The 144,179-nt window shown below is 32.0% G+C and overlaps 15 protein-coding genes, 4 long non-coding RNA genes and 3 pseudogenes across 32 annotated transcripts in view; 9 read left to right on the top strand and 13 right to left on the bottom strand.

Moving 5' to 3' along the window:
- Positions 1–302: 302 nt before the first annotated feature.
- On the top strand, positions 303–4,716 carry LOC123896865 (annotated as a pseudogene).
- Positions 4,717–9,407: 4,691 nt separating this feature from the next.
- Positions 9,408–12,124, bottom strand: LOC123896866. 4 transcript variants are annotated; one of them, XR_006804653.1, is made up of 6 exons: positions 11,622–12,124; positions 11,189–11,256; positions 10,976–11,087; positions 10,248–10,402; positions 10,096–10,175; positions 9,408–9,716 (listed from the first exon to the last, which is right to left on the bottom strand). It is a non-coding gene; the product is annotated as an uncharacterized LOC123896866 (long non-coding RNA). The 4 variants fall into 4 exon arrangements; XR_006804654.1 differs by lacking the exon at positions 9,408–9,716 and adding an exon at positions 9,724–9,961; XR_006804655.1 differs by lacking the exon at positions 9,408–9,716 and adding an exon at positions 9,724–9,975.
- Positions 12,125–15,955: 3,831 nt separating this feature from the next.
- Positions 15,956–22,225, top strand: LOC123895822 (annotated as a pseudogene).
- Positions 22,226–22,599: 374 nt separating this feature from the next.
- LOC123896867 (interactor of constitutive active ROPs 4-like) lies at positions 22,600–29,594 on the top strand. 5 transcript variants are annotated; one of them, XM_045947283.1, is made up of 3 exons: positions 22,600–22,945; positions 27,625–27,704; positions 28,096–29,594. In XM_045947283.1, exons 2-3 carry the CDS (start codon positions 27,691–27,693, stop codon positions 29,210–29,212), a joined length of 1,131 nt encoding a protein of 376 aa, XP_045803239.1. In that variant the 5' UTR covers positions 22,600–22,945; positions 27,625–27,690; the 3' UTR covers positions 29,213–29,594. The 5 variants fall into 5 exon arrangements, with proteins under 5 accessions (XP_045803239.1, XP_045803235.1, XP_045803236.1 ...); XM_045947279.1 differs by having other exon boundaries at positions 22,699–22,945; positions 27,622–27,704; XM_045947280.1 differs by lacking the exon at positions 22,600–22,945 and adding an exon at positions 27,118–27,261.
- Positions 29,595–30,215: 621 nt separating this feature from the next.
- LOC123896868 (splicing factor YJU2-like) lies at positions 30,216–34,547 on the bottom strand. Of its 2 annotated transcripts, none has more exons than XM_045947285.1 (8): positions 34,361–34,547; positions 33,855–34,083; positions 33,132–33,416; positions 32,926–32,991; positions 32,781–32,834; positions 32,556–32,663; positions 31,280–31,361; positions 30,216–30,625 (listed from the first exon to the last, which is right to left on the bottom strand). In XM_045947285.1, exons 2-8 carry the CDS (start codon positions 34,050–34,052, stop codon positions 30,438–30,440), a joined length of 981 nt encoding a protein of 326 aa, XP_045803241.1. In that variant the 5' UTR covers positions 34,053–34,083; positions 34,361–34,547; the 3' UTR covers positions 30,216–30,437. The 2 variants fall into 2 exon arrangements, with proteins under 2 accessions (XP_045803241.1, XP_045803240.1); XM_045947284.1 differs by having other exon boundaries at positions 33,855–34,085; positions 34,369–34,466.
- A 4,790-nt stretch (positions 34,548–39,337) lies between these two features.
- LOC123896869 (methionine aminotransferase-like) lies at positions 39,338–42,060 on the bottom strand. The gene is made up of 2 exons (XM_045947286.1): positions 41,744–42,060; positions 39,338–40,721 (listed from the first exon to the last, which is right to left on the bottom strand). The coding sequence occupies exons 1-2, from the start codon at positions 41,960–41,962 to the stop codon at positions 39,573–39,575; spliced, it is 1,368 nt and encodes a 455-aa protein (XP_045803242.1). The 5' UTR covers positions 41,963–42,060; the 3' UTR covers positions 39,338–39,572.
- Positions 42,061–44,543: 2,483 nt separating this feature from the next.
- On the bottom strand, positions 44,544–47,299 carry LOC123896870 (methionine aminotransferase-like). The gene is made up of 2 exons (XM_045947287.1): positions 47,012–47,299; positions 44,544–46,033 (listed from the first exon to the last, which is right to left on the bottom strand). The coding sequence occupies exons 1-2, from the start codon at positions 47,048–47,050 to the stop codon at positions 44,888–44,890; spliced, it is 1,185 nt and encodes a 394-aa protein (XP_045803243.1). The 5' UTR covers positions 47,051–47,299; the 3' UTR covers positions 44,544–44,887.
- A 1,860-nt stretch (positions 47,300–49,159) lies between these two features.
- Positions 49,160–52,356, bottom strand: LOC123895823 (probable N-succinyldiaminopimelate aminotransferase DapC). The gene is made up of 3 exons (XM_045946303.1): positions 52,103–52,356; positions 50,655–50,682; positions 49,160–50,544 (listed from the first exon to the last, which is right to left on the bottom strand). Exons 1-3 carry the CDS (start codon positions 52,354–52,356, stop codon positions 49,396–49,398), a joined length of 1,431 nt encoding a protein of 476 aa, XP_045802259.1. The 3' UTR covers positions 49,160–49,395.
- A 2,052-nt stretch (positions 52,357–54,408) lies between these two features.
- Positions 54,409–56,523, bottom strand: LOC123896871 (protein NODULATION SIGNALING PATHWAY 2). Its single transcript, XM_045947288.1, has one exon. The coding sequence runs from the start codon at positions 56,306–56,308 to the stop codon at positions 54,758–54,760; it is 1,551 nt and encodes a 516-aa protein (XP_045803244.1). The 5' UTR covers positions 56,309–56,523; the 3' UTR covers positions 54,409–54,757.
- Positions 56,524–57,637: 1,114 nt separating this feature from the next.
- On the bottom strand, positions 57,638–66,398 carry LOC123895824 (annotated as a pseudogene).
- LOC123896872 lies at positions 59,004–61,255 on the top strand. Of its 2 annotated transcripts, none has more exons than XR_006804657.1 (4): positions 59,004–59,541; positions 59,627–59,841; positions 59,929–60,618; positions 61,025–61,255. It is a non-coding gene; the product is annotated as an uncharacterized LOC123896872 (long non-coding RNA). The 2 variants fall into 2 exon arrangements; XR_006804656.1 differs by having other exon boundaries at positions 59,015–59,541; positions 60,491–60,618.
- Positions 66,399–86,677: 20,279 nt separating the features above from the next.
- Positions 86,678–94,516, bottom strand: LOC123896874. The gene is made up of 5 exons (XR_006804658.1): positions 94,301–94,516; positions 94,138–94,204; positions 91,819–93,222; positions 90,917–91,095; positions 86,678–89,006 (listed from the first exon to the last, which is right to left on the bottom strand). It is a non-coding gene; the product is annotated as an uncharacterized LOC123896874 (long non-coding RNA).
- A 7,754-nt stretch (positions 94,517–102,270) lies between these two features.
- Positions 102,271–103,143, top strand: LOC123895825 (uncharacterized mitochondrial protein AtMg00810-like). Its single transcript, XM_045946304.1, has one exon. The coding sequence runs from the start codon at positions 102,271–102,273 to the stop codon at positions 103,141–103,143; it is 873 nt and encodes a 290-aa protein (XP_045802260.1).
- Positions 103,144–103,584: 441 nt separating this feature from the next.
- On the bottom strand, positions 103,585–104,683 carry LOC123896875 (dynein regulatory complex subunit 4-like). Its single transcript, XM_045947289.1, has one exon. It carries the CDS (start codon positions 104,228–104,230, stop codon positions 103,748–103,750), a length of 483 nt encoding a protein of 160 aa, XP_045803245.1. The 5' UTR covers positions 104,231–104,683; the 3' UTR covers positions 103,585–103,747.
- A 1,989-nt stretch (positions 104,684–106,672) lies between these two features.
- LOC123896876 lies at positions 106,673–108,045 on the top strand. 3 transcript variants are annotated; one of them, XR_006804661.1, is made up of 3 exons: positions 106,673–106,726; positions 107,445–107,872; positions 107,981–108,045. It is a non-coding gene; the product is annotated as an uncharacterized LOC123896876 (long non-coding RNA). The 3 variants fall into 3 exon arrangements; XR_006804659.1 differs by lacking the exon at positions 106,673–106,726 and adding an exon at positions 107,189–107,275; XR_006804660.1 differs by lacking the exon at positions 106,673–106,726 and adding an exon at positions 107,189–107,257.
- A 13,801-nt stretch (positions 108,046–121,846) lies between these two features.
- LOC123896877 (G-type lectin S-receptor-like serine/threonine-protein kinase At5g35370) lies at positions 121,847–125,011 on the top strand. Its single transcript, XM_045947291.1, has one exon. It carries the CDS (start codon positions 122,232–122,234, stop codon positions 124,860–124,862), a length of 2,631 nt encoding a protein of 876 aa, XP_045803247.1. The 5' UTR covers positions 121,847–122,231; the 3' UTR covers positions 124,863–125,011.
- A 1,233-nt stretch (positions 125,012–126,244) lies between these two features.
- On the bottom strand, positions 126,245–127,671 carry LOC123896878 (flavonol synthase/flavanone 3-hydroxylase-like). The gene is made up of 3 exons (XM_045947292.1): positions 127,217–127,671; positions 126,597–126,924; positions 126,245–126,457 (listed from the first exon to the last, which is right to left on the bottom strand). The coding sequence occupies exons 1-3, from the start codon at positions 127,669–127,671 to the stop codon at positions 126,245–126,247; spliced, it is 996 nt and encodes a 331-aa protein (XP_045803248.1).
- A 4,189-nt stretch (positions 127,672–131,860) lies between these two features.
- LOC123895826 (heavy metal-associated isoprenylated plant protein 8-like) lies at positions 131,861–133,171 on the bottom strand. The gene is made up of 5 exons (XM_045946305.1): positions 133,160–133,171; positions 132,802–132,913; positions 132,448–132,629; positions 132,256–132,349; positions 131,861–132,150 (listed from the first exon to the last, which is right to left on the bottom strand). Exons 1-5 carry the CDS (start codon positions 133,169–133,171, stop codon positions 131,861–131,863), a joined length of 690 nt encoding a protein of 229 aa, XP_045802261.1.
- Positions 133,172–135,162: 1,991 nt separating this feature from the next.
- LOC123896879 lies at positions 135,163–135,939 on the top strand. Its single transcript, XM_045947293.1, has 2 exons — positions 135,163–135,609; positions 135,766–135,939. Exons 1-2 carry the CDS (start codon positions 135,273–135,275, stop codon positions 135,921–135,923), a joined length of 495 nt encoding a protein of 164 aa, XP_045803249.1. The 5' UTR covers positions 135,163–135,272; the 3' UTR covers positions 135,924–135,939.
- A 7-nt stretch (positions 135,940–135,946) lies between these two features.
- Positions 135,947–138,079, top strand: LOC123895827 (syntaxin-71-like; the record flags this gene model as incomplete). The annotated part of the gene is made up of 7 exons (XM_045946306.1): positions 135,947–136,127; positions 136,251–136,321; positions 136,432–136,500; positions 136,618–136,662; positions 136,785–136,847; positions 136,945–137,021; positions 138,000–138,079. Coding segments are annotated over 7 exons (534 nt in total), but the record flags the coding sequence as incomplete, so codon positions are not given.
- Positions 138,080–139,099: 1,020 nt separating this feature from the next.
- LOC123896881 lies at positions 139,100–140,395 on the bottom strand. Its single transcript, XM_045947297.1, has 4 exons — positions 140,028–140,395; positions 139,823–139,946; positions 139,543–139,609; positions 139,100–139,450 (listed from the first exon to the last, which is right to left on the bottom strand). The coding sequence occupies exons 1-3, from the start codon at positions 140,210–140,212 to the stop codon at positions 139,604–139,606; spliced, it is 315 nt and encodes a 104-aa protein (XP_045803253.1). The 5' UTR covers positions 140,213–140,395; the 3' UTR covers positions 139,100–139,450; positions 139,543–139,603.
- Positions 140,396–142,981: 2,586 nt separating this feature from the next.
- The window catches only part of LOC123896880, a 2,076-nt gene continuing 878 nt past the window's right edge, over positions 142,982–144,179 (bottom strand). The window contains exons 2-3 of one of the 3 annotated variants that reach the window (XM_045947295.1): positions 143,416–143,981; positions 142,982–143,325 (exon numbers count right to left, since the gene is read on the bottom strand). In XM_045947295.1, the coding sequence (XP_045803251.1) occupies positions 143,310–143,325; positions 143,416–143,951 (552 nt within the window). In that variant the 5' untranslated portion in view covers positions 143,952–143,981 and the 3' untranslated portion in view covers positions 142,982–143,309. Of the gene's footprint in view, positions 143,326–143,415 lie in introns of all 3 variants that reach the window. The other 2 variants (XM_045947296.1, XM_045947294.1) reach the window with 2 other exon arrangements.

Genomic DNA, 144,179 nt, shown 5'->3' on the forward strand with positions numbered 1-144,179 from the left:
TCAATAATTGTCATTTTAACACTAGTAGAAAAATGACTTTTGGTTTAGAGATTCCACTACTGGTATGTGAATACCAGTAGTGAAATACATTTGACCAAAGGATTTCACTACTGATATTTTAATACCAGTAGTGAAAAGTTCATAGACAAGGGATTTCACTACTGGTTTTCTTAAATCAGTAGTGAAAAGTAGACACGGTGGCAATGTTGTAATTACATTAAAATTTGTTTTAATTGGATTTCACTACCGATTTGGATTTCACCCGTAGTGGAATCTCTATTATTGATCATTAATTTGTTCATTCTCTCGCATTCTTCATTCTTCATATCGTACGTTCCCAATTTCTTCCTCCCTTGCGAGAACACACGCCGTTCCCAATTTCTTCATTCTCATTCTTCATCGTCCCAATTTCTTCCCTTGCGAGAACACACAGCGCCATCGTCCCTAATTTCTTCCCAATTTTCATTCCCAAATCGCCAAATCCCTAAAAATCCCAATTTCTTCAATCATTCTCCAAACCCTAGACGGCGACCCCTTTAGACCATGTAAGTTCTGCAGATCAATTGGCATTTACTTTAATCGCATTTAATTGCTTTTATTATTTTCTTCTCATAGCTCTTCAATTGATTCTTCTTGAATTTGAATTTTTATTCATCCTTTGAGCTCTTTTTCTTTGTTTTTTATATGATTTTCTGATTACTAGTAGTATTTTTTGTGTTGCAAATAAAATAAAACAAAACATTGAGTTTTAATTTGAGAAAATGGAAGATGGAAATGTTGAAGAGGCATTGTTGAAGAAACAATATTACTATGTGAATTGTCCTGGTTGTAAGGTGGACAAAGCAAAAGAGCTCAAAACTGATGTTTCATTTCGAAATCTCTTGAACATATGGATGGTTGTTTTATGCAGTGGTAAGCTAAGCAATAAACTTAATTTTAGTCGTCATAACATTTTTTTGATGATATTTGAACATCAGATACAACAATGTCATCATATGTGATTTTATATGTGATACCGGACATTGTTATAACTGATGTTCAAAATCGTGATTAATTGTTTTCAGTTGATGATTAATGAGTTGCGACACACCATGGTTAATTGTGTTAACCATCTAAATTGTTGGTGAAATTTGTGTCAAAATTTTGTGTCTCTGATGTCTCTTTGTTTTGTGCTTTACAGCTTTGCCTATATCATCTCTCTTTCCTTATCTATATTTCATGGTAAGTTAAACTAATATTTGTTGTTCATTGTTACCTTAGCTACAACATGATCCATAATCTTTAATTCTGTGATATTATTTCTTGGTATTTGCTTTGAAAACCATAGGTAAATCAATTTTAGGGTCCATTTGGATTTGACTTATTTTTGAGCTTATGAAAATAGCTTATGCAAATAAATAAACTTTTGTGTTATTAATTCATACATTTTCACTAACAAAAATTGTATCTTTATAAGTTGTTTTTATCATAAACTACCTTGAAAAGCTTACAATAATACATAAAAACTTATTTATTTGCATAAACAGTTTCGCATAAGCTAAAAAATAAGCCAATTCAACCCGTTTTGATTGGCTTATTTTTTAGCTATCTAAAGTTTCTTATATTTTAGCATATCTCAGTTTCTAATGGGTTTTTCTCTTCCTATCTAACTTGTTATGAAATGCTAAAATTGCCAACATTTAATGCAAACAATATATATTTTTCATTTAGATAAGAGATTTCAATATTGCAAAAAGAGAGGAGGATATAAGTGCTTATGCTGGTTATGTGGGTAAGATTACTTTTGCATTGTAAATTCCTTTCTTTGATGTATTTTATTTTCACAAGTTCTTTATTTCTGAGCCTTAAATGACTGCAAAAATGTTGTAGGATCTGCATTCATGCTGGGGAGATCTTTGACATCTATACCGTGGGGAATGGTAGCAGATCGTTACGGTAGAAAACCTGTTGCAATTATAGGGATTATCTCAGTGTAAGTATATATGTCACTGAGGTCTATTTGGATCGACTTATTTCAGTTTATCTACTAGCATAAACACACTTGCAAGACTGTTTGAATGAGTAATCTTGCAGAATGAGGTTATGAAATGTCTATAAGTTGTTTTTAGCTTATTCTCATATATTCTCCAAGATAGCTTATGAAAACAGCTTATAACATTCACATAAGCTGTTTTCAGATTATTTTCATAAGTTCTCTAAGATAGTTTATGAATGGAAACACTTTGACTTTAAGTTATCTTTATTATAAAAATAGTTTATACGTAAGTTGTTTATCCAAACAGAGCCTATATGTTTTTCCATTACAACATTGATGATGATAAATACTTAATTTCAGTATCATTTTCAACTCACTCTTTGGCCTTAGCACAAGTTTTTGGATGGCTGTTACTTCGCGATTTTTTCTCGGAAGTTTAAATGGTTTGCTTGGACCAATGAAGGTACCAATCAACACAAAATTACCTAACATTTCATCCTGCAACATCAGGGAAAAATCATAATTTTGTCTTTTGGATATATCAGATAATTTTTGTCACATCCTCTTCTACTAACAGGCTTACTGTTCCGAAATTTTTCGAGAAGAAAAGCAAGCTCTTGGTCTCTCAACTGTAAGCCTCTATAATCTGCATCTGACATAAAATCGACTGTGTTGTGTAGTTGAGAGTTAATAATTCATAATGTGACGTGATTTCAGTTCAGTGCAGCATGGGGGATGGGTTTAATAATTGGACCAGCATTGGGAGGTTATTTGGCTCAGGTACTTTAACTTATTTATTCTTTTCATTTTATAATGAAAATAGATCTTGAGACTAGCCTTGGATTTTGGACACGGACAGATGCCTTAGTCATTGTCCAGTATCCTTGTCGTGTTTGGTGTCTGTATCTGTGTTCATATTCACTTTTAGGAGAGTCAAAAGTGATTGGAAGACTTAAAATTGTATGTCCAGTGTTCGTGTTCAATTTTCGGAGAGTCAAAAGTGATTTGAAGACTTAAAATTGCCTGTTTGGGGATTCTTGACCAGAATTGATTTTGCATCTAGAAGCTAGAATTTGTAGTTTTTGCTTCCAAAAGTGATTTTTTGTAACACCGTTTTACATAATTCTCTAATACTGTGTGTGAAATTAATATTGCAGCCAGCAGTGAAATATCCACATATATTTCCAAAGGATTCCTTTTGGGATAAGTAAGTGAGTTTTTCTTCCAACATTAGTTTTAATGTACTGGTTGTGATTGTCAAAGCATAGCACTACTAGAAAATTGACTTATATAGACCGACAATTCAATCTCTAAACCAAGAAAATCGGTTGTTAATAAAACGTTTAGTGAATGAATTAGAGACCGACTTAAATCAGATTGTCAACAACTAGTTGCTTAATTTCTGAATTAGATATACATTGTTTTATGCATTATTTTTCAAGATATACTGCTTAATTACTTACCTCTTCTAAAATGTTGTGCAGGTTTCGCTCTTATTGTTTACCAGCTTTCCCTATACCCGTCATTGGAAAGAGTTTTCGGACCTATAAGATTTGCTCGCATCTCCTGGGTAAGGTTTCTTCATTGATAGCAACTAATGCAACTCAACATTACATTGGTTCTTGTTCTAAAAGTTTCTGGTTAATTTGGTACCTTATGTAGGTGTTATCCATACCTCTTTTGCAAAGTTACCCCTTCATAGCAATGCTGTCAGGAATCACACTGTTCCTAGTGATTAATATTGCTTCACTTCTGAAGAATCTTACAACATTGCCCCTCGTTTCGCTCGAGCCATCTGCCCACTTATCAGTAATTGAGTCATACCAACATTACCTAATAGTGTTTTTGTACTTCTGTATTTCAGGTGACCGTAGTCACTGGTTTATTTCTTATGCAAAATAGAGCAGTGGTAATTTTTGGTTCCATTCTACACTTCATTTCATTCCAAAAGTTGAGATTTTATTTTACCAAAATTGTCGTTTAATTGTCATGTTGATTTGGAAAACAGGAACAACATCAAAGAGGAGAAGCTAATGGTATTGCTATGACTGGTATGTCTATATTCAAAGCAATTGGTCCAGCTGGTGGTGGTGCAGTGTGAGTGGCCCTTTGATTTCTTTAGCTTATTCTTAACTTATCTTTCATTGTTCCAAATTCTGGCATAAATTAAACTTGCTTATTAATGTACAGTATATGTTTTGTAATTTGTACAAAATTTCATGCAAAGTTTCTTGTTGAATGCAGACTAGCTTGGTCACAAAAACGGATGCATGCATCTTTCCTCCCAGGTATGATGCTCAACTAATTATAATGAATCAATATTTTGATATTCACTATCTAACTTTTCAATTTTTTTCACTTATGGTATGCTATTTACTAGTAAACAACACAATACTTCTACATTTTACAGAATAAAGTCTCTATCCTGAAGCTTAGTTTGTGTATTTAACTGCAGGTAAACCAAAAAACAGAGAGGAAGAAACTCTGCCAATTCAATAGGATTTTTGGCTTTCTCTGGCTTAAGCCAGAAACTCTCTGCCAATTGAACAAAATTTCTGGCTTTCTGTTCATTATTATGTAATTTAAATATTAGCTAGTATATTCTGTCTCATTGTCAGAATTCTTGGTTTTCATGAGGTTGTCATGTATAGAAGATATAGCTTTGCACTTCCTAACTGATTTTTAACATATAGCTTTAGCACTAGCAGCAATGGCTCATTCTTTGGGGTCTGTGATGAAATTTGGTCATGTTACAAATATGCAGGCACAGGATGCTACAAAAAAACGAAAAAAAAAAATAAAATAAAACTAACATACCACTACTGATATTTATAACAATCAGTAGTGAAAACTACACATACCACTACGGGTAAGAGTAATGACCCGTAGTGGAATCCTCAATTCTAAAAAAAAAAAAAGGAAACCATACATACCACTACGGGTATGCGTAAATACCCGTAGTGGAATCCTCAATTCTTAAAAAAAAAAAACTGGAAACCATACATACCACTACGGATATGTGTAAATACCCGTAGTGGAATCTCATACATACCACTACGGGTATTTGTAAATACCCGTAGTGGAATCCCCAATTCTTAAAAAAAAAAAAACTGTAAACCATACATACCACTACTGATATTGTAAATACCCGTAGTGGAATCTCATACATACCACTACGGGTATTTGTAAAAACCGACGTGGAATCCCCATAATATTAAATAATAATTACAGAAGAAACTACACATACCACGTCGGGTATAGAAATACCCGACGTGGAAAGTTGTACTTACAACGTCGACTGCATTTACTACTGGCCGCGGCCAGTAGTAGAAAGTCAGTTTGGCCAGTGGTTGTATCTCCTTTCTGCACTAGTGTAATAAACTTGTGAGTTGTTATGGTGTACTCCTATAATATCTATTCTTGATTTACTAATAAATGATTAAGATAACTCATTTTACAGTATAAATTGAATTGTTCACTTTGAACGGTTTAATCAAGTTCTATGATGACAAAGATGAAATTTTTGTTACTTAATATAGGTTCTCTCAATTGCAAATAATCATATTTGAAGCGTGTATGTCAGTATGTCACGAAATGTAAGTATATCTTTTGACCAAAATTCGAACATGAATTCACCACGTTATGTGACTCTAACTTCTTTTACCATATGGTTATGTGAATCTATCCTTTTGCTAAACTTGGTCAAGCATTTATTGTGATATTTTTTTTTGTCAAGTTGTCTAATGACTAAAAATTTAACCTATAAGGTGGTAAGTGAAATGACCGGAGTTCAAAACTTCAACCTCCTATATATATAATGCAATGTCCTGCCAACTGAATTAAGCTCACGTCATATTTATTGTGATATTTTAACTTTAAAATTTATCATATTTGAATTATGTGTTTTAGAAAAGAAATATCAAAATCAATAAACATACTTTACATTATTTGTTGAATCGTGGCGTTACTTCTAACCTACAATTTTATCAAATTAAATTGACTATAATATATCTTTTACTCTTGTGAGTGTATAGTTGGCGACACTCTTTACCTAATTTTATTTTATTTGGTGAAACTCTATACCTACTTGATATCTTCCTTAAATTAGTCAATATTTTTTTAAATTTTTTATCTAACATAAAACAGTCAAAATAAAATATTGTTAACGGTTTTTGCCGGGTTTTACTTATCCTGCGCTTAAATTTTATATTACCAAGACTCATTTTCCTTGAGAATCACAGAGTTAATATAAAAAAATAAAAATTGTATTTTACCCTAAAAAAAAAAGTTAACTATGAAAGAGTAAATAACACGTTGCTTTAAGGTTTAATTTAATTTTGTGTAATTAATTTATATTTTTATTCATAGGTAGGAGCAAATAACAAGTTGCTTTCTTTGATTTGCTCTCCTTTGGATCTTATTATCATCAAGTTTCTTCTTTTTTCCACTTGGAATATTGCCTAATACAAAAGGATGAATCCACTTTCTTACCTAAAATTAGTATCACAAAGTACATACTAAAGTACTAAAGGCATACATATATAAATAGATTTATATTTCTTAACTTGTTATGTTTGAATTCTTATGTTTTTTTGGACAGCATTCTTATTCTTAAATTCTATATACTGTTATTATCACCACTTTTTCTTTTAGTGAAAAAGAAAAGCAATATTTTTTCAACATAAAGCAAATGAGATGTTAAGCACCAACTTATTACATGCATTCAAGTCATATCATGTGTATGTATTGTATGTACAACCGGAATATATGGATACTTCATGGTCTCATCCTTGACTTTGAATTTTGAACAAATTTCTCTTTTCTACTGTATTTTTCAACCATGGTAAAGACTAAAACATAGAATGTTACGCATCATAAATGCATGTTGGATGCATTGAACATGACTACGTAATTATTTTATTTTTTGATTGAGTTGAAACTTTGCCAGGGACATCTAGTTATTCAATTCAAATTCGGTGGTTAAATAAATTACTCATCAATTAGTTGTTTAATACTTTAATTGACTGACATTGTTTATATACTCCTTTTGATTATAGTTGAGCTTCATTTTATGATTTTAATTTTCATGCACTTTAATTGTAAAAAGTTTTACACAGCAAACAAATTATACTTTTTCATTCCTAATTATAAGTAAAAGTTGGTCACAAAAGATGATGTAGTTGGTCTAAATTTTGAACTAAATATATTAATTAGAAATAGAGAGGGTTTGTGACTCAACCGTAGTAATGAGTAACCGCCGTGCGATATGAGAAACAATATCAGATCAACAATGAATATAAAACATGTTTGTGGTATTGCGGACAAAATGCAAAAGAAGATTGACAAAGGGCCATGCAAATTATTGATTCTTGGAGACGGAATGATGCAGTCCCAAAGAAGGACTATAGTTGAGAATCTAGGGTTAGAAGAACTATATAGAGAGTAAACTATCAAGTTGGTCCTTGACTCTTTCAATATCTCAAATTAGTTATTGTCTTTGCTAAACGTTTCTCAATTTCGTCTCTCCGTTGACATTCATTTTCTAACACAATTAAGTGTATGTTTGGTATCATGATGAGTATGCTAGAATTGCGGTGACTGGCCGTGATTCTGACATATCCGCATGATACCAAACATATATAGGCTAAACGCGTTGATGTGAACTATTAAATGTCACATAGTCAATGATCAATTTAAAACAGTGGCTATTTTATGTAATCAATTGGTAAAGAAATGGACTAATATTAGGGATTATTTTGATAGAAAGTATTATTTACCTGAGTATAGTCCAATAAATGTAAGTATTATTTTTTTGTCCCCCAAATTGTTGATTATATATAGTCCAATAAATGTAATTAATTTTTCTCATTTTCTCACAATAACCAAGTATTATTACTTGAGTCGCTCCCTTTTTTGTGAGACTTTGTACATAAAACTTGGCTACAAAGAAAGACAGGATAGTGTCACTTGGCTATCTCTGACCCCAAAAATGTCATCATACATCTTTTAACAGAAAATTACATGTCAATTATGTTGTACTCCAGTAAATACAGACTTTGCGCAAAAAAAAAAAAAAAAATTGTGGTTATATTGGTACAACATGGCAAGATATTGTTAATTAGAGCAAATCTTGTTGAATCATTAGAATGTGAAAATGTGGTTTTCTTTTTCTTTTTTTGACAAGAAGTGAAAATGTGGTTATAGTGTTCTGTTTGTTTTAAAAAAAAATATGGCACTGTTTTGGTTGCTTGAAAAAATGCATACTAATTATTAGTGTTTTCTGGCTGCAGAGCTGAAATTAGAGAGTCTATTAGTTCTATCACTCTATGCATGATATGCAAAACTTGTGATGATGATAATATATTTGACATATGGCATGATTATAGAATATCCAGCCATGTTTCTATTTGAATCTAAGTCAATAGAGAGAGCCTAAATCACAATTTTTAATATGGCAATGCAGAATCCCTTATTTTGAATGCAGAAAAATAGATACAAGAAAAGAATTTGGGTGTGATAGTATGCATTGGCTTGATGGCTTCCCTATATATCAATGTTAACATGGTGCGTTTCCAATAACAAGAAACCGGTTCCAAAAACAAGAGATTAAAGAAACGATAAAAGCAGATAATGAACACACACGATATCTAATAACGAAGTTCAGCCAATATTGCTTACGTCTCCGACTGCAGAGCAGCTGCAATTCCTTTGTATTATCAATGAAAAGTAAGGTTTACAATACACAACTTGTATTTAAATACTATTGTCCCGACTACAACAAATGTTTCGGCTTGGTCTGCTTGTTAGTAGGTGAGGTAGTAGTGATAGTTTAGAATTAGTTTGATATTGTAGAAGACTTTGGTTGATAGTTGAAGGATAGTAACAAGTAGTGTGAAAGCTAATATAGAAGTATTCAGTAACATGGAACAAGAGCTAACACATTAGTAGTAGGAGGAGAGTAGTGGTAGCATGGTGAAGCCTTATTGTTATTGTCATTGCATCTCAAAGGCTTGAGTACAATTGTACATAGTTTACCTATTTATAGGTATGAGTGTACACTAGTAGAAAAAAGCTATTTTACATCTGGCGAAAACCACTTTTTACATCTGAACAATTTCAGATGTAGGCGCACGAGACTTAGTAAGTATACACGTTTTACATCTGGCGTAGTCAGATGTAAAAAAACACTTTTTACCTCTGACAAAGGCGAAATTCAAATATTATTTTTTTAAAATTAAATTGGACTTTTTACATCTGACCAAGTCTACCTGATGTGAAATCTTAACTTTATTTATTTTTTTTTTTTGAAAAACCTGCGTTTTTTTTTTTATATATATTTTAAATCTTTTATTTTATTAAAAAAATCTAACCCACAATGCCAACAATATAACATAACTTGCATCAAGAACATAATACTAAAATTCAACATCCATAGCCAAATTCAAATTCAACATTCAACATATATATAGTAATAATGTCATTAAAGTACAACCACATTGTAATCCAAAATACAAAACATCATAATAATTAATACTAATCCATCCAAAATACAAATTAAAACATCATCATAACTAGTCCATTGTAACTTCACACAAACCTAGCTAGCTCCTAATCTTTCTCGTCGGCATCATCATAATCTACCTCGGGATTATATAGTTGAAGAAAACAAGTTGCCCAGCGGTCTCGCAAATCATACAACTCCTCCTCTGTTAATGTCGTGGGATCATTGAACACCTACAATCTGTAAATAACATAATTCATATGTAAACTACAACATGTTATGAACCAGCAAGCACGCACGCAGGATTAATCAAGAATTTAGGTGCTTAAAGCGCACTGATTTGATCAAAGCCATAGCCAATTGTTTGCCAATGCAAACTATAAGAACTAACTGTCAAGTAGTTTCTATAGAAATAGATTCAGCTACACACTATCCACAGCTTCTGCTTAGCAATGGAAGTATCCTTCAAGCAATGGAAGTGTTTTCTGTACATCAGAGGCTAAAATAATTTTAATAACAAAACATACAATACATAATTGGATCATGTTTATATGATAGGTTGTGGCCAGAATCTGCACTACATCTTTTTTTTTTGAATATCAGAACCTACACTACATACCTGCATAGATATCCAACAAATTGCTTCCATCAATATCCCAATTGTTTCTCATAGTCTGGATCCCTTCTTCAATCATTCAACTGTAAAAGTTATAAGAGTCACGAAACTGGCGAATCTGTCAAAATATTTTGATAGAATGTAGGTCATCTTACCTAAGCAGAATGCTTACTAGTACAATAACAAAATGAACCCGAGAGAAACTGCTCCAAATTTGAAGTTCTTTATGTAAACTCTTAGTCTCTTCTGTCAGTATCTCACAACATCTATTCAAATACGCACAATCCACTTCTGTTTGCTGCAACTGGTCCTACAAAATCACAGTCCAAGAAAATCAGGCTTTGTTGAACATATAAAAGCATAATTCAATGCGCACTGACACGAATCAAACTCACTGTACAGAGGAACGCAACAAAACAACTTCAGCTAGCTGAAAGCCAAATTAATGCATTGACAAGTAACAAGAACACAATGCAGTCCCAATATTGTACAAGCTTCAGATATATTTTTAGATATATTTAAAGGTAAGTCAGACACCAATTCAGTAACTTCTTCAAATCCTTAATGATCTCGTATTCATGAAGCATGTAAGTGACCTTGAAAAAATATACTATATCATTATCAAACATAGTTTCCACTTTCCAATAAATGTAATTACTACACACTACCAGTGGCTTTCACAAAACAGAACATATCTTAGAAAACAATATAATTTACACTCAAAGGATCCCAATGAATATGAAACTCATGAACAAGATCTCATTTTGATTTTCTTGCTCTTGTAATTTGACTGGAATCATTTTGATTTTCTTGTTCTTGTAATTTGTAAATCTTTAGTTCAACCTTAACTAACTTTAACATGTTTTGATAAACCTTTACTAACCTTAGTAGCTATTGTCCTAGCTATAGACCAACGCAAAATCGTAGTTTCATGTTTCTCAATGTCAAAGAAAGGTATCGAGCTGCTTTAGTTCAACAAAATCTAAAAGCTTCACCTATATATGGTTAAAACAAAAGATCAAAATTAAAACACATGAAATTAAATTTGTGTACAATTGAGTGCAAAACTTCCCAATATTAAGTAAATATAACATACCAGATTTGTTCAAGAAGAATTGCATACTCAGGTAGCTTTCTTCGTGTGCGAAAACTCTTGTATGCTTTCTGCAATTTAAATACAGCCATGTGATTATGATTTTCCTCCTGAATAAAAACTGTAGATTCAAGGGATTGATCTTCCATGTTTTCCATACACACTATCAATAAGAGGATTATAGAGTAAAACAATTGAACAATAAGTTGAACACAAACTGAATCACTCAAAGGACCTAATTTAATTATGAAAACCATAAAATTGAAGCTAATTTGAACACAATACCACTAAATTCAAAAACCCAACTAAAAAAATTATTCATAATCAAACAAAAAATTATTCATAATTCATAATATATCACTCCTCAATACCATTGAAATCAAAAACCAAACAAAGTAATTAACTCAAAAAAACCATGAGTAAATTAGGGTTTGACCTTTTCTCTGGGTTTAGGGCTAGAGAAGATGAAACGAGAGAGAAGACAGATATGAGTGCTTCAACCTTCAATTCATGTTTCACTGGGTTTTGGAATTTCCGATTCAGCCATCAATTCGTGTTTCAGTGAGACAGAGAGACGACAAAGATGAGCGAGTACGTGAGGTCGGTGAGAGAGATGACGCCGCCGAGTTCGAGTGAGATTAGTGAGAGAGAAGACGAGATCGATCGTGAGAGAGATAAGGCCGCTAGGGTTCGAGTGAGAAGTGAGAGAAATCGAGTGAGCAGTGCGTGAGAGAGATGAGTGAGATCATGATAGTACTGCGAGTTACACAATTCTCACCATAATTACAGGATTGCCACCGCATTCAGCTTTGCTTCTGATTATATTATGACCAGATGTAAAAAGTTGTGTCTATGTATTTTTCACTTCTGTGGATATTGAAACCAGATGAAAACCCTACTCCATATAGCTTATTACATCTGACATATGTTCCACAGATGTAAACTTCTTAAGTAATATGTCATATTTTTACTAGTGGTATATTCTAGATACAACATTCTAGAATTTTCATGACATTTTCCTAATACATATATGGTATTGATTTATTCCATGATCAACTTCTAAAGTGTTATAGTTCTAGAAAATTCTAGCATGTGCATCAATGCTAAGTTATTCTATAAACTACTAATGTACTCTAGAAATATCTAGAAATGTGCATCATATTTCAACACTCCTCCTTGATGCATATTTCGGAAACTCCATGCATAGTTTGTAGTTGCTCAAATTTGAATTTGTTAAATTATCTTCTCTTACCTCCTTCATGATTCAATTTTGTCACACCTCTTGCCACAACTCTTTGTTAGTCTTGTTAAAGACTTTTGACGAGCACCAATATTCTTGCTCCTTAGTTGCGCTTGTGATCTTCCTTGTTTGTCTTGTTAAAACATTTAACAAGGACCACTCTTGTTGCTTCTAAATTGCTTGAGTCTCCTTGTCACACTTGTAGTAGAATTTGGACAGGGACTCATTCTTGCTTTAGTGGTTGCATTTGGCTTCCCGGACTTGTACTCAAGTTGAGCCTCAGAGGCAACAGGTCTCCATTTGTATTTATCGCCTGTGCTTGTGCTCTATCTGAGCTCGAGTATTATTTGCCATAGGATTGACATTAGTTGGACATGAACTTAAGAGGGTCGAGCTGTTAGGCTACTTGAACTCCTCTATCTCATTTTTAGTTTTGGGTTTGAACTCAAACAGAGTCGAGCCGTGTGGCTACCTGTACTCCTTTTGTGTTTGAGTCATAGATCCCGTTTTCTAGTTTAAACAAATAGTTGGTGGCAAGAAAAAATAGTTTGCTACGCCCAGTGAATGACCGAACGCAGCTCTGATACCACTGTTAGTAGGTGAGGTAGTAGTGATAGTTTAGAATTAGTTTGATATTGTAGAAGACTTTGGTTGATAGTTGAAAGATAGTAATAAGTAGTGTGAAAGCTAATATAGACGTATTCAGTAACATGGAACAAGAGCTAACACATTAGTAGTAGGAGGAGAGTAGTGGTAGCATGGTGAAGCCTTATTGTTATTGTCATTGCATCTCAAAGGCTTGAGTACAATTGTACATAGTTTACCTATTTATAGGTATGAGTGTATATTCTAGATACAACATTCTAGAATTTTCATGACATTTTCCTAATACATATATGGTATTGATTTATTCCATGATCAACTTCTAAAGTGTTATAGTTCTAGAAAATTCTAGCATGTGCATCAATGCTAAGTTATTCTATAAACTACTAATGTACTCTAGAAATATCTAGAAATATGCATCATATTTCAACACTGCTCGATTGACCCTGTCCACTTAACAGTGATTATGAGCCATAGTGCCATACTCAACAAGTGGTTCCTTTGAGTCATTTCTTGATCTCTGCTCTCTTTAAAATTGGAATTTTTTCATTATCATCATTTACTGAGATTTTCCTCCTATTCTTGTCACTCTTTTCTTTTTAGCACCCTCCATCCATATTTTTAACTATTACTCCTCCGGTCCTTAATATAAAAAGTAAAGTTTCTCTTACATTAATTAACGACCAGAGGAAGTATTATGTATGTACCAGTATTAATGTACATAATTAGTGTCAAGATGCAGTTTTAGGAGTGTATATATATATATATATATATATATATATATATATATATATATATATATATATATATATATATATATATATATATATATATATATATATATATATATATATATATGAACACTTGCTCTTGTACAAGCAACAATCAGTTTTCTATTCTGATTAATAATGAAAACTCCTTTCCTTTTATTTCATTCTGTCAACATTAACAACCAGCATCATTCATAACACCACACTGCGTACGTAGTTCATCAAACCATGTGTTTTGTTATTATAAAACTATAAAGCTACTAGTGTACTGCTATCAGTGTCAATAGTATAGAACAAAGAGAATACAAAACTAACAAAAAATAACTCAACCTTACAAAACCGGCTTGTAAGGTGAGTTAGACCCAATATAAAATCTAAGATGGTATCAGAGCCTCTCCAAGATCCGTTGGGCCACCCGATATCGGGCCACCTACCATTTATATCCGCGTACCAAGCCGAATAGCGCTAGACGCGAGGGGGTGTGTTAAGAAGTCCCACATCGGTTAAGAGATGGCCTGACTAAGTGTTTATAAACTAGAGGCAATCCTCATCTAACAAGCCGGTTTTGTAAGGTTGAGTTAGGCCTAATACTCATTTCTAGGTGAGGACTGCCTCTAGTTTATAAGCACTTAGTCAGGCCATCTCTTAACCGATGTGGGACTTCTTAACAATATAAGAAAAACAACCACACAATATATTAATCTTCATTGAATTTTTAAAAAGACAACTAAACAAATCTACAATGTCTCTAAAATAAGGAATTTTTAGCATGAGATAATGAAGATTTACATACACCGAAGAATGTGCAATGGACTTGCTTGAGAACTTCTGCAAGTGTTCACTTTGTTCCTTTTCTATCACTCTCCGATTCAGCGAGAGATTTGCAATTGAAACCATATTGTCGACAACTTGACGCAAAAGTTATTGGAATCTTCTACTTCATTCATTTACTTCAGCGAAACACTTGGATACAGGATAGTCAAAACTTTCCTGGTGAATACAAAGCTCTCAATTCATCAACATCATCATCTATATATGAACAATGCAAAATATGAATATCCATGAAATTTATTGTAAAGAATCTCAACAATTTAAAATGAAGAACTGATCTATGAAATGGTTTTGAATAATTGTGTTAATGCAGCATTAAAATTAGAGACTGCGCGCAGAACTTCTAATGATCATCTATATCTTTGTTGCATATAGAGCCACCTGTGTGAGAATCTGTGTAGCAGTGAACTTGTTTGAATCCAAAGTTCCAAACGAATTTTGCATGTAGATTGTGATCCAACCAAGCATCGTGGTAGTTCCTGTCAACCATTGAATTTGAATCCACCAAAGACGATATCGAAAACTGGCAACTATTCAAAAAAATTGTTTAATACATATATATATACAGTATATCAAAAGCTGGAAACCGAATTTAAATCAAGGTGGTTGATGCATTCTTAGGTTCATATAGGAAGCCAATGGTTTGCTTTTGGTTCTTTCCTTGATCATCAATCACATAGGAAAACAAAAGGATACATGAATTATTTCTTTCCTAGAAAACATCATAGTCTTGAAATATTTGGTCAATTGTGTCCCTTTTAAAGGTTCTTAATTTTTTTATTTTACAGTATAAAAAGTACTGTAAAACAGAAAATCAAAGTGAAAAGTGAGGACATTAATATTGTTTTCATAAGACAATGATTTTAAACAAATTCACCTATGATATGAATAATAGTATCTCAACAGTTAAGAAATTTTGCACAATAGATTTGCAAGACATCCAATTTATACAATAACCACTTAGCTTCTTCCAAACCTAACAATATATATTTATTGACAAACAAGCAATATTAAATAAAAAAAGAAAAACTGAAAATCAGAATCATAGGTGACATTCTAACCTTATAATTGGTCTATGCAAACTAGCTAGCTACTCACTTGCTTCTTTTCTCAAGTCATATGTTTTGTTGACAAATCCAATAAAAAGGGACAAGAATAACAAAGAGAATGGTCTATGATGAATTGATGGTATGATTAACAAAGTCATCGATTTTGGGGTATTCGTTATTCCAGGATCGGCAAGTTCCTTCATAAAGAGGTCATATATATACACTTTCCTGCCTTGTAGTAGTAGTACATTATTCTTAGGTTTAAACATTTATACAAATGGATAATGCCGAGATCGTTGGTGGCAGCACTGCAGACTCTACTCTGGAAAAGGACTCCATGTTTTCAAAGTCATCACTTACTCTGAAGAGGGACATTCTACAAAGCAACTAAAATCCAATTTCAACTCTTTAAAGAAAATGACATTGTTGAACAAATTTTGCTTCCTAGAGAACTCAGTGAACCGATTTTCACAAAGGAGAAACCTTTTCAAGGTAGATGGCAATTCATTTACCAAAATGCTATGCCTTGGGAATCGATGCCTCCAACATTCTAACATTAATGTTTGTAAATTATACAACTCACAAATGGAATCAGGTAGCCTTTTAATCATTTGTGCAAGACATGTCTAAATAACGCAAAAGCTTCAAATTGTTTAATTTGTTTTGATGAGTATTTTCAAAATATTACTACGTTTTTATAATTTTTACTAATTTACAATTAATGATATTAGTGATTAAAATTGTGAATTGATATATGTGTAGTGGTCAAACTAGGTCTTATATTTAGGGACAGTGGGAGAATATGACTAAAAACATATGTCTCGTGGAAATCATAAAAAAATTTAGGTCTCGTATTAAAATACAAATATCAATATAGGTCTCATAGAAATAATCAAAAAATTGTCAATCTTATTAGTATATGAGTAGAAATATAGGTCCCGTACAAATAAAAAAAATGTCTCAATATTAATATATGAATTTAAGTATAAACCCAGTAAAAAAAAAAAAATAAGACTTTGTATTAATATGATTAGAAATATATGTATCTATAGAAATTAAAAAAAAAAAGAAAAAAACAGAAAAACAGAAGAGAGAGTTATCAAAGAGAAAAAAAGGAGAAGAAGAGAACAGAGAAAAAATTGGCATGCGTCCCACACACTTATTCTTTCTCTCCTGGTCAGCGAAGAAATGCCAGGGAAGTCACTAATTTATGGTGTTTGTCTATTATGCCCTTCATTTTAGTAAGACACAACACACCCTTTTTTTAATATTGGATAAGATTGTTATTTCAGGGGCATTATTGTACTTTTAAAAACAATCAACACTTCTCTCTTCTCAATTTCTTATCACTTTTTTTTATACCAAACAATACTTCAAATCATCTTTATTTCTCACATATTTCTCTCTTCTCATACTCTCTCTTACCTATTTCTCTCTTTTCACTTTCTCTCCACAACCAAACACACCCTAAGAGAAATCATCATTTTTTACAAATTCACTTATTTTAAGACTTATACCTAGAACATTTCTAACTAAGTATCCACTTAAATTTCTTAGGTAAGAAGGACCCATATGAATTTGTAAATGTGTGTGTAAAGAGTGTGTTTCTAACATTGTTCATAATGAATAATATTGAACTGATAGCTTAGTTGAGAATATTCAGATGATGAAGGTGAATCCGTCAAACTTGTATTTGATGGTGATTGGTGTGAACTTCTAGTATTAATGGGGAAAAAGGTATCTGCAACAATGTTAGCACTCTGATGCTCAAGTCAATATATGAATGATGTGAGAAAATATGCTAAATTGGAATAAAAAATGCTTACCTTGGAAATGAGTGCATGAACGCTTATATAACAGAATATTAGGGTTGATCATTAATTTGGTGGGATCCTCCATGTGGATAGGACCAGTGGCAAATCTCCCCTAGAATGTCATTATACCAGTGTTGGCTAGCGCATATGAGAATCATGGATCCTCTTTCCATGATTGTGTGCCCCCGTAATCGTTTATGGTCGTACGTGGAGGTCTTATCCGTTAGCATATTGGGCTTCTAGCCATCCTAGAACAAATATATTTAAGGGTGTTGCTAACATGACACATTTTATGGTCGTAAGTGGACGATGTAGCTAAATAAAAGGTTTTCATTGGTTTGTGGATTAAGGTTTAGATAAGCAATTGGACAACTATCTAGGATATATATATATATATATATAGGGGAGAGATCAAATTACACTAGTGTAACATTTGAGTAATGTTACACCGCTTAATAACGCTTTAACGAATACAAATTTTACAAAATTCACCGTTGGATTGAAAGCTTATATCGTATAGATCATCCATGTTGAATTTTACAAAAATCTAAAATCGTTTGATATGTTATTGAGACCGATGAAGATTAATGGTTTATGCGTTTTTATTGAATACCGTTAATCTTGATCTATCTCAAAAACATATTAAACGATTTTAGTTTTTTATACAATTCAACATAAATGATCTATACGATATAAGCTTTCAATCCAACGGTGAATTTTGTAAAATTTGTATTCGTTAAAGCATTATTGAGCGGTGTAACATTACTCAAATGTTACACCGGTGTAATTTGATCCCTCCATATATATATATATATAGATTTCAATGTAGTTTTACTATATTAAGTTTTCTTAACTAGTGTTCCAAGAGCACTTAGTTAACATTTACTTTGTTTTTATTAAAAGGGTCATGCTAAACAGTGCCCCTCGGACACTAGTTAAGCATACTAAAAATAGAAATAAATGACACAATTAGTGATAGGAAGTATAACTTTTTGCATCTTTAAAGCATTGAATGCACGGATTACAAGATAAAATTTCCATTTTAATAACCTTAATAGTACCTCGGGATACTGTTTAACATTTTCCTTATTAAAATCATACTCACTTCGTCTCAAATTATAAAGGAAAATAAAAAAAAATCACACTTATTAAGAAAAAGTAAAACATGAGAATTTGAAGTATGTTTTTGTGGGTTTTCCTTGGAATAAGTTGCATAGGAAGATGTAAAAACAATTTTTATTGGTTGTTGTTTATTGAGAAAATGAGAGAGAGAAGAAATTAAATGCAATTTGCATTTAATTTTATGAAAATAAGGAAAAAACATTCTTAAAAATGATTTTTTCTCTTATAATTTGAGACAAAAAAAATGGGCTTTTTTCCCTTATAATTTGGGACGGAGGGAGTAGTTAGTTTATAGTTCATAAAGTTCATATGACTTAAACCTATTTGGTAAATATATCCTCTTTTCTAAAAATTATTTTTACATATTCTCTCTTCACTTTTTTTTAATAAATAATAACTAATGACAATTATTTTTATATCTTCGCACACCACTTATTTGAAAGAAAAAAAACAAAAAAAACATTAAATTATGATATTTTAATTTTTCTTAACAAGTATAATTTATATATATTTTTCTTATAATTTATAATTTATGACAAAGAGAATATGATTTTAATTGAATTTTTCAAATATTAACATGCGTGGGCACTCAGGAGGACATGTATTAGCATCAGGGCGCGCCTGTGTAATAAGATTCAAAAGGCTCTTTCCGTGGCTTGTGCAAGAGAAATAACTTATAAAATAATGCTAGCAACACACTCTTTAACAAACACACTCTAACACACTCTCTTCTATTGGTTAAAATTTATATGGATCCCATAAAATTTATATGGGTCCACATTTTTTTTATGGGACCCATGTGAATTTTAACCAATAAACGAGAGTGTGTTGGAGTGTGTTTGTTAAAGAGTGTGTTGCTAGCACTCCTCATTGTTTGTGATATTGGAGATGATGTGTATTGTGTTTTGATTGATGAATCCGGTGATTGTTCAGGCAAAGAACAAATGGCGGTTGTGGTTCGTTATGTTGATAGTGAAGGTTTTTTAAAGGCATAATTAGTTAAATTGTCCCTTAAAGACATTTTAGGTTTCACAATGGTCCCTTAAAGAAAAAAAAGGTCCAGATTGGTCCCTTAAAGACATCTCTGTTAGCCAAATAGGTCCTTTCTGTTAAATTTTAACCCCAAATGTATAAGGTAGACTAACACTGTAAATGGTCCACCATAGACCTCATTAAATCTTTTAATTATAACCGTTTGATCTTTTTCTTAAAATCTACACCTTTGGATCTTACATATGTATGATATCTAATAATGAACCACCAACATTTAATTTTTTTTCTTCATCTTCTTCCTCATTCTCCTTCTTCATCTCTATCACCATCTTCAATATTTCATGATGCTCATAAGAAACTGAGATTTTTTTTTTCAAAACCCATAAAATAAAAAAAAAAACTTCTTTCATTACTTCCCTCTTTCTTCTTACACGCCCCTTCTTTCACTTTATTCTTCCAACAACACGTTCCTCTTTAAATCCACCCTCACCACCACCATTTTTCTCATTTTTTGGGTTTAAAATTGAAGATCTAAAACCCAAATTTAACCCGGATCTAAAATTCACCCTCTGCAAATCTTTTGGAAAGAAAGAGTGTAAAGGTTTGAGAGATCCAAAATCAGTTTGGTGTTGTTGAAATTCAATACTTTCAGTTGCAAATCATCTCATATTCTCAATCCCTTGAAAGATTGTCTCAGGAATTTGCAAGTAACATATTAAATGAACATATCAGAACAAGAATCTATATTAATAGACATATGAAAATGAAAGTATTGAAATTTGAGTTGCTCTATGTGCTAGTGGAAGCTGCATGATTTTGGGTTTTTTTTAGAGTTGGAAGAAGGTGTAGCGGTAAAAGAAGGGGTAGGGATGAATTGTTCCCTTTGCTGTTTTGTGTTTTATTTTAAATTTTTTTTAAAAGTGAGACATGTGTTGTAATATGAGTGGTTAGATTAATCTGACGGATCAAAACAGTTGAAAGGTAGGATGTACTTCTTGAAAAAAGTAGAGGATCTCTTCTATTTGCCACATGTCCATAAGTTAACGGTTTTTGCAAAAAAACTAACGGAAGGGACCAAACAGGAACTTATTTTATCTTTAAGGGACCAAATAGAAACTTATTTTCTTTAAGGGACCATTGTGAAACCTAAAATATCTTTAAGGGACCATTTAACTAATTAAGCCTTTTTTAAAAGAAAGTTTTCTCGGTATTGTACATGTTAAACAAATGCTAAGTCACTTAAAGAGGCACTTGATCAATTTTTGTCGATTAATGGTTTGAATATGTCTAGCATTAGGGGACAAGGGTATGATGGAGCTAGCAATATGCGAGGTCAGTTTGGTGGTTTGAGAACTTTAATTCAAAAAGAGAATTCATCTGCTTATTATGTGCATTGTTTCACTCATCAACTTCAATTGGCACTTGTTGCTTGTGCTAAGGCTCAAACAGATGTTAGTAGTTTTTTTGGTAAGGTTAATATACTTGTTAATTTCATTCGATCATCTAACAAGAGACAAGAATTGCTTCGCGGTAAACAAGCAACTCATTATGCTAACTTGATTGACGAGGGTCAGATAGAGACTGGTAGCGGAAAGAATCAACAATCATCTATTGCTCGAGCTGGTGATACTCTTTGGGGTTCTCACTTTAGGACTCTCACTAGTTTGATAACTTTGTATAGTCCCATTATTGGGTTACTTGAAGAAGTGCAGAATGATACAACATTTGAAAAACATGGTGAAACCTTATATTTGCTAGATATGCTTCAATCATTTGATTTTATCTTCATGTTACATCTCATGATTGAGATTTTAGGGATTACAAACAGTTTGAATGTAGCTCTACAAAGGCATGATCAAGATCTTTCGAATGCCTTATCACTTGTCAATGATAGCAAAGATGAATTACAAGAATTGAGGAATGATGGTTGGGAAAAACTTGTGACCAAGGTTGTGAAGGTTTGTAATAATCTTGATATTGATGTGCCTGATATGGATGCTACATATATGCAACGGAAGAAACCTAGGAAACAAGATCCAAGTGTCTCTAATTTGCATCATTATAAGCATGATTGTTTGGTTAATGTTGTAGATTTGCAATTGCAGGAGCTCAATGCTAGATTTGATGAAGAGAATAGTGAACTTTTACAATGTATTTCATGCTTGAGTCCAGCATCATCATTTGCTGCTTTTGATGAGGACAAATTATTCAGGATGGTCGAGCTTTATCCAAATTATTTTAAGGACGTGCCGGAAGTGGTGGTGCGCTACCAGCTTCGGAATTATGTTAAAAATGTTCGACATGACCTTAATTTTGCAAAGTTGAAAGGACTTCCAGACCTTTGTGCAACGCTTGTGAAAACAAACAAGTGCATCACCTTTGATGTGGTGTGCAAGCTTGTGAAGTTAGCTCTGATTTTGCCTGTGGCAACCGCAAGTGTGGAGCGTGTTTTCTCAGCTATGAAATATGTGAAGAGTGTGTTGAGTAACAAGATGGCCGATCAATGGTTAAAGGATCGTCTAGTAACTTATATAGAAAGAAATGTTCTTAGAACCATTGGTAATGACATAATTTTAGCTCATTTTCAACAAATGGCGGATATGCTATTTTCTTTGTAAATTTAGTTGCGACGACTATTTTTAGTGTAACTTTTTATTAAATGTAATATAATTTAGTTCTTTAAGCAAAAATGTTAGCCCCACCGCCGATAATTGAAGTCTGGGTCCGCCCCTAATTTAGCAATAGCATTTCCTTAGTAATATCATTATATATTTTATTATACATTAAAATGGTCTAGGTAATGAGTGTATCGGAAACATTTTTTAAGCACTTTAAATAACAAATTCTTATAAAATACTACTATATCTGAAAATGTGTGAAGTCAATGGATTAAAAATTAAAATTTTTAATTTTTAAATAATTAATTTCTTATGAAATGCTTAAAGAATAATTTAGGGCGCTCATATTTTCCTACATTAAATTATTGAGAATCAGTTTCCGAAAATGACATTTTTTGTTTTGTACTCTTTCTGTGCAGAGTTTGAAAGTTGAAACTCATAAATATAAGCTAGTGTCTACTGGCTAGTGTCCTCTCCTCACATTGTTTCATAACATAACAGCTTTAATTCAAACACCCCATTTCTCTATTCTTCTTTTTTTGTGCCATTCCTAGTTTCTTGAACTTCCTTGTTTTTTTTGGTTTCTGGGTATCTTTCAAATACAAACAATCCCTCAAAAAGCCTCAATTTTTTTAGTCTTTACTCATTTACAGTGAAAGCTCTCTTTCTCCTTATGTGATGCTTTTAGATCCTTCAACTCTATCACTTCATTTCACCAAGGTAAGTGTGCTTTTCAAATTTCTTTGTTCATTTTCATTTTTCTTAGCTTATGCAAACATTTTTTAATATAGCTTGTACAACGTGTGTAATCTGATGATTTTTGTTTTATCTAATAAAAGAAAGAACATTTATATCTTTTTATCCTCAAAGATTCTAACTTTATATCTTTTCTTCACTTTTTGTGTTAGCTGGAAAATATGAAATGAACAAAACATTCGGATAATCATTTATATGCCAAACAATGTCTTATATCTCCTTAAATCGTTCCTCTGCACTTTGCAGGATTATTGTCTATTGAGTATTGACCCTTGTCTATTTCGGTGCCTTTTGTTTACTATAGTATTTAAAAAAAAGAAAAAAAAATGGTTACATCTTCATTTCAGTTATCTTTTTAAGAGTTTTAAATTTTATGGTACCAACTAATAAATTGTTCATTAAGAATTACTAATTAGTGATATATATATATATATATATATATATATATATATATATATATATATATATATATATATATATATATAATTGAGATACATCAAAATTAACGGTTTGAGTTTTATTTTATATGTCGTTAATCTTTATGTGTCGCAATAACATATCAAATTATTTTTGATTTGTCTGAAGTTTTACACATATGATATAAACTTTCAATCCAACGATGGATTTTATAAAATTTATATTGGTTAAAACGTTATTGAGAAGTGTAACATTTGGTGTCAAACTAGTCGGTGTCATTTCGATAAAATATATATTATGAATTTAACAAGTTGAATATACAATTTTCAAAAGAATATTTTCAAATTTATCTCATTAACATGTGTCCTTATGCCATATGTTAACATTTTCCATTTTTTACTCTTGTCCAAATGCTTAATTATCAAGATCTTCGAAACCGGAGGCTAAGACAAATAAAATATTTTATAAGTATAAATAATATATAAATAATATTATAGGACCTCAAAATTTTGAGTTGAGGCCCTCAAAATTTTGAGACCCGATGTCGTTACACATCTCGAACATGTGTGCAAGCCGCCACTGGTAGCGACATATCTCTCGGGTATGACAGCTTGTGATTAATCAACATTTTTTTGGACATTTGTATGCAAATACAGAATCTTTCAAGTTTCTTTGTCTTATAATGTTTGGAAGCATTTTCCATCGTCTGAAAATTCACTTAGAAATGTTGTATTCTTATTTATGTTTATTGTTTTCATTTTACATGCTTTTATCAAAAGGGCAATGATATCGTACACATTTTCCTAGAAACATTTAGATGAAATGACACGAGTTTCTTTTAATTTAACTAAGTCCCGAATTCAAAGTCAAGTTTAGGAATGCAACATTTGAGTTTGTCTTCCATTTGAGTAACACAAAATTTAAAAGATTAGTTTCTACAAATGCGTGCAGACCTAAATTAAAATAATTTTGTACACATTAGTTATAACTGCATAAATTTTAAAAATATTATTGTTTGTCACATACTTGAAAGCAAGTAATTATAAATTATAAACTCTCACCTATGAAATAAATTCCCAACTATATTATATGGATCTGAATCTCACTTTTCATAAGTATCTTGTGGTGGCCACTATGGTCCATGCCACCACCTTATATTTATATAATGTGGGGACTTGATGGGTTTGGTTTCCCAAAAGGGAGAGACAATTCAACAGAGAAAGGATCTTCTACCACCTTACTATCATTTTCTCTATTGTGAAATCTCATTTGAAGTAAATGAAATTAGAAGCAAAAACAATTATAGATAGATTTAAATATAACTTCAGTACTTATAATCATCTCAAATTTTATTTTAGTCCCTATACACTCATTTTCCAGACCCTGTAAATTACAAAGTAGTTGCATACTAATTTTTTTTTTTTCACCACAATTCAATAGAGAAAGGATCTTCTACCACCAAAATCTTAACATTTTTTTCACTACCGGTATCTGGCCCACTGGACCCACCTAATCTGATTCGGGGTCAGTTTTGGCATCAAATGGTTACGGTCACCTCCCAATTGTAGTTGTGGTGGATCGAATCATGGTCCTCTCTACCATGTTCAGTGTCAATCATCATTGGACCAACTAATGATTGGTTCACAAAATCTTAATATTGATTTCCTACAATAATTGTCTTACCTACTCTTCTATATGACACACTAAGTAATAAGTTACATAGGCCGAAACTTTTATTAATAAGTTGCATAGACTAAGTAATTTCTTCAACAAGATATTTTGCCTAATAAGGTTGTTTTTGTTATAATGGTAGTACCTTTTTCTTCTGATGTTTTCAACTAACATTTAGTGCTTTTACTAGGTTCATCATTGCAAAGCTATTGATTGGATAAAAAACATAAACTTGAACAAACTATTTAGACTAAAAAAAACAAAAGCCTAAGGTAAAACAAAAAAAAAAGCTTTTAAATAGGTTTGTTTATTGTAGGTATCTTGATTACTTGTTTTCACAATACCACACATTGACTACACAATCTTTTTATCAAGATCAGACGTTTCATATTTTTTTAAATGTAACATCAAACTTCAAAAAGCAACTCAAAATTTGAGTCGTTGATCTTCATCTAACGGTTCTGATTGATTGAATGCATGGTATTTTTGACATTTGTATAATCCATTATGCACCAACTTAAATGTATGGTGGGCCTAATGCAATTTATGGGAAAGTGAAAATGTTACTTATTTGCTTGCATGAGGTTGGACATATGCATATGGTCACATAAATTCTATGTTCCTTTTTTTGTTGGTAGGATTAAGGGCTTGTTTGTTATAGTTTTTTTTTATTCAAATAATCAATTTTAAGAGTTTTATCTATTTGTTACAGCTTTCCAGAAAAAATGAGAATCAGGAAAAGAAAATATAAAAATTGCTTTAAATGAGAAGTTGTTGTCTGCAATTGTTCCCGAATATCATTTTTTAATTTGGGTAAATAGTGTTATACCCCCCTGCAAAATAGGCGAGTTTTGCGTTACCCCCCCTGCAAAATATTTTTTTGAGATTACCCCCTGCAATGTCAAGATTCTTTGCGTTACCCCCCTGGCTCAACAAGTGGGCATATGACATGGAAGAATCTTGACGTGGCATGACACATGGAAATTAATTTATTTTTTATTTATTTTTAATTGCCATCTCATTAATTAATGTGGGTTTTTAATTAAAAAAATGAAAAAAAAACTTAAAAGTTGTTATATTTTTATGAACTTACTTAAAAGAAAGTTTTTTTTTTTTTTTACTAAAAGTTGTTATTATATATATATAAAAAAATTCTTATATATATATATAATAACTAATAATAGAGTAACCAAAAAAAAAATGAAGATGAAAAAAAAACTAATAATAATAATAGTAACCAAAAAACTAATAATAATAATAATAATAATAACTAATAATAATAGAGTAACCAAAAAAAAAAACTGCAATCACATAGTAACGCAAGAACAATCGCTTTGCCCTAACCCCCAAATTGAAATTGAAAACGAAGAACAATCGCTGCTTATGAACGGAACGAAAAAAAAAAGTTTCTTTAAATAAAAAAATTTCTTTAAAAAAAAAAAGTTTCTTTAAAAAAAAGTTTCTTTAAAAAAAAGTTTATTTAAAAAAAAAAAACTTCTTTATAAAAAAAAAGATTTCTTTAAAAAAAAAGTTTTTTTCATTTTTTTTAATTAAAAAATAAATAATTACTGAGTTGGCAATAAAAAATAAATTAATTTCCACGTGTCATGCCACGTCAAGATTCGTCCATGTCATATGCCCACTTGTTGAGCCAGGGGGGTAACGCAAGGAATCTTGACATTGCAGGGGGGTAATCTCAAAAAAATATTTTGCAGGGGGGTAACGCAAAACTCGCCTATTTTGCAGGGGGGTATGACACTATTTACCCTTTTAATTTTTATACATGATTTTCTCTATTGTAAACACTAAACTGACAAAATAACTTATGCTTTTGTTAATAATCACTAAATTATTGACAGTCAAAATCACTTTTTTATAATCCGTAACAAACAGTCAAAATTTATTTTGACTCTAGATTTTAAACTCATGAACAAATGTTGGTAATACAATGTTGGATCTACTGTCTGCAAAAACATGCAACAGTCACAGCACTTAATCACTTATAAACAAAGCAAAAAGCACTGCATAAAGTTATTTTCTGACACTGCATGCTTTGCTCTTGAGGATGGTATTAAAAGCATACTTTTATTGCATGTCATTCATTGTTTAGAACACAGGACCAATGTGATGTGGGGCATATATCTTTATTCATTTGTTTTTATTCTTTTGCTCTTCTTGATTTTTCCAAAAGGGTAATCAATACCTTTCTAGTTTCTAGTGGAAGATAAATTCTTGATTTCTTGTGTTTAAATCAATTACCATTTTAGTTTATTAGTCACATTTGTAGTGAGTTGTCTTATTTATGAGATAGTGTTGGTTCAAGAATCATAAATACATATAACTATTCATGATTTTCTTTGTCCTTCTATCTCTTACACCTAATTTAAGAGCTTAATTGATATTAACTTGAAAAGGGTCCATTTTCTTTGAAGAAAGTTAGTGAAATTTATTATAATGTTTATTTTGCATCTACATTTTGTCTCAAGTGTTTGCTAGCTATGATGAAGTTCACTTTATCATTCATTTTAAGATGGTATTTTTGTTATCTTTAGCAGGTGAAGTGAGATTTTGTTTTAGCTAAAAAATCGTTAGAAGTGTGCTTCTATCATCAATCATATCAAATGCCAAGATCAAGGTATGTAATTATTTAATCTCCTTGCTACTATACTCATCATGTTATAAAACACTAAATATGCTTTCATTGACAGTGAGTTTAGCAGAATCAAGGTGTGGCATGCCGCCATGATTTTGTTAAAAGCTACACTTTGAAGCTTCAACAAAATCACGACAGCATTGTGATTTTTTGAAACTCTTATGATTCCAAACATTCTTTATATGTTTAATTTTTATATGTAACTTTATGAATTTGTAACAGTGAGTTTAGCAGAATGACGGTGCAATGTGCTGCCATGATTTTGTTAAAAGCTACATTTTGAGGCTTCAACAAAATCACGACAGCGTTGTGATTTTTTGAAACTCTTATGATTCCAAACATTCTTTGTAACAATTGTTGTTTTTCAAAATAGGGGAACTGATTTGCCTCAGAGGCAGTCTCCAAGAGGTACTCATGCACTTCGAACATCGAGTTCGGACTCAGATCCATCACATCATCGACCAGTTACAGTCCGAAGTCCAAAGCTAGGCGACCGACGTTCTCCAAGAGGTAGTACTCAATCTGAGACGGTAAATCAGAAGAAGCTCGGAACTCGTATTGCAGATTTGGAATCACAGCTTGGTCAGGCACAACAAGAGTTGAAAAATTTGAAGGACCAACTATCTTCTACAGAAGCTGAAAAGAAAAAAGCTGAGGATGAACTTGTAAAGAAAGCTCAATCAGTAGAAAAGTTTCAAGAGAAAAAAAGCATTTCCAAGAATGTTGAAGAATGTAATAACAAAGCTGAAATCAAACTTCAAGAAGTTGTTATAGATGATGAAAATCAACAAGAGACTGATGTGTTTGAAGTTCCGATCGAAAAGTTGGAAATTGAATTCAGAAAACCTGTTGATGAATTTGATAAGGAAACTCAAATTCAACCAGCAATATCGGATCCAGAGAAGCCTTTTGTCGATGAACTGAAACTAAAAGATGACAAAATAGCGTTGTTGAAATCAAGTTTGGAAGAGAAAAAGAAGGAACTGGAATCAATGAGTAATGAAAATGACCATCTGAAAAGTCAACTGAACGAAACAGTTTCGAAAGTGAAAGCCTTTGAAACAAAAGAAGAAGGAATGACAATGCAGGTGAAGCAATTGAGTGAAGATTTGGAAGCAAGTAAAGGGAATGAAGAGAAGTTGAATAAGAAGTTGAAATCTGTGGAAGAAGAAAAGGAAGCGTTAGAATCAGAAATGAAGAAGCTGAGAGTGCAGACAGAACAATGGAGAAAAGCAGCAGATGCTGCAGCTTCAGTGCTTGCAGGAGGTTTTGATATGAGTGCTGCTTCTCGAGTTCCTGAAAGGTGTGGTTCAATGGATAAGCACTTTGGTGGAGGAACATTTGAGACACCTGGTGTTGGAAGGTATCGTGGATATGTAGGGTCTCCTGGCATGATCGATGATTTTGATGATGGTTTTGGAGGTGGAAAAAAGAAGGGTTCTGGTATTAGAATGTTTGGTGATTTATGGAAGAAGAAAGGCCAAAAGTGATTTCCGCACCTGTTTCGATTTTCAGTGAGTTTGGCAGAATCCCGATGTTTCACGTGATTCCCTGAAAAAGCTATACATTAGAGTTCAAACAAAATCAGGGTGTCACCGTAATTTTGTCAAACTTGCTATGATTCCAATGAATGGTCATGTTTGAGTGGTAGCATTACTAGTATCTACAAAAGACAGTTGCTTACTGTTGTTCATGAATCTTTCTGGTATTATCTTGTTTAGTTGTTTTTGTTGAACTATAATGGCCATTAAGCTTGTACTGTTATATTACTATTGCATGATCAGTGCAAGCTAGTGATTTGAACTTTTGAAAGATGGTTTATGTAATGGTTTTTAGCCCTTTTCCAACTGAGATGAAGGGTTTTTAAGCTAATTTTCTATCTGCATTCATTTTGAGTAATATCTATAACATATACATTAGTTATTCAACAGACATTAAATGTGAATTTTTGTTTATAACAAAGACTGGTGAGAGTACATATCTTTTTGTTCACTTTGATATAATTCTAAAATTCAGCATTCACAATACCTTAAATATGGAAACGGATTAGGTGCAGTCGTTTTTCTGTGCAGTCATTACATCTGTAGTTAGATACACCTTGTAGTTTTCTTGTTCTTGAGGGTTAGATCCTTTTGTTCATAAAACAATGACTACATACGAGAATAAGTGTTAAAAGGTGAGTAAATTGAGTGACATGTTTTTGTGAAATCCAATATTTAGATATAAAAATGGTGTAAAGCAATTGAAGTTCTCATAAATTCTTTTAATATTGTTTTCCCCTAGTATTTCTTGAAAACTATATCCAGTCTCAAACTCAATTCAATTCAGACTTTTGAACATGATTAAAAATTGAGGTCTATGGTTAGAATCACAAGTGGTATCACCATTCCAACAAAAATTAAATAAAGGGACTGAGGTGCAAGACAGACAGCACCATGTTGAAGGTTATGCTTTTTGCACAAAACCATGCACAAAACCAAAAAGAGAATAATCAAACATAAAAAAAAAAATACAAATAAATAAATAAAATTCCAAACCAAGCTTTCTAAGTTGACAGTTGTGCTTCTTTTCTTCCCTTTCTATATTGGTCTTAAACAATAACAGGAAATTCTGCAAGAACTTGAAATTGAAGAATTTATATTCTAAATCACAATACAATATACAATCTATTGGAAGCAACTGTTGAGTACTTAGTCTTCGAAAAATTTATGACAACTAATCATCATCACTTCCGTAGTTTTGGCACAAAGATAGTAGTCCACCAGTAGTATTTGTTGTATTATCTTCCTCTTTTTCCTTTTGTTTGGCTTCTGTAGGACTTTTAACATTAGAGGTCCCTGGTTTCTTAATAACAGAAATCTTCACCAAAGGATTAAACTTTGGACGACTACTGCTCGATTTTTCTGCATAAACAAGAGATGGTAGTTTATGTGTTACATTCCTAAGTTGATGGTAACATACAAATCTCATCCAAATGAAACAATGCATATGCAAATGGTGGGAAAAATATCCACCCCTTGGCGGATCGCTTACTACTAGGTTGGATCAGATGTCAACCTGTGGAGGCGAATAGACCCTCGGGAGTGATACTAGGACCCTAACCTAACATAAAGGGTCGTGTGCTTCTGTCAGAATCGAAGCCAATACCCTGAAGAGGTATTCGATCTTTTCGGTTCAGCACTTTTGAATGATTGTGTTTAACACCCTAACGATTCTGTGAAAGGGGATTCATCTACAAATCACTAAGAACATCAGTTTTGTCTAACTAGCATCAATTGGCAAGTCAAACAGATGGTTAATATGGGTCTGTTTCTTTGACAAATACTACACCGTTAGAGCGAGACTTCACAAGTAAGATATCACAGCAGAAAAGTGGATGTGGTACACAACTGAAGATGGACACTCGAATTTAATCTACACACGATGTTACTTCAGTTGCAACTATAATCTACACTTAGTACTGATGATGTGACTAATTATTGTGTGCATAATGCATTAATGAAGTTTGATGCATCTAATTGCTCTGCCTGAAAACTTGTAAAAAAAAAAACATATACCTTGTTTGTCAGAATCATCCAAACTAACTTTTGTCAGAGTGTCAGTTGCTTTTCCTGGAAGGTCTTCGGAAAGTTTTTGCCTCTGCAGAAAAATACGAACAAAGTGTTAGACCTCTCATTAAGGAAAAGTGATATTAGTCAGTTTTGTAGCAGTTATGTCTTTATGTGGCGGTTATGTTTTTTATTAATTAATTATGTTTATCAATTGGGTTGTGTGGGTTGTTAGTAGAATAAATAGGCAAAGGGCAAGACATAGTTGGTTATCAAGGAATTATTGAGTGGTTATTTGGGTGGGAGAGAACCAAGCTTTCGATACTTGGTGTAGAACTGCAGCCTTGTTCTTTTGTTCTATGTATATTTCAATTCTGTGCATGTGTGTTTGTGTATGTTCTGCCTCTGTTTGAGAGTAGTTCTCCAGAGAGTTTTCAATAAGAATTCAGTGTTTAATTCGATCGTTACAAAGCTGAAACAGCTATTATATGATTTAAACATCCTAAGGAAATGAGAAATTAGGCATCTCCTTAATAAATCCTGGTTTTTGCAATCCCAAAAGAACATCAATTATATATTTGTTTAAACATCTGATAATATCTTTATGTGCACTGCATCAGTGTTGTAAATCACGGATTGCTGAAAATAACAGTTTGTTTGAATACTGTTATGCTACGATGCTATTGCGCCGCTATATACTATTTGACAACACTTTGTACTAAATAAAATACCATATCACGGAACAATAAATTTGTTCAAATTCCACTACGCTATAAGCGCTATAGCCGCTATTTGACCACACTGATGTGCACAACCTTTCTGTACCTTAAGTTTTAAGAGTGCAGTTAATAACTTAATATAACCAAAACAAAATATAAATATCCTTTAAACAAGTCAAAAATGCAAATTCCAGATGATCATGTTTTGTTCGTTTGCAGAAGACAACAAGTATGTTTCATAAATCTGTGTTACTTTATTTTACAGAACCTAACAATAAAATTATAATAAAGCATGTCATTCAAAAGTTCTGAACAAATAGTGAAATCAAATTCTCAGAGAACGAGCTGTTTAGAAAAAGAAAGTCAAAAAATCACTTCAGGGATCATTGACTGAAATGTGAGATAACAGACTTAGTTCAAAGAGCAACTACAGAAGCTGAAAATTTAAAAGTTGTGAGTGTGGAATGAAAATGATTAGAAGCAAGATTCTAAATAATGATGCCACTAAAGTTTATTAGGCCAACAAGAAGTCAAAGAAAATCTATTACTACTTAACATCTTGGTACCTTTGCATTATGATTGGATGTTTCACCATGTCCATTTGAAAGCTGAAGCAACTCCTCCTCAGTTTCAATATCTTCATCACGAATTCTGCTGATAGAAACTTCTGGATTCTGTTTAAGATGGTACAAAACAAATCATAGAAATTAATTTCAAAAAGAAAATAAACTGCCAGACATTGAAAGTGGTTAAAATAAGGAGAACTTGAAGTATGGGACAGAAATACTCACATTAGAAAAAATTGATTTTATCAGGGCTTCATCTTCTTCTTCGAGTCTTTTCTCCTAAAAATAAAATAACGGGGATTTACTCAAATTATCAAGAGGGGAAACGGGAAAGTAACTAAATAATATTGTATAGCAAGCTTTATCATACCTTGTCTTCTGCTGTACGTTGCAAGGCAGCAAGCATTTCATCAACACTGACAGTTGCATGCCTAGACTGGAAAACAAACGAGATTCTCATTAGCAATTAGTACAATGAACAGCCTTCAGATCAACATGCACTTTACGCGCACATACACATCCAACCAAACATGTTGCAAAATACATTGCTGTTACAGCATTAAGTATACGGTATACCTTCATTGACTTCATCTCATCCAGTGCAGCAAGGATATCCATCTCTCTTTTAGAATCCAGGGTTCTATTCTCTAAGGACTTCATTGCATCTCCCATTTCTTCAGCTTCCCTCTTCTTTTTCATTTCATCAGTTTCCTCATCCTCTGCACGCCAAGGTTCAAAATTTCTGGAAGCACCAGACTCAACAACATAATCTGAATTCTGCGGATCAGTCTTCATGGTAAGTTCAGCCGAGCACCGGGTACATTTAAAATAAAATCTGAAAATTTGAATTCCCAGATATTTCTGCACAAAAATGGTCAAACAAAATAAACTTAAACAATTAGACCCAATATCATAATCAAAACCAAATCACACACAAAGCAACAAGAAACATAGAAAAGCACTCCATCCATTATGCACACCTCTTTAAGAAAATAATTGAATGTACTATTTTCTATGAAAAAATGAGCTTCATTTACTAAAGTAACCTTATTAAGTAGTAGTCAATGGAGTAGGTTAGCTGGGTTGAGATACGATAAATAAGGATATATTAGTGAAAAAGAGTAACTAACAGTTCACTGGTAATCTGCAACGACAAATAATACATGACAAACAAATACACACAATATATGGTTGTTCCCTATAACCAACATTGTTAAATAACAGTGAAATACAAACAGATAATAAACATAATATTGATGAAGTTAACATAATAAAAAGATTTTTGGATAATAAGTATACCTCGCCGATAACATCCTCTTTTCTAGAGTTGAACTTGGTTCCTTTGTAAATATAATTACCGCAAGTGTTGCATCGAATGCTCATGGGAAGCATCATGCGGATGTTCATTTGTTGATTTTTGGGCCTTCTTACTCTAGGAAGCTTGGCAGGATCGAAATCGGGTGGGTAATACTTGTTCAAAACCTTCCTCTCACCCATCTTTCTTCAACAACTTGAGAGATTCAAATTCCTTCACAAATTCAAAAATCACAAACACACAGCATGTATAATTTGATTAATTATTTATATATTCATCAGACTCACAGTTAAAAGACCCAAACACTAAGTAACTCAATGAATGAATGGCTAATTTGTCACTGTCGTTTGACCTAAAAATATTTAATTAAATAAGAACCACTACACTGTCAATTTGGGAGTAAAGAAAATCAGTGAAATCGTAGATTGGTGTGTGTGAAAATAGAGAAATTAACTGAAAAAATATTGAGAGGTAGAGATAGATAACCTACCTGAGGATGAGGAAGAAGGAGTCGCGCGGGAGTTGGAAGAAAAATAAGAGAAATTAGGTTGGTTGGACTTAGAGAGGAGAGGATTTTAAATTCGCTTAAATACGATTTTGGTGACTTATTTTGATTTTTTTTGTTGTTTTTAATAATGAAGTTGTGGATCGAACAATGATCTGATTTGATTTAGTTTATTTTTTAGTTTATGAAAATAATTTATGTAAATAAATAAATTTTTATGTTAATTAATAAAAATTGTATTTTTATAAGTTATTTTTTTATAAATTATCTTAAAAAACTTATTTATTTACATAAACTCAAAAATAAGTCAATATAAACGACCCCTAAATCCCTAGTGGCTTCGGCTTATTTTTATTTTGATTCCCCTGAAAATAGAAAACAAATTGATTTATATCATTGTAAAATTACAAAAGTTTTAAAAAGGTCTCGGAATCATTTTGAGCTGATTTAGCTAATTTAGGTTTGACCGTGTAACCTAATCTCACGTGGTATATTTTTTTATTAAAATAATAATTGTCTTTTTTAAAAAAAAAAAATAATAATAGGGATAAAATAACAAACGAAACAAGGGGTGAGAACACTTTTACAATCCAACACTAAAAGTGCATGTAGAAAATTACAATGAGAGGTAACTAAAATTGGGGAGAAGGATCATCAAATCCTTTTTTTTTTGCTAATAAGTCCGCACATGAGTTGGCCTCTCTGAAGCAATGTTGAATAGTGGCAGACCAATCCTAAAGGTGAAGTAAATTAAGAGCATCTTCTAAGAGAGTTTGAGATAAGAGATGATGGTAGATTAAGTAAGAACAATAGTTACAACAATGGTAGAATCTGTTTAAAAAATAACACGATCAAGATGGAGATGACGAGCAACACACATAGCATGAAGTAAACTCCACATCTCAGCACCGAGAGAATTGTTGCGACCAAGATTGCAATAGAAACCTTGGATAAGGTCACCCTGAGCATCTCTAAGTAATCCGCCACATGCAAATAAGCCATTCATTTTGCTATGCGCTCCATAATATTAAACTTAAGAGTACCTGTAGGAGGGGACTCCCATATGATATGGATAATGGAACCAGAGTTATTCATATAAGCTGCAGGTTTAGCAATGCATTCAACAACCATTTGCACTTGACTAGCTATTTGACTGAACCAATTTTGTTGAAGATTCAAGTACTGGCTAAACACCAATTCATTACAATCATTCCATATAGCATTAATAGAAACACCGAAAAATGTCACCCAACTCCAAGGCGTATTTTCAATATCTTCATTGTCAATGTTCCATTTAAGTCGAGACATGAGAAAAGGGAATTGGATTTGTGTGTGTATATATATAGAAATGGAGGACAATCAATATCCAAAGGCAACATTCAAATTTTCAAAGAAGGGTCGTCATCGAATATTTTATTCTTTAATTAATTTGAGAAAAGGAATTGAAACATTTGTCCGAGTCAAAAAAAATGTTACATTGCTTTTGAACAATATTGTAACAGGTGTATTACTTCGGATTATTAGGGAAATCAAAATAATCTTAAATATACTCAAAAACTCTAATGAAAAATGTAATTCGTTGAAGTAGAGCAAAATATAAATTTGAGAGTTTAGAGAGAAGATATTTATTGAAAGGTTTTGATTGATTTCCAATCGAAGCTAAAGTCTTCTTAAATATAACTACAAAGGCTAAAAAGGTACATTAATAAGAGCACTTTCTTTTCGTAAAGAATTTTATTTTATGTGATGGCAATACATCTTGCAACTCAATATGGAGAACTATTCATATTGATTATGTCCAATTTGAATCAGTCGAAATAGGGGTAAAGTCTTCCATTTCAGCAAAATTAAACGAACATGAACACTTCTACACTTGATCATTTTCCTATGTAGAATAGCCCCAACATTAGTAACAAATTTCAAAGTGTCATACTTAGTAGGTAAATCCCTCCATTTGAGCATAATCTTACTGATAATAACACTTCCCCTGTTGACAAAAATGCAATTGCAAGCATGATACATATGAAACCACACTTAAGGCTCCCTGCAACATTCTCATAATCAAACCTAAAAATTTCTAAGTGCTTCCAAAGCAGCAATTGTCCTCTAAGGATCATTTTCCTACATAAAATAGTCAGTTTTACAACAAAGTTGACAACATCAAAGTGTGACTCTTGACATAGCCTCAACAAAAGCAGTTGGACCAACCTGAGAAAATTAGAATTAGAAGAAGATGCAATAGAATTGTTCATTGAATACCCTGGGAGTTGAAATGGTTCATTCCAAATTTTGCTAATGAAGTATTGATTAAAATCACAAGTAACTATACTAGGCAGCCCTTGTACCTTGAATTTGTGATTCAATTTTTTTTGGATTGCAACCATATCTAAACATAGCAAACCATAGGTGCAATAGCTGAACTTGCTTTGTCTCCCCAATTCAATGACTAGTTCTTCACTTGAAGGATACTTTCTCAACCACTCATAATTCGAGATGCTCAAATTTAACATGTTCCGGGAAACAAAGGATACTTGTAGGTAACGAGTTAGACATTGAATTTATCCATGTTAGATTTGAGCATCTCGAATTATATCTGATACCTTTGTTTCCCTGAACATGTGCAGAGGAATATCATAGAAACATCATCATCCATAATATCTTGGACCTCTTGCATAGTTGCATTTGTTTGTGTTTTCAGCAAAATATTATACACTCCGTTCATTTCAAAATGAATAAGGAGGATTATCTAACCGAATTGAATTTCTTCTGGTGACAAAATGTGGTATTCAAAATGTCGTATATTTAGTTAATGTACAAAAACTTCAAAGTGTGGTATATTTAGTTAATGTACAAAAAATTCAAACCTATGAAAAAAATTGGGTAAAAAGTGTGAGATAAACCTATGAATTGAAGTTTTTGTACATTAACAACATAATTTTGGGGTATTCAAAATGTGGTATATTTATTTAGTTAATGTGTTACGCCATAGTTTCTAACATTGGTAATTAACAGAAAAACAATTTTACATGATATTTTACGATTTCAATGATATATTTGTCAAGTTGCAAAATTGAGGGACTATATGATTATGCTTATGATTTAGAAGACCAATTTAACTATTCACTCGAATTTGGGTGTGAAGGTTTAATATAAATCTTTATATCATGGAAATACAAGCCATAACCAGAATGAGAGCTAAATGACACCACTTACAGGGTGTTAGACTACGTACAATGGTTTCAACACCAAAAAATATTCAACACCCACTTTTTCATTCCACATCATTTTCTCTTTCTTCCACCTAATCATTCAACACACATTCAACTTTTACCCTCTCCAATGGTTTTTATATTCAACATCATACCCCACCACTTTCTCTACCCCACCACTTTCTATTTCATATTCTTATTTAAATTTTAATTTTTGTTTTTATGATTAAATAACATTATAATTATCGATTAAAATTAAATTAAAATAATACACTTAACAAAATTTATTTAAATTTTTTTTTATTTTCTTAATTTAAAATGCAATACATCACACAAATAACGCAATTAGTACGATACAAATTAACTTAAAATGCAATACAACACACAAGTTACGTAATTAATACGATGCAAACTAACTTAAAATACGAAACAACACACAAATACGAAACAAATCATCTTTAATCCTGAAACATTCCAAATTTTGTCCATATGTGCTTCACTAGATATGCTTGCAATTCGTGATGAGCTTTTTGATCACGGAACTCAGATCTTGCACGCACATGATTTGCAAAAGCGGGTAATACCTCGGTTGAATATGGTCGCGGTGCACTAGATCCACTTTCCTCAGACTGCTCAAAATCGGTCCAACGTTGAGCATATGAATCTCGCTCATCCTCAACAATCATATTATGTAATATGATGCAACTCCATCACGCGGAGGATCGAATGAGCAATGCTCATTACAATAGTCAGCAATTTGACCCCAATATGTTTCACCTTTCTGGTTTCTCCCGACAACACTGCTTGTTCCAAATTTGATCCACCCACTAATTAGCACCAAATTTTGTTCAGTGTTCCATGATGGTTGCTGGTTTTTCTTGCTCTTAGGAGTTGAATCTTCATTAGCAATAGTTATTTGTGTTGAAAATTCGGGAAAATTAGTTGTACCACCACTCGAAAAAATTTCATTAACCATCGGCATGTAACCATTAAACGGGGGTGTTTGAGATGGATTTCTCAGCATAGTTCCATAATATGGATGAAAGTTTGAAACAAAGGATGATTGGTTGAAATTTGGTGTTAAACCAAAATTAGGTGTGTTTTGAGGATGTTGGTTAAAAAATTGATTTGAATTTTGATAATTGTTGGGATTTTGATAATTGTTGGGGTTTTGATAATTGTTGGAGTTTTGATAATTGTTGGGATAATTAGAAGAATTGTTGGGATCCATTTCACTAAAAAAATATTAAAACTTCAAAATAAAGACTAATTAGAAAGATAATAATAGATTAAGATAGTGAAAAATTTGATTTTTTTTTCTGTGTCCAAATGAAATGAACCAAGTCTCTATTTGTAGAGAAAAAAAAATCATGAATTTTGGTATAAAAATTAAAAAATAAAAAATTAATTTTCAATAAAATAATTGAGTTCAAAGATTTGATAAGATAAAAATCGCAGCAACCAATCACGATCTGCCACTTGTCCCACTCACTCTTCTCTCTCCGCGTGATTCAACAACCATTCTCACCTCTAGGCGCGTGTGCTGCACGCGCTACGCTGGACCAAAAGAAAGCTCACACGTGTCCCTCCCGCGTCGGTATCTTTCAGAATTCAACATGTTGAATTTATTCAACATCTCTCCCTTCCACATCATCTTCAACACCCCCATTGCACCATAAATTTTATTCAACACCTCATTCAACACCAATTTCAACTCCCATTGTAAGTGGTCTTAGGCAATATTTCAGATGACTGTATACATAATGTACACCTTCAAACTAGTATTATTCATTTAAAAGTACATAGCCATCATAACATTAAGTTCAGGGGGAAAAAAATCACAATCTTGGCAGATAAGTTGTTACTAATGACTGAGACTGTTAAGCTAATCAACCTCAATTTATTACAATCCTACCTACAATTGGATTTCTGGAAAAATAAATACCTCCAAACCAACATATAACACATGACATGATCATGAATAGATATCATTTTCTAAGCTTCTCCTTCATCCTTTCAACAGCAGCCCTAAGAGTTCCTTCATCCTTGCAGAAAGTAAATCGGACTAAATTCTTTCCATCTTCTGGATTCAAGTAAAAAACACTGGTTGGAATTGCCACCACTCCCACCTCTTTAACTAGATATTCGCAGAATGCAACATCATTTTCATGTCCAAAAGGGGTGTGATCAACAACCACAAAATAGGTTCCGGTAGATGGGAATACCTTGAAGCCAACGGCCTTCAACCCTTCAACCAAAATAGCTCTCTTTTCTATATAATCCCTCTTCAATTCAGTATAATAAGAATCTGGAGCTCTAAGAGCTACTGCAGCAGCCCATTGCATAGGATTTGAGGTTGCAAAAGTGAGGAAAGCATGTGCCTGACGCACTCCCCATGTTAAGTGTGGAGGTGCTATGGCCCAGCCGATTTTCCATCCAGTCAAGGAGAATGTCTTCCCCAACGAGTTCATTGTCACCGTCCGCTCAAACATTCCAGGCAAAGAAGCAATTGAAATGTGTTCCATGTCAAACGCCAACTTATCATAAACTTCATCGGAGAAAACTAGCACATCATTCTCAATGCAAAGAGATGCAATGGTATTGAGCTCCTCTCGAGTAAACATCTTTCCGGTAGGATTGTGAGGGGTATTTAAAAGAATGGCACGAGTATTCTTCGAGATAGTGGATTTCAACTCTTGAATCGGAAGAGCAAAATCTGGAGGTCGCAGAGTGATACCTTTGACATTTGCACCAGACATGGATAAAGTGGCTTCATAAGAATCATAAAAAGGAGCAAACACGATAACCTCATCACCAGGATTTATCAACCCTAACACAGTTGCAGCAATTGCTTCCGTGCACCCAGATGTAACAGTAATTTCCTTTTCAGGATCTACCACTAGTCCCGTGTCTTTCTTGAACCTCTCGGCAATGGCGATGTTGAGGTCTGGAACTCCATAACCCCTGGCATACTGATTATTCCCATCCCTGATTGCTTGAATTGCTGCTTCCTTTACAAAATCTGGACCATCAAAGTTTGGAAAACCCTGACCAAGGTTTATGGCTCCATGTTTGATGGCAAGCATACTCATTTGAGTGAAAATTGTTGTTTTGAACTTCTCTAACCGCTTTGCAACCTAACAAATAAATGACAGCAAACAACACCAATTAGCATAAATACATAGCTTAACTATGAACAATGATGTTCTTTTACTTCCCTCATCTTTTTCTGCACTTACTTTAGTCAATGATAACAGGTAAACAATAGAACTTAAAGAATGCAAGATATTAATTATCCTTGGTCCTTACACTGATTGGGACAGTTTTAAAAGGTAAACAAGCTAGCATCATCAAATAAACTTAGGCCTTACTCGGATAAATAGTTTAATTACGTGCTTATAGCATAAAAGCTTTTCATATAAGTGTTTATGTATAAGCTATTTCTATAAGCAAAAATAAAATAAGTCAAATTTTTTTCACGTACGCTATAAGTTGAAATAAGCCGAAAACAACTTATGGACTTGTTATAAGTAGTTTTTAGAATTTCTCTCAAACAGTCTTACAAGTGTTTGTCGGGAGATAAACTAAAGAGTTAAATACGTTTTTGATCCATAAAAAATGGTGACCTAACTACCTAAGTTTGGTCCTTATTTAATTTTTATAATTATCGTGCACTAAGAGCATCTCCGATGGAAATAATTTATGTAACTCATTTTGGGTAGCTTGTCTCTTATTTAGTGGGCTCCAGTGCGCCACATCAGATTTATATAACCAACAATAATTTTACTCCAATGGTGTATATTTAAACAACTAACTTATAGTGTTCCTATAATCAACAAAATATGAGTACCGGACAAAACAATACAAGATATAACAGCACATGACAAAAATCATGGTACAGTTGCATAGTGTTTGAAACTCATTGATGAAAGATGCTCTAAGTTTTGGTCCTACTATTAAGTTTTTTTTTTTTTACATTGAAATAAAACCTTTAGTCATTCCCCTAATTCCGAAACAAAATTAAGTAATTGAGAAGTAAATATGAATAATCTGAATGCGCCTAAGTATAATACACAAACCACCAATTAAAGCTAAAAAGAATTAAACAATAGAAAATAAATGGAGAGATCTAGAAGGGAGAGAAGAGAAGAGGGAATACCTGCAAAGGATGGGTATGAGTTTGATTCTTGTCGGTGGAAACAGTGGACATGGTGGCGGAGATGAAAGACGAGAATTTGGGGGTTTTAGTTTTAGTTTTAGAGAAAGAGGGGGAAATAACGCTGTGGAAATTATTAGAATTAGAATAGCCTAATAATTTCGAAGAAGGCATGAATCTGAACAAAGAATGTGTGCAGCAGGTTGTATTATAGACTCGCATTAGTAACGGATTTTGATTCCTTTCCGACTATGCTTGGTTTTCGCCAGAGTTGGCTATATTCCATATTTTATCAATAAACTAATTTAAATCGACCAATCCTTTCAATTTAATTCGATATTTAAGTTTGTATATTAAGATAAAAAATTATTTAGAATAAAATATTTAAAGTTTATTATATAATATTGTTAAAATATAAGTAAAATTATTGTGCTATTTTTTTTGTAAAATTTATTTATTCAATTTTTTATATTTCATTCACAAATAATTAGTCTTGTGTATATTTTTTAATGACAAATAAAAAAATTTATTAGAATATATAGGGTAGTTTAATAAATTTTATAGTAATTGACTTTATAAACTAGCGGTCAGACAGGCGCGTTTCGCGCCAGTCTGTGTCTATAATGCAAACTTATGTAAAAAAAATATTTTATGTTAGAATGAGTTTGTTAATAAAAGATTTTTACTGCTCAAGAAAAAAAAAAAAACTATTTCTATATCCTCTTTATATGTAGGTAGTAAATTTAGTAGTAATATGTTTATATTTTTTTTATGAAAATATTATTTATGTTTCTATTTCTTCTTTTTTTGATTGAGTTTATGTTTCATTTTTTGATAAAACGAAATTTATGTTTCTGTTTTTATTTTTATGCGTATTTATCTTATTTTTTCTATAATTTCTTTATTGATTAAATTTTCTATAATCTCTTATCAAAAAAAACTTTCTATAATCTTTTATTTATTTATTTATTTTTCCTATTTTTATGCATATTCCTATATTTTTTTTGTATTTATCTAATTCATCCTATATTTTTTGTAGGTTTAACTACACATTTGGTCCCTTACGTTTATTTTAGGTTTCAATTTGGTCCCTTACGTTTAAAAAGTATCAATTTGGTCCCTTACGTTTATTTTAAGTTTCAAGTTAGTCCTTTCCGTTAGTTTTGTCACTAACACCGTTTGAATAGTACACGTGTCAACGTGTCCAAGTGCCACGTGTCAGTCCACGTATGCAAATTGACTGCCACATGTGACAAAATTGACGGAAAGGACTAACTTGAAACCTAAAATAAACGTAAGGGACCAAATTGATACTTTTTAAACGTAAGGGACCAAATTGAAACCTAAAATAAACGTAAGGGACCAAATGTATAGTTAAGCCTTTTTTGTATAACTTTTATTTTGTGAAATTACGATTAAGGATACAAAATTTGAAATATTGTTAAAACTGATAAGGACAAATTAGTAAATTTGGTAGTAATAAATTTTATTATATTGTTAAAAGTAGATAAATTCTAAATATAATGTTTTTATATCTATTTTTTATGAGATAAATTTTAGTGCAAGAGATTGTATCTCAGTCAAAAGTACGAAAGATTTTAAGACTCTTCGGATTTTTGGATCTAAGACATATTTTTTTTGCCACTAGATCAAATTCTTGGAATTGTTTTTATACCTATAAATATGAAATATTCACTATTGTGCTTAATTTTTATCGAAGATTAAGTTGGACACATACGATAAATTATTTTGTTTTAAATTTATTGTTTTTTTATGCGTAAAAGTTAGAGATCACTTAATCTTTTTGGTAAATGGTACTAATAGTAATTTTTTAACATTGATCTATCTACCAATTGAATTTTTTTTAATTCTATTTGAACCCTACCTTTTGAAAATTGCAATATTTATATTAATTGAACTACGCTCACATGACTACGTACTAAATTGAAGATTTATTTAGAGTCATTCACATATATAAATCACTCGAAATAAAAATATAATTAACAATATTTATTAGTATTAAAAAATAAGAGGAGTATTTATTAGAATTTACTATTATTTTACTTGAAATTTTAATAATATTTTGTTGATTTTGTTTTTTCAAAATAGGGGATAAATCTTAGATGAAGTAAAATAGGGGATAAATCTCCACGGTTCGATCCCCCGCAACTACGATCAGGAGAGAACTGGAACCACTTGATGCCACAACTAACCCCCGAACCAGATTAAACTGGTGGTGAAAGCCAAAAAATAAAATAGGGGATAAATCTACTCTATGAATAACTCTAAGTCTCGAGTTACTCCGTTTTATATCTCAACATAAATATTAATTTCATCGAGTTAATTTTTCAGCCGTTCAAAAAAAAGCTTCTCAATTTTTCACAAATTTTAAATCTATGTTAAATATTGTTTTTTTTTTGTTTCTCGTAATTTCCTCCACCAAAAAGACAATTTTGTTAGGGACATAACTAGAGATATTAAATAAAAATATGGTCACTTCTCCCGATTGAGCTCGGAACCTTAGTTCATAATGTTATGAACAAAAGAAATGGTATGCAGTAGTGTTAAAACTCTTATATAGAGTTTCTCAACTAACCATATTCACAAACTCTACATAAGAGTTTTAACATTACTGCATACCATGTCAGGAATCGAACCCAAGACCTTGATTAAGATGAAACAATAACCGATGAAAAAAAGTTCAAACCTGAAAGACACGAGACTAACTAGCTCTTGGTAATTATATAAAACCGTTGAATGATAAGCATATAGGAGAATTTGTTTGAAACAAACAATAAACATGTAGGAGAATTATTTCACTGAATATTTCCATAGTAACGCTGGAATACAAGGTACATTATTAACTTATAAGTGCAGATAAAACACAATACAATACAGTACAATACAACACAACAGAGCAATAAAAGAGGAGCCTATACATATGCTAGAACTAAGCAAAACAAATTCACGAGTATTGATGTTGTGATGAGTCTGTACTCTTACAGAACAAACCAGCACATACCCATCAAAACATTGGCATTCAGGGGAAGAGAATACCATAAGTCACCACAATCAAACCTTTGGGATTCTAGAAAGGAACATGATCTTTATTTCATATGTATCACATGATATGTTCATGCATAGAGATTATTTTTTAAGCTTCTTCATCCTCTCAACAGCTTCCTTAAGAGTTTCCTCATCCTTGCAGAAAGTAAATCTGACTAGATTCTTTCCCTCTTCTGGATTCAAGTAAAATACACTTGAAGGTATTGCCGCCACCCCAATCTCCTTAATTAGATATTCACAAAATGCAACATCGTTTTCTAGTCCAAAAGGGGTGTGATCTGCAAGCAAAAAGAATGTTCCATTGGATGGTAACACTTTGAATCCAACACTCTTCAACCCTTCCACTAAAATAGCTCTCTTTGTTATATAGTCCCTCTTTAGCTCCACAAAGTATGAATCTGGTGCTCTAAGTGCTGCTACAGCACCGCACTGCAAAGGATTGGAAACTGAAAAAGTGATGAAAGTGTGCGCCTGTCGCACTCCCCATGTTAAGTGTGCTGGTGCTATAACCCATCCAATCTTCCATCCAGTTAGGGAGAATGACTTCCCTAAGGAGTTCATTGTCACCGTCCGCTCGAACATTCCTGGCAAAGAAGCAATTGAAATGTGTTTCATATCAAATGCCAACTTATCATAAACTTCATCAGAGAAAACTAAAACATCATTCTCAATGCAAAGAGATGCAATGGTATTGAGTTCCTCTCGAGTGAACATCTTTCCGGTAGGATTGTGAGGGGTATTTATAAGAATCACACGAGTATTCTTTGAGATAGTGGACTTCAACTCTTCAATTGGAACAGCAAAATCAGGAGGGTGCAGAGTGATGCTTTTTATATTTGCACCAGCCACAGATAAAATGACATTATAAGAATCATATAAAGGAGAAAACAAAATAACCTCATCACCAGGATTTATTAATCCTAATACAGTTGCTGCAATTGCTTCTTTGCAACCAGTTGTAACAGTAATTTCCTTATCAGGGTCTACAATTAGTCCGGTATCTTTCTTGAATCTCTCAGCAATGGCAATGTTGAGGTCTGGAACTCCAAAACCCCTTGCATACTGATTATTCCCATCCCTGATTGCTTGAATTGCTGCTTCCTTTACAAATTCTGGACCATCAAAGTTGGGATAGCCACGACAAAGATTAATAGCTCCGTGTTTGATGGTAAGCATACTTATCTGGGTGAAACTTGTTGGTTTGAACTTCTCTAATCGCTTTGCAACCTAATAAATAAATGGAAAACAACAAAGATGAATGCAAACACATGGCTATATGCTCTACTACGAAGAATGGAGTTTTTTTATTCCATTCATCTTGTTTTTTTGACAGGAAACCAAGTACTAAGGCACATAACACTAACATAACCTAACGAAACATAAAAAGCACTCACACGCCATTAAAAAAAAGCAGTGACATAGATACAACACCGATCAAGATACTAAACATTGACATTGGTAATAACGTGAGAAAATAGAATAATTGAATGTAACTACATGTGTTGGTGTTGTGTCAATGTAGGACACTGACTCATATAGGACACCGGACATGCCTTCAATGTGAAGAGTTGGTGCTACATAGAACCAAACTCCCCCTTTCAAAATCCCTCCCCTTTGTTCACGGCATGATATGATCCAAGGTCTTGAACTTTTTTCTGATGGTTTTACAAGCAAATTGTAGCAAGCATACCCATCAGTGAGCAATGAAGAACAGACACAGCCACAGACACGGACACCGGACACAGACACGCTGACAACAATAATAATGTAAGAAAATGACATAATTCAGTGTAATCTTTAAGTGTTGGTGTCGTGTCGGTGTCCGACACTGAGACACGCCTAATTTGAGAAGTGTCTTTGCTTCACGGTCATTGAGAAACCCAGTAATTCATGAGGAAATATGAACATAAATCAAACTAAAATGGAAAACAAGAGCAATTTGTAGTCTGTGAAAGATCACTCAAAATGGTGCAAATACAAAGAAATGTCTACGAAATAGAAACTAAAAGATAAGATAAACAGTTACTGTATGTGCCCAACAGAAGCATAACACAGTTAAAATTCAGACATGGATTTTGCAACAGACATTAAAATCTTCATATTAGTGTACTATTACACTACATACACAATCATATAAAGCAATTATGAAAACAGAATATTACTGAAAGCATAGCATGTGTGTGGGAAAGGAAACAGAGGATGAACCTGCAAAGGATGGTGGGTTGTCTCAGCGGTGGTTGACATGGTTGGTAGGGTGATGATGAATGATTGGAGCTCTCGGATATTGGCTTTGGAGTCGTAGTGAAATGAAAGACTAAGATTTGATCATAATATTGGGTCCCCCAAAAATTGCTCCAAGCCTGTGACACATCAATGATTTTTTTGAAAAGGTGACACATCAATGATTATATCCTCTCCAACTATTTTTGTGCAGCCATCTCTCGTTTTCTTAATTCAATGGTGGATTGAACAATAAAGTAAAAAAAGCAACACAAAAGATGATCCAAATCCCCGGCCTAGAGAATGAGCAGGATGACAACACTAGAGAATGAGCAGGAGATGATCCAAATCCCCGGCCTTTACCAAGAGGTAAATTTTTAGGATAATTTCTTTTCATGCCTTGTGTCTTTCTCGTGCGCACCCTGCACTTCCAATTTTACTCCTTGCAACTTAACCCGCAAGTGCCTAAAAGCACAAGTTTTGCTAGAAAAATCTTCCGTGAGATAATCTGTGAATCGAGTTTGCATTTTAAAATGTGAATAAGGATAGTGGCCCGAATTCGTAGTATTTGGTTCCTTAAGTTATGAATATTGAACGATTTATTCGCTTAAATTATAAATATTAAGATATTTTAGTCCCTAACATTCATAACTTAAAGGGATTAAAATGAAACGAAAATTTTAAAGTATCAAATTGTATAACATTTATAACTTAAAGGATTAAAGTGAAATAAAAAAAAAACTTAAGGGACCAAAGTAAAACCTAAAATTAACTTTAAAGGATCAAAAGTTTAATTTAGCTTAAATATTAATTATAATTTTAGTTCTCTATAATATTTTAGTTTGTAAAAATAATCCATATAAAATTTAAATAGAAGTAAAAAGTGAATAATTTTTTTAAAAAACTAAGTTAAAAACTTATGATTTTATAAGAACTAAAAATATATTTAACACATAAATTAATATAAACATTGTTGAATGTGTTGTTGTGTTGTTGGAGATTGTTTGAAGTCTCACATTGCTTAGGTTCGCAGGATGTGAAGTGTATAAATATATGAGGGCAACCTCGTCCTTTGAGCTAGCTTTTGGGGATGAGATCCAAACATATTTAACAAATAGAGGAGTGCTATAGACACACTCTCTATCACACTCCTTTAAACACACTCTTTCTCATTGGTCCACATCACCCACATTTTTTAATCCTTTACCGGTTAACCTGCCAAACAGGTTTTATATTTCCTTTTTCTATTTTATTTTACAATTATTATTTGTCACCACTAATCTTTGACACTCACTACCCACAGTCAAGCCATTTTGATTTTATTCTTCAAAACCAAACCCACGGTTCCAACTTTCAACGATTTTCGTATCCTCCAATGTTTAATTCTTATACACGATTTCTTTACTAACATCTCCTCTATTTTTCATTACCATTGGGTAAAGCTGTTCCTGGAGAAAATTACAACTATGTCTATTGGAAAAAAAATTGCCCTCTCCATAGAAAAATATTACAAAGCATGTATTTTTTTTAAATCTAACACAAACAGATCTTGAAAAGCTTCCCATAACTAAAAAGGTAGCATCAGAGAAACAATTTTGGTATTAAAGAGAACCCATGATTCTTCAATTTGTTTCAACCAACACAAAAAATTCATTATGTGAAAATCAAGAGGGTCGTTCTTCTAATTGCCAATTTCATATTTTTTAATTTATTTTATTTACCCTAATTCTATCAATTGCCAACGCAAATCCATCTTTCTCTGGATGCTATTGTAGTTTAAGAATAAGGTGGAACAGTGAGAGCGAGAGGGAGGCTAAGTATCTATGGTGGTCGGTGGAAAGCCATAGTATATAGCAGATGAAGAAGAAGATGAACAGTTATCATCCAAATAATCAAAATAATGATTAAAAAACAATAGACTAAACCATCCAAATAATCAAAATAATGATTAAAAAACAATAGACTAAACCGGTTACAAGTATCACATTAAAAATAATAGATGAGGTGGCACCAATAAATGAAAGTGTGTTCGAAGGGGTGTGTTAGAGGGTGTGACCCTAACACTCCTCATTTAGAGGACAAACATGACATAACATTGAATTTTGTAGACAAGTTCATAACATTATAGGAGAAATGGAGAAACATTACTAGGTTCAATATTGTGCAAGACACAATACAACAAGGTGACAAGGGAGGTGCCTATACAGAATGCTAGAATTAACGAAAACTAATTCAAACTATAGATATTTAGAAGAAGAAAATTAATATTTGAGAATATGAAATTGTGAATGACTGGAGAGTCAGGAATCCTCCTGTTCAACAAACCAGAAGTTACCATTGGGATGTGTTCATTTCAATATGCATAGAGATTATTTTTTAAGCTTCTTCTTCATCCTCTCAATAGCTGCCTTTATAGTTTCCTCATCCTTGCAGAAAGCAAATCTGACTAAATTCTTCCCTTCTTCTGGATTAAAGTAAAACACACTTGAAGGTATTGCCGCTACCCCAATCTCCTTAGTTAGATATTTACAAAATACAACATCATTCTCCATCCCAAAAGGGGTGTGATCTGCAAGCACAAAGAAAGTTCCATTGGATGGGAATACCTTGAACCCAACACTTTTCAACCCTTCCACCAAAATAGCTCTCTTTGCTATATAATCCTTCTTTAGCTCGACAAAGTATGAATCCGGTGCTCTAAGTGCTGCTACAGCACCACACTGCAAAGGATTTGCAGTTGAGAAATTGATGAAAGTGTGTGCCAGTCGCAATCCCCATGTTAAATGTGGAGGTGCTATGGCCCATCCAACCTTCCATCCTGTTAAGGAGAATGACTTCCCTAACGAGTTCATTGTCACTGTCCGCTCGAACATTCCAGGCAAAGAAGCAATTGAAATGTGTTCCATATCGAATGCCAACTTATCATAAACTTCGTCAGTGAAAACCAGCACATCATTTTCAATGCAAAGAGATGCAATGGTATTAAGCTCCTCTCGAGTGAATATCTTTCCGGTAGGATTATGAGGGGTATTTATAAGAATCGCACGAGTATTCTTTGAGATGTTGGACTTCAACTCTTCAATTGGGACAGCAAAATCAGGAGGGCACAGAGTAATGCTTTTTATATTCGCGCCAGCCATTGATAAAGTGGCATTATACGAATCATAAAAAGGAGCAAACAGAATAACCTCATCACCGGGATTTATTAATCCTAATACAGTTGCAGCAATTGCTTCTGTGCATCCAGTTGTGACAGTAACTTCGTTATCAGGGTCTACAATTAGTCCAGTATCTTTCTTGAACCTCTCAGCAATGGCAACGTTGAGGTCTGGAACTCCATAACCCCTTGGATACTGATTTTTCCCATCCCTGATTGCCTGAATTGCTGCTTCCTTCACAAATTCTGGACCATCAAAGTTTGGACAACCCTGACCAAGGCTAATAGCTTCATGTTTAATAGCAAGCATACTCATTTGGGTGAAGATCGTTGGTCTGAACTTTTCTAACCGCTTTGCAACCTAATAAATAAATGGTAAACAACAAAGATCAATGCAAACACATGCCTCTACTATGAACACTTATTTCTGCATTGTTTTTTTTTTTTTGACATTATTAGATAACCAAGTACCAAGTTACATAACAGTAAAGAAGAAAACCTAAAAAGCACCGACAAATATAGACACTAACACATCGAATTTGGTAATAATCTAAGAAAATAGAATAATTAAATGTAACTAAATGTATTGGTTTTGTGTCGGTGTCCAGTATAGGACACTGACATATGTAGAACACCAGGCACACCTTCAATGTGAAATGTCCGTGTTGCATAGAGCCAAACTCTTTCTTTCAAAATCCTTCTCCCTTGTACACGTCATGATACGATCTGAGGTCATTGAACTTTCTCTGATGGTTTTACTAGATAAAAACTAGCAAATTCTACCAAGCATACCCCTCACTTGAGAAAACAAGTAATTCATGAAGAAATATGAACATAAAAAAGAAATGAAAAAACATGTACAATTTTTTTTGGTACATAAAAAAAAGGAGCAATTTGTAGTGTGTAGAAGATCACTGCAAAATTACAGAAAAAGTCAGTTAGTGACTTGTGAGGCAAATTTACAAGCCAAAAATGAGGCAAAATTGAGGTGCATGGACCAAAGCTAAAAATGAATAAATGTAAAAGTTACATATAATAGGGCTACTACAACCTACAAATTACAAGCTAAATACACAATCATACTAATACATTTGGTATAAAAATAAAATATTAATGATAGCATAGAAGCAGTAAAGTGTATGAAAAAAGAGAGGGTGAACCTGCAAAGGATGGTGGGTTATCTCATCGGTGGTGGACATGGTTGGTAGGGTGACGACGAAAGATTGGAGCTTTACTTTTGAGTAGTATAGTAGGATAAATGAAAAACTGAAATTTGATGTGGGCCTCGACTCATCAATGGCCTTTCTAAAGATTATAAAAATACAATGCTGAAATATGCTTTTTAATAATCAAATATAGAATATCATTATTGTAGTCCATAATACAGTTTAATTGGTAGTTAGCAGAAATTATTAGAGGTGGAAATTCAAACCAAATATAGTATTTTGAAGTTGACGTCAAAACAAATAGAGACCATTTTTTTTTCCTTCTTTTCTTAATTATACTTTTAATCTCATAATTTAATTTTGGCTTAAATGCAGTTTTACCCCCTGTTTTGAAAAATGCGGAATTTTACCCCTATTTTAAAATGCGGAATTTTACCCCCTTATTTTATAATTTGTTGGATTTTGCCCCCTCACCAAAATTCTGCACAAAATCTGCTTTTGAGCCTCAAGTTCAAAGTTTTGCACAGAACTCAGTTTGGATCAATAATTCACCAAACTGGTACCAAAACGACCGCAATCGAGTTAGTTTTCCACAAAATCAAACTCCACTAAATTTGGAGTTACAGAGATAGATTAAATATCGTTTTAGTGAAGGCCTGTTCAAATTAATTATCGTATGAAACTACTATTGGTATTTTCGTCATGCCTCTCAACTCATTTTTTAATAGTATTTACATGTATGCAAAGCTGTACCCGCGTGCATAAATTAACTGTCCAGTATCGTAACGAATGCACAAGCCTCTACTTGTTATTGTTTCTCCATTGTGGAAATCGGCATCGACATTACATTTCAACCACCCTCGTTGTGGAGGTTGCCACTGGCGTTGTTGCCGGACCTGTACAAAGCTCGTTGCATTACCACCATAACCTTGAGCTAAATACCATTCATTCCAATTTCCAAACATGAAAAACTTGCAATCCCATTTGTGTTGTTCCACTCTTCTCATGATTCCACAGCCAATTATTTCTAATATTCCAAATTATCCAAATCATGACCGCTACTCTTCCTGCAACATCCATCCTTTCCAAAATTACTTCTCCTACACTATTAAATTGATGTAACCTTGCTGCTATCAATCCACACAAATATAATTGCCATGTTTACATTTTTTGAACCAAAGGTGGTTGAAGAACGGTGACCTCTAATTTTGGCTATGGTGATAAAAAGATGTAAGAAATTAAACAATTTTATCCTCTAATATTTATTTCATGTGTAAAAAACATTCCATATACTTTGAGATAGTTTATCATCTAAAATAGAGCATCAAATTATACATTGGAAAAAAAAAAAAGGGTGATCCTCTTCCCGGTATGAGGGTAGAGGTGCTAATTTTGGAGTGAGTAATAGAGAGGAGAGAGAAATTCTTCTCTACTATCCCAAATTCGCTATACTCTACTTTTTTCTAGGATTTTTATGGGTTTTGATGAAAATGGAAACTTTATGCTTTGATGATGTTTATTATGCTTATTCCTAACCGGAAGTATAAATCTTTGGGATATATATAAATTGAGAATTTGTTGATGTTTGTGTTGTTTTTGAGTTTTTTGTGAAAATGAAAGAATCTCATTCATGGATTTTACATGTTTTGATATTAATTTGTGTTTGTTTTCATGTTTATATGCTTGTAATAGTTGTACATAAAGTTCTGATCTTTGAGTTTGTATGAGCTTATTTTGAGGTTAAAATCAATTATGTTTCCTCGTGATCAAAGATGTTGTAAAAAGGTATAAAAATAAGAAAAATTCTAAGGTGCGGTCCCTTATTTAGACTGTTTTGGTGCTGTCTTAATCTGACCAATGAGGATGAAGTATTGACTAACTTTAAATTATATGGTACAAACCACTTATATGGTACCTACCATGTATCTTTATATATATCAAATAATAATATTTCAACTAAGTCCCTATCATATTAAAAGTTATAAAACTACCCCTATATTTAAATTGTTTTTTATTTTAATTGTGATTGTAAAAAAAAAAAGTCAGTTTCTTCTTTTGAAGTTTCATGGCTTTCTACGATATCAAAAAAGGGAAAAGAAATTGAAATTTCTTTGTTCATCATCACCTGCTTTCATCTCTAAGTCTCAAAATCACTGAAATTGAAACTTCTCTGTTCATCACACGCGTTCATCACCTGCGCTCATCATCACTAAAATTGAAACTTCTTTGTTCATCATCTGCGTTCATCATTGTTTTCGCGAACGGAACTCATTCGACAGCGAGATTGGAAAAGAAGTTTGTGTGTGGTCTATCGAAAAGACAATTGCTAAGGTAAATACGAAACTGAAATGTTTGTTATATTTATGTGTAATTATTTATTAAGAATCAATTTGATTTCAATTTAGGAATTAGGGTTTATGCTTTAATTTGTTTTCTGTATATAATTTGTTGTCTTTGGGATTTTAATGGAAGAAAAGATTCTCTGGAACAGGAAGAAGAAGACACTTCGCGAGATTATAAATTAGTGGCTGCAGCTTATATGGCAGCGTCAACCGTGACATATATGACAGCTTATCACGTATATTATTTAGGGATTTACGCATGATTTTTTTTTTAAATTGAAATATTGATGGTTTTTTTTAGGGATGATTTTTTTTAAATTGAAATAAAATTTGTTTTTTGTTTGTAATTTGTAAATGAATATTTACTTGATGGGGGACTCATATGCAATAAATAAAAGTTTGTTAAAAAAAAGGATTCACCATAGACTTGCGTTGATGTGAGAATTAAAATGAATTCTATTGGTTAAAAAAAACGACTGCACCAAAACAGTCCAAAAAGAGAATGTTCCATGGAATTTCCCTAAAAATAAACTTTGCACATTGATTAGAAATAATAAATATAATGATGAGTTAAGTGTTTTTTAGCCTTCCTTTATCAAAAAATATAAAATTTTATTTATAAATGGTTTTTTTTTTTTTAAGGATACAAATAGTAAAACATGTTAATTTGTATCTTAGTTTTTAAAAATAAAATGTCAAAAGAACAAAAAATTTAGGACAGAATGGAGTATATTATTTAAAACTGACATGAAAAAAAAAATCAAATTTTTTTTTTTCTACAAAATAAATCAATTTATTTCAACTTTATGTAATAATTTTTACAAAACAAGGCGCGCGTACAACCAGACATGAGTCACCTCTGTCAACAAAAACTTAGATCTTTCAACGATCAAAACTACCATAAATGGAAATTAACATACGTACAAAACATTAAACCATTAATTGTTTCCATATTTGGAAGAGGGTCAGTAATTAACATACGATCAAATTCAAAACTATTAGAAAGGCATGAATGACTAATTGATGTTTATCTAATAAGTATAGATTAGCATTTAGCATCAACAACCTATAAATCAGAATCTGAAGAAGAACAAGTCCAAAGTGAAGCAGAAAGCAAGCGCCGTGATTTCCAATCTAAAACCAACTTATTACTACCTACACCCACCTCTTCAACTCTATACCCGTCATTAAAAAGACCCAACAAAAGCTTCGCTTGACAATGATTCGCAAAGCTCACCGGAACACCCCTAAACCCTGCCGCACCTAACCACCCCCCCCATGATTTTCTCTCCTCCTCTCCACCAGTTCTATAAATCCGGCCCAATGAGCCCGCGATCCTCGGACCGAAAAATACCCGCTCCACCAAAGCCCGGGCCCGATTCTGCATCGGAAAACCAGCCTCTAATGAATCAAACACAGCTGAGTAATGATGAAGCGAGTCCATGAACCTTTCCACAAACCCACCAACAACAGATCCAACCTCTTCTTCTACCAATGTTACAAGCTTTGGATTCAACGCTTTTGCTCCGTTTAAAAACGATGCAACTGAATCAGGTGAACGGTAACTAAGATGAGGCAAATTTAACATGCAGTTGAAAACCAAAGCTTCTCCACGAACAAGCTTTAACGTAGAAGGACGGAACGTTTCGTCTGAGTCTAACCTGCAGTGGTGAAACGAAAAAGGCTGACCGAGAGAAGCAGCGAAGGAGGTTAATCGCCGACCAGTTTCTTGTACGGTGGCGATTGACCTCCTTCCTGCTCCTGTTCGTGATAATGCGGTTATTCGGAGGTGTGGACTGTTGTTGTTGGAAGCTAGAGATTGGATTAATGAGGCCCATTGGACCCCTTCCATGATGTCGTAATCGATGACATGGACGCGACGTTCGTGGGCCACGGCCTCGATTATGGCTTGATTGGCTGTGAAGTGGCCGAATTTGACGTAAGGTGACATGTCTTGAAGTAGTTGGAAAGCAGTGAGTGTGTCGTTTTGGTTGTCGTGGGACCCACTGGTTGTGAGGTAATGTTTGTTGTTGTGGTGATGGTGGTTATTGTGCGCACCCCCAGCTCCTTCTAGTAAACCGTGAAGGGCTTCGGTGAAATAAGCGGCGAGTCTTTCCATGTTAGAGCCGTGAGCATGGTTTGAAACCAACTCCTTGAGCCGAACCAATATCACTTTAGCTAAGTCGCGGTTTTTTGTTGAACCGGTTAAGGCTTCCGCGCCAGCCATCAATAGGTGCACTAGTTTTAGCCCTTTTATATCATCACCAACCGCTTGTGCTTTTTCTGTTGTTGTCGTCGTCGTGGTTGTTGTGGTGGTGGTGGTTGTTGTTGTTTCTGTTTCTTCTTCTTCCTCCTCTTCTTCTGTGGTTGTGGTGGTGGTGGTTGTGGTCGGGCTGAGCTGGTCGAGGAGGGTGGTTCTATCGTCAATGATGGTGTCCATGAGGTGGTGGAAACCATCCTGGGCACCAGCAAAAGTGTCCCAGTTAACGATGGGAGACCATTGGTTCCAGTTGCAACCGTAATCATCATCTGAAGAAGGCGTGTTTGTGAGGCTGCTGTGTCCGGAGAAGTCGAGGTCATGGATAGCATCCATGTCCATGTCCATTTCCATGTACATGGTTGTTAAAAATAAGTTGACTATTAAGGTGTTTGAGAGAAAGATAGCAAAATAAAATATAAACTTTGGTTTGTGTATATTATTATTGAAGCGTTGTTGTGTTGTGTTGGATGGTGAGGGAGAATTGGTATGGAGGGAGAGGGTTTATAAAGAGGTTGAGAGTTGATGGAGGAAGAGTTTAGAGTATGAGACAGTGGAAGTCCAAAAACTGATGTTGTGACTGTTTACCTGATTGTGAATGAAATTATTTTTAAATGTTGTTTTGAAATAAATAATTTATAAAGGAGTATATTCGTAATTAATTTATTACTGCCGTTTTTTTTATACTCCAATTTTGTCTTGCTCATCAACATTTTTATTTTATTCATTGATTAACATAGTTACTATGCCTATGTAATTTTTCCTTGTGTTTCGATCTGCAAAGCCTTCTAAGCCTGATATTTTCATCTATCTCAACCACCTCATAGTTTGCTATATATGATATTTATTTGACTTCGCCAATCATATCTGTATATTTGGAATAATTATTTGGTTCAATGTTTTCTTATTAATTAATAATGATTCAATGTTGTTTTATAACTAACATGAATTTTTATAAGTTGTATTTTATTATAAAAAAGTCTCATCACAAATTAGAACTATAAATCAAGGCAAAAAGATGAGAGTGTTATACCTAACCTTAACTCGTCTTTAAATTTTGATCGGATCAATTCATTATGTTTCTATTATGATTATGATTATAAATCTGAACAAATTTCATGTTAAACGGTTAAAAGAGAGCGGAGGCCTAATACAAAGGAGGGGATAATGGTGACAAAGGATCTGGGATGAAGTGAAGGATATTGTTATTTTAGGGATTATATTGGTCCAATATATTTTAAGAACTAATTTAGACTCGGTAATTATGTAAGGAATTGAAAGAAAACTTCATTGATCTTAAGTAAATTCTCACACCGTCGTTTATATATATATATATATATATATATATATATATATATATATATATATATATATATATATATATCTTGTAATGTGAGAACTAGAGTGAGACGTATTTGTAGAGAACAAAATCACATAATATTCAATAATTAATCATATAAGTCGAGAATCAGAAAATTATTACCATTAGAATGAAGAGGGGGTGGAGATGCATGCTTTGTTGTGTACTAACCCTAGAGACCCATGTATTTCAAGGTAATTTAAGTTTGACTATAAATTTGTACTCTTGAATCTTGATCTAATTTTTACCAATATTAATTTTTTTGGTAAGAAAGCTAAAGAGTACAAGGGAAAAGAAAAAAAAAAAAAAAGAAAGACAAAAAAGAAAGACTAGTCTCTTTGGAATAAAATTCCTAAAGCATCGTTTTTGAGCAGATCTTGAACGCCTTCTGGAGGACAGTCATGGTTAGTGAAATCAGCATCCGAGGAGGCTCCTAATTTTGCGAAGAAGTCTGCGCATTGATTACCTTCTCTAAGAGTGTGACAGAGGGAAACATTACTTTGGGAAATCAAATCCTTTATGTCCTGGATTAAAACTGCATGCATATGAAACTTAACTTGGGAACCTTTTATGAGGTTAATACAGTGTAAAGAATCTGAATAGCAGACAAGTTCGTCAATGCCCATGTTTATGGCCAACAAGAGGCCCTTGTAGATAGCATAAAGTTCAGCATACAAGATATCAGAAGACCCTTGAATGTAACCAGAAAACCCTGCCAAATAATGACCAAAAGTGTTTCTAATGATTCCACCAAAACCTGATCGGGCTGGGGAACCGAGACAACTTCCGTCAACATTAAGCACTACTAGAAAAAGTTCAAATACCGACGGAATTTAGAGACGAAATTTGTTTCTTCTCTAATAGAGATGGAATTAGAGACAGAAAAAAGTTGTTAGAGACCGAAATTCAAATATATGTATTAGTCACGGATTTTAGAGACAGAAATTTCCGTGTCAATAAAATTTCGTGTCTAAATCCGTCTCTATTTTATTATTTTTATAATTATAATTGAAATAAATAGTTAGAGACGAAAATTTGAGACGGATTTTAGTCGTGTCTAATAATTTCTGTCTCTATATTCGTCTCTGATTGATCAACTTAAAATTAAAATAGTCAAACATTTGTCAGAGACAGAAGTAATCCGTTTCTGAATTAATCTGTCTCTAGAATCCGTCTCTAATGAAATAACATTGAAAAAATTATTTTTCGTGTCATCCCTCCAAAAAGTTTACCCAATTTTTCGTGTCATCCCTCCAAAAAGTTTACCCAATTTTTTCACTGTCCGCCAAAAAGTTTCACAGAATTATAATTTTATTAAATATTTTTTTATAATAATAAGATTTTATTTTAATCACTCCTCCATGAGTTTCTTTGAGTTAGGTTTCACCTTCCTCGCCGTTTCATCTTCATCCACTCCTCCACGATTCAGAGGTCAGGTTCACTCCTCCATCCACGATTCAGAGGTCACGATTCACTCCTCCATCCACGATTTAGTCGCGAACTCAATTCGTTTCCCGGATTCGGTAATGCTTTCTCGTAGGTTTTTCTTTTTGTGATATTTTCCTTGTTAACCCTTCTTCTCTTAGATTTCTACAATTTTCTCTTAATTGTTGTTGTTTAGTGGCCTGTTTTGCAGGCCATCGATTCCAAGGACTCGCTGTTGTCACACCTTGCTCCTTCCATCCATCCATCCCTCTACTACGAAATTAAAGCACTACTAGAAAATTGATCATTTGGAATGGATTTTTGGGACGAAATGAATTTTGTCTAAAGTAAAATTGCACTTTCAGACAGATTTTGGACAAATTTCAAATTTGTCTGACGAAACGCACATTGTTGATTATTTTATAATTTTTTCACGATTTCCGTCCCAAATCTGTGTGAAATATTGGGACGGCTTTGGGACGGGTCCATAATTTTGTGCATTGTTACCATTTCTAACCAGTTCCGTCCGAAATTCGTGTGAAATGTTGAGATAGATTTGAGACGGATCTATTATAAAAATTAAAATGTACTCCATCATAACCCTAATTACTTTTCTGTGTATATACCTTCCGCCGTTTCATTTTTTGCCTTCACTTTTGCTTGACTTCTTCTCTGTAACACATGCCTCTGTTTGAGATGGTGCTTCGAGCGTGACGTGTTGGTGACAAAGAACCGAAACCCTTCTAGTTCAATTTCGCCCATGTCCCTCAAGAAGATACCTCTCCCGTCGTTACTTTCTCCCATCGAGGTAATCCCTCCACCGTGACCAACATCATCGTGGTAAAATTCTTCCCCATTATGAGTTAACATTCTTTCTCCTTTCATTGATGTAGAAAACATAGAGCCACTATCAAGATAGATTCACTTGTTGTTACATCTCTTCAACTTGTGTTGAGTTGGATCTGATCTAATTCCCCCAAATATGGAACCCTAATTCAGTAATTTGTATTTAACCAAATCTTTGGCTCACATGATACAACAGTATATCTCTGATTTGTTTTATTTCAATTGCAGAAATGAAACTAAAAAGTTAAAAGTTTGCTTTCAGGTATGAATATCAAAGTTTATTGTTGTTAAAATTTAAGGCAGCGTGTAATTTGATAGATGTTAATATCACTGAATCTGGCTTGTTTAGTGTGGCAGACGTTCCTGGGTGTGATTAATGCAGATGCTTCTTTAAGTTTGATGTATTTTATAGGGTGGTATCTGGTCTTGGTTTTGAGCATGATAGTAGTGTTGTTTTCAATTGGCAAATGCAAGTTATGTAGGCTGGTTTTGAGCATGCTATAGTAGTGTTCTTGAGGATCTTGAAATACTTCAATTGATACATAATAGATATTATGGCTTTGTTTAAATATCACTGTCTTTAATTAAGTTTGATGTATGTTTAGGGAAGAATGATGCATGCTTTGATTATAATAGAATGATGTATTTTATTGATGTATTTTTAAGCTCAGATTATCATGATAACATTTTAAATTAATTAGAAGATTACCAGCTAATTATTTGCTATAGTGGCATCTTAAATTACTTATGCAGGCAGCATGGTTTGAGAGTTGAGACATATATCCTTCTCTAATCTCTTTGTTGTTTCCCCTGTTTTCATTGAACTTTTCATTCTATTAATATTTGATAAGAAATTTCTTTTGGACTTGTTTAAGTTAGCATTTACTAATGTCTTTTTGAAATGGTTTCAGAGTGTTGTATAAACAAGTATAACTAGAAGAATATGAAAGAGTTGCTTCTCTACTTGATGAGGAGAGGAAGAGTATGCTACTTCTAGTTGATGAGAAGGTCAAGCCTATGTTGTTTCAAGTTGGCAAATGTAAGTTATGCAGGCTAGTTATCTTGGGTAGTTAGTTCAGGCTCTTGCTCATATTTCTACTAAACAAGATTTTAATCAATTTATGCTAATATTGTGTTCCCTTGTTGCATTCAAACCAAATGTCTAGGGACTTTAATACATCATGCATCTTTTTTTTTAATGGCAATGCATCATGCATCTATTTTTAGACTATCTTGCAGTAGATAAGAATTTACTATGAAAGAAGAAGTTAGTTAGACATTAAAGCTTGTTGAAAGGAACTAAAACTATAAGAGCTTATTAGATTGATGTATATTGGTCAATCTTAATTTCTGGTGGGTTTTGTTTGATGAAATTTATGTAGTTGTATTCTAGTAAATTATGTAATGTGTGCTTTACTAATATATAATTTTAAAATGGTTTTTAGGGATATGCAAATTGAAGCATGACAATGTGCAAAGGCTACTTGAACAAGTTTTGATGCGGATGAGAAACAAGTTTTATTGGGACCCTTGCATTTTATCATATGTAAATGTATTTTAGTGACAATATTTGTAGAGTTCATTATTTACTTGAGCTGAAAATAGTTGTACATTGACGTGATTTTGTAACATTTGAATGAAATAATTTATGTGTCTTGGTTTATTTCAAAATGCAATTAGAATAAACTTCTTTATGATTTGGATTATTTGTAGTTTTGTTACGTGTGAGCTTAATTGTGTTCTAATCTAATTATAAAACCAATTCTGTTTAATTATGTTTAGAATTACTTATCTGTGAGATTAAGTGAAACCAGTTCTAATCTAAAATGTGTTTTGTCAATATGGAGACAGAATTCTATGATTAGAGACGGAATTTTTGAGACAGAATTATTTGAATTTAGAGACGGACAATTCTCTCTCCTTTAGAGACGGATTTATTATGTTTTGAATTCAATGTTTAGAGACGGATGTTTATTTGATAGTGACAGATAAATTCTGTCTCCAATCAGAGACAGAATATAAAATCCGTCTCTGATAGTTTAGAGACGAGGAAATTAAAGACAGAATCAAATCGGTCTCTAATTCTGTCTCTAACATGCTTAGTGACGGAATATTGGCATTTTAGAGACAGATTTTGCCCGTCGGTATTTAAGATTTTTCTAGTAGTGAAGAATGGTACACGAAAAATTGTTGTTGTTCCATTTGATAAATCTATCAACTGAACCACCATTAGAAGTGATAGTGAAGCAATTCTTGAAAGTTTCAACCATAGACTTGATGTTAAAGGAGAGTCGGCTCAAGGACCAAGTTTCGTTATTGAGGCTCATCAAATTGCGGTGTCTCTAAGACCACCAGACACCTGCTGAGAAAATGAGAGAATGGGTCCCGACGGTGCCCATCTTGATCCAATCATAAACGTCCATGTTAGAGAAGAAATCTGGGTTGGTAAACCCAATATAGTGTCAAAGGCTACGAGAGAACTCACAGTCTCGGATGCAATGAAGGAAAGTTTCATCTTGGAGGCCACAACGAATACAAGAAGCAGAGGGGTTCATCTTGCGGTGGTTAAGCAAGGAGAGAGTGGGCACAGAGTTGTGGCAAGCTAACCAAAAGAAAAATATGATCTTTTCAGGAAGATGGAGCAAAAAAGGAATTTTTTTACCAATATTAATTAATCACTTGAGTTTAATTATATGATTTATATATTTTTTTATAAGCAAAAATTTATTAAGGGTTTACATGGAGTACTCAAACCCTTATGATAAAGAGCACTAAACTAAATATTTAGAATATAAAACATATCATTTAATCACAAAAAAAAAGGAATACAAGTCCAACAAAGTGAGAATAATTGACTAAGCTCGTAAAATATAGAAGAAGTGCAACCAAAAAGTAGAGCTTCAATTATTATTTTTTAATTACGATGATGTCCTCACACACACAACATATAGAAAATATCAAAATGAAAGCTAAGTTTTGTTAAAAAGTTTAATTTTAACCACATACGATATATTACGAACAAAACAATACATAAACCTCACTATCTTAAAATAGAGTAGTGCATATCCTACTGCCTTATGTCTTTTAACCGTCCGTATAGTACCAGCCACCCTCTCAATGGCTCAGATTCTCTATTCCACGTCATCACTTTGGGAATATCTGCTCATGTGCCATTGGTCCACGTTTTCACGAGCACCCTTTGTTTATTACTACTTGTTAGCGAAAATTAGTAAAAAAAGAAATTGAAATATTTAAGAGTGAAAAGAATATTTGGGTATGATTTCCAAAGTAATTCCATTTGCTAATTCAAGGTTTTTGTATATCAAAAACGGGCGTGGTAATAGAAAAATATGGTTCATCTTCGAAATTTCAACTTCTAAAATAAAATATGTTCATTCTATCATTTTTTTTTTAAAACACTTATACAAATATACATGAAGAGTTATGTGAAAAATGTTTCTTAGAAATTGCACATAACTAAATAAAAGTGTTTGATGTGATATTTAAGTTATGAGTTTCTCTTACCTATTAGATTAGTTTTCTTTTGGGTTGGACTCTCCTTGTGTACTTAAATCCTAACAATTTGAACCTTCATTGAGGATTGAGTTCAGGAAAAGACTACCTATACTGATAGTTGAATACCGAAACGACCAAAAAAGAAAATGAATACTATTGGATCATTGTCAATAGAGTGATAGTCGCCAAGGGCAGATCTTTATTGGGGTGAGCATGAGCATTTGCACCCCTCAAATTTCTTAGATATACTATATTAGGTGTATAGTGACATGATATTTGCACTCGTCGAGTATCTTATATAATTATTAGGCACATATTGTCATGATTTTTGCATGTCATAGTAGATAATGAGAGTCTTTAACACAAAGTCGAATGTGCAATTCCTTGTGGCTCTTTTTCTGTTTTTTATTTTTATTCAAAAACAGATTTTGTTTTTCTTCTTCGATATACAACTTATAAATTTTGGCATATCCAACAAAATCACTCAAGATCTGTAACTGAAAGTCATTGTTGACGTCGACTTTTAGTGGGGGGAACAATATTAGGAGTCTCACAAGGTGCATGATATAATACTTAAAGAGTAAGGCTCTCTATTACATACTAGACAACTTTTGGATTGAATTCTTCTCGTATGCTTAAGTCTTAACGAAGAAATGTATAATACTTTTTTTAATAGCCAAATAATCTTGAAATGTGATATAGGGTAGACCCGTTGTATTGGATTCACCCTAGAAGTAGCCAAAATCATATATACGTATATTTGGAAATTTTATGAAAATCAAATAAAATACTCAAAGTTTGTTGTTTTTTTCCTTAATTATGGCAGATACTAGTATAAAAGAATAAGATGATCGTTATAGTAGAGATTTTTCATTAGCATATGAGATTTTTTTCATTAATCGAAGAGTTGTTAGATATTCTCTTATTGATGGGTACGGTTCAATTTTTTAATGTAGGTGTATCAATTAGAATGGCCCTTCACAGATCAAGGTATCTGTTTAAGATTCAATACTCGTCACTAAACTAATAATAATAGGTTTTTATATATTGGGAAACATAATTAAAGTTTGCTACCTCTAAGGGCACAAACAAATTCATTGACATAAATCACTATTTTTATTTTTTAAATCATCAACCACGCCTAATGTTACTTGATTGCATATTTGAGACAGAATATAATTGCCTCGAATAGACGTGACAAGTCAAGTTGTCATAATTTGATGTGGAAATTTCATTAAATTAAGTAGCAATTTTATGTCAAATATACAACTAAGCACCTTGAAATATTTATGAAGAGACGAAAATAGATCTATTAGCAGGCCCCGCAAATCACGGTTATTTACACGTTGAAGAGGTTTTCTATGATATATACATAATACATTGCCTTTAATACATACCTAAAAGTTACTATATAAAGTATAAAAATGTGTACATTTCTTATGCTGCCAATGATAATCAAGTAAGAGTGCATACTATACGTGTTTGGTTACGTACATATATACTTGTACCTATGGCATTGAGAAAGACTTATTTTGATTTGCCACACATGTCCATTTGCTACAAAATTTATATTTCATAACTTTTAATGAAAGTCGATGTATTGCATTTGGTAACCTCTTACATTTTTGGTGAATTTGAGGTTGAATTTCATGACTCAAATTGTAGAAAAATTCTTCTTTATATTAATTTTTAAAAAATTTTAAAAAATATTAATTTTTTTAAAATAAAAAAATTAATACAGAGAAGAATTTTGTAAAATAAAATTGTGTTGTGTCATTAAGCGCAAAAAATATACGTTGTAAACCACTTTGTTCAAGGCGAGACATACATTACTCCTTGAAAAATTAGCGGTATTTATCCAACGACTAATAAAAACAAGCTATATAAGTAGATTTAATTTGTTTGTGGTACCTACAAAGAAAAATTAGCGGTATTTATGTTTCTAGTTCTCATTGGTTATTGGATAAATATCTTCAATTCTTTAAAGGGTAATCTAAAATAAATCTATATTTGGTATCATGGTGAATATGACAGAATCACGGTGAATCATATCCCCCATAATACCAAACATACACTAAATATATTATCAAACATAACACACTAATTAATATACTACTATTTTGCTTTGAAATATTAAATGTCAATTCTAAATATACTACTTATACACAAATGATAGATAATATACTAGAAATTATTCACAAAATATTATACACATTAATTAATGTTTTGGACTCGACTTTTGAATAGAGCCAAGTCCTAAACTGGTTGTACAGAAATAATTTGTCTTAGCTACTCGTGATTCAGCTGGAGTGAATATGGAAGGTGTTGCTGAAGTGTTGATATGGTGGATTCTTAGTATTTGTATGGGGAAAGGTACCTGCATTGTTAGCACTCTGACGCTCAAGTCAGTATTTGAAAGGTGATGAATAGTGAGTAAATGGAGGCGCAAATGTTTTGCATCTAGTGATTGATGTATGAATGCTTATATATATAGGAGAATATTAAGGTTGATTAGTATAGTGGGTCCCCCATGTGTAGAGGATCGGCCACATATAACACCTGGATTGTCTTTTGCAAGGGAGCACATTTGAACGTAATGGGCATTTGGCCTCTGCCCGTGCTCATTGCTTTGGTTTTGTGGCCGTTGTGCCACGTGATTGTGCTTATCACATTTCGATGGACCTTCATGTGTGTTGGACTTTTAACCGATCCAGAACAAGTCCAATGTTTAATTCATTTGTTCAATACCATATATTTTGGCCTTTCCGATCACTTTTGACATCAGAATGTTTGCAAGTAAACCTCTTTCTATTATTGTCTTCTCCCCACCATATATTAGGGCCTCTACATTAGCCAAGGAGAATTATTTCACTGTGTTGACACCAAAATTATAAAATTAATGGTATTGAAAAACTTATTTCGACTGGCCATATATATGAGTATTTCGACTAAAAATGTTGTCATTCGACTAACATATAGCAGGTTAATGAAGCATGGGATGATGAAGTATATTTTCGACTTCAACTGTAAAGGAACATGCAAGACAAAGTGGAAACAACACATAAAAGAAAATTGGATGTGGCAGTATTGAAGACACACGTCAAGCATGCAATTGGAAGTTATTTTTATATATATATCGTAATATGCCAAGTGTGTGGTTTTGGTATAGGAAGTTATATCTTGTTTTAAGTTAGACCGTAGGATCTAGTGGTAGTTTTTCCTGCAAGGTCTATATATACCTGTTTGTAATAAGAACTGAGGGTTGAATTCTATTTTATGAAAGTCTTGCAACACCCACGCCATGGTGGCAAACGGGTTCAAGGGACGAACATGGATAGATTTCAACTATCATTTACATTCAAATGTCATTTAATCTTTCAAGTTCATTACTTGTTTTTCCTTTAAAGTTTCTGCAATTTATCTTCAGGTTCTTTAATTTTTATTTGCAAATCATTTAACAAATTTCTGCAAATTTACTTTAATCTTTTTTTATATTTTAATCTGATCATTCGACTTCGTCAAAACAGTCTGTTTTTAATGCATTTAATACAAATCAGACAATAAATGTTCAAGTAAAAACGATGAACATTCATATTTTTCTAGAAAATAACACACAAATATGTTCCAGGATTTACTAGTTGATCCTTCAAGCAACAAATCTTAAACTAGCGCTTGTTTATCAAAAATCAGTGTAAACACACTGATGATCTATCTCAACGAGTTCTCATCAAACTCTGAGTTATGCTCGAAATATTAATTGACACTACAAACTTTTATTTTATATATGTGAAAAATGTCAATGTATTTTGAAAAATAAAAAACAAAACGATAATGCTAATATAAATCTAAACAATTTAATTTGGTTTCTAAAGATAGACATCAGATCAACTTGTTTTTTGGATTAAACGAATTGAGCACCTAGTCCATATTTTATTCAACTTCAACTAGTTGATTTTTTTTTTTTTTTAAACAACTTCAACTAGTTGATTTAATCGCTTTAATTAATCCAATTTTTTTTTTTAATTAAGTAATCCAATTTCTAGACCATGGTTTGAAAAAGGATAATCAACATATGATACATATATAAAAGCCACTAGATTAGTTTATAGTGGTAAGCCTTTAGTAATATACTAGAGGTTTTGTGTTCGATACTCAACTTCATTGTAGCAAAAATAAATATATGCTACGTATACATATTTATTTATATATGTTAATTAATACAACTATGGGGGCTTTAACAACATATTTTATATAATTTCAATTAAAATACTACATACAAATTTTTTTATTTATACAAAAAAAAAATCAATATTTTCCGACCCTAATTATAACAAAACGTCACTTAAGATGCATTAATTACTAAAATTTCTAATTTTGTAATATAAATATTAATTTATCTATTTTAAATATTTTTTCGATTGATATCTATTTTAAAGATTTGTGTCAGTGTAAGATATTTAATTTTAGAGTTATATTTGAAATTAATAACCTTTTAAAATTATAACTAGTGGTGGAGTTAGACGAAAAAAGTTGGGGTGAACCACCATAAATATAAATCTAATATCCAAAAAAATTACTAAAAAAAAAAAATACATATCATATTGAGGGTGTGTCAATATGAATATTAAAATAGTTAAAAGGTGACCATTACCATTTTCAAAAAATTAATTTTAAAAATATATTATATGTTTCTTTGGTATAAGACTTTTATTAAACAATTGTGAATTTTGAGTTGTATTGTCACATTGATGTTTGAATTATAAATATTTGAAATACATGTGTTAATATATGTTAATATATGTTATTTTATTACCATGATTATTATACTATTAAGGGTTAAATAAGTTTTCCGACCTTATAAATATACGATATTTCAATTTTAATCTCTTTAAAATAATTTAACAAGTTTGATCTTTTCGTGAGTTTTTCATCACGTCATTTGTCTCATTTTTAAGTCAATTCATGTGTAAACTTCACATTTTTTTAATTAGTTTTTGTATTTATGATATTATATGAATCTCTCACACAAAAATTTATAATTTTTTAACAAAAAATAGAGTAAACATGAATTTTTATACAATTTAACTCTATTTTCAATAAAATATTAAGGGCCCGTTTGGATTAGCTTATTTTCGAGCTTATGCAAACAACTTATGCAATTTTTATGTATTATTATAAGTTTGTCAAGGTAGTTCATGATAAAATAGCTTATAAAACTACAATTTTCACTAGTGTGACCTTATAAAATAGCATAAAACCTAAGTTATATTGTATAAGCTGTTTTCATAAGCTCGAAAATAAATTAATCCAAACGGATCCTAAGTATTTTTTTCTCAAAACCATAATAATATTTGAATGCTTTGACAAAATATCACATTTTAAGACATTTAATACATTATTAAATAATAGAACATATTAGAAGGGATGCTTTCAAAAGTAATTTAAAAAGAATATTTGAATTATTAAGAATAGGAAGAAAAAAAAACTTAACTACACATTTTGTCCCTTACGTTTATTTTAAGTTTCAATTTGGTCGCTTACGTTTAAAAAGTATCAATTTGGTCCCTTACGTTTCCATTAGGTTTCAATTTAGTCATTTCCGTCAATTTTGTCACATGTGGCAGTCAATTCACATATGTGGACTGACACGTGGACACTATGACACAGTGACACGTGTATAGTTCAAACGGTGTTAGTGACAAAACTAACGGAAATGACTAAATTGAAACCTAATGGAAACGTAAGGGACCAAATTGATTCTTTTTAAACGTAAGGGACCAAATTGAAACCTAAAATACGTAAGGGACCAAATGTGTAGTTAAGCCAAAAAAAATTAGCATAACACATAAACGTGGAATTGTAATACATGAGGTATATAACCCCCGCAAACAGAAGAGTAGTAGGCGAGTTTTATGAGCAAAATACACAAAACAGTTAGCGGGGGCTTGAAATCGCCACCAACTATTAGCAAAACCGCCGCTAAACTAAATACACATGAAAAAAAATAGAAATTTTGGGGGCGGGCCATGACTCTACCTTGAGAATGGTTACCCACGAGAGTAAACCTGATCACTCGCGGCGGTGTTGCCTCCTACAACTCATACTTGTGTCTTTGGATGTGGAGCGGCCGAGTCGGCCCATCACTTATTCATCTCCTGTAGCATTGTTGGATCTCTATGGGATTTAGTTCGCTCATGGATTGATATTCCTTTGGTAGATTTCACTACTCTACGTGATCATTTTGCACAGTTTACAGGTGACGGTGGTTTTGCAAATGCATAGAATCGCTACCAAGTAATAAAGTGATAAGTTTATCGTTCTCCACAAGGATTGTGCCAAAATTACTAGTTTCGCTTAGGAATATAGATAGGTCCCTTCGCTTTGTTTGTTTGAAAGGTATCTTTGCGAGTAATAGTAAATGACAGGAAAGTAAATATTGAAATTAAATGACAGAAAAAGTAAATATTGTGTGTGTGACCAAACGGGGTGGTTATGTGTGGTCGGATCCCTCCCTTACTCCTGCTTGGTGGTTATTCCCTTCTTTCCCTCTATCAGGAATTAGACTGTTGAAAATAGGTTAGAAGAAATATCATTACCTATTTCTATTACAAACTATACAGAGCCTAGTTAGCGGTTACCCTTACTCTATTTAAGTTTCATCGCCCCAGGTTCCACTTTTTTGTTAAAAACGTTGGTATCATTACTTTAGTAGCTCCATGTGTCATAAGACGTCATGTGTGCCTCTAACTAGTTATAACTCTGTCCGGTATAAATTATCGTGCGTTCTAATCCTATACTAAGACCTCAGATACTGAGTTTAATGGTCTCATTTTGGCCATAGCATACCGTCCTTCGTTCGGGATTACTAGCTTCGTTTCCTATGCGATATCCACTAGGTCCTTAGATTTTATTCTAATGTGATCAATATTAAAATAAATATAAAACCGGACAATAAAAGAGTTTGCAATCAGAAAGCAAGTGAATTTATACTCAAATTGTACAAAATACAAAACCAAGCATTCGTAAGGGAGTTCCTCGACTCCACCTAACCTAGAAAAAATAAATTACAAAGACAGAAAGAAAAGAACCTTATTGGCCTTGGAGTTCCTTGGCCTCCTTGCCTTCTCCTTAGAGTTCTCCTAACTCTAGAGTGAATATTCAATGTCTCTGAATATTTTGGAATGAATAATAGTGAAGGAGGAAGACTCTATTTATAGTTTTTCAGCTGGGTTTGGGCTTTTTTTGCACGTCCATCGCACCTATCGTGGCAACGATGGCGTGTATTTTCGCCTTATCGTGACCACGATGGATCATATCGTGGTACGATGGAAGATTTTCTCAAGATATTCTGCGTGCTTTTCAAGTCATCATCGTGCCACGATGACAAGTCATCGTGGTACGATGGAATAAATTTGTTGCAGATTTTCTTCAATTTAACCGCCTTCTCATCGCGCTATGTTGAGATTCATTGTGGGTATGATGGATGCGCTGTTTTTATTACATTTTTGTCCTTTGTTTCTGATTTTTCTACTTTTCTTGCTTCTAGGCCAAATATCTTCACTTTTCCAGGTATTTACTTGCTTTTGGGCTTCAACTGCTATTAAAACTACCTAAATTACTACTAAAAACAACATATAATTGACTGTCATCAACAGGTTCAGCAGGTGGATCTCGAGCTCGTCGATCTTTTTTGCAGCTCATTTGGCTTACTTGTGTTTGCGTGATATGGACGGAGAGAAATCATCGTTTGTTTACAGGCACACCTCATCTTTTGTTGGACAAGATCAAACTTTTCTCTTTTAGGTGGTTGAAGACGACGAGTATTACGTTAGCTTCAAACTACCATAGCTGGTGGTCTAGTCCATTACTTTGTTTTGGCCTTGTATGATTTGATTATGATTTTGTCTCTCTGACTCTTTGTAGATTATTGTAGTCTACTTCGGTACGGCTTGTGTCGGGGAGGCTGTTTGTGTTAATATATTTCGTTTTAGCTTCTTCCAAAAAAAAAAAAAGCATACCGTTGGAATAAGTTGCATTTCATACAATTTAATAAGGGTATACAAGGGATTATCTATTTAATAAAGAATAAATTTAAGGAGAATGTTAACTTGTGCCCTTAAGGGCACATGTTAAGAAGATAAATATGGAAAAAATTTATTGTACTTGTGGTGTATTCAATTATCTAAACATTAAATTCTTTGTATCATTAAATGCTATATTTCTATTTTTAGGTAGCTTAACATGTGCCCTTAGGGCACAAGTTAACATTACCCTAAATTTAAAGAGTGCTTCTTATAAAAAGGAATAAAAAAAATTCTAAAGTGTTCTTTATATATAAGACCGGATGGAGTATTTAATTAATGTTTTTACTTTAGTAAGGGTACAAAAGGTAAAATATTACTAAATGTGCATTAGTTTTTTAAAAGGACTACAGTTTTGAGAATAAACTAAAAAGGTAAAAAGACTAAAAATTTGGGATGGAGAGAATAATTTAAAATTACATAAAAAATATTGTGAGAAGCATATGATATAAACTTTCAATTCAACGGTAAATTTTATAAAATTTATATCGGTTAAAACATTATTGAAAGGTGTAACATTTGATGTCAAACTAGTTTGTGTCATTTGATCCTGACCCATGTTATGTTTGTTTATAAATCATTTGTTTTTTAGTATATTTGTTGGGTCATGCTAACTAGTAACTCTGGCGCACTAGTTTTTTTTTTGTTTTTGAAGAAGCTAAATTAGCCTACCCAATTTGACATCAAAGATAATCAAACCTGATACCTTAAGGAGGAGCGTACTCTCAGGTCCTAACTCCTAAGCCAATACCACCAGACCAACCCAAATAAGATAACTCCTGCGCACAAGTTAAAGTTGGAAAAAGAATAAATTTTACATTGAAAACTTTATAACTATTGTCTACACAAATTTCAATGTAAATTTATTATATTGAATTTTTTTAACTGTCATGGAGTGCTAGTTACCATTTTCCATATTTGTTAAGTGTTTATATATTTTAGCTCAACTAACATAATTGATATTTTTAAATTGGACCCTTATTCAAACTTAAAATTGTATCATTATGTGAGTAAATTTTAATGATTTTTGTCACTTTGTCTATTATCAAAATAATTTAAGATTAACTCAATAACACTTAGATAAGATATGTGTGTCTTTTCTAACTTAACCAAGATTCTGAGTTCGATTCCTAGTCTTGGCATGCAGCAACGTTGATTTTTTTAGAAAGAATTTGTCATTCATTTGAGTCTAACAAAACTCGATAAATTAGTAGTTACGTGCAGAATATACCTGATTTATGTAAAAAATAATAACTTAAAATTACAAGGGTTAGCTAAAGACATATCAAGAGTGAAACTACAATAACTATTCCCGTGTCATTCTTAATGTGAATGAAAGTTTCCTCGATTCTCCCGTTCGATATGAATTTGGCAGTATTATTAGAAACATTTTCGACCAATATCTTGCAGGCTTCATTCAAGGATCATCAACATTTTGCTCGTTGAACTATACATTATCTATAAGGGTTTCTTGCTGGCCAAAGACATGAGTATTGATAAACTTGTTTTCTACTCTCATTCTTTACACTGTGTCAATCTCATCAAAGGTCCTCGTGTCAAGGATCATATTCATGTTGTCTTATGTTGATCCAAGATATAAAAGAGTTTCCCTATATCACACACTTAGAGAGGGAAATCAAATCTTCAAGTTTCTTTGCTAACCTTAGAGCTTCCTCGGATATTGACTTCTTAACTCATGCTTCTCCTCCGAAAGACATTCATATATCTTTTTAGAAACGATGCAATAAGAACCTTCTTCTCATGAATAGTTTTTCTTTTTTATTGATTTTTTCTTTTTCTTTAACTTCCTTAAAAAAAAATAAAAACTAGGAGTACATAATCACGCGCATAGCTAGCATTAAATAATTTAGTTACAACTCATGATGTAAGATAGTGTTACTACGATAGTACTAGGCATTACCACAATTGGGAAGCACTTAATTAAATGTGTATTAGTGTGCTAATAATGTCAACGGTTGATTTGATGTGAGTGACTTATGAGATTATGTTAGCCAATAAAGCATTGAAAGAGTTATCTAATCCAATGGCCGGCATGTTCCTCAAAAGCAGGCAGTCTCATTTTTGTGAGGCAGTCTCCCCATTTAAGAGTCATAACACCATTAGGTCGGCAAAACAGTCCCACTTGTCATTAATCGATTTTGTTAACACTTAACAACTTAAAATGTCAACATAGCAATCTCTTTTACTAGTATTAGATTTCTTTTTAGGAACGTTTTTCTTTTTGTTAGTTGTTTTTTGAGGAACATTATAATAATTAGATTAGATTAAAGTATCCTTTAATTTGATTTCTTCATATCTATTCAAATTAAATATACTGTTGCCGTTCAAAACATCTCATTATATTTATTTGGTTTTGTAAACTATGTGATAAGTAGTAGTACTGAAATTCACCCAAACAACTATAATTTGTCGGATTTAAACTTGAATGAAGGTGTCAAACTTAACAATAAATGTAAGAATTAAAATATTTTTCTTTTTTTTTTGGTATAAAAAAGGGTCGAAGCGCAGAATTAAAATATTTTTCTTTGTCAAAACTATATATCAATTTCAAATGCTTTTCTATTTTGTGATAAAAATTTAGGGTTAGGTAAATTACTTACAAAAATATTTACATTTACCTCATCTCAAAGACACTTTTAATTTTAAGAGTTTAATTGTTGTGTACTATCTGTGTAAATATTCTTTATACATACATTCAATGATGTGTTGTCATATCATTTAATATGTGACACATCAATGTGTTTTTAAATACCATACATGATATGTCAGTATATTATTGGTTGCATGTGTAAAATAACTTTACACTGACGGTGCATATAAATTAAATTCTAATTTTAATACATGTATTTTTATCACTAGATCTCGATTTAAATGTTGATCGCACAATTTTTTTAAAGTTATTTTAATATTCAATTGATTAAATATTTTTTAAATCATGAATTAAATAGTTTATCAAACTATTCCACTATATTTTTTTTGGTAAAACAGTTTCAACTATATCAATTAAGAAGAATATTTTAGTCTGGACACATTTTTATTAAAAAGTGTACATTACTTAAATAGTACTTTTATGAGATGGAGTGAGTACTATAAGTATCTTTACATTTAAAATAAATATTGATAAATAATGCCTAAAATAAAAATTTATTAATTTTTGTAGGCTTAAGCTTAAATAAATTACATTATTTGTTTTTTTAAAAAAAATTACTTTATTTGACTTCAATTGTTTAAATAAGATATTTGACTTCAAATTTATAACCTCTATATTTTAACCTTAAATTATATCAAAATGGTCTCTCTTTTTTTATTACAAAAATAGTCTTTCATTTTTTCCCTCCAGCTATGTATAAGGAACGGCTAATTAAGGTATGATGAGTTAGAATAATTACATATTAAATCTATACATCTAATAAATTGGATACATGACTTTGGTATGAATTTTTCATTATCCCAATTTTACCCTTTAATAATTGTTATTTTTTATTAAAAAAAAGGAAAAGAAGGGAAAGTAACTATAATTCTATACATCTATACATCTATTCTATATCTATACATATAATAAATAGGATACATGACTTCGGTATGAATTTTTCATTATCCCAATTTTACCCTTTAATAATTGTTGTTTTTTTATTAAAAAAAAAGGAAAAGAAGGGAAAGTAACTATAATTCTATACATCTATATCTATACATCTATACATATAATAAATAGGATACATGGCTTTGGTATGAAATTTTCATTATCCCAATTTTATCCTTTAATAAATGTTATTTTTTTATTAAAAAAAGGAAAAGAAGGGGAAGTAACTATAATAAGAATCTTTTAAAAGAAATAACTGTGAACTCATGATAGTTTTCTCGATTCAAAGCCCACGTTACAAAAGACATCATTTATGCAAAAACCAACAAAAAATGAAACATGAATTTTAGTGGCTTGCCTATCCAAACAACAACAACAACAAAAAAAGTGGAGGAGAAGAAAATTGCGTGACTCAAAGAAGTGGCAGTGCATCAGATGCAATGAGATTCTTTCATAGTTTCATATGCTGGTTTTTGTGACTTTCACATCATATTACTTTCATTTGATTTATTATATTTTTTACTTCATTTAGTTTGATAATTCTGTGGTCCGACGTTGAAAAATCACCTATTCCTATTAGCATAAAAAGGAGAAAAGTTTGTATAGGAAAAAAAAAACTGAGGCAATACACTACAACAATCATGGCTGACACCAACAATACATTATATTATTCCATATATTTTGTGAAACTCATTTTTATTTTCCTTCCCTATTTCATTTTTGTTCTTTATTTGTGTAAATTCTTTCATGCATTTTGTTTTTTATTGTTCTCGCTTTTAGCCATCTTTCTTTTATATGGGAGTAATCATAGAAAGGGTGGAGGGGAGAGAACACGTTGGTGAGGGTGATTATGAATAAATTCTTTTCATAATTATTTAATCGTCCTGTTAGTCGAGTCTTCAATATTTTTATAATGGAATGATGCATACATCTTTATATTTTTTCATTACTTTTTTATGTTTATTTTTCTCATACTTTACAGGTTCTATATGGAATGTTTTCAAATGAAATGATATGAATATGATACAATAGCAAGGGTTGTACAATGTCGAAGGACTTAATTTGTACCTATTCATTTATAAGGATTTTCTTTTGAAAGTATGTGGTTTTTTATTTAAATTACAAGACTAAAATTATTTTTGTTGATGATGTACAATCCAATACAATAGTGTTGCCCTTAAGATAGAAATGAGGTTTTAATTCTCTCTTTTCTTATATTTTTTTTATTCAAATTTCTTTTATTTAATTTAATTTTGTTTAGGTGTCAATCTGTTTGCATTACTAATTCCATAATCTTTTTTTGTATACACAATACTTACACAAGGTTATTTGGGTAATTCTTTTTTACACAAGAGTATTTGTATAATTTAGTCACTATAATTCATACACGTTAGCAAAATAGAAAACATTAATCACACAAGCGGATTAAGCGTTACGGTTTTTAGTTTGAATTTAGCTAATTGTTTTAGCATATTTTTTACTAAAATAGTTTTTGAACGCATTGATCTTCATTTTTATAATGAGGTTTTTGATTCAACGTCTCTATGCGACTTTTTTTTTACTTAATAGTTTTTTACATTTGATTCAATGTCTCTGACCTTTTTTTTTTGTTTTACGGCATCTCTATATAACTTAATTTGTTTTTTTTATAATCTTGATTTAATTTTTTTTTCCATAAGTCAATTATTCATAAAAAATTTAGAATAATCTTCAACATACATAATAGAAAATATGGATCACACATACAGGCGCGGAACGCGCCCTGTCTGGCCGCTAGAAAATGATTAGGATTGGGTTAATAATCTTTTAAGTAAAAAAAATAAATTTATTAAGGTTAATAAACTTTATTATAAATTTATTTTTTTGTTATTATATAATAATAATTATTTAGTTTATTAACACAATCCTCTTTCACAAATTAGTTTAAATAAAAATCAAACTTATAATAAATTATTGTTTACAATTTATTTACGTTAATAAAATAGAAAATATGGATCACACAAACAGGCGCGGAACGCGCCTGTTTGGCCGCTAGTTTTACATAAATGGGCTTTGATTTTTATTAATTTAAAATTATTGCTCGTGTATAGTATAGTACTCCTTCCGTTCCAAATTGTAAGTCACTTTGAGAAAAAAAATTTATACCCTTAACTATTTATTACTCTCTCTTTTTTCGATTCTTCAATTTATCTTTCCTATATCATTAATGAAGGACAATTTTGTAAATTAACTCATAATTTCTCTTTTCCATACAATATTAAATATATGCTTAATTGCACATTTGGTCCCGTATCTTTATTTTAGGTTTCAAGTTGGTCCATTATCTTTTAAAAGTTTCAAATTGGTCTCTTAATTATCTTTTCTTCCGTTTAATAAGTTAGTTTATCCCGTGAATTTTTTGACTAATGGCGTTAGATGTGGATACGTGGCAAACAGAAAACACACTACAAGATATTTGACTTATAGCAACGGACAAAAAATTTCCTTAGGTAAAAGTCACACAGCTTAATTTGACTTGTAGCAACGACAAATATCCGTAGATAAAAGTGGCGCAGCTTCAAAATTGAAACCAAATCAATTCCATTACATCATCTCTTAGTTTTCTTTCCCGAACAAACCTAACCCAAAACCACCGTCAAATATCGCTGATCATCATCTCCGGTAATACTCTTTTGAGGGCAAATGGTTTATGTGTTATAAGGGCATGGAATGGAATTGATTTGGAAAAGGATAAGATTAGATTCATCATCATCAACAAATCTCCTTAAAAAAATCATAATCATCAAATCTAAAAAAAACATCTCAAATCTAAAAACACAAATTCTAAATCCCAAATCTAAAAACCTCCTTTGAAACCCAAATCATCTATCATGGTTGCTTCTGTATAGCTCCGATGTTGTTCGTGGCGTGCTGCCGTTTTCTGCCGAGGTGTGTTTTTTTCTGTTCTGGGTTAGACATTTGTGTTATTTTGCTTAATGGAAGAGGATTAAGCAATAAAATATGGATATGGAGAATGCAACCAAACATGAAAATTTTCACAAGTGTTTTTTTTTTTTTTTCAGAGGCAAAAGGAAAAAAACTTCATTAAAGAGGTATGAGATTAATAGACACCAACACACTCGCCTTCCATCCCGAACAACACCGACAGCAGGCTCCAGCAAGTGTACACCGGAAAACTTAATTAATGTTTCTGGTTTGTTTGCTTAAATTTTATTATACCATTATTTTAAGGAATACTGGAATACTTTTTATAAAAAAATTATGTTTTAGTTTATATATAAGGGTAAAATGGGTAGTTCAATCAAAATATTGGGGTAAAGGTATAATTGTTGGGGTAGGAAATTTTTTTTTCATAAGTTTTCTGTCGGCAAACATGAAGCAAGAAGAAAGCCCTAAAATTTTGCTAACCCATGCGAAATCTTTTCGAAAATGACACATATATACATATACTTGCAACTAATTAAATTATATTTATAGGATCCCGATCAAATGACACCAATTAGTTTGACATCAAATGTTACACCTGTCAATAATGTTTTAACCGATATAAATTTTATAAAATCTACCGTCGAATTTAAATTTTATAAGGTTATACATTTGTGTTAATTTTTTCTCATAGATTTGAGTGTTTATAGATTTGGAATTTGGATTTCAAGGGTTGGCGATGATGAATCTAGTGGATGCGTGAGCGGCAACACAAATCCCAAATCGTGTGGTGTCGTGTGGTTCTGTGATTTATCTGTGGGAGTGAGATTTGGATTTCAATGGAATTGATTTGGTTTCAATTTTGAAGATGTGTGACTTTTACCTACGGACAATTGCCGTTGCTATAAGTCAAATTTCTTGTTGTGTGTTTTCTGTTTGCCACGTATCCACATCTAACGGCGTTAGTTAAAAAATTGACGAGAATGACTAACTTATTAAACGGAAGAAAAGATAAGGGACCAATTTAAAACTTTTAAAAGATAAGGGACCAACTTAAAACCTAAAATAAAGATAAGGACCAAATGTGCAATTAAGCCTTAATTATATTTATTAATTTGTGTAATTTGCCCAAAATAACTAATATTTTGGAACGGATGCAGTATATAGCAAGAAGCAATAATACATACTTCCTTTATTTCATTTTATATCTTATTGAACTTCAACCGTGTTTAAGAAAGAATGATTCGTCCCGTAATGTGAGGTCTAAAACAAATATTAAAATGAGATATACCAAAAGAAATGCACCATTTTTTCCCAATAATTTTATTTTTATCATTCCCCTTCTTATCTCCCCCACTTCAGCCACTTAATCAAACTTATATAAAAATTATGGAACTGAAACAAATTAGTTGACTAACTAACTAGTAACTAGAGTAACTAACTATATCTCTAATAAAAAGAACAAAATAAGGCTCATGTAGTAATCGATCCAAGTGATCTAAGAGACAAAACATGTTCTCCCAAGTCGGTGGATATGATGTATGGGTGGCTAAGAGAAAAACATATGCAAATGTGGACTTGACAGGGGTTTTGCCACTTGTGAGATTGAGGATCGAAGTTTTTATTCTGCGACAAGCAGTTTTCAAAGTTGCTTCAAGAAAAGTGGTCAAAATGAGAAACCATGTGCTGACAATCAACATGCATTTATACTATTTGTGTTTGGCTTCCTAGCATTAGAGGTCGTGAGTCTTCTGCAAAGTGTTCAAAAGGTCATGTATAACGATGTTTTGAGTCTCTTAGGGCTACCATCGTTGTTCTTAAGAGGATTGATTTTACCATTTAAAAATAAGTAGTGCACACGTTATTTTCTGTTTGTCTTTTATTCATTGTATATTTATCCTATATTTATTGATAATATAATATATAAAATTGGTATCCGTGTATCGTATATTATTTTTGCCTATATCCATAAAATTTTATGAAACTTCCGTAAAAAAAATAAAAAAATATTATGAAACTTCTCCAAGTGTGTGTACATATTGGAGCATCTCCGTAGTTTTTTTAAGGAATTTATTTTGAGTTTCAAGTCTATTATTAGTTGGTTCCCACAATATTACGCAACTCATGCATATTTTTAGCCCAATAGTAAAAAGTTAATAAAAATAAATAAATAATTATTCTATGCTGCTTATTTCCCACAATAAGAAGGAATAAAATAAAATAAGACATAAATTTGTGTACCGGACAAAATATTGGAATATCATTCGTCTAAGCTCAATACACCTAAATCGGCCACTTACCGAAGTCATAGGAAGTCTAAAAAGACTAAGTCAAGATACTCTTTGAGGGTATCCACGAGATAAGACCAAAAATATAGCTCATATGGGATAACTACTTCTAGAATAATGGAATTCTAGTGACTCCATGATGCAGGTGAAGGTATCTCGTCTGGGACGGTTGTAACTTAGGCTATATATAAAGCCTATTATCTCTAAAGGATCATCACATTCTACATATTCACCTACTCTCAAACTTAAACCTAAAACACTACCTAGCTAAGTGCATAACCCCTAAAATCCTTGCATGAACAATCTTACTATAAAACACTATGATATAATCATTGGACATCCTCTTAAACACTCTCAGAGTATTAAAAATTGTTTCAACTATCATTACACTGAATTCTTAGTTTTATTTACTTGACTCTTAGTTATATAATTTTTTTCTTTTTACGAAATATAATGTTATATATAGTCAACAATATTATATTTATTTATTTACACATTAAAATATATATTTCTTTTGAACAAGCAAAACATATTTTATATATATATATATATATATATATATATATATATATATATATATATATATATATATATATATATATATATATATATGTTAACTTGATGAAGTTAATTAATTGAAATATCAACTAAATTTAAAATTTTATAAACATATGTATATACTTGATAAATTCAATTAAATATTTTACTATGTAGCTTGTTGGTTGGGCGTCATTGAGCTGGAACACGTTGGAAATTTTTTTATATATTTATCTAAAATTGAAACTCAATATATTAATTTTTAAGCTTAAATAAGTTTTTGGTGCTTATAAATATCTCAAATATTGTTTTTAGTTCCTATACTAATTTAAGTTTTTAGCAAGTTTTGGTCCCTCAAATATTTTTCGTCACACCTTTTAATTGGTCAATGATTTTAAATTAACTTATGTGTATTATTCAAAATTTTAATTTTTTTCAGTGGTCATAAATTAAATATGAAATTTTAAGTTTTTTTCACTTAAAAAGTCATATTTAATTTATCTTTTCTTAAAAAAATCTAAATTTTTTAAAAAGATTTTATAATTGAACATCAATATAAAAACTTATTAAAAAATGTGAAAATTATACATGAGTTGTTTAAAATCAGAAATTAAAAATTGTAACGTCAATTATTTAATGAACCAAAACTTACTGAAATTTTTTAAAAATATTAAACTAAAAATTTTAAATATTTAATTATAAATTCTAGAAACTTATTTAACTCTATTTTTTAAAACAAACTTTCTTGGGTAGACTTCTTGAAACGTAATGATTAAAATAACCACGGATAATCATGCTCCACATAAAAGGGCTGCATAGTCCAATATCATATCATCATACGAATTCCTGTTGCTTATGTTATAATCATGCTCCACATTAACTTTGTGAAGAGTAAATTTACGGCATCAATGTTGAAGAAAGACTTTTACAAGCAGGAGCTACTTTTCTGTCTTGTAACTCTGTGACTGTTCCTTTCAAATTCTTGGGAATATCGGTTGGATTTAATCCGCGAAGGAGAGAGACATGGAATTCTGTTGTGGGGGCTATGACAAAATGTTTAAATTCTTGGAATGGTCGTCATTTGTCTTTTGGTGGTCGCATAACTCTCATCAATTCTGTCTTGGCTAGCATACCCTTATATTTTTTCTCTTTTTTCAAGGCTCCTGTTTGTGTCTTAAAAAATTTAAAGAAAATTCAGCGGAATTTTTTGTGGTGCGGTGGTCTGGAGGAGAAGAAGCTTTGTTGGGTTAAATGAGATCAGATTTGTTTGCCTAAGGAGAAAGGAGGATTAGGGGTAAAATATCTTGAACTCTTTAACGTGGCCTTGCTTAGTAAATGGAAATGGCGATTTTTGAATCACAATAATGCGATTTGGGCTGACTTGCTCCATCACCATTATGGGCATCTCCCTTCTTATGTGTTGGGCGATCATGAGATGGTGGCTGACCCAAATTCATCTCCGTGGTGGCGAGATGTTTTTAGTTCAGGGCGCGGTTTGGGTGAGAGTTGGTTTAAATCTAATGTTAGATGTTGTGTTGGTAACCGTAATAACATTAGTTTTTGGCATTTTAAATGGTACGGGAACCAAACTTTATGTGATTTATTTCCTAACTTATATTTTAAGGAGGCAGCCAAATATGCAAAAGTCTCCGAGCGTTTGGGAGGGGGTGGTTCAATGCTAGTTTGGAAGTGGAATTGGATTGTTAATTAAATGGTTGAGTAAAACCCCATCAAACAGGTAGCCGATTTACAAAATTTGTTTGATGGGTTTTTACTCAACACTATCGATCCAGATATTTGGCGTTGGATACCGGATTCTAATGGTATGTTCTCAGTTAAATTGGTTTATAGCACCTTGTTAGCTCTAAGGCAGGTTGAGCCTATAGAAGCTGTCGTGTTAGATGTCTTACAACGGCTGTGGAGATCGGATGTACCTTCCAAAGTTAATGTTTTCAGTTGGAGACTACTTTTAAATAGATTACCAACAAGAGCAGCTCTTCATTGTAGAGGTATTTTGTCTAATTCTCATGATTTACCATGCGCTTTTTTGCTTTCAGCAAGTGGAGGACGAGACACATAACACTACAAGAAAACATGATATCATTGACCAAACTTATTGAGGGCTAAAAGCCCTCAGTAATGTATTTTTAGGTTATGGAAGGCTCAAATCCGTCAATAATAAATTATCCCTCCTTGAAGAACGAAAAACGTCAGATTGGGCATTAGTGGCGGCTAGGGGCCGCCAATAATGCAAGAAAAGCTGTTAGCCATTACGACGGCTACAGGCCGTCAGTAATTCATGTTGACCGTTGAACATTATTGGCGAGGGAGGGCCGCCAGTAATGCTTACAGCTGGTGCAAGCATTACGACGAGGAAGGACCGTCAGTAATGCAGGGACCGTTGTGAATTAGTGGCGGCTTCAGGCCGCCAGTAATGCTTTTCGAAATTTAAATTTTAACAACGGTCACTTCATCCTACTTCTCCTATATATAACTCCTCAGCAAATCCATTATACTTCACTTCATTTTTACATTTCCATTCTCTCTCTAAATTTTCTCTAACTTCTCTCTTAAATTTCATACTTTTAACTTTCATATCTTCATCCAAAAAGTGGTAAGTGTTTGTGTTTTACTTTTACAAAGTTAAAATTTTTGCTTTGTTATTTAAATGTATATGTTCTAATATTTGTTGTTTACCATTTTTATTAGCAAGTCTTATTCTCGTGGTCATCGGAGGTCGTGGGTTAGGAGCGGAGTTCGTGGGTTAGGAGCGCGCCAAGTAAGAATCTACTCGGCACCCAAGTAAGTAATGTAATTTTAATTTATAATACTTAGTGATAGTTTTTTTTGACAGTATACTTAGTAATAGTTATTAATTAGTACTTTGTAATTTGTTACTAACATTTTATTATCACTATGTATAAAAATTATTGTTTTTGTAAAAAAAAATAAAAAAAGTATATTTAATTTTGAACATTTCGAAAACAGTAAATATTTTTTTAAAAAAAGAATTTATTTTTTTTCAAAAAAACAGGATATTTATATTCTTTTTTTTTAAAACCGAAATTTTTAAAAATTTCTTTTACCGAATACCATCAACAGAAACCAAACAAGTGGAAGCAGTAGTGGCGGAAGCGGTAGAAATCATCAACAAACTGGTTTCACCGAATACCATCGACTGAGATCATCAAATCTAAATCAACAAGACTTCATCATCCCACATGACAATCCCAATCAACCCCAAGACAATTTCTTCCCGAATCAAGCCAACTTTCCCTATCAAGGCAGAAACTTCGTTCATAGGCCTGTGGCACGACCTCCTTTGGTGCGACCGATTCCACTCCCCCCAGTAAGAATAATTGAGGGAGGTAGAGGCCGAGGCCAAGGGAGGCCGCGTGAGCCAACATACAGTGGCAAGGGGAAACTACCACAAAATCAGCCTGACCGACCATGATGTAATTTTAATTATCTGTTGATTTAATTAGTTGTAACCTAATGACAATTTATTATGTTTAATTTTTTTTTTGTGATGGTATGTTTAATTATGCTTGGTTGTAATGACAATATTATTGTTATGTTTAATTATGCTTATGTTAAATATTTATATTATGTTTTTAATTAAATTTTAATATTTTTTTGTCAAAATAAAATTATATTTAATATTTTTTAATTATTTATTATGTAGTATATTTTTTTTAAAAAAATTAAATATTTAAAACTCGAATTTTAAAAAAATAATTTAATAATTTAATTATTTAAAAATCAAATATTATTGATTTTTAAATAATTAAATTATTAAATTATTTTTTTTAAAATTAGGACGCACGTTATTGGCGGCTGCAGGCCGCCAGGAATGCACCTCGAATTCCACTATTGGCACCTGCAGGCCGCCACAATTTCCGTCTCTTTTTCAATTACATAAATTCATGTCATGTGCATTATTGGCGGCTGCAGGCCGTCAGTAATGTTATTGACGGTCCTAGGCCGCCAATAAACATTATCGGCGAGCATTTTCTTGAGGGCCCTTGGCCGCCAATAATGCATGTAATTGTGACGAATTTTGTGCATTATTAAGGACTTTTGGCCGCCAGTAAACCCTTGTTTTCTTGTAGTGATCTTTTCTTTTTGTGTCCTTTTAGTAATGGTGTGTGGAGCAATGTTTTTACTTGAATAGGAAAATCATTACAATTGGGAACAACAGGTAGAAACCACTTTTTGTCGTTTGGTGATTTGTTCAAAGTGAAAGACAAAGGTCGTGTTTGTTACTTGGTTTGGTTGGCCACCACTTGGGGTATATGGAACCTTCGTAATAATGTGATTTTTAAGGGTGCTATACTGGATGCTTCGTTTTTATTGGAGTCAATCAAACTTAGTTCTTGAGTGTGGCTTAGTAATCAGTATGGCCGCAAGGCTTGTATTCAAAGCTCTTAACTTTGTTCATTTTATTGTAAGGGTTTGAGTACCTCTTGTACTCCCTTATAATATACTTTGCTTATAAAAAAAAAATTCTAAGATCCTCCTCACGAAATCCATCAATTTACGGGCGGAACCATTCTTTGAGTCTATCGAGTGCGTGGCTTCTCTATTGATCTGACCGGCCACTTGAGCCGTATGCGTGGGGAACTCGCACGTGCGGTTCTTATGAGGGAGAGCTAGTAGGAACCATCATATCCCAGTATTAGAGTAACTAATTTGTAGCTAACTAGACTTCAGTAGAACTAGCTACTTTCTACTAGCGAATCCATACACGTCTATACGACATCAAAGACATCCACTAAACGAAGAACTTTATATATATATATATATATTCTAATATAATAATAAGTACATACGTAAAACAATAATTAGGAATCAGGCCAAACGATAATTCTTTATTATTATATATCCAATTTAATAGTGTGCTTAGCTTCTTATAGAGTTTCCAATTGCAAATCGAATGTCAAAGCTTTTAGAGAAGAAAGTAATTGATTAAATACAACTCCTCAAAGAACATGTTTCAAAAATTCCAAGCAGTGGTTGTGTGACGTCTCTGATGATCTGCCAGTTGTGTCTCCTGAACAGTGTTTAGGAACCATTTTCCTCTTAAAGTATTACAATTGAACTTAAACTATTTTATGATAATTAGATAAATTTCTAGTTGTTAAGTTTTATATTGTGTGAGTAGATATTGTAATGCCTTAATTACATTTTTTATCTCTTTATTTTCATTTATGAAATTTGGTTTCTACATTTTAAAATTATTTAGTTTTAGTCTTTTTATCAATTTTTTGAACTAAAATAATTATGGTATAGCTTATTTATATTGATATTTTTAAGGAGTTTTCTTGTAGTTTACGGTCGTTGACAAAGGCAAAATTTCCACAGCTCCGTACTTTGACCAAACAAAGAACAAGGGACGCAAGATAGAGCTAGAGGTTTTAGCCCTTTTGCACTTCCTCACCGCTTCTGGAGTATGAGAATGGATTATCTCAAAAAAATTTCCCTCATATTCCTTAAGTGTATCCATCATCATCTTTGAATAGCTTTGCCCAAATATGATGTGTTGGGGATGTGCCTAACTAAGACTTTCTCTTACTCATTTCTCTCTCTTTCCAAATCAAGGGTTAGAAGAAAAAAAATTACCCTCATGTCAATGGAGAGAATCCTCTCTCTTGGAGTATGAAGCAAAAATGGTGCACCTCTTAACGTTTAATATATAATTAAGTTCTTCTTTCTTTTTGGTAGATATAATTAGTAATTAATTAAGTAACTTCTATTATTAGCTTATTGGCAACAAAAACATGTGGTTACGTGTGGCAGTACTATTCAAGTAATAAAAAAATGTAATAGTGCTTATGACAGGGGAATCAAGCTTTGCGCTACCTGTCTGGTAGCTAGCTCGAGTTTATTATTTACTTTCTCCGTTTCAAAATATAAGAACTAGTTGACCACTGCACGTACACCAATGCATAACTTTGATTACGAACATCTTTAATTGTTCATTAGTAAAAATTATAGAAATTTGATATTTTGAAAATACTCATCGAAACAAATCAAACAAGATCTTATATGATAATATTTACATTTATATACTTTTAGAAAAATACAGTCAAAACAAGACATGTGAATAGTATATTTAGTCAAATGAGATCTTATAAAATGGGACGGAGTACTCTATATAGGTTGTGTTGGTGATGTGAACACAGTAATGAATCATAATCATGTATAATCCTACTACAAAATATATTTATAAATGAGTAATTAAATTGTTTTTATAAACCAATGCATGATAAAGAAATATTACCTAAGTGATTTAATAATTAGGGAAAAATACACTAACCTCCCCCGAAGTTTCTTTAAAAGACACAAACACCCCCTCTAATTTTAGATTAAACACTAACCTCCCCTAAGGTCTTTTAAAATATATAAAAACCTCCTTTATAAACATAACACCGTTAATTGATGGTTAAATGTTTTTTTTTTATTTATTTTGGAAACTGCACAAGAGAAAGAGCTAGCACCTTGCATAGGATGTAGAGAGATTAGCATACAACAAACACCAATAAAAGCAACACACAACCATCAGATCAGATGTTGACCTCAGGATTTCCAATTTCATATCTTTATCGCACACTCATCACAAAAGAAGAAGTGCAGACCTCTTAATGCTAGGTGTCTCATACACACTACATAAAATAAAATAGCAACACACACCCATTTATTTGATGATTTGAATCCTTTTTCCCCTAAAATTTCTCCACAAGTTGTTTATTCTTCTGTCTAAACAGGCTAAAATTGTTTGTTATTGTTTCCTATAACGCCTTTCTTGAATTGTTGGACCAATAATTTTTGAGCCCCAATGCTTTTTAGGTCCTTATAAGACATCAAGACACAATACAATCCATCTATTTTTTACCCTCAATTCAATTTATCGAAGTTTAGATTTCATTAGGCATAATACCATCATCTCACATTTTATTGAACCGTATAAGTTCAAATATCATATTATCCATCAACGACATCCTGTTGTATTGAATTTAAAATCATTTAGGTTTTCTATTCTCATTCAATTAAGGGTCGTCATAACAAGCATTATGTTATGAATCCATCATTTCAACCACTGATACCGTCAATTCAAGAGTGTAATCCAGACACAATACAATCCATCTATGTTTTACCGTCAATTCAATTTATCGAAGTATAGATGTTGTTGGGGCACAGTACTATCATCTCCGGTTTAATTGAACCGTATAGGTTAAAATATCATATTATCCACCAGGGACATCCTATTTTATTGCATTTAAAACCATGTATGTTTTCTATTCTCATTCAATTAACGGTCGTCATAACAAGTATAATGTTATGAATCCATCATTTCAGCCACTGATACCGTCGATTTAATAGGGTCATCTAGAAACAATACAATCCATCTATTTTTTACCGTCAATTCAATTTATCTAAGTTTAGATCTCGTTGGGGCACATTACCATCATCCTATAGGTTTAAATATCATATTATCCATCAGGGACATCCTATTGTATTATTTAAAACCATGTACTTTTTTATTCTCATTCGATTAAGGGTCGTCATAACATGAATTTTGTTATGAATATGTTTTTGAAAACTGTAGGATCCGATCAAAACAAAGAATTTTTGTTAACCAAAGGCAAACATAGTATACCATGTAGTAGTCATAAAAGACTCAAACTAAGAATAGTTAAAATGCATAATAGCATACCTTGAATGAGCTCCATATTTAAAGACCAACCGACCAAAAAGCCATCATTTCAACCATCGATACCGTCAATTCAATAGGATCATCGAAACACAATATAATCCATCTATTTTTTACCATCAATTCAATTTATCTTAGATGGACATCTATTGTATTGAATTTAAAACCATGTAGGTTTTCTATTCTCATTCAATTAAGGGTCGTCATAACAAGCATTATGTTATGAATCCATCATTTCAACCACGGATACCGTCAATTCAATAAGGTCATCTGGACACAATAAAATCCATCTATTTTTTACCTTCAATTTATCTAAGTTTAGATCTCATTGGGGCACATTACCATCATCCTATAGGTTTATATATCATATTATCCATCAGGGACATCCTATTGTATTGAATTTAAAACGATGTACTTTTTTATTCTCATTCAATTAAGGGTCGTCATAACATGCATTTTGTTATGAATATGTTTTTGAAAACTCTAGGATACTATCAAAACAAAGAATTTTTGTTGATGAAAGGCAAACACAGTAGCATAGCATGTAGTAGTCATAAAAGACTCAAACTAAGAATAGTTAAAATGCATAGTAGCATACCTTGAATGAGCTCCATATTTAAAGATCAACCGACCAAAAAGTCATCATTTCAACCACGGATACCGTTAATTCAATAGGGTCATCAAGACACAATACAATCTATCTATTTTTTGCCGTCAATTCAATTTATCGAAGTTTAGATCTCGTTTGGCCACAGTACCATCATCCTATAGGTTCAAATATCATATTATTCATCAGGGACATCCTATTGTATTGAATTTAAAACCATGCACTTTATGTTATGAATATATTTTTGAAAACAGTAGGATCCGATCAAAACAAAGAATTTTTGTTGACGAAAGTCAAACATAGTAGCATAGCATGTAGTAGTGATGAAGACTCAAATTAAGAATAGTTAAAATGCATACTAGCATTCAAGCTCCATATTTAAAGAATGGTCGATCAAAAAGTCATCATTTCAACCACCGATACCATTATTTCAATAGGGTCATCAAGACAAAAATACAATCCATCTATTTTTTACCGTCAATTCAATTTATCGAAGTTTAGATCTCCTTGGGGCACAATACCATCATCCTCCAATTTTATTGAACCGTATAGGTATTATCCATCAGGGACATCCAATTGTATTGAATTTAAAATCATGTAAGTTTTCTATTCTTATTCGATTAAGGGTCGGCATAACATGCATTTCATGTTATGAATCTATCATTTCAACGACCGATATCGTCAATTCAATAGGATCATCAATACAAAAATACAATCCCATCTATTTTTTACGGTCAATTCAATTTATCGAAATTTAGATCTCGTTTGGGCCACAACACAATCATCCTCCAGTTTTATTGAACCGTATAGGTTCATATATTATATTATCCATCAGGGACATCCAATTGTATTGAATTTAAAACATGTAACTTTTCTATTCTCATTCGATTAAGGGTGCTCATAACATGCATTTTATGTTATGAATATATCATTTCAACCACCGATACCGTTAATTCAATAGGGTCATCAAGACAAAAATACAAAGCATATATATTTTTTACCGTCAATTCAATTTATCGAAGTTTAGATCTCGTAGGGACCTGGGACACAGTACCTTCATCCTGCCACTTTATTGAACCTTATAGATTCAAATATCATTTTATCCATCAGGAACATCCTATTGAATTGAATTTAAAACCATGAAGGTTTTCTATTCTCATTCCATTAAGGGTCGTCATAACATGCATTTTTTGTTAAGAATATGTTTTCGAAAATCGTAGGATCCGATGAAAACAAAGAATGTTTTTTAACGAAAGACAAACATAGTACCATAGCATGTAGTAGCGATAAAGACTCAAATTAAGAATTGTTAAAATGCATAGTAACATACCTTGAATGAGCTCCATATTTAAAGATGGACCAATCAAAAAGTCATCATTTCAACCATCGATACCGTCAATTCAATAGGGTCATCGAGACGATATACAATCCATCTACTTTTTATTGTCAATTCAATTTATGGAAGTATAGATCTCGAGGGGGCACACTACCATCACCCTACCATATAGGTTCAAATATCATATTATGCATCATGGACATGCTATTGTATTGAATTTCAAACCATATAAGTTTTCTCTTCTCATTCGATTAAGGGTCGCCATAAAATGCATTTTATGTTATGAATCCATCATTTCAACCACCGATACCGTCAATTCCATAGGGACATCGAAACACAATACTATCCATCTATTTTTTACCGTCAATTCAATTTATCGAAGTTTAGATCTCGTTGGGGCACAATACCATCATCCTCTCGTTTTATTGAACCGTATACGTTCAAATATCATATTATCCATCAGGGACATCCTATTGTATTGAATTTAAAACCATATAGATTTTCTATTCTCATTCAATTAAGGGTCGTCATAAAATGCATTTGATGTTATGAATATGTTTTTGAAAACCGTAGGATCCGATCAAAACAAATAATGTTTGTTAACAAAAGGCAAACATAGTAAATCCCAATCCGCTTCTTCCCCTTTTTCATTGTATTAAACCGGATGCAGCATAGCATGTAGTAGTGATAAAAGACTCGAATTAAAAATAGTTAAAATGCATAATAGTATACCTTGTAATGAGCTCCATATTTAAAGATTGTGGATCAAAAAGTCATTATTTCCAGCCTCTGATACCGTAAATTCAATAGGGTCATCGAGACACAATACATCTACTTTTTGCCGTCAATTCAATTTATCCAAGTTTAGATCTCGTTGGGGCACAGTATCATCATCCTCCCATTTTATTGAACTGTATAGGCTCAAATATCATATTATCCATCAGGGACTATTGTATTGAATTTTCAAATATAATATTATCCATCAGGGACTATTGTATTGAATTTAAAACCATGTAAGTTTTTTATTCTCATTCGATTAAGGGTCGTCATAACATGCATTTTATGTTATGAATGCATCATTTCAACCACCGATACCTTCAATTCAATAGGGTCATCGAGACACAATACAATCCATCTATTCAGGGACATCCGATTCTATTGTATTGAATTTAAAACTATGTGTTTTCAATTCTAATTCGATTAAGGGTCGTCATAACATGCATTTTATGTTATGAATCCATCATTTCAACCACCTATACCGTCAATTCAATAGGGTTATCGAAGTTTAGATCTCGTTGGGGCATAGTACCATACCATCATCCTCCTGTTTTATTTAACAGTATAGGTTCAAATGTCATATTATCCATCAGGGACATCCTATTGTATTGAATTTAAAACCATGTAGATTTTCTGCCCATGTAGGTTTTCTGTTCTCATTCGATTAAGGGTCCTATATCTCTCTCTGGTACTAAACAAAATGAATTGCTAATGAAAGATTTGTGTGGCCAATTTAACAAGAAAAACAAATTATATACTGAAAGTCTAGAACAAACTGAAATTCTTGAGAAACTTCTAGACACTGTAAAATCAGAGAGATAAACTTTAATCTAGGTTTAAAAAAGAAGTGGACATACCTCCCAGACCCTTATATATTTTTATTGTGAAGAAGCCGTCTATTGGGACAAAGGCATATTAGCAGCAGCTGCATTATTCACAAGCGGTTACATGCCTGATTGTACTTGTTCAGGCATTCCAGAAGACAGCAATTCTTTTTCCTATTAAAAGTATAGCAATGTAAGAAGACTTTCAATCAAGATCATTGTATTTGTACAAAATTGACTGCCACAACATATAAGACCAGCCTACATATTTCTCCCCTTTTACTCGAGTATTTCCTCCTATTTAAATATAAGCAAAAAGTCTAATGTATTTGGACCAAACTTAGTTTTACTGTTTTAATGCGGGTGTTGTATTTTTTATGCATTTTTTTGTTCACTTGCCATTATTTCAAATCTGCGTACAGCTGTATTTTGATAGGAACAAACACTATGATAAACTGAAACTGACGGAAATAGAATTAATGACAAACTCAGGGGGATGAGTCTATCAAGATGAATAAAACAGTAAAGTAATTTACAATGGATGAAGATGAATCTCTTGCAAAAGGAAGAAAGTAAATGATATCTCTCCTCTCACATTCACCCATCCCTTCATTACAAAATTCCACTACTTATACTTTACTGCTCCCTGTCCCTGCATTCAGTTATGCCTTGTGAGTTTTGAGCCCCTAACCCAACCGTACAAAACGGGCTAGTAAGGTGGAAGGTGCCTCCCACTTATAAACATTTTAAACCATTCACATTCAATGTGGGAGTGTTATGACATCCCTTACACCATGGGCAGGACATCTAGAGCATGACTCGATACTCTAATATCATCTTAGAATTTGGATTGGACTTAACACAATCTTGCAAAAACAAAACTGGCGTTATAAGGTGAATGTTTATAAATACTTCTTTTTTTGGAGTGTTTTCACCAAAAAAAAAATCTACATTTGTAGCAGAATTCCCCAATTTACCAATCCCCGATGTAGCATGTTCAATACCTCCCTCCCTCCTGCCTCCCTCCCTCGCTCTCTCTCTATCTCTATCTCTCTAAAAGTTTTATAGAGTGATGAAAACAAAAATAAATAAATAAATAAAGTGATGTACAAACAATGGTAGAGATTGGCTGAGCAGTGAGGAAAGAAATGCGACGATTCTGCAGGAGCATAAAAAAATACTAAAATAATATAAAAGATATTACCATGGTATTAGTACTTCTGTTCATTAATAGTTTCTGCATAATTTGAAGTTATAACATTATATGAAATGATAGAAAATAAACAACACACATTACCGGATACTCATTAAACCACATTTTTTTTATTTTATCGTAACAACATTTCCAATTGTTGCGAGGTCCATCAAACGTAGATTTAATTGTCTTCGATATATAGATCCTTTAGGTCGCCCACTAGGTATACAAATTTCTTCCATCTAAAGTAATGATAAAGACATATATATGCATTAATATATCATCTATCAATGAAAGAAAGATAGCAGTTAGCTTGAAAACATGATACAGAAAATAGTGGAGAGCCATGTGCAAATGATTTTCTATGGATGGCATCTGAAAAAGGAGAAAATGTAATAACTCTATTTCAAAGAAGAAGTGACATGGTTGTTCAAGGATTGTAAAATTAGAAGATATAGTGTCAAAAAATAGTGAAAATGGAGAAAATAGATAGTTAAGGGCCTGTTTGTTTAAGCTTTAAAAAAAATTATTTTTTTTGAAAAAATTCTAGAGATTTTTTTGTAGAGATTTTGAAGAAAATCTAAAGCTATTTTCTGTTTGTTTACAATCACAACAATCTATTTTTTTAGAAAATGGTTTTCAAAAAAATAGATTTTGAAGAAAGCTATTGAAAATAGCTTTTCATTTTGAAGAAAAAAAATGATTTTTTTACTAAAATGATTTTTCAAAAAATCTGAAACAAACACAAGTAAAATAAAAAAAAAAAGTCATTTTTTTTAAAAAAAATAGATTTTTTTGCTGGAAAATCTGAAACAAACAGGCCTAAATCAGATTAAGCCTCAAACATGTCTGCAATGTAAATTGAAATTTGACCAAATACATACATTAATCAATCAAATTCGAGATATGAAACACAAATCTCAATAAGAATAATAGTATACCTAACGAATCTAATAATAATAGTATCCTGGACAAGTCTAATTTGACGAAAATATTAGTGTCAAACAAAGGGGTTTTTTTAAAGTTAGATCAAAGTGACAATTTTTTTATCATAATATACAGAAGTTACAAAACATAGAGAAATCACCACCATTATTATCTTAACATGGAATAAATTAAAAAATGAAAAAATTGAAGAGTTTGAATTGAGCACTTACATCAACAACCTTGTTTTTCTGGAATAAGTGCTTAAAATCTTCCTCCTACCGATTGGATTCACAGGGTCTTCGTTGAACTCAAAACAAAGAAAAAAGGGAAAATGTCATAAATTGAAGAAGAGAAGGAGAAGAGTAAACGAAAAGGGGATGACAATTTTCGTACCGGAGAGACGAAAGCGACTGAGTTGAAAGGGTTGTGGCGGTGCTGAGTTGAGAGATCTATAACGTTGACAGAGGAACACTGCTTCAGAGACGGCTATGGCGTTGCGATGCGGTGGCGTTGAGGGTGGAGAGCATTAGGGTTTGGTTACGTTTCTTTCGTTTCAATTTCAAAATTTCTTAGACGGTCTAGTTTCTAACACTAGTACTGTATCTTTCTAACACTTGTCTATTTTTTTGACATTTATTTTCTATATTTTCTGAAATATACGTGTTTATTTTTTTTTTCGGTACATTTGAAATACGGTAAATTCTAAGGACTATTGCATCAAGTGGTTCATGGTGGACCAATTACGAATAACATTATAACAAATACCAATTTTATAAAATTCATCGTTTGATTGAAAGTTTAGATCATGTAGATCATCCATAGAAAAATTTAGAAAAATTGAAAATCATTTGATATGTTATCGAGACACATCAAGATTAACGGTTTATTAAATAACGTAAATTTTGATGGATCTCAATAACACATCAAATGATTTTCAAAAAAATTTAAAAAATTTATGGATGATCTATACGATATAAACTTTCAATCCAATAGTTAATTTTGTAAAATCATATTCGGTAGATCACTTGTCCACGGTGGACCACCTAAACTTTTGTTAATCTTTTATATTATAAGCTTGTATACACAAGCAAACTCTAAATCCTAATTTGTTTTCCCTCCTTTTTATCTTGCAATTTTTATTAAAAAATAATACAATTTTGTCTTGACTATGATTCAAACCCGCAACCCTTCAGTATAAGGCAATATTTCCAACCATTATGGCAAGTATATCAATTGTGATTAAAGTTATGTGCAATAATTGATAAGCACCATCAATTTTAAAAGTATATCATATCAAAATTATTGTTGACTATATTATTCATCACAAAATATTTTTATGTCTTTCCTGATTAATGATTTTTTTTTTACCGGATCATAAATTTAGAAAATAATTATCATGTGAGATTTAGAAAGTTATTATCACGTGTAATTTAGAAAGTTATTATCAAACTCAATTCTGCTAAATCAATTTTTTTTGCAATACAACCAAACACAACCATAGTCATGTCACTAATCACATTCATTATTTTGATTTTAACATTGCAGATTTAATATTAACCGATGATCAATTGATACAATATGCACTAGCATACCAATTGTGATTTAAATTATGTCCACAAAGTGTTAAGCTCCATCAACTTTCATAGGAAAGATTTCATACGACAATTAAGCACCATCAATTTTCATTGCACAATTTAAACAATTTAAAACCGATAATTACTTATATTACAAGCTTGCTAACATAAGCTAACCCTAAACCAAATTTTTTCTCCTCTCATTTTCTCTTTCTTTTTATTGCAACTTTATATTAAAAAAATACAGATTTGTCATCTAACCTGCATCCCTTACCTACAATAAAACATTTCAACCGCTAAAACATGTGCTTCAATTATGAAAGAATTTAGGAATCTTAATATGTTAACCCTGTTTTCAATAAATTTGAACGGCGGAATTAATCACAATTTTTATTTATTTATGGATGTCTACTTAAGTTTATGTTCTTGATTATGTCTTTAATTTTTTTTTTAACCTTTAATTATCATCAATTTTTTAACCTTTAGTTATCAGCAAATTTTTTTTAATAAGTAAACAAAACGATGGGGTTCCAAAATTATTTAAAAAATATATAAAATATAAAATAAGCACATAAACAAATATAGAATAATTAGTCCATGAAATTTTCTATACTACTCTTATTGAAAATGCTCTTGGAATTTTTGTATTTTATTTTTTATTGTTACATATTACACCTAATTAGACCCATGCACCACATGGGTCAAAGTTCTAGTTGTAATAATTATTTTACACAATTATTCTTATTAAATTAGTGTTTATATCATTCAGCTCCTATCGTCTATTCATTAGTTTTACAACTTATCTATATATCTATATATATAATTCCTAAATAGTTATCCTAATGTTTATCTAAACCCTAATCCACTTAAACCAATCAAATTTTTTTATTTGACCATGTCATCCAATACATCCAATTAAATCACTCTATCATGTCACATCACTTCCTACTTCTCTCTAAAACTCAATTTAGAAGTTAATTTAATTCTTGCTCCTCTTCCAATGCCTACCAATCAACATTTATGTATCAGTTTCATTTTTCTTTTCATATTGCACCATTTATATGCATTATCTTTTCATATGTTCTTTTCAAGTTTTTTTTTTTCTCCTTAAATGCACCTATCCCCTTACCCCTATGTATATATTACCTTCATTCATGCAACTTTTATGTTTCTTTTCATTTGTCCAAATCATGTGATTATTTGTTACCATTGTTTTGTAATATTTCCTTTTTGCAGATGATGGGTGACCATCATTCTTCTTCTTCTTAATAATTTTTGTTTTAATCTCTTTCTTTTAGTGGTTTTGGTATTTTTGTGATGAATACACCCATGGATTTTTTTTCAAAACTAAATACTTCGCATTAATTTGTGTCATTTCTCTGTTCATATGATTCATCCTCTTTTACGAATCCGCATGTCTTTTGTGAGGAGTAATTCAAATTAGCATTCCTATGGTAATTCTAAACCGACATAATTATCTATTATCTATGTATCATTTAAATGTGTCATTTTAATTTTCATTTTTTTGTCAATTAAGTGATCTTCTATACTAACTCCAAATAATTCAAGGCATGAGTCAGATTACCGATCCTGTTGTTGTTTTGTTAGCCGATGATTTAATGCAAACACAATGAATGACTATTGGGGAGTTCATCAAATTCCCTATTTATAGATTTATAAAACTAGATGCTCTAATTAATTATAAATTTGATATTTTTATTTGTGGACTAATTAAGCGAAAACACTTGAATCATGCTATGATTGGAGTTTGAATATCGGATTCTCTATTTTATTATTTTAATAATATTTATTGTTTCAATTTCTCCAATTATAATATAAAACAACACATTACACCCGTGCATCGCACGGGTAAGGGCGCATTAGTTTTTTTACAATGTGAAATGACTCTTCACATGCATGGAATTTGTAATCGAGCAGCTCCATACAATATTAAAAAGAAACTAACGCTTTATATAGCCTATAATTGTGATGCTTATTATTATGTTTAGCTTAGATTAGAAAGTTTCTTTCCTTCAACAGAAAAAAAAAAAAAAAACTTTCATTATTTCAATTATCATAACCGTACCATTAAGTATTTTTCACTATTACATTCTTCTAACTTTAGAGCTTCTTGCAAATATAACTAACATAATAAAAGAAATATTGCATAATTTTCAGTTTCACTCTACCCTTTATAATCATCACTTATCACATTTTTTTTCATCTTTGTTCTACACGTTTGATACTTGCAATGGTACTCATGAGATCATATACATCTTCAACTTCAAATTGTGCACTATGTGTACTATTGATAGCAATCTCAGCAAGATATGTAGAGATTTTTTGAATACTTGTGTTCATTTGTCTTTTATAGTAGGCTAAATTAGTTAAATGGTCTCTTAAAGACATTTTAGGTTTCATAATGGTCTCTTAAAGAGAAAAAAAGTCTGAATTAGTCCCTTAAAGACATATTTGTTAATCACAATGGTCCCTTCCATTAGTTTTTAACACAAAATGTATTAGGTGGACTAACATTACATTTGGTGCACCATAGATCTCAATAAATCTCTTAATTTAAACCGTTTGATCTTATTGAAAAACAATAGCCATTGAATTTTGAATGTCCACCATATCTAACGGTGCACCATTACCAAATAATTTTTCTCTCTATTTCTTCATCTTCTTCATTTACTCATTTACCTTGTTCTTCATCTTCCTCATCATGTTCTCATAAATTCATCAAACAAATCAAGATTTGCAACTTCAACATTTTCAAATTTGCAACAAATTAAAGGTAATGGTATACAAACCAAAACAAAATACTTTTTATTAAAATTTAATATTGGATGTTCATCATTTCTTCGAATTTCTGGGTTTTTCTTACCAAAATAAAATTATGGGTTTTAAACCAAAATGAAAAAATCTACCCAACAAGGCAACAATAATAACAACCTTAATTGAAGAGAATAAGAAAGGAACAAGGATTTTGTGTGCCTTGATTCTCTCCTGATTTCAATTGAAGAGGAAGAAGGAACAAGGATTTGGGAATTAGGGGAGATAACATAGTAATTAGGTGTGGGAAACAGCAACGACAACAAATCAACATAAGAAGAAGATGAAGGAAATGGTGAAGATGAGATCTGGAAAAAAAAAAACTTTTCCTTTGTTTTTTCTTTTTTTTTGGAAAATGATTTGCCACATCATCACAACTTAACGTTTTCAGTGAAAATTAGACGGAAGGGACCATTGTGATCAACGGATATGTCTTTAAGGGACCAATTTAAGGGACCATTGTGAAACCTAAAATTTCTTTAAGGGACCTTTTAACTAATTTAATCTTTATAGTAAAAACTTAATTATTACGTTCTTTTGTTTTTTTTTTGTTTTTATATTCTTTTGTTGTTTTGTTACTTTTATATTCATTTTTTCTTTAATGTCATGAAGTGAAAACATAATTGATTGCTCATGTTCGGAATGTGAGAAAGATTTTGAAGGAGAACTTAGGTGAGTTTTGTCAAATCCCTAGAAATAATTTCCTAACTTATCAGCTACTCAAAACAATGTCAACAAGTAGATCACTTTTTACCAACTTTTTATCTATTGTGTTTTTAAAAGAACATATTTGTTGTTTTTATACATCAACACACAAATGTTATTTTATGGACAACATCGCTATGTTCATTGCAATTTCATGTTTTTCAATCGTTAACAGTGTTATAAAGAATGATATGTTGCCGAGTGGAGAATGGTGTATGTATTGGTGCAAGTCAAGTATAATTTTTAATTTAGTTTTATATGCATATAGTCCTATTCAATCTTTTTTTACATAATTATTATATATTATTACTGTAATTTTTATTAAATATATGGCTAATTTTTAAATTTTTTATTCATTGCTAGCAACATCTCTATTTAATTTTAGGTACAAGTAAACTTCAAAACAAGGAACTCAAAAGTCGTCCCCAAGAATTTTGATTATGTTAAACCAAGCATACTAAAATTTATCCATCACTTCCACAAATTAGTTAACACTCTTTTTTCTATTTAATTTCATTTATAGAATAACAAATTTAGTCAAAAAATTATTTTTATTTATTTATTTATAAAAATAATAAAAAGTTCAAATTGATGAAATGTCAATGAAAAGTCGTAAGTCACAAACTATTTTTATTTTATCACATGATAAACAAAAGTCAAAGTCACCATTTCTCATACTTCTTAGTTTAACATTTCTCATGAGCAATATTTTCACCAAGTATAAGTATGTATGACCCCAAACTCTTATTGAAAATAAATAAATAACGGAAAATTAAAAATAAAAAAGCAAAGTGACTTGTGATTAAAATTGCAACTCATATAAAGAACACTAAGATCTTATACGATTACACTATTAAAATAAAATATGGTACATCCTTTCAATAAAAAATCGAGAAGAAACAATAGACTAATAAAGTTGGGATATGGTACATCCTTTCAATAAAAAAATCGAGAAGAAACAAGACTAATAAAGTCGGGATAAAATTCGACCAAGTGAGTAATTGAGAAGAAACTTCAAGAGAACGAGAGGGGAATAAGTAGATAAGTTATTTGACATCTTAAATTGCATAGAAGGGAGTAAGCAGTAACGTTGCTATTTGATAGGTAATTTTCGGAACATGAGATCACGTGATAAACAAAGTAAAAGTCACCATTTCTCATTTCTCATACTTCTTAGTTCAACATTTCTCATGAGTAATATTTTCACCAAGTATATAAGTATGTATGACCACCAACTCTTATTGAAAATAAATAAATAAGAGATACATTAAAAATAAAAAATAAAAGTGACTTTTGACTGAAATTGCAACTCATATAAAGAAAACTAAGATCTTATACGATTATACTATTAAAATAAAATATGATACATCCTTTCAATAAAAAATATTTTAATTCTGAACAACTTTTTTTGTTTTTACACATATATAATATTGAATATAATCATAATGTAAAAGTTTCTATCATTTAACTATGCATTTTAATCGAATGTGTGATTAGACTTATTATAATTATTATTTTTCATTTATAAAAATATTTTAATTATGTATTTTAATCGAACTCGTGCGGGTTTACCCCTAGTTATACTTAACACACAATGAAATTAGAACAGCTATGCTCCATCAAAAAACAAAAAGTAAAAGTGTAAAATAATAAATAATTTTTATATTGATACAAACATTATTTATACTTTAGAAAAGTAACATACACAAATGTCAATTTACCATATTTAGTGTTTTTTAATGCATGTCACCATATTTACTATTTAGTTCATTAACTATAACTAGCATTTCAAGAGATTGTCAAAAAAAAAAAAAGAGTATTTCATGACCACTAGTTAACATTTTCTTCATTAATAATAATAATAATAAGGGGAAAATACACTGACCTCCCCCGAAGTTTCTTTAAAAGACACAAACACCTCTTGTGTGCTTCTGTTCCACGTGAATTTTGGGGCGAAGCAATTCTCACCGCCGTTCATGCCATTAATAGAATTCCATCATTTGTCACCTCAGGTTTGTCTCCCTTTGAAAAATTGTATGGTTCTTGTCCTGATTATTCTTCTTTGAAGGTCTTTAGTTCTACTTGCTTTGTACTTCGTCCTCAAGTAGAACGTAATAAATTGTCTCCTCGTTCTACAATATGTGTTTTTCTTGGTTATGGAGCTGGTCAAAAGGGTTATCGCTGTTATGATCCTTCAAGTGACAAATTGTATGTTTCTCGTCATGTTGTGTTTCTTGAGCATATTCCATATTACTCTCTTTCCTCGGATTCTCATACTCCTAGCAGGTCTGAACTAACTAATATTGATCCTTTTTGTATTGATAATGATATATTTCATGACTGTAATTTTGAGAACTGTAGCGATGATATTAGTGCTACTCCAGATGCAGATGTCCCTTCTGTCCTAAATCCTAATGGCTACTCAACAACCTCCTATGACTGTTGTCCCTCCTACACCTCCTCCTCCACCACCACCTCCCCCACCTCCTCGTTACCCTCTTCGTGAACGTAAGTCTACTCGATTGCCTGATTTTGTTTATTCAAATTATTCTGCTACTTTTGCTTCTTTTCTAACCTCTCTTTCATAGTTTGTCTGAACCGTCCTCCTATAAAGAAGCTATTCTTGATCCTCTTTGGCAAAAGGCTATGGCAGAGGAACTTGCTGCTTTGCACAAGACAAATACTTGGGACTTAGTACCTCTTCCACCAGGAAAACGTGCTATTGGGTCTCGTTGGGTATATAAGATTAAAACCAAATCTGATGGGTCGGTTGAGCGTTACAAAGCCCGTCTTGTGGCTAAGGGATTCTCTCAACAATATGGTATGGATTATGAAGAAACATTTGCTCCTGTGGCCAAGATGACTACCATTCGCACTCTTATTGCTGTTGCGTCTATTCGTCAGTGGCATATATCTCAATTGGACGTTAAAAATGCTTTTTTAAATGGTGATCTTAAAGAAGAAGTTTATATGGTACCTCCATCAGGTGTTTTTCATAAGCAGGGGGAAGTTTGTAAGTTGAAGAAAGCTTTATATGGTTTGAAACAAGCTCCGCGAGCTTGGTTTGAAAAGTTCTCAACTGTGATTTCATCTCTTGGATTTCGCTCTAGTGATTATGATTCTGCTTTATTTGTCAGGACAACTTCTCATGGACGTATCATACTATCTTTATATGTTGATGATATGATTATTACAGGTGATGATGTTGATGGAATTGATGAGGTAAAATTATAGTTAGCTGAAAGATTTGAGATGAAGGATTTAGGCCCTCTTCGATATTTTTTGGGGATTAAAGTTGCATACTCTCGTAAAGGTTATCTTCTATCTCAAAGCAAGTACATTGCCAACATTCTAGAACAAGCTCGCCTCTCTGATAATCGAGCAATAGATAGTCCGCTTGAGCTGAATGTGAAATATGCTCCCTCTGATGGGGTTCCTCTAGCAGACCCCACTTTATATCGTACCTTGGTTGGAAGCTTGGTGTATCTTACTATTACTAGACCTGATATTGCTTATGCAGTGCATGTTGTTAGTCAGTTTGTTGTTTCTCCCACTACAGTACATTGGGCAGCCGTGCTTCGTATTTTGCGTTATCTTCGGGGAACTCAGTTTCAGAGCCTTTTATTCCCCTCATCTTCTTCCTTGGAGTTATGTGCTTACTCTGATGCTGATTGGGCTGGTGATCCTATTGACCGCAAATCTACCACAGGGTTTTGTATTTTTCTTGGAGAGTCTCTCATCTCTTGGAAGAGTAAAAAACAGGACATTGTCTCCCGCTCTTCTACAGAAGCTGAGTATCGTGCTATGGCATCCACCACCACTGAAATAGTTTGGTTGCATTGGCTACTTTCTGATATGGGTATCTCTCTTTCTCAACCAACTCCTATGTATTGTGATAACAAGAGTGCAATTCAAATTGCCCACAACTCGGTCTTCCATGAACGTACCAAACATATTGAGATTGATTGTCACTTCACACGTCACCATCTTCAGCATGGCACCATTACTTTGCCGTTTATTTCTTCTTCCTTGCAGATTGCTGATTTGTTCACGAAGACACATTCTATTAAACGTTTTCATTTCTTGATTGACAAACTCTCGATGCTCTCTGTTAATGCATCGTGAGTTTGAGGGGAGATATTAGATAATAATTATATTATTATTATTATTATTATACAGGGTAGTTTAGTCTTTTCTAATTTCTAGTTTATATACTCTATTGTACTATTGTTTCATTAAGCTTTGCTCATATGATAGAAACCCTAACCTAAAGGGTGTTCTCTTCTCCTTTGTTATTCTTCTTCTTTATTTCTATATGTTCACCGTTGTTTAACAAGTTGATCATCTGTGAAAGATGACAGATGACATAAATCAATATGACAATAGGGATTTAAGAAATAGAATTAATATGAAAGAATGTAAACTCTCTCCTAGATTGGAATGCATGGATGAAAGCGAAAATCATTTTATTTTATATAAGAAGTAAGTATAACAGACGATATCCTCATATCAGGTTGAAATGAAATTGTTACATTAAACTAGATGATGAAGAACATTTACCTGATTCCATTTCCTCTTCAAATGATTTTATTAATGTTTCATATTGATTGTCTCTTAAGTCAAGTTCCTTCAGTTGTCTTTCAAATTGATTCCCTTTGGACTTCAGCTCTTTCACTTGCAGTTCCAACTGAATCAGTTCAAACTCTCTCACTCGGCATTTAAATTCCTGTTATTTTGATTCAAACTCCCTTACTCGGTCTTGAAAGTCCTTCTCTTTTGATTCAAACTCTCTCACTTGGCTTTTAAATACCTTCTCCTTTGATTGAAACTCCTTCACTTGTCCTTGATATTGATTCAATTTTGATCCGAGCTCTTTCTCTTCGCTTTCAAAATCATTCATTTTTGTAGCGAGCTTCTTCACCTCTTCATCAAAGTTTATCTCTTTTGATTCAAACTCCTTCACTCGGCATTCAAGTTGATATTCTTTTAAGTTGAGATCCTTTAATTGACTTTCGAAATGCTTCTTATCTGATTCAAGCTCCTTCAATTGGCCTTTAAATTCGTGCTCTTTTATTTCAAATTCTTTTACTCGAGCTTCAAGCTGTTGCTCTTTTGATCTGAGTTCATTCACTTGCTTTTCAAGATGCTTCTTTTTCGATTCCAGCTCCTTTACTTGCCCTTGAAATTTCTCCTCTTTAGAATTAAACTCCATTACCCGACCTTCAAGATGCTTCTTTTTGGATTCCAGCTCCTTTACTTGCCCTTGAAATCTCTCCTCTTTAGATTTAAACTCCTTCACCAGCTCTTTTCAATAGATCTCCTTCGTTTTTTGGTATTCACAATACTTCTTTTCTAATTCAAGCTCATTTACTAGTCTTTCAAATAGCTTCTCTATTGATTCGAGCTCCTTCACTTTGCTTTCAAAATGCTTCTTTTTTATTTCAAGTTCCTTCAGCTGGCCTTTAAATTCCTCCTGCTTTAATTCAAACTCCTTCACACGACCTTCAAATTCCTCCTATTTTGATTCAAACTCCTTCACTCGGCCTTCAAGCTGCTTATCTTTTAACTCCAACTCCTTTGCTCTTCCATCAAATTGGTTATTTGTTGACTCGAAGTCCATCATTTGAGCATCTTGATAATACCTCTTTGACATTGCATTTTCTAACTTGTTCCTTTCTTATCGCAGTTCTTCTAATTTACCATTAACAAATATTTCAAAGCATCAAACTCTTCCTCTTTGGTCTTAATTTCCTTAGTACATTCAGCAATTTTTTGTGAGAGAGTCTCCAACTCCGCTTCCTTCTGTCCGTTGTTTTTGGTGACTTCACGAAGTTGTACATTATTTTCCCTGAGCTCATTCCTGTGCTTTTCAATTAAATTGTCATTTAAACAGACCTGTGCTTCCTTTTCTTCAAGATCTTTGACACATTCTTTAATTTTCCTCTGCATTTCCTCATAATATTGGTAGATTCTTCTACCAAAATTAGCTTGGTTTTTCTTATTTAGAAGCTATTTGGAGCATTCCTCAATATACCTCTCAAGGGATTGCAATTCCTTCTCCTCTTTTCTTCGCATTCCTCAGTCGATTTTTCAATTAATCCAAGTTCTCTCTTCATGTTCATCAAAATGGAACACCATATACCAACTGTGTACTTTGATTTCTTAAACGAAGTGTCCAAGGAATTGTTGTTATCAGAAGGCCTCTTAGCTCGTCGGCTATAGGTTAACATGTTAGAAACCTTAAACAACCGTTATTGAACTACACAAAAACTATTTCAAATCCTGGAAAACATAAAAGAAGCTTACAATAAGAAAAATCAACATAATCAACCATCAATACATTACTCCAAAAAAAAAAAAACAGAAGTTTCAAATTTCAATCACAAACAAATAAAAGGAAAACCGAAAACGAAACAAAAACATGCATGCAATGGTGATAAAAAATTGTGAGGACTACTTTACCCCTTGATAATTTGGGGGTATTTGGCCAACAATCAATGAGAGCAAGCCACACAAGTAGTATTACATGCGGTACTCATAACTAACTTGTAACCGATTTTTATTTCATATACATGCATATCATTGATTATAATGTAAATACCCAAATTATGAAAGAGTAGTTTAGAAAAAACAAAAATAGTATATTCATTAGATCTTCAATGCATGATACTGGTTCGTAAAAAGAAAACAAATGCATGTTGTGAATGAATGATAAAACAAGAAGGCATGAGAATGTATATTAATCAATATGTAGCTAGTGCTTACTGTGTATGTTTGTTTCCTTCCCGCGTACTGTGAAAAAGAGAGAGCTAATTAATCTCAGCAGAAGCAAGTTTGGAAGGTGGTACTAATTGGTAAAGGTAATTTTTTTTTAGAATCTATATCTATATCTATATATACTAAAAGATGATGAGCTTTCCCAACCCAAATCCTAATTCCCCCTTCAAAACCCTAATGCCTTATGTCATGTGTGATATCATATGGTTGTAATCATTGAGTCTGCGTCAATTTTATTGGACCTCTACTAGCACCAATTGGAGAGCTCCAAGTTTCTTTCTCTTTCTTCTCTCGTACTTTCTCATACGTACTGTGTTGTCTCACCATCCTCACACTTTCATCTCTCTATCCTCAATCTCTCTTTCTCTCTGACCTCCCCATCTCATCCTTATGCTCTCATCTCTCACATCAGTATCATCATCATCTAGCAAATCCAAATCAAGATCAACTCAAAGTTCACATGCAAGTGTAGATTTGTAATCCTTGAGTCTTGGCTTTCAAGGAAGGTAAACATCAAACCAATCTCTCAATTCCTTCTCAAATTCGTGTCTTTTAATCAAGCCTAAGATTGAGTTATATCTTGCATATGAGCTTCAAGGATCAAGGAGCCATGGTTAAGGGATTTGGAGCAATTTAGAAGAAGATTGGTGAAACTCATCTTCCTAGACAGGGCTTCACTAAAACGGTCAGTACTATCTTCTCGTAGCTCCGATTTAAATTGCGTTTGTTGCTATGAAAAGCTAACGAAATTCCCGTCATTTTGGGTACATGTTTCACTATTTTTGGATCAGTATTGATGTCTGAACATGCTTCTGAATTTGTGGGCTGAAGCTGTCAAAATGGTGTTTTAAGGGCTGCGGGTTTGGGTACAAAACGGCGCAAATGTATGATTTTAGGCTTGCGAAACAACGCAGTACGGCTGTTGAATCAGGTGGGTTCCCTTAGGAAACGATCACTTTAATAGATTAGCTTTAATAGTTTTGATTTTTCTGTTATTAGTGTGATTCTAAATTGATTTTACTAGAATGAACCCCCTTTTCAATTTTTTGTGTTTTCATAATTTTTTTACTTTGATTTGTTTGTGATTTTGTGAGTTTTTTAGTCAAGCCTAAGATTGAGTTTCATCTGGCATATGATCTTCAAGGATCAAGGAGCCATGGTTAAAGGATTTTGAGCAATTTAGAAGAAGATTGGTGAAACTCGTGTTCCTAGACAGAGCTTCACTAAAACGGTCAGTACTCTCTCCTCGTAGATCCGATTTAAATTTCGTTTGTTGCTATGGAGCTCTAACGAAATTTCCGTCATTTTGGGTACAAGTTTCACTATTTTTGTATCAGTATTGATGTCTGAACATGTTTCTGAAGTTGAGGGCTGAAGCTGTCAAAATGGTGTTTTTTGAGGGCTGCGGGTTTGGATACACAAACGGCGCAAATGGATAATTTTAGGCTTGCGAAACAACGCGGTACGGCTGTTGAATCAGGTGGTTTGCCTTAGGAAACGATCGCTTTAATAGATTAGCTTTAATAGTTTTGATTTTTCTGTTATTAGTGTGATTCTAATTTGATTTTACTAGAATGAACCCCTTTTTTAGTTTTTGTGTTTTCATAAAAAAATTTCTTTGATTTGTTTGTGATTTGCGAGTTTTTTAGGTTATAAATCTCGCTGCAATTTCTCAAATTCATGCCTTTTAATCAAGCCTAAGATTGAGTTTCATCTTGCATATGAGCTACAAGGATCAAAGAGCCATGGTTAAGGGATTTGGAACAATTTAGAACACAAAAAGGGATGTTGTATGCTATTCTTTTGTTCTTTTTCAAATAGTTTTTCATCTTTTCCTGGATTTGGAAGAAAATCTAGATGAAAGATGATAAACAACAATGAATATTGTTATTGTCTAATTTCATTGCAATATTTGTTTTCTACTGTTTCTAAACTTGAATTCTTGAATGATAATTGCAGGGTAAGGGAATGAGTAGTTTCCGTACGAGAAGGAACAAGACTCACACGCTCTGTGTTAGGTGTGGTTGTCGCAGTTTCCATCTCCAGAAGAGTCCTTGCCCAACATGTGCTTATCAAGGTTTTTTAGGTTTTTGAGTATTGTGTTTGTGTCAATTTTTTGTTTTTTTTTTTGTTTTTAGAATTGGAAATTGAAGATTGAATTTTTGTTGTGATTGAATGTTTTTAGATAACTGGAATGAGAAGCTATTAGGATGCCTCGCAGATTCAAGAGTGGATTTAGAGAAGCTAAATGATACTCCCCTAAGGAATTTCCATATGCTCATGACTAGCTTCCTTGGCTCATAGCAACCATGATTGATATATAAATCATGCTCCGCCGAATGAAGATAAGAACCCAAACCTGAAGAGATTCCCAAAAATCAAAATGATACCGGCGACCGGCATGTGGTGAGGGTGGGGTCTACCAAAACAGCCCATATCTTCTTCTTGCACACGAATAATTAATTTTCATCTGTGAGGGTAGGAATTTTTTTTTTTTTTTTATCTTTTTTTGAAGAAAAAAAATTCGATTATTATTTTTTCGATAAAAAAGTTCCTGATTTTTTTTGGAAAAAAGTTTCGATTTTAGATAAAAACAATTCCAAAGTTTTTTTCAATATTTTATTCGAAAAAAATTCCTGATTTTTTTTGGAAAGAAGTTTTGATTCTTTTTCGGAAATTTTTTTTTGATCATTTACGGGAAATTTTTTTCAATTTGGGAGAAATAAAAAAATTGATAAAAAGTGAAAATATTGATAAAACTTAAAAAAAAGATAATTTATTTTTTTTAATAAAATTCAGTTCATAAATTCAAACTGGTTCTCAACCGGTTATACATTGAATTGTAACTGTTTTTTAAGAGTGGTTCAGTTCAAAACTGAATTAAATAGTTCAATTTAAAATATGGTTCAGTGCAATTCGAATTACAGTTTGGTTTAGTTAAGATTTTTTTCTCAAAATATACTCCTAGGCCCCTCTTATTTCCCGTAATACCCCCTCTCAAACTTATTTCCCGTAATACCCCTCAGGGGACACAAACTGACGTAGCGACATTCCCAATGTCGCCATTGCCTCATGTATAGCGACTGAATTAAATAATTCAATTTAAAATATGGTTCAGTGCAATTCGAATTACATTTTGGTTCAGTTAATTGAATTTTTGAACACCCCTCCCTAATTTCAATGGAGGATGCGATTGAAGAGCTTATTCAGGTTAGATCCTTTAATCCACTCTAGTGATGCATATATTTTATATTTTGTAGCACTTCTTTTCGATACTGATGATGCAACTCTGGCTGCCACTGATACAATGTTGAAAATTGCATTTTTTTTTTGTTTCTGTATTTTCTATTTGTTATTGCTGCAATTACACATAACTTCCCCTCCAATGTTCTGGTCATATGTGCAGTCAGTATGGATTATTTTATAGTGCATTCAATAAAAAGAAGTACTTCATCTGCAGGATTACTTTCCAAGTTCTTGTAGGTTTTGGAATTTTGATAATGGGCTGTTTTGTTAATAGATCTTAGCTTCGTTTCACGTGGGCTGTTTTGGAATTTTGATATTAACACAGACAGGTTGTGGTTTCATGTGTGCAGTGTGCTACCAGTGCCTTATAATAATCTATGAAGCACGGACATATTTATGATTAGGCGTGTCGCGGTGTCTGACACGTGTCTGTGTCCAGTGACGGAGCCAGGAATTTTTTATAACGGGGGCACCAAATATATAAGTTTGTAGTATTAAATGTATACTCTCAAAAATCTATTTTTATAGATGGACCGCACAAATTTTATACTTTCATATTGATCAAGTGTTTTAAGGATTAAAAATTGATGAGAGTTGTGAACATGATTTTTTTTTGAAAAATATTTTTATTGCTTAGTGTTAGAATTTTTTTACCAAATTAAAACTATGATCATATAACACATATTATATATAGAACACATCATATGCAATACTTTCAATTATCAAACTCTAAATGAAGTTTTCACAATTAACACAAATATATGTTCAACAAGGTAATAATATATATGTTAATTCTCATTACAATAATAAACAAATTCGTTCGTGACTTTGTAAGATGCTTTTAAGTAGGTCTATGAGATTATTAATAATTTAAAAAGGTTTCTCACTCTTTCAAACTTTACTTTATTCATATTACTCTTTTGGAGAATATCTTATAGACTACATTGATAGTAAGTGGTTAAATTAATAGACCGTATTGATAGTAAGTTGTTAAAATATAGATATCTTAACTTAGTTGGTAGGAACGTCGAATTTTATATGCAGGACCGGGGTTCGAACCTCGGACACCCCACTTATCCATACTAAGGGTGAAATTTCTAACCATTAGATTATCTGACCAAAAAAATATATAGATATCTAAGTGATAGTAAGTAGTTAAATATAAGAACAATTTGTCAATTTAATAGAGCCGAAGACCTATTTTAAATATTAATAATCTCCAAGACATATTTAAAAGTATCCTATAAAATTAGGGACTAATTTGATGGTTTATAGGAATATGGATCATATTTTTACCAAGAATTGAAAAACTAAATTTTTAATTGTCTTTTATATGTATTGTGTGTGATGGGTTGAAATGAGTTTACTTTCAATTGGTGATGGATGAGACTACTCAAAATATCAACACTCAATATACTAATACTAGTATATAAAAAAAAAATCTAAAAAAGTTGTGCAGGCAAGTGCCCACACAACACACTACCTCCCTCCGTCCCTGTCTGTGTCCAACACTCGTATCACACTCGTACGACACGTGTCGGATAGCTCATAGCGGTGTCGGGAAAAACTCAATTTTTCCTTTACTTTGACACTCCTTTTATCGGTGTCCGACACCCGTAAGACACTCGTACGACCCGTGTCGAAAAAGTGTCCCAAATTTTTTATTTTTTATTTTTACTTATGCTCTCCTTAGACACATATCTACAAGAGTTAAAGATATGTCGAAACAACAATATTGATCAATGAGGGATTGAATGCATTACATTTTGATTATAATATTTTTAGTTTTTTCGATAGTAAATGGATAAATAAAGGTAAAATACTAATACTATCATATCTTATTTTAAAACTTTTTTTAAGAAATAATTTGCTCAAATTAGATTTAAATGTATATAGATTCTCAATTTATATGTTTGATAAATATGTAGCGGTGTGATGTCCTATATTTTTTACATTAGCGGTGTCACGGTGTCCGTGTCGTGTCGGGATGTCCGTGTCGGAGTCCGTGCTTCATAGATAATAATACATAAAAATTGCATAAACTATTTGTATAAGCTCAAAAGTAAGTTAATACAATCGGGGTAAGTTTGAAATCATTCCCTCTTAATTGTTGTATGATTATATGAAGTCCACCAGTTTAATTAGACGACAGTTTTAGACGACTTTGTTGTCAGGCGACAAAGTGTCTTGTCTTGGTATTTGGTTTAGTGTAGTTTGGCAGAATTGATCTTCGTTAGTTTGTAGTATGAAGCATATTAAATTGATCAAGCCATGGCTAATGCAGGATAAAATTTAACATGAATGCTTCTAAATGTTGCATAAATGTATGCCTGTGAGAATACTCCTGGTACGTGATATCCTAAAGACGATTGTTGTCTATGAAGCATGGGTACTCTATTTGAAGGAGAGTATCGATATCGGGTACGTATCAGGTAATGATACGTACCTGGTACACCATGATACGCACCGAAACCGTACCAATATTTTTAATTGTTTTTTCCTCACACAAGGTACACAATGGATACCATAGTTTTAAAAACCGGACCGGACCGGCCGGTCTGACCGGTCCGACCGGGAACCGGTAGCATGAACGGTCCTGATAAGTTGCAGAACCGGTTTTGCAAATGACCCGCAGTAACCCGCCTTGAACCGGCCGGTTCATCGGTTGAACCGGTAACCGTTGAAACCCACCCGCGAACCGAACCGGTTTTGGAGAGAGAATAAACATTAATTTCAAAAAAATTTCAAATATGTTACACATGGGAATCGAACTCAAACCTTTTACAAAGGAAAGCATGACTAGAACCACTTGGCCACATGAATTTATGTGATAATTTATATCATTGAATTATATTTAATATTATTTAAGAAACACCATGACATGTATTAATAAATGCATTGATCATTTTTTTTCCTTGTTATTTTAAATTTGATTTTCATACATATATATATATTCATCGTTTTATTATAACCTAATATATTGTTATGTTTTTCTAACAAAATTATGATATAATAATATTTTAATTTAGTCAATAAAATATTTTAATTTATTTAAAATATTATTATAGCATAATCGTGTTTTTTCTTTTAAATACATGAAATTTTATTGAAAACAAGTTTCAAAGGAAATGTTTTTTATTAAATTTTATTTTATGAAATTGAAGTTAATATATTTAAATTTTTATTATAAGCCGGGCCAATAGTCATGCGGTCTGACCAGTGACCCACTGGTCCGACCAGTGACCCACTGGTCCGACCAGTGAACCAATGACCCAGTGTCTTGGCCGGGTCGATCACCGGTCCGGGTTTTAAAGCATTGATGGATACCCATTATGTACGCCAAACACAAAAAAAAAAAGAGATTTTTTTTTCCGGTTATTTAAAAAAAAAAAAAAGAGTAAGACATACAATAAAAATGTAGGATATTGGTGGAGATGAACGAAATCTATTTAATGGAGCCGGTATTCTTAAAGTTGCTAGTCTTTTTCTCGATGAACTTAACCTAAAGGCCGCTCTTTTTGAGCAATTTTTTTTTGTGTTTACAATGAGCTGGGGGTCGAACACAGGACCTATAACGTACTACTCAAACCCCTTACCACTAGACCAAACATAGTGGCTTGAGCAAATTGTTTTTTAGTTTGGATATTTTGTTGTCATTTGAATAATTTAAATAAGGGTCATGTTTAACAATGCACTTGTTAAGCATACCAAAAATATAAATAAAACATAAAGTTAATATTGATAAGAAAACAACTTTTTATACTTTCAATGCATTGAACGCACGAGTTTCAAAACAAAATTTTCTGATTTATGTGATTAAATAGTGCACCGTATGATTTTTGTTGTTTAATTATTTGGGTTAACAATGTAATTTTTTTTTTGGTACATGTTAACAATGTAATTTTATTTATATAATTATATTAAAAAAAAATTATATGGAATTGAAAGGTTAAGAAGATTTTTTATAGGTTGTGTAAAAAAAAAAAATATTTTTGATAGGTTACATTGTAATATTAAATAAAGCAACTGTTTCAACTTTTCTTTTTACAATTTATCAATGAATTAATTAGAAATTTATTTGGGAGTTACAACATGAAGAAAACATGGGAGTGTATATGCACAATATATAAGCAAAAATAAGAATTTTGTATAGTTGACACATAAGCATAAGAGTTTTGTAAAGATGACACATCAGAAAAAAAAAGCTTGCTTTCCATGTATATATATATATATATATATATATATATATATATATATATATATATATATATATATATATATATATATATATATATATATATATAGGGGGCTGCTAACTTAGACCCAGTTGGGTCTAAGTTAGCAAGGTGCACCTTTTGAGTTGGACAAAAATACCCATGTTTTTAATTTTTGAAAGAATTGAGCAACAGGGGCATTTCTGTAATTTTCTGCAATTTTACACGCGCCCCCCACTTCTTTTTCCCCCCCCAGACACGTGGCAGCTTCTCATTTGACAAAAATCGAGCGCGTGCATCACACGCGCCGACAGGCGCGCGTGGTGGAAAGGATGACGCGGAGAGAGAAAGCCTTTTTAAAAGGCAGGCCACGTGTCAGCATATGATTGGCTGCGTTAATTTTTTTCCATTTAATACTTTAAACTCGATTATTTCGTCGTAAATTAATTTTTTATTTTTTAATTTTTATACCAAAATTCATAATTTTTTTTTCTCTACAAATAGAGACTTGGTTCGTTTGATTTGGACACCGAAAAAAAAACGCAATTTTTCACTACTTTAAACTCGATTATTTCGTCGTAAATTAATTTTTTTTTTTTATTTTTTATACCAAAATTCATAATTTTTTTTTCTCTACAAATAGAGACTTGGTTCGTTTGATTTGGACACAGAAAAAAAAACCCAATTTTTCACTACCTTAATCTCATTTTTCACTACCTTACATCAACTCACTGAAACCATTCTACCAGAAAAATGGTTTCGGAGTACAAATCTCTAAAACCATTCTACAAGCTAAATGGTTTCAGAAGCAAATAACTAATAATCAACTTACTGAAACCATTTTACCAGCAAAATGGTTTCAGATTACAACTCTCTGAAACCATTCTACCAGATAAATGGTTTCAGACGCAAACACAATTAATAAATTACTCACTGAAACCATTCTACCAGTAAAATGGTTTCAGAATACAACTATGTGCAACCATTCTACAAGCTAAATGGTTTCAGAAGCAAATAACTAATAATCAACTTACTGAAACCATTCTACCAGCAAAATGGTTTCAGATTACAACTCTCTGAAACCATTCTACCATATAAATGGTTTCAGAAGGATTTCGGTGTCCAAATCAAAGGAACCAAGTCTCTATTTGTAGGAAAAAAAAAATTATGAATTTTGGTATAAAAAATAAAAAATAAAAAATTAATTTACGACGAAATAATCGAGTTTAAAGTAGTGAAAAATTGCGTTTTTTTTTCGGTGTCCAAATCAAACGAACCAAGTCTCTATTTGTAGAGAAAAAAAAATTATGAATTTTGGTATAAAAAATAAAAAATAAAAAATTAATTTGCGACGAAATAATCGAGTTTAAAGTATAAAATGAAAAAAATCACGCAGACCCATTCATATGCTGACACGTGGCTGCCTTTTTCAAAAGCAAAATTTTCTCTCTCCAGCTTATAATCTAGTGTGGCGCAGACAGGATGATCTGATAGATCAGGATGATCTGGGCTGTCTGATTGATCAGACAGTCTTAATGAGATCACATCTTGGCTGTCTGATGGAAATCAACGGTCTGTAACCATGGTCCTTCCGTACGCGCGCGACACTGGATCCACGTCTATTAATTGTTTAAGAAGGTGGGGCGCGTGTTGTTATTTTTTTTTTATGTAAAATTACAGAAATGCCCCTGTTGCTCTATTCTTTCAAAAATTAAAAGAATGGGTATTTTGGTCCAATTGAAAAGGTGCACTTTGCTAACTTAGACCTAACTAGGGTCTAAGTTAGAAAACCCCATATATATATATATATATATATATATATATATATATATATATATATATATATATATATATATATATATATATATATATATATTGATTGATTGATATTGATGATTGATGATGATATATTGATGATTATCTATATATTGATGATTGATGATTGATGATGATGATTGATATTGATGATTGATAATTGATGATTGATGATGATGATAATTGTGATGTTTATTATTATGTTTGGCGTAGATTAGAAAGTTTCTTTCCTAAATTTTTTTTCTTTCATTATTTCAATTATCATAACCGTACCATTAAGTATTTTTCACTATTACATTCCTTAAACTTTAGAGCTTCTTGCAAATGTAACTAACATAATAAAAGAAATATTGCATAATTTTCAGTTTCACTCTACCATTTATAACCATCACTTATCACATTTTACTGTCAAAAAAAAAATCACTTATCACATTTTTTTTCATCTTTGTTCTACACATTTGATACTTGCAAGTTGCAATGATACTCATGAGATCATATACATCTTCAACTTCAAGTTGTGCACTATGTGTACTATTGATAGCAATCTCAGCAAGATATGTAGAGATTTTTTGAATACTTGTGTTCATTTGTCTTTTATAGTAAAAACTTAATTATTACATTCTTTTGTTTTTTTTTTTTACATTCTTTTGCTGTTTTGTTACTTTTATATTCATTTATTCTTTAATGTCATGAAGGGAAAACATAATTGATTGCTCATGTTCAGAATGTGAGGAAAATTTGAAGGAGAACTTATGTGAGTTTTGTCAAATACCTAGAAATAATTTCCTAACTTATCAGCTACTCAAAACAATGTCAACAAGTAGATCACTTTTTACCAACTTTTTATCTATTGTGTTTTTAAAAGAACATATTTGTTGTTTTTCTAGATGAACACACAGATGAAGACATATTGTTTTATAGACAACATCGCCATTAACACTAATGTTCATTGCAATTTCAAGTTTTTCAATCGTTAACAGTGTTATAAAGAATGATATGTTGCTGAGTGGATACTGATGTATGTATTGGTGCAAGTCAAGTATAATTTTTAATTTAGCTTTATATGCATAGTCCTATTCAATCTTTTTTTACATAATTGTTATATATTATTACTGTAATTTTTATTAAATATATGGCTAATTTTTAATTTTTTTATTCATTGCTAGCAACATCTCTATTTAATTTTAGGTACAAGTAAAATTCAAAACAATGAACTCAAAAGTCGTCCCCAAGAATTTTGATTATGTTAAAGCAAGCATAATAAAATTTATCCATCACTTCCACAAATTAGTTAACACTCTTTTTTCTATTTAATTTCATTTATAGAATAACAAATTTAGTCAAAAAATTATTTTTATTTATTTATTTATAAAAATAATAAAAAGTTCAAATTGATGAAAGGTCAATGAAAAGTAGTAAGTTACAAACTATTTTTATTTTATCACATGATAAAAAAAGTCAAAGTCACCATTTCTCATACTTCTTAGTTCAACATTTCTCATGAGCAATATTTTCACCAAGTATAAGTATGTATGACCCTCAACTCTTATTGAAAATAAATAAATTAGGGAAAATTAAAAATAAAAAAGCAAAGTGAATTGTGACTAAAATTGCAACTCATACAAAGAAAACTAAGATCTTATACGATTACACTATTAAAATAAAATATGATACATCCTTTCAATAAAAATCGAGAAGAAACAATAGACTAATAAAGTCGGGATAAGATACATCCTTTCAATAAAAAAATCGAGAAGAAACAAGACTAATAAAGCGAGTAATTGAGAAGAAACTTCAAGAGAACGAGGGGGAGTAAGTAGATAAGTTATTTGACATCTTAAATTGCATAGAAGGGAGTAAGCAGTAATGTTGTTATTTGATAGTGTTGGGCATAAATTTGGTATTGATTAATTAAATACAATTGGTGGGTCCAACATTTATTTGAAGGTTAGGTTACTTAATTAAGCCTTTAAATATTTCTAAAGTTTCAAGTGTGTCGAAGCGAGAAAGAGCTTCGAAGGAGTCGAAGCGAAGTTCCTAGATGGTAATATGCCAAGAGGCGCGTCGAAAGGGCGAAGCAGATTGAAGGGCCAGTTAATCCAGGCCCAAAGAACCAATAACGACCCAATAGAGAATTGGCGCGCGCTGAAGGAGGAAGATTCGAACGTGGAGAACGTGGGTGTACGTGGCAAAGCGAGGAGCGTCCAGATGATCAAGGAGCAATTATCATTTTGCCATAGTATTTATAGTAGTTTTTCGCTAGGAATCGGGGTGACAAAATCTTATACAAAACTTTCTCTGAAAATTCTAAGTACTCAGCGATCGAACGAACAGAATTCTGAAGAGAAAATGTATGTTTTGTGAACCGTTTACTTTGTAATTGCTTTTTATTCAATGCAATTTACTTTCCAGCAATGTTTAATTAGCTTTACTTGATACTTTCTCATGAAACTGCTGTTTCGAGGCGATTCAAATTAGCATTTTCTTTCATTATTTGCACACGATATAATTCTTAAATGTTTGTTGAATTTTTGACGAACATTCAAATATTTTCCTAAACAAACAAAACACAAAATTGTCCTGAGATTTACTAGTTGATCTCGCAAGTTTAAATACTTAAACTAGCGGTTGTTTACCAAATTTCAGTGTAAACAGATAGATAATTTTCAGAACACGAGATCACATGATAAACAAAGTCAAAGTCACCATTTCTCATTTCTCATACTTCTTAGTTCAACATTTCTCATGAGCAATATTTTCACCAAGTATATAAGTATGTATGACCACCAACTCTTATTGAAAATAAATAAATAAGGGATACATTAAAAATAAAAAATAAAAGTGATTTGTGACTGAAATTGCAACTCATATAAAGAAAACTAAGATCTTATACGATTATATTATTAAAATAAAATATGATACATCCTTTCAATAAAAAATATTTTAATTCTGAACAACTTTTTTTGTTTTTACACATATATAATATTGAATATAATCATATTGTAAAAGTATCTATCATTTAACTGTGTATTTTAATCGAATGTGGGATTATACTTATTACAATTATTATTTTTCATTTATAAAAATATTTTAAGTATGTATTTTAATTGAACCCGTGCGGGTTTACCCCTAATTATACTTAACACACGATGAAAGTAGAACAACTATGCTCTATCAAAAAAACAAAAAGTAAAAGTATAAAAATAAATAATTTTTAAAGGGGAGAGATCAAATTACACCGGTGTAACATTTGAGTAATGTTACACCGCTCAATAACGTTTTAACGAATACAAATTTTACAAAATCCACCGTTAGATTGAAAGCTTATATCTTATAGATCATCCATGTTAAATTTTACAAAAATCTAAAATCGTTTGATATGTTATTGAGACCGATAAAGATTAATGGTTTATGCATTTTTATTGAATACCGTTAATCTTGATCTATCTCAAAAACACATCAAACGATTTTAGATTTTTATACAATTCAACATGGATGATCTATACGATATAAGATTTTCATCCAACGGTGGATCTTGTAAAATTTGTATTCGTTAAAGCGTTATTGAGCGGTGTAACATTACTCAAATGTTACACCGATGTAATTTGATCCCTCCCCATTTTTATATTGATACAAACATTATTTATACTTTAGAAAAGTAACATACACAAATGTCAATTTACCATATTTAGTTTTTTTTAATACATGTCACCATATTTACTATTTAGTTCATTAACTAGCATTTCAAGAGATTGTAAAAAAAAAACGAGTATTTCATGACCACTAGTTAACATTTTCTTCATTAATAATAATAATAATAATAATAATAATAATAATAATAATAATAATAATAATAATAATAATAAAAAGGAAAATGCTAAGGAGTGTCCCAGACATTCTTTAAGGATAGGAATGATAATTTGACCCAAACGTAGTAGGTACCCACAATGAGTAAGACAAAAAACTCGCATTTTCGGTACGGACATAGGTATGAGATTACCCGCAAAAATGAGCAAGTATATATGGGTGCGGGAACGAGTACATTAATGCCCAGTTGCCCACCCGCTCCATACTCATATAATATTTATTTATTTATTTATTTAATATTACTATTATTTAATAATATATGTATATCGATTTAAAAAAAGTACAATATTATTAAACTATAATACATTTTTAATAAAAATATTTATTTACAACATAATGTAAACACAATGCGAATATGTCAAATCTAATGGTTGTGAAGGCCTTATGCACCATGCATAAGGAAATTCCTTATGCACCATAACTTTTGCCACTAGTTAACATTTTCTTCATTAATAATAACAATAATAATAATAATAATAATAATAATAATAATAATAATAATAATAATAATAATAAAAAGGAAAATGCTAAGGAGTGTCCCAGACATTCTTTAAGGATATGAATGACAATTTGACCCAAACGCAATAGATACCCACAATGAGTAAGACAAAAAACCGCATTTTCGGTACGGACATAAGTATGAGATTACCCGCAAAAATGAGCAAGTATATATGGGTGCGGGAACGAGTACATTAATGCCCAGTTGCCCACCCGCTCCATACCCATATAATATTTATTTATTTATTTATTTTATATTACTATTATTTAATAATATATGTATATCGATTTAAAAAAAGTACAATACTATTAAATTATAATACATTTTTAATAAAAATGTTTATTTACAACATAATGTAACACAATGTGAATATGTTAACATAGATATAAATTTTAACACAAAATTAATAATAATTTTGTTTATAATTTTCATGAGTCAACATTAAAATCTTTGAAATTATTTTTTAATTTTATTAAAATGATATGATATTTTACAATTGATCGATTTATTTTAACAAAAGTGCGGGTAATGGATACGCGGGTATGGGTACTTAGGTACCCATATATGTGCATGGGTATAAAGACTGTTATCCACGCGGGTATGATGATGAGTACGAACATTTTTTCAAATTGCGAATATGAGAACGAGTACTATAGTACCTTATCCATACTCTACGCATTGTCATCCATATTTAAGACTTTAAATAATAAACTTTTATGATCATTTTATTAAAATGTGTAAAGTCAATGCAATAAAAAAATTTATTTTTATTTTTTTAATAAATAATTTTTTTAATTGAAATTCTTAAAAAGTGTCTCATAAACACTCGTTAAGAAAACACTAATAATAATAAGGAATAAAATGTTGTACGAAGCGTCGTCACGGCAGCCAAGCAACTATTCCGCAAGTGGGGTGTGGCGGAATTTGCAAACAGTTAGGATGAAATTATTATAGTCATAGTCATTATGTCAACTTAATAATTCACACACTATTTGAGAGGAAACCCTCCGCCCCCGCCTACCACTATCACATACATTATTGATTTTTTTTTTTTTTTTTTACTGCTTATAGTATTTCATTCGTATGATCCTTTTGTTTATTCAACTTCATTAATTGGGTGGTCATCCCCACAATTATATACTACTCCTACTTGCCACTAGCTTGGATCCAAAAAGATCGTATGGGCGTTTTTTGTTGAAAATTTTAATTTTATATGGAGCTAACCTTGCAAAGTTTATTTTGATTGGTATAATAACCCTTGCAAAAAATATCATATGGGCACTAGCTTGAAAATTTACCATGGATTTGCGCTACAACTACTGTGCTTCGGTTTATGTCTTATGATCTATGGCATCTGTGTACTATTATTGTTATTGTTTTTGGTTAAATTATTTGACTATTTGAGATATCTTATGCGTGTGTAACTGTCCAGATTAATTTTTGAGCTTCATTTAAAAGATTGATCTTTCTTTTTTTTGACAATAAAAAAGATTGATCTTTCTTAATAAATATTTTTTATCAGTTATTAATTGTATAATTTTTTCTTTGAATTGGTTACTAATTGTATAGAGTATATATCCTATTGTTGCATTGTGTATATATATTTTATTAATATCACCACTCACCACCATAGTAATCTGTAGAAGAATATTTTTTTAATCAAACAAGCATATCATTAACTAATAAATATTCAATACATAAGAGAATAATCTCAAATCTATGGAAACTAGTCCAAACATTGGCCGCCCTAGCAAGAGTATGAGCAACCAAATTCGCTTGTCTCCTAACAAACTTAACCTCAAAGTTTACCGGTGTGATTTTCATTCACGTGTTGCACTGCAACATAACCATATTAGACGATTTCAACTATGTTCTCACCAAAAAATAAAATTTATGAATCTCAAATTCTAATTGCATCAAATCCAATGATAAAACTTAGTTTTCACAATTTCTCAACCATGTATTTCAAGTAGTTGCAATAAAGGGTAAAAAGTGTAGTGACTTTATATATATAATTTGTGAAAACTCAAAATAATTTTACGCGTAACGACCGCAACCGCTACCGCAATTTAAAAGTTTGACTAAAACGATTACTTTTTAGCCTAACAATAAATTTGTCTCTACATATATATATATCCTTCCCTGCATTTCCTGTTAATTATCTCCTATATATACAATACAATGTTCTAAATAAAGATTGACAACATAACTGCGACCGTGTCTGCAAACTAAACTGCAATTTAAAATCATATGCTTCAATGTTCATGTCGCACGCAGCACATCATTCTGCGTTTACCTGACTCTTCCATACAATAGTTTTTCTTCTTTAAATAATGAAATAATGCATCATGCATGTAATATAAAACATCTATACTCATGTCATGTAGACCAATAAATCGTCACATTTTAAAATATGTCGGCTTTATTTTATCATATCATATAAATGATATAATTTCATTTTGACAACTAAGTTCTCAGAACAGACAAAAAATACAATTTTTTATTCTTGCGTGTCTATGTTATATAATCAATAAAATATTCAATAATGTCGTCCACATTAGTAATCAATTGGAATATGGAACCAATTAATTTGTTAGATAGAAGAAAGATTAATGCATGATTTTCAATAGTCAACTAAAAATTATAGGTAGCAAGCAAGATAGAAGAAAAGAAAATGGAGAGCATTGAAATAGACCAATTCCACTCATTTGTATTTTCTCTTCTTGAACTTGAACTTGAACTCCAATTCCATTTCTCATTTGTCACATTTTTATTTTGCAACAAATTTTGACACCATGAATTTATCTTTCATAAATTTATCTTTGATTTTCCTTTTGTTTACTACTAGTACTTCCGTTTCCGGTAAAATATTTTCAGATCATATCTCACCGGATTTCACTGCTTCATATCTTACTGGTGATGGTAACACTGGCACATTCTTGGTGTCGCGAAACAACACATTCAAGGCAGCTATATTCAATCCTGACAAACAACAAACAAGTTTCTTCTATTTATGCATCATTCATTCTGCGTCGAACACTATCATTTGGTCTGCTAACCGTGACGCTCCCATCTCCAATTCCGATATAGTAAAACTAACCGGTGAAGGGATAACAATTTTTGACAAAAATGGAAATTCCAAATGGTCAACACCAACACTTAAATCACAAGTAAAAAAACTTTCACTCACTGAGATGGGAAACCTTGTGTTACTTGATCAATTCAATCATTCTCTTTGGGAGAGTTTTCAACATCCAACCGATACAATTGTTATGGGACAGCGTTTATCGGTGGGATCATCATTGTCAAGTGCTTCATCAAGTTCAAATTTCTCAACTGGAAATTACAACCTTACAATCACATCTTCTGATGCAATTCTTCAATGGTTTGGACAAACATATTGGAAACTTTCAGTAGATTCAAAAGCTTACAGGATTTCACATGATGATATTCAATACATGACAGTAAACACAACAGGTTTTTATATCTTTGGACATAATGAAACAGTACTTGTTTATCAACTTGGTTTATCGGTAACTAATTTTCGTATCGCCAAATTGGCTTACAATGGCCAATTTACTATTAGTAGTAGCCAACTTTCAGGAGAAAGTTTGAAGCAGGAATTTGTTGGACCAAATGATGCTTGTCAAATTCCATTAGCTTGTGGAAGATTAGGTTTATGTAATGATAACACTTTATCATCATCTTCACCTGGTTGTTCTTGTCCTTCAAATTTCCATGTTGCATCAGGTAATTCCGGTGGTTGTGTTCCGAACGATGGATCTCGTTCTTTGTCCTTAGCTTGTACTAATTCTTCTACAAATAATCATAGTCAATCAGTTGTTTCTTTTTTGAGTATAGGATATGGTGTTAGGTACTTTGGAAATAAATATTCTGATCCAATTATATATGGAGTGAATATGTCTGTTTGTCAAGGTTTATGTTCAAGTAACTGTTCTTGTTTAGGAATTTTGTATAGAAATTCATCTGGTTCTTGCTACATGATTGAAAATGAGTTAGGATCAATTAATAATGGAGGTGAAGGTGACATGTTAGGGTTGATTAAAACTAATGTTAGATTTGATATTGATAATGAAGAAACTTCTCAAAAAGATGGATTTCCTGTTATTGCTGCAGTTTTGTTACCAATTGCTGGAATGATTCTATTAATGGTTCTTGTTTTTTTGGTTATGTGGAGAAAATTCCGAAAGTCGAAGAAGCAAGAGGTAAAATTAGGGAAACAAATCTCGATCTCGCATTCTTCATGCGAATTGGATTTGGATCCCTTCTCCATTCCTGGTTTACCTATGAGGTTCGACTACGAAGAGCTTGAGGTGGCTACTGATAATTTTAAGACTCTGATAGGATCTGGTGCATTCGGCGTAGTGTACAAAGGTGTCTTACCTGATAAGACTATTGTGGCGGTAAAGAAAATAATCAACATTGGAATTCAAGGGAAGAAAGATTTCTTGGCCGAGATAGCTGTTATTGGAAACATTCATCATGTTAATTTAGTTAGACTCAAAGGCTTTTGTGCTCAAAGGGGACACAGAATGTTGGTGTACGAGTACATGAACCATGGTTCACTCGATCGCAACCTCTTCGGTGGTGTTGGACAACCAGTTTTGGAATGGCAAGAGAGGCTTGATGTTGCACTTGGAACAGCGCGCGGACTTGCTTATCTTCACAGCGGATGTGAGCAAAAGATAATTCACTGTGATATCAAACCAGAGAATATTCTTTTGCATGATCATTTTCAAGCTAGAATATCTGATTTCGGACTTTCGAAACTTCTTAGTCCTGAACAATCTGGTTTGTTCACAACCATGAGAGGAACTCGCGGTTATCTTGCTCCTGAATGGCTCACAAATTCAGCAATTTCGGAGAAAACTGATGTATATAGTTTTGGAATGGTGCTTCTTGAATTGATTAGTGGTAGAAAAAACTGTTCTTTCAAATCAAGAAGTCATAGCATGGATGATGATCATAAGAATAGCAATGGAAATAATGGAAATTCATCAAACTCATCAACAACAGGACTTATTTATTTTCCACTTTATGCATTAGAGATGCATGAACAAAAGAGTTACATGGATTTAGCTGATCCAAGGCTAGAAGGACGCGTTACAATCGATGAAGTTGAGAAACTTGTTCGAATTGCATTGTGTTGTGTTCATGAAGATCCAGCACTTAGGCCAAACATGGTTACTGTTGTTGGAATGTTGGAAGGTGGAACTCCATTACCACAACCTAGGATGGACTCTTTGAATTTTTTAAGGTTCTATGGTCGTAGGTTTTCTGAGGCTTCAGTTATAGCAGAAGAAAATGAACATGGTTCTGCGATGATGCAACAACTGCGTGATTCAACACGGTTCGTTAGTGGGTTTTCTTACATATCTTCACAACAAATCTCAGGGCCAAGATAGTGAATTCTGTTAATTGTGCTTTGTTTCTTCTTCGTTTTTTCGGTCTGATATTAATTTTATGTTGATATATATATATAAATATAGGATTGCTTCTGTATGTAATTTGAAGTCGGACCTTGAAAATGAAATGTATGTCTTTTAAATCTTCATATATATGCACAGATATATTGGTGATGGGACAAACCACAATCCATGATCTTATCTCTATGTGCTATAAAAGAGTGTGAGTTAATAAAAATACATCTTATTTCCATCGATTTGTCATTATAACTACTTTATTAAAACAGAAGGAAGACCACTTAGTAGGGAAATAAGAGCATAACAGCGAGTATACGGCACGTGTTAGTTGGCGGACAACAGGCTTACAACACATTATAACAGCTCGGTTACAAGCATTTAACAGTGCAAGAGATGTGATTTTTGACATATGCAGCAAGGAGTCAAATGTGGGATGATTGGAATAGAGATCAATGCAATAATAACAACTCAGTAACAGCAGAGTTGGTTACCTCCGAGACATGGTTGGCTAAAATGCAACGTCGACGCCAGTTTTAGTAACGGAAGAATCACAAGTGGAGGATGGTACATTCGTGACGAGACGGGACAGTATTTATGAGCAGGAACACACTGGTTTATAGGAGCTTACTCAATTTTTATTTTTATTTTTTGAAAAAGCAAAAGACTATATTATTAGAATCTAAACCCCAAATACTAGTAGTACTAAAGGGTTGAAGAGCAAGTTCAAAAACAAGTCATATATACATCAAATCCTCCACCCCACAACTGAGGCAATGCACCAGAACAGAAAAAAGCATTTAAGCTTTAAGGATCCAAAACCAAAATTTGACAGCACCACCCATGCAATATACATTAATCACTCCAATTAAATCAATAGTCCTATGACACCTTCTATCAAGCACCCCGGACAGCCCTGCACCTGCACTGTGATCAAACTCTGATGCCGATAAATGCAATGCTCTAGCCTACCATACAACGCAAAGGGATCTCTCGCCATTGCCACTAAAAAATCAATTGATAAATGCAATGAGTTTTTTTTTTTTTTTTGACAAAATAAATGAAATGAGTTAAGTTTGAGTTTGTAAAATGACAACTTTGTTAATAAAGTGAAAAATTAATTTAATGGATACTTTTAGTAAGGGTATAAATGGTAAAACATCATTAATTGTACCTTGATTAACCAAAGTTTTTGGATAAAACTAAAATGCTAAAAGGACAAAAGTTTTGGGACAGAGGGAATACTATTTTAGCTAATCATCATAGTAGGAAGAAATTGGTAATCAATACAAAATGCTATTTTTACTATGTGATACAATAGTTCATTTGCGGTAGTCGTCAACTTTTACCCTTTTTTATTTTTCTTTCTATTGGGGAATCTTGTTGAATTTGCCATAGCGATACTCAGCATATGTTTTTGTTGAAAATTTGGGTGGATTTTGGTCGTTGACGAGCTGAGGAAGAGGTCCAACCACCACCTCATGTGGAGGAGTAACAAATACAGCCCACGACATGCGCTTGCGTTCCTTGTTCACCAAGCTTCTATGCAAGACACTCTTGTACCTCCCATTGCTCAACACCTACCATGACAGAAAAAGAGAGTATACTTTGTACAAGCTCTATTTTTGTATATTTTTCATAAATGATAAGATATAAATAAGCTTATAAAAAATAAATAAATGATAAGATATAAGAAACTAAAATATGACATGACATTACCTCAAGTTGGTCACCAATGTGCACAAAGAGTGCATTTTGCAAGTAATTTACTGCAACCCAGTTATCTTCCTTCCAAACTTGGAGGCCAGGAACATCATTTGAAACAAGTAAGGTAAGGGCAGACATATCAGTGTGGGCCTCAACCCCTAATGCCAATTCAGGTTGTGGACATGGTGGATACATATTTATCTTCATTTCTAACTCTATTTCTTCACCTCCCAAAGAAGACTTCAAAGTCTTGTTCTCCAATTCTAGCCCTTCAGACAAAAGCTCCAAAATATTGCTTGTCACCCTTAAAATCTCTTTATTGTATTCTTGTACTACTTCCCTATCACATAAAAAAATACAATTAAATTGGAAGAGATAAACTCCTTAAATAGCTAGATCTCAGTTATCTCAAAATGACCAGTCTCTCTGCAGTTGCGTGCATAAGATACCTTTAAATTACAAAAAAAAATAAAATACAATTAAATATTACATCTTTTTAGTTTAATGTGTTGTATTCTTGTTACAAACTATAAAATTATTATTTATAAGTCATAACGACCTTAATTTGGACTTTTATTTAATCAAAAATATTCTCTTTAAATCTAACAATCTCTACGGTTGTAACTTTGTACCTGTACGAATGAGGACTTTTAGGCCACATCTCATAATTCACCTTTGAAGAGGGAGACATAAGGTGAAAATAATAATCCAACCACTCAACCTTTTCTTCTAAATTCTTAGTCATCTTAGTTCCATAGCCCTCAAATTTACCACTAGATGGGTCATTTGCATATGCCTCTTTTTCCTTTTGAGGAAGAGAAAAGAACTCATTGCCAACACCTTGCAAACTTTGAATAAGTTTTGGAGATATATCATGGTCAATGATAACAAAGAAACCCCACTTAGAGGCAGCTTCAGTGATATTTTTCACTAAAAGATTATGTGGTTGAGACAATGAGATTATAGGAACATTAACACCCTCCAAGGCCTTAGTATTCTCTGGCCTTTCATTCTCTGAGCGAATGAATTGTGGTGGAAGCTCCTTCAATTGGTTAAAAGCTAATGTTTGTACTCTTTTGATTTCCATAAACTTTATTTAGTATGTGAATGATCAATTAATTGATTTTTTCTTAAACTATTTATTATAAAAAATCAATCAACAAAGGCTATATTTCAATTGTGTATCTTACATATTTGCATACAACCAACCATTTACAATATAATGCATTCAATCTTACTACTCCTTTTTAACACATAGACATGTCTTTGTATTGTTTTAGCAACTAAATGCATAACAATAACAACAATAATAATGCAACCAATCATCCAAAAAAGTATATTCAAGGAAAAGGAATTATAATGCCTAGCAAACCACTTTACATTATAATGCATTCAATCTTACTACTCCTTTTTAGATGCATAACACCGCTAAGGTGTTACTTAATTAATGCATAATAACAATAATAATAAGGAGTTACTACTCCTCTTATAAATTAATTAATGCATAACGACAATAAGAAATGAAAACTGATGCTTAAGCTTAATTTGTAGTAGTTACTTATTACACCGATAAGGATATAGATGGTTCAGTTGAAACTCTTATATTTTCTTAAACACTTTTTCATAGTTATGGGGAAAATTCGTTTTTTCTTTTTAGTTATGGGGAAATTTTTTTTTTTTTTTAACCAGTTTAATTTTGTCCGGGGGTTAGTTTTAATATCAAGTGATTTCAACTCATTCACAATCGCAATTGCAGGGATCGAATCGTGGTCCTCCCTACCAAGTTCAATGTCAATAAACACTGAACCAACTAACGATTGGTGAAAAAATCCGTTTTAGTTTCCGAGAAAATGTGAGAGATCCAATTTAGCTGCTAAAAAAAATAAACAGTAGCAAATTCTTTTGGTACATAATTAAACAGGTGCAACTTAGACCATCTCCAATGGTGTAGTACCTATTAGGTACTTATGGTACTTATTAGGTACTACCATTGGAGTACCACTCATTTGAGTACCTATTAGGTACTACTTCTAAAATAAGAACCCTCTCTCTCCTCTTGGACCCACCTTATTTTTCATTAAAATATTATTTTCATGAGCCCACTTTATTTTATATATTCAATTTGAATTAATGGTATAAAAACACAATTTTATTTTTGTACATCACAAAAACATAATTTTTGAATTGGCATGCCTCTAAAAAAATTTAATGCCAACCATATAGACGTTGGTGCAATATTCGGTAAATAGAACTAATATAATATGGGGTATTATTTAGCCGATGATATTTATCCATAATGAGCTACACTTGTCAAGAAGAGCACAAATTCAAGATAGGCGAACTCATCTTCAACTTCAACATGATCTTGTCGAGCATATTTGGCAACGTTTTGGGCATGATGATCAACAAAATTAATTGTTTTTAAAATTATGTAATGTTATTTTAAATTATTTTTTAATTATCTAATTCTTAAAATTTGGCAATATTATTTTAAATTAAATTTTGAATTTTAATTATTTTTCGAATTATAAAAAAAAATAGTACATACTAATTTTGTAATTTTATCATTCAATCAATTTATATTATAAAATATATAATTAAATAATAAGTTATTGTAATGATGTGGAATTATTGATGGGACCCATTTTAGAACTTTTTAAGAAGTGCTCCATTGGAGGGGTTGAGTACCTATTAGGTACTATTATTAAAAAATAATAAATTAGTGATGTGTCAATGTGGGACCCATTTAAGTACTCAAAATTGGAGTGCTCCATTGTGGATGGTCTTAGTCCCTATATATGAACCGACATCAAAATTAGTTTTTTATGCTGACATGTATGCTGACTCATCAACAAATGTGTCATGTCATTCAATTAACAAAGGCGGCTCGCAGGCATGTGCGAGGTGTGCGACGGCATAGGGCCTCAAAATTTTGAGGGCCTCAACTCAAAATTTTGAGGTCCTATAATATTACTTATATATTATTTATGCCTATAAAATATCAGATGTATATTAATAGATTAATTTTTAGACCCTAAAATAATAGTTATATATTGTTAATGTTCATAAATATCATGAGTATCAATATATTAGTTATCTATACTCGTAAATATAGTTTCACTCATTTTAATCTTTGCATAAAATTTAATCTTAGATTATGATGTTCCTTTTTGACGTTATATTCAAAGATAATTATTTTGTATTTCTTGTTCCATTTAATTTAATGTAAGATTTAATATTGATAATTTATATGATTACAAGAATGTTTTTTTTATATTATATGCAATTTAAATCGATAATTTTTTATTATTTTTTATTAAGGGACCACTTTTATATTTTGCACAGAGCCTCATAAAACTCGTAGACGCCCCTAAGAAGGAAGGTAATTAGGTCCTTGATAATATATAGTTTAAAAAGAGAAAAATTAATCCGCCACTATAATTAAAAATAGACAATTTAGTCCTTAACAATAATTAAGAAAGAATAATTTAGGGTTTGTTTGATTCACTTTTTAAAAGAAGTTTTATCTATTTAAAAATTATAAAAATTAAAAACATGTTTGATTAGTAGTACTATTTTGCAAAATAGTTTTTTAAAACTGTTTACATTTTTGGTGATTCAGAAAGCAAAAAACTAGAATAGATAAAAGATGTTTTGGGTTTCAATTTTTTTTTTGTCAAGTAGCCTGGTGACTAGAAAATCCACCTTAAATGTTAAATAAGCGGAATGTCCCGGGTTCGAACCCGGACTCCTGCACATATAATCCAATGTTCCTACCAACTGAACTAAGCTCACAGGGACGTTTTGGGTTTCAATTTTGCGGTTAAGAAAACACACGGAAAACTCATATGTTCATTAATGGCATATCTGTAATATTATGTGATGGTGGCTCTGCAAATGCACAGAATCGCAACCAAGTAATAAAGTGATAAGTTATCGTTCTCCACATGGATTGTGCCAAAATTATTAGTTTCGTTTAAGAATTTAGATAGTTTTACATAGATAATTGTGTGGGTAAAAGTAAATTGCAGGAAAGTAAATGACTGGAAAATAAAGTAAAGGTGCGTGTGTGTCCACGCGGGGTGGTTAAGTGTTTTCGAATCTCTCCCTTACTCCTGCTTGGTGGTTAATTCCCTTGTTCCCCTCTATCAGGATTAGTCTTATAAAATAGGTTCAGAAGCACTCGTTCCCTATGTCTATTACAAACTGGTCAGAGCCTAGTTTAGGCTGTCTTACTCTACTTAAATATCCTCGCTCAGTTGGTTCCACTTTTTCGTTTAAACTTAGGTATCCTTACTCTTAAGGCTCAATGTGTCGCAAGCTGTCACGTGTGCCTCAAACTAGTCATAACTCTGACTTCAGGTAGAATTTATCGTTCTTAAGGGAGTTTATCGACTCCACCTAACCTAGGAAAAATAAATTACAAAGACAATAAAGAAAAGAACCTTATTGGCCTTGGAGTTCCTTGGCCCTCCTTGCCTCCTCCTTAGAGTTCTCCTAACTCTAGAGTGAATATTGAATAGCTCTTAAAATTTTGGAATGAATAATAGTGAAGGAGGAAGACTTTATTTATAGTTTTTCAGCTGAGTTTGAGCTTTTTCTACGCGTCCATCGCACCCATCATGGCCACGATGGCGTGTAATTTCGCCTCATCGTGTCCATGGTGGATCATATCGTGGTACGATGGAAAATCTTCTCCAGATTTTCTGTTTTCTTCAACCGCCTTTCATCGTGCCACGATGACAAGTCATCGTGGTACGATGGGAAAGATTTGTTGCAGATTTTCTTCAATTTACACCGTCTTCTCATCGTGCCACGTTGGATCTCATCGTAGGTACGATGGCTGCGCTGTTTATTACATTTTTGCCCTTTTTACTGCTTTTTCCACTTTTCTTGCTTTCAGGCCAAGTAATTCCACTTTTCCTGGTATTTGATAGCTTTTGTATTTCAATTACTATTAGAACTACCCTAAATTACTACTAAAAACATCATATAATTGACTGTGTAACTTTCTGTACTTCAATGGGACATAAGTTGCACCATTCTCTAGGCTTGTTTGGGTTACATCTTATTTTATAGAAAAAATAAAATCAAAATTAATTTTCTTTTTAGAAAATTTGTTTACCTTAAACAAAATAAATGACCTTTTATAATCGTTCAATTTCACAAAGTATAATAACTTAGCTAGCTTGAAAATAAAATAATTTTATTCAAAAGAAAATAATTTTTATTGATACATTTAAATTATTGATTTCCTTTTTACTGCAAAAAATATTTTACATTATTGAACATGCAAAAGCATTTTCATCATTAAATTTTTGATTAGGGTAAAGATATTGGGTGGAGTATTGAGGAGGATAACTAAACATAATTATGTGTACACTGTCTCTCTCATTGTTGTTTTTTTCTTGATCTTGTTTTCCTTGATCTCTTCTTTCATCTTCTTTTATGATATCAGCATGTTTTCCAAATTTCTTTTTGACATATTCAACAACCTTTGAAGACTCAATTGTTCCTCTTACAGTCACATGTGATTTTTCCTCGTCCAATACCACAGATTCCACACCTATGATACGACACAATATAGGAACAAAAAAAGTATTTAATTAAAAAAATTTATACATTGTAATTTTTTTGGAAGGAAAAAAGAGAGCAATTAGAAAGAACATACCTTCCATTTTCCCAATATTTGTCGTGACATCATTTGCACAGCCTTCGCAATGAATATACATCTTAAGCACCATAGTTTTCACTTTTGCTTTTGCCTAATTATTACAATAAATAATAAATAAAGAAAAATACATAAATTTAACAAAATGGGAGTAATATTAAAAAAATAATTGTATAAAAAAGAGAATTTAACCTGTTCCTTTTTTTCTGGCTCTTTTTTTTGTTTGATTTCAGGCTTTGGTTTTGGTGAAATTAGCTCAACATTTTTGCTGAATTTCTTTTGAAGTCTTTCCAAAACTTTTGATGGATCTTTTATAACTTCACCTTTTAGATAGATCTTTGAATTTTCTCTATCAATCCTTATATGAGTTATTCCTAGTCATTATGTACACAACATATATCATATTTCTGATTGAAAAAAAAAAAAGAGAGAAAAAAAAAACATATATCATATTTTTGTTATTAATTGTATAATAATTAGAGCATTACACAAGCATTTATCCACCACAAAGGTGGAAAAAGTAGACAAATTAATATATTTAATTACCTTCAAAACCTTTCAAGCACTTTGAAATTTGGTCAGAACAACCTTCACAGTGTATATTTGCTTTCAACACCACACCCCCCTTTTCTGATTCCTTCTTTTCATTGTTTTCTTCCTTATGTCCACACACAAAATAAAAAATTGACAATGTAAGATATATATAATAAGTTATCTAAACAAATCATATAAAAATATAAAGATCAAGGGTTTATTTTTTAACAAGATTAATTAAGAGAAATGTAACATATACTTCAATAATTAAGACAATGTAAATAATGAGTTCATTTCTAATCTCCATGCAAAAGAAAACAAAATGAAGAGAGACTTCAAATAATGAATTTGTGCATGTCAATTTTCTTACTTTCTTCCCCATAGTACGTAGCTCCCCTCAACTAAGATGTAATGATGGATATTCTTTCAACCTGATGTTATTATGTGTATATATACTAATCATGTCAAGCCACATAAGGTATAATTATGAACAAATTATATTGTTAAATGACTTACATAGTAAATTATCAACAATTGTAATGGTAGTAAAACTCACATTAGTGCTTTAATGTTCAATAAGAAAAACCATAGAAGTTTTGATATGATTATTAAAAAAGAATAGAAGTTTTGATATTTCATCTATCATACATTGATTAGATTTGGTAAATTTTAAAAGAAAGTTAAGATAAAAAATACATAAAATAAATTATGTAATTTCTTAATATTTTATAATTGAAATTCTTTTGCTTTTGTGTTACTCCCTCCGGTCCTTTTTATAAGGAACACTTAGGGCAAAAAAATTGGTCCTTTTTATAAGAAACTTTGACCAATTTTCAAATGTTTTAAATGTTCAATTTCACTTATGCCCTTATTTATTATGAGAGAGAATTTAAAAATAAGTAAGTTAGTTGAATAAAGAGTAATTAAATAAGGGTATATATGGAATAAATTAAAATTTATAAGAGTATTAAATGAAAATAACTATGTTAAATGTGTTTCATTGGTCTGTGTGATTTTTTCAAAGTGTTCCTTATAATAAGGACCGGAGGGAGTATAACGTTATAGGTAAGAAATTTTGAAATTCACATGTTTTAGAAAGTTAAAATAAATACATGTTTTAGAAAATGAAAATTGGTAAACAATGTCTTAATTAGTTTTGAGAGTTCAAAACATATGTTAAGGAGAATCGATCTTGGAAAGAGAGTTGGCTTTTACAGTCATGGAATTATAAACTATTTTTATGTTTTTCTTAGAAAGAATTGTAGAAGGGGGTCACAAATTTAAGCGTACCGCAATCACATTTGAAGAAGGCAGAAAGTCTTACTTGGGCACATACCCAACACATGGCATCTAGGCACATCCAATCAAATTTTGACAGCACATAAACAATGATTTTTAAAAAAAAAATTAAAAGTTTTTTTCTTCCCCCATCTCACTCTTAGTTTTCCGTCTTCTTTCTCCCAATCCCTGCAACAAACAAAATCTATTTCTTCCAAATCTATAAAAAAAAAAAACATATATCCAATCAACCTTCTCTTAGAGCTATCTCCAATCTCACTAGAAAAAACCAAAATTTCATAAAATCAACAAAAAATTTAAATAGCAACAACACAATTAAATAAAAAAAAGTTTGGAAAAAGTAAGATCCATTGAAGATGGAACCGAGTCTGCAATCTCTTCTGCATCTCGTTCTCGTCTTGTCCCTCGGGTTGCTTAGTATGACGCAAAAAATTAGTCATAAAATTGAAATAGACTTGTTTCAAATTTTTTTTTTGAAATAGACTCTTTTTTTCCTTTAGATTTTGCTGTTTATTTATGTATTAATGATGATGAACACGAAAATGAAGATGTAATAGAGACGTTGAGGAGATAAGGAAGTTGCAGAGATGTAGAAAAGAAACAATGGAAGAGAAGGAAGCTGGAAGACTGAAGAGAGAATAAAAAAAACTTTCTATTTTAATTTTTTAAAAATAATCAATGTTAATGTGCTGTCAAAATTTGATTGGTTGTGCCTAAAGCCCATGTGTTGGGTCTGTTCCTAAGTAAGACTTTCTCTTGATGCATGTTGGAATGACTTACATGATTTGACACTTAATACCATCAATTTTGCAAACCCAATAAAACACGTGTCAGATTATGTTCAACCTGCATCACAACATATCAAAGGTGAGTGCTAGGTTGCCTTCCCATGTAGGTGTGCTAGTTGCCTTCTGTTGATGTGGAACCACTTAAAATTAACCATGTGGACTTATTAACTATTTTATGCATTAAGTTTTGTTTTTCATATTTAAGCTTATAATTTTTGTTATTTGCATAATCTCCCCACTTTCAATTAATAATTAATAGTATCTCATATTTTCAAATAAAACTAAATCTTTTGTCAAAAAAAAATTAAATCTATTTATCTTTGAAAGAAAAACGAAAATCTCTTCAATAATATGCAATTAGGATTCTTCTTCTGCAATTAGGGTTCTTGTTCTTCAATGGATCCCAAAAATGCATCTACTAGATCTCATCTCAGTTCAATCAAATACACCAATACATCTACACTGTTTCTCAACTCCCCACGCGAATTTCCCAAACCCAAATCCTTCTCGTTCTTCACGAATCCTAATCGAAGAAGATATCATCGTCTTCCCGGTCATCGACGACGACATTTACCATCACCATCGTTTTTCTCTTCACAATCACCCCTTCTTTCTCAGTTCCAATATTCTCCAATACGCAGAAGCCAAAACCCCCAATTTTTTTCATTGACAAAAATCAGAAACGATACACATCTCCTATCTGATTATTCAGCTGAAGCTGGGACTAGTGCAGGTGAGAATTTTGATAGTGTTGTTGATTTTGTTAGTGTTGGAGTGTCTTTTTCTTTCTGATATTTTGGTTGGAATGAATGATGAATTCATTATATTTGCATATCACATTTGCAGTAGTGTATGTATGTTTGAATTTAATTTACTGTGACTTTGACAGATTACTATAATTTTCAGCACAATTCCACCATGATTTCATCCAATTACTGTTGTCATAAAATATTTGGCGCCGCCTGTTTTATTATCTCAGATAGGTCGATTGATTGTGTCCTTGCACAGTTGGTAACATTAATAGCATACAAGTGTGTTCAAAGTTAATGACATAATCATTAATTTGTTAAATTGGTACTTTGTGTTCACAGGTAAAGGGGCTTTCGTCGCAAGAATTTGCTGCCCGTAATGATTTGGTTCTTTCATTGCCAGAGAGGATCCAAGCTATCCCGGATGGGACCCTTGCTGCACCCAAACAAACTGGAGGTTGTGGAGCTTCTGCCTCACGTCCTGAAATTAAATTTGATTCAGGTAATTGAAATAAATGTCCAAGTTTAATAGCTATGCAGGTATACAAGTTCTTGAAGATGTTTTTTAATTAATTGGTTCTATTCATTTCTGTGTATTATTTCAACACCGATGGCCGATTTGAAGATGGATACTTTGAACAAACCAAAGAATCAAGTCAGTTTAGGGAGGAGTATGAAATGCCTAAAATGAAACAGGCAAGTTTCTTTTTGAAGTTGTAACAGAGAGCTGTTAACTTTTGCATGATATTATATGTAGAGTTGTTAACTTGGACATGGTTTTGAATCTAATTACATGGACCTTTTAGGATCAAGGTTTGGATGTGATTGCAGAAGGATTGGATACTTTGAAAAACATGGCACATGATATGAATGAGGTCAGATATTTCCTTATTGTTTATCATTCATCCTTTGTGTGTGATTTTTTTTTTAATGTTTAAGTTTGTTATATACTATATTTTATTTATATATTTCTACATATGTGCAAAATGCAGGAATTTGATAAGCAAGTTCCACTGATGGATGAGATTGACACAAAGGTGAGATTCATCAATTTCTTCCTGTAAATTGAAGACTCTGGAAATATGGAAATTGATGTTCTCAAAACTCTGGAAATTAGAAGCTGAAGTTAACATGGTGTTATTATTTTTCGTCTTTACAGGTGGACAAGGCATCCTCTGACCTTAAATATACCAACGTTAAACTTAAAGACACAGTTACCCAGGTTATTAGCTCATCCAGTCTTATATTTCCATCAATTTATGGTTGCATCAGTGATAGATTTCTTGTTAAATCTTATATGATCTTTTGTTTTCATCCAGCTACGATCCAGTCGAAACTTCTGTATTGATATTGTTTTGTTGATTATAATTTTGGGAATTGCTGCCTATTTGTACAAGTAAGGCTTCTTTTTCTCTTGTACAACTCAAAAAATATGCCAAAACTGTATCGATTTTTAGTCCAGTTATTCTGTTACTGCTACATGTCTCTCTTTTCTACTTAAGTGTGAACTAAAGGTCCATGTTTAACTTTTTTTTTTCCATCTGAAGACTTTAAAATGTCAAATTTCATTTGGTAGCTTTAATATGCTGCACCTGAAGTTAGAAATGAGGCGAGTGGTTTCTTAACAAAAGCATATTAGCATAATGTCTTCAAAGAACAATTTCACTTATATTTCTACAAATTTTCCCTCCGAGCTAGAGAGATAGCATGCTGAAGATATCTTAAAGCTTTCTTGTAATTAAAGAAACCCATAAACCAGAAGTCGAAACCATCCACAGTGACTATTTCTATGTACTTTTCTGAAGGTTTCTTCACATTTTCACTTTGGTTGACATGCTGAATTTTTTCATGTGGAATAGAGACCTTATAGTGGACTCTAATCAATTCTCCTTTTGGGGAAGAAATTTTGATAGATCTCTCACCGTAGAAAACAACTTTGTGAGTGGAAATGAAGAGGAGGCCAGCTATAGAACCTGATGTGGTGTATAAGTAACATTGTGATGCTTTCAAAAGCTTCTCTCCATCTTTAACACTAAAAATTTGCATAAACACTTTCTCTACTCCACCAACCTGAAGAATTCTTGCTCCCAACCTTAACTTCTCTCGGTTCTAAAATAGTAATCGCAAACTTTTCTAGAAATTAATGACATGGTTTTCTCTTTAGATGATTTTGAATCTAGTGAAATTTTAGGTGTAACTTACCTGCTTGGAAGCTACAAATACCCGTGTTTTCTCCGTATTAATTAGGCATCGTTTTGGCTCATACTTATAACCACTAGAACATTAGAACCATAAAGCAAGATTTTGTGATTGTTGTATACTATTCAGTTATTTTCCACAATATTGTGATATTTGCTAAGTTCTACATGTGCAGGCCCCATCACGCGCAGCTGCTGTTCTAGATAAGTGGCCTCCGCCCCCGAAATTTTTTACGAAGATTAATGTTGATGTTGTATGCTTCCAGAATGGAATTCTATGTTGGGGCTTGATAGCTAGAGACCACTCGGGGTCGGTTTTGTTGCTACAACAAATTGTGAAGACATTGAAGTTTCTCCGTTAGTTGTTGAAATCATGGATGCTGAAGCAGTAGTGAAGTGTGTGTGTGTGTGTGTGTATGGTGTTACTAAACATGCTGCTATTGCTGATTTAGTCTTAGATTGTTTAGAAATTCTTGCAAGGCTAGAGAATGCTAGTGTTAGTTTTGTTAAAAGAGCCTTGTTGGTTTAGCACTTTCTGTTGGTTGTAAGTCTTGGGAAGGCAAGGTTCCTGACCAAATTATATCTTCTCTTTGTAAGGATTTTCCTATTTATCAATGAAATTCCTTTACTGTCAAAAAAATAAAGAAAGAAGATATTTGGATGATTTTGTTTATCTCTGTCATAGGTTTGTGTCAGGAAATACTAATAGTTAAGTGTGGAAATTATAATTCCTAACAGATTAGTTAAATGTTTAACTTGATTTTAACTTGATTTTGTTTCTTGACTTGAATTTGTAGCATATAAGTTCATGCGGAAAAGTGCAAGTTCATGAGGAACTCTATAGGATGGATCTACAATTTTCAAGATAAACAAGTTGCCTTTATTACCTCTTGATATTTTGTGAAGTTTAGGCACAAAAAAGAAATTCGTACTTTTTTTTTGTTTGAAAAAGCTAAGAACAGGATAACCCATGCTTTATAAGAACAGGAATTACAACACCGATTCTCCAATTGTTATCATTCTTGAGAGCACTACTAGAACTTGCACTACTTGAACTAACAACCTAATATAGCACTAGAATTTTTTTTTTTGAAACAATAATATAGCACTAGTAGAGAAAGGGTATTTGATGAGTAAGACTATGATGCAGGCTAACACAAAAATAACAGAAAAGTTAAAGCTCCACAATGACTGATAAAGCTCCTCAATGGCTGATTTAATAACATTCATAAAAATAAGTGACCATATTTGGCTAATAGCAATATAATATCAACTAAAAATCCACACAAAAAAATACCAATAACTTAAATTGTGGTGCAAATATTCAATAATGTCATTATAGAATCTCCAACTAAAATCCATCAAAAAACGTTTACGAACTAAGAAATAACATCATTACAGAATCTCCAACTAAAATCCACCAAAAAAAGCGTTTACGAACTAAGGAATAACATCATTATAGAATCGACATGAATTACAAATAGTTTCAATTCTTCTCCTCCGGATCATTTCCTTTCACAAAAGCTTGCTTGTGTTCCAAAGATTTTGTTAGCATCAAATCTCTATTTTTGTTGAAAGGATGAAGTGTCAGTTGTAGAGCAATTTTCAGTCTTGATCCTTCATCCACCTATCAACATAATTTTACACAAGTCATTAGTGAAAATTTCACACAATGCTATCAAATTTAAAATTTTATTGTTTTATGTAAAATTTCCATACTTCAATCTTATATTCATTCTCTCCCTGTTGCATCATCCAATTAATCACCCAAACCGCACAATCATTCCTAAGACAAAATATAATCAATAAGATCGAGAGATAATCAAGTAAAGAAAATTTTGATTAAAGAATATATTTACTGATAAACAACATTATAATATATGAGAAGAGTAGGAATAGTTTGTTACCCAGGTTCAGCAAAATTAGTCTTAGCTGATCCTTCACTAAAAAATAGGAGCATGAAGAAAACAAAACAACAATAGGGTTCCTAAAGTTTGACCTCTTTGACATCACAATTTGCTGGCCTAAAGAAGTTGGGATTCCAATCATCAAAATATCCATTTTTCTCTTTGGATTGCATGTTATATTTTTGCTCTTTGGATTGCAGGTTAGATTGTTTGTCACTATAAAGTAAACACAAAGTTATAAAAACTTCATCCATTAATTTGCAATAAGTAAAAAAAGTTCTAAAATTAAACAAGTACCTTTCTGAGATCAAATTTACAAAGGAAATTTGCTTAACTTCAGTATCCAAATCTTCTCTAACTTCTCTTTTAGTAGACAGTGGAGATGTAATGGATATAGAACCATTCTCATCTTCTTTTCGTTTTCGTTTGCCATTGTTCTCCATTCTGAAGGTGTGGTGTGGTGCTTCTGATTCATTTGCCATTGCTTTATAAGGTGAATAGATGAAGGTGTGGTGATTCTTAAGGTGTGGTGCTTCATATTCCTTTGGATTGCAACAGAAGTTGGCATCGGTTGGGTATTGTGCAAATGCATTGGAAACATAAGCTAAGCAGAACTAAGGAATAACAATGCTGTTTAGGGGCTAAAGTCTATTCGCTTTATTTTTTTTGGTTAAAGGAAACATAAAAGTCTATTCATATTCCATATTAACGTTAAAAACAAATTTTAAAAATAAAATTAAATCAATTTTAAATACATTGACTAACTAATGTATCTGAACTATATTATAGACTAGATACATTTTGTTACTCGATGCAAAAATAAAAACTGAAACTTCTTTTTCTATTTTTTTTTACGGTACTTTTTTTTTAATTCAAAAATATTAACATAAAATGGGTTTTTTTAAAAAAAATAAAGATTCTATTTTTCTTTAATGAAAAAAGATTTGAAAATAAATCTTTAAAATTTTTATTTTAAAAACAAATTTTATTTGGGAGTAAGTCTTGGAGTAAATCTTTATTTTTGGTGCAAAATAAAAAAAATCGTTTTTTTATTTTAGGAAAAAAAATTCTTTTTTTTTTTAATTTAGGAATTTTTTTTTAAAAAATAATATATTATCTGACGTGGAATTTTTTTAAAAAAAATATAAATGATTTTTTTCCATGTGTGCAAGCCACGACAGCATATATGCATAGTCACATGTCCTGCTGTGCACTCAGAGGGCAAAATGAGGGAATTTATGTTTTGCAGGGGGTAAACAGAAAAAAAATCTACACAGGAGGGTAAACGAAAATTCTCTTTTTTTCCAGGGGGTAAATGATCATTTACCCTATTTTTAATAAAGTCAATATGAGAGAGTTTATTCGAATCGGATACCTAATCATGTCAGATTATAAGTCAGAGTTATAGACATATATGATCGAAACAGGAGCATTCAAATTAGAAGTCAACATGTGAGACATACTATTGAACTATATTTTTAATAAAGTCAATATGAGAGAGTTTGGTCGAATCGGATACCTAATCATGTCAGATTATAAGTCAGAGTTATAGACGGATGTGATCGAAACAAGAGCATTCAAGTTAGAAGCCAGAATGTGAGACATACTATTGAACTAGATTTTTAATAAAGTCAATATGAGAGAGTTTGTTCGAATCAGATACCTAATCATGTCAGATTATAAGTCAGAGTTATAGACATATATGATCGAAACAGGAGCATTCAAATTAGAAGTCAACATGTGAGACATACTATTGAACTATATTTTTAATAAAGTCAATATGAGAGAGTTTGGTCGAATCGGATACCTAATCATGTCAGATTATAAGTCAGAGTTATAGACGGATGTGATCGAAACAAGAGCATTCAAATTAGAAGCCAGAATGTGAGACATACTATTGAACTAGATTTTTAATAAAGTGAATATGAGAGAGTTTGTTCGAATCGGATACCTAATCATGTCAGATTATAAGTCAGGGTTATAGACATATATGATCGAAACAGGAGCATTCAAATTAGAAGTCAGCATGTGAGACATACTATTGAACTAGATTTTTAATAAAGTCAATATGAGAGAGTTTGTTCGAATCGGATACCTAATCATGTCAGATTATAAGTCAGAGTTATAGACATATATGATCGAAACAGGAGCATTCAAATTAGAAGTCAGCATGTGAGACATACTATTGAACTAGATTTTTAATAAAGTCAATATGAGAGAGTTTGTTCGAATCGGATACCTAATCATGTCAGATTATAAGTCAGAGTTATAGACATATATGATCGAAACAGGAGCATTCAAATTAGAAGTCAGCATGAGAGACATACTATTGAACTAGATTTTTAATAAAGTCAATATGAGAGAGTTTGTTCGAATCAGATACCTAATCATGTCAGATTATAAATCAGAGTTATAGACATATATGATCGAAACAGGAGCATTCAAATTAGAAGTCAGCATGTGAGACATACTATTGAACTAGATTTTTAATAAAGTCAATATGAGAGAGTTTGTTCGAATCGGATACCTAATCATGTTAGATTATAAGTCAGAGTTATAGACATATATGATCGAAACAGGAGCATTCAAATTAGAAGTCAGCATGTGAGACATACTATTGAACTATATTTTTAATAAAGTCAATATGAGAGAGTTATAGAAGGATAGGATCAAAATAGAAACATTCAAATTAGAAGTAGGCATGTGAGACATATTAATCCTCACATTCAAATTAGAAGTCAGCATGTGAAACATTCGAATAAGATACCTTATCATATTAGATTATAGTCAAGTTGTAACTTTGATTTATAATTGGTCTGACATACAAATATTGCAAATTGAATATATAGCTCAGTTGGCACATCTTTGAAGCGGTTACTTATTCTTAGGTAACGGGCTGCTGTTCGAATCATGTAACCAGCAAAAGTCGTTTCTTTTTTGTTATTTTTGTCTTTTTTCAACAGAACCATTACAACTAATCCCAATTAAATCAAAATATCATCAAACTAATCCTGTATATGTTTGCATTAGATACAATTTCACGCTAAAATGCTCATATCCTTATACCATCCAAAGTCATTACTTAAGAATAATTTTTTGTACTGAATTAGAATTTAGAAATTTACATGTAGTCAGTCCTTTAACTAACATCTAGAACGTGGTATTCACCTTCCATGAACTCTATGAAATTATGAAATTCCATCAGTGTCTGTCTATATATTTTATCATATCACGCACTAGGCAAGTTTAGCTCTGCACTATACCATTCAAATTATGCAGATTTTACTTAATCCTCTTTCCGAGATAATATTTGAAAAGTTACAATAAGAGAGCTTAGAATTCAAACTTAACCACATAAAACATGTATAAGTCATTATTTGCTACAACTTAATTAAGCATTATAATGCCTTTTGGTACAAAAAATAAGCCAACACTCCTTTTGGTACAGAAGAAGCAGCAGAAGCATAAAATGTCGTAAACATTCCTGATACACAAAACCACCCAACATTCCTGATACACAAACATAAAAGGTCGTAAACTGTCCTTAATTCTGATGTTTTGCTGAACGCTCTACGTCCTTCAACATGCTCTTAAACTGTCGCACATAAGTGAAACAATTAGACGAAGACAAAAATATAACGAAATAAACAAAATTAATAAATTCTAAAGAATTAGTATAACATACACTATGTGTTCCATAATGCAAAGAAGTGGTGTTGTTATAATGCAAAGAAGTGTAAACATATTTTGCAGCTCTCCTACACAAAAAATTCCTCTATCATTTACTGATAGCACACTACTCCATATAGCCATTGCTTTTGGACAATCTCTCATAACATGAAGTATTGTTTCCTCTACATCTCCACAAAAAACACACATAGCATGATGCAGCCCCATCTTGCTTTTGAGAGAGTTAGTTAACAATCTTTTATGAAAAATCAACCAAATTAGTGTCCGAACTCTCTCTGGAACCTTCAAACGCCAGATTTTCATCCAAATGGTGTTAACATCCTTCTCATTAAATCCACACAAGTTGTTATATATATTAGCAACTGAGAATTGTTGTGTACTTCCTCCAATACTAACCCTCTCGTCACCACCATAATCATCATTTGGAGGTAGAATTGCTGCAATTTTTTTACAACAATCTGCAGGTATCCAACTGTCAAATAAACTCCAATTCCACTTACCATTACCATCCACCAGATCATGCACTGTCATTCCTTGTAAATGGACAGGAATAATGACATTCTGATCCAAAAACAAACCTTGAAGGTATGAACTTTTTTTTTTTGAAACAACAATAATTTTATTAGATAAACTTTAACAAAACACAAGGAGTGTTTGAAAAAGCAAGGATACAATCCACTATAAAAGTAGTAACCGAACAAGCACAAAACAAGGAATTTTGCAGTACAAAATTCGGGAACAAAACAAAGGCAAGAGTTG

The sequence above is a fragment of the Trifolium pratense genome, linkage group LG7 (assembly GCF_020283565.1).
Source record: "Trifolium pratense cultivar HEN17-A07 linkage group LG7, ARS_RC_1.1, whole genome shotgun sequence".
Taxonomy (NCBI): domain Eukaryota; kingdom Viridiplantae; phylum Streptophyta; class Magnoliopsida; order Fabales; family Fabaceae; genus Trifolium; species Trifolium pratense.

Bases quoted from the DNA above. Each gene is read 5' to 3' on its own strand.
- LOC123896868 (XM_045947285.1), bottom strand. From the start codon at position 34,052: ATGGGTGAGAGGAAGGTTTTGAACAAGTATTACCCACCCGATTTCGAT. The intron at 33,417-33,854 runs GTATACTTATTA...ATTTTTGTGCAG, and splicing joins AAGAGGATGTTATCGGCGAG to AAATATCTGGGAATTCAAAT. The intron at 32,664-32,780 runs GTGAGTATTTCT...CATCTTAAACAG, and splicing joins TAAAATCAATTTTTTCTAAT to AATCCAGAAGTTTCTATCAG.
- LOC123896869 (XM_045947286.1), bottom strand. From the start codon at position 41,962: ATGCGAGTCTATAATACAACCTGCTGCACACATTCTTTGTTCAGATTC. The intron at 40,722-41,743 runs GTATTCCCTCTT...TTTATTTGTTAG, and splicing joins CTCATACCCATCCTTTGCAG to GTTGCAAAGCGGTTAGAGAA.
- LOC123896870 (XM_045947287.1), bottom strand. From the start codon at position 47,050: ATGTCAACCACCGCTGAGACAACCCACCATCCTTTGCAG. The intron at 46,034-47,011 runs GTTCATCCTCTG...TTTATTTATTAG, and splicing joins CAACCCACCATCCTTTGCAG to GTTGCAAAGCGATTAGAGAA.
- LOC123895823 (XM_045946303.1), bottom strand. From the start codon at position 52,356: ATGAGAAGAGTGGAACAACACAAATGGGATTGCAAGTTTTTCATGTTT. The intron at 50,683-52,102 runs GTACAGCTTTGC...GGTGCTTTTTAG, and splicing joins CAGTTAATTTATGCACGCGG to GTTTTCTTCTTTACTGTTAT. The intron at 50,545-50,654 runs GTACTTGGTTAT...TTTATTTATTAG, and splicing joins CTTTACTGTTATGTAACTTG to GTTGCAAAGCGGTTAGAAAA.
- LOC123896871 (XM_045947288.1), bottom strand. From the start codon at position 56,308: ATGTACATGGAAATGGACATGGACATGGATGCTATCCATGACCTCGAC.
- LOC123895825 (XM_045946304.1), top strand. From the start codon at position 102,271: ATGAAGGATTTAGGCCCTCTTCGATATTTTTTGGGGATTAAAGTTGCA.
- LOC123896875 (XM_045947289.1), bottom strand. From the start codon at position 104,230: ATGGAGTTTAATTCTAAAGAGGAGAAATTTCAAGGGCAAGTAAAGGAG.
- LOC123896877 (XM_045947291.1), top strand. From the start codon at position 122,232: ATGAATTTATCTTTCATAAATTTATCTTTGATTTTCCTTTTGTTTACT.
- LOC123896878 (XM_045947292.1), bottom strand. From the start codon at position 127,671: ATGGAAATCAAAAGAGTACAAACATTAGCTTTTAACCAATTGAAGGAG. The intron at 126,925-127,216 runs GTACAAAGTTAC...TTTATGTGATAG, and splicing joins AAAAGTCCTCATTCGTACAG to GGAAGTAGTACAAGAATACA. The intron at 126,458-126,596 runs GTAATGTCATGT...CTGTCATGGTAG, and splicing joins ACATTGGTGACCAACTTGAG to GTGTTGAGCAATGGGAGGTA.
- LOC123895826 (XM_045946305.1), bottom strand. The intron at 132,350-132,447 runs GTTAAATTCTCT...TGTAATAATTAG, and splicing joins AGCCAGAAAAAAAGGAACAG to GCAAAAGCAAAAGTGAAAAC. The intron at 132,151-132,255 runs GTATGTTCTTTC...GTCGTATCATAG, and splicing joins AAATATTGGGAAAATGGAAG to GTGTGGAATCTGTGGTATTG.
- LOC123896879 (XM_045947293.1), top strand. From the start codon at position 135,273: ATGGATCCCAAAAATGCATCTACTAGATCTCATCTCAGTTCAATCAAA. The intron at 135,610-135,765 runs GTGAGAATTTTG...TGACTTTGACAG, and splicing joins TGAAGCTGGGACTAGTGCAG to ATTACTATAATTTTCAGCAC.
- LOC123896881 (XM_045947297.1), bottom strand. From the start codon at position 140,212: ATGGCAAATGAATCAGAAGCACCACACCACACCTTCAGAATGGAGAAC. The intron at 139,947-140,027 runs GTACTTGTTTAA...TTTACTTTATAG, and splicing joins GTAAATTTGATCTCAGAAAG to TGACAAACAATCTAACCTGC.